The 144,179-nt window shown below is 46.5% G+C and overlaps 2 protein-coding genes across 3 annotated transcripts in view; both read right to left on the bottom strand.

Moving 5' to 3' along the window:
• The window catches only part of EDN3 (endothelin 3), a 22,678-nt gene extending 8,674 nt beyond the window's left edge, over positions 1–14,004 (bottom strand). For both annotated transcript variants that reach the window (XM_045528156.1, XM_045528155.1), the window contains exons 1-2: positions 13,572–14,004; positions 12,693–13,005 (exon numbers count right to left, since the gene is read on the bottom strand). In XM_045528156.1, coding sequence (XP_045384112.1) covers positions 12,693–13,005; positions 13,572–13,623 — 365 coding nt within the window. In that variant the 5' untranslated portion in view covers positions 13,624–14,004. The remainder of the gene's footprint in view (positions 1–12,692; positions 13,006–13,571) is intronic.
• Positions 14,005–52,527: 38,523 nt separating this feature from the next.
• On the bottom strand, positions 52,528–113,876 carry ZNF831 (zinc finger protein 831). Its single transcript, XM_045528859.1, has 6 exons — positions 113,227–113,876; positions 110,299–113,175; positions 109,041–109,180; positions 96,412–96,539; positions 54,114–54,274; positions 52,528–53,373 (listed from the first exon to the last, which is right to left on the bottom strand). The coding sequence occupies exons 1-6, from the start codon at positions 113,842–113,844 to the stop codon at positions 52,528–52,530; spliced, it is 4,770 nt and encodes a 1,589-aa protein (XP_045384815.1). The 5' UTR covers positions 113,845–113,876.
• Between the last annotated feature and the right edge of the window lie 30,303 nt (positions 113,877–144,179).

Raw genomic sequence — 144,179 nt, 5'->3', positions numbered from 1 at the left:
GCCCAGTCTTTTTAGCCTACTATTCTACAATAGGGTTTAGAGAATGCAATTCCTGATAAAAGTAGGCAGCTCTTCCATCTGTGAATGTTTCAGGTACAACACAGAGCTCCACACAAAAGAGAAGGGGACGGGATTAATCCAGACACTCTTAGAAAAAACGAAATGCCCTCCAGCACACCTACATATGCAACCTCTGGTGCTGTGGGTGTCTGCGTTCAGACGTTGTCCCCCAACTTATGTATTCAGAACATTCATTATTTGATTGATGTGGTGATAGCAGAATCTTATTTACTACAGTGTTTCTTATTTTTCACATTCCCCAAATGTCATATATAAATATTGTTAAATATTAAACTCCCAAATCTCCCATAATCATTCTTCACCTGCAGCATCACATTGAAAGCACTTTATTTCTCTGTACAAGAAGTTTTTAGATAAGGAAATCTGGCTTTTAAAAAATATCTGTTTTTAATTTCTGTTTTGCCTTTTCATAAATGAATTAACAATCTCCATTTTTCTGATCAGGAAACTGGCTTCTTACCTGAAGTTTAAAGAAGAGATACAGATATTCCCAAAGACCAGCTGGGAAACAGCAAAAGGAACTTCACTTACCAGATTCAAAAGTTCTCAGGAAAGTTTATCAAGCTGTTATCTCCTATCAAAAACCCAGTTTTCAATTTTGCTCCCTTTGAATAGCATCAACAAATATTTGCTCAATGCTCTTCAACATACAAGCAATGGGCCAGACTGTGGGTGAACGTCAAGAACAAGGCAGACAGGGGACCACACACACACAGTCTTAATCTAGTACAGAGGTTAGCAAATTGGCATTTTTGTCAGGTTTGTCCAATCAATAAAATTTTTTACTAAACCTGGAAATTTCACATAAACATCCCAATTTCCAGCTTATCTTGAATAACTGCAAGTTGTGCTAACAGCAGCCCCACATTCCAACAAGCAGCCAAACAATGATATCAGAGACCAGGCATAAGCACTCCACTTTGCCCCAGTCCCCACCACTCCCAATAGTCTTGCACCTCCCCTTCCCTAGCATGTTTGTTACGTGTCTGGCCCTCATGAATATCTGAGCTTTTAATTCCTGATCTAGTTAGTGGCTTGTGCCATAAAGCAAAACCAGACAGGTCATATGACCCATTAACAAAATTAGTACCTGATACTATTTTTCTCCTTACAAATTTAATTGTTATTTTAATTTAAAAAGCCCAAGTTCTGGCTGAGCATCTTCCCAACGAATAGAACATGTTGACTTCACACTTAGAATACATGTCAAGTTGATGCTCTATTTACTTCCTCGGCTGACAGTTTTCCTTCTGAAATGGGAAAGAATAGGCAATATTGCCTTGGGGCCCAAGGGACGTATTGCACAGAAGGCATGGCTGTGTTGACGCGTCCTGTGATCGCAGGGAGGAGAAACAACTGTTTCCCGCTGGCAGACAGTCAGGAGGCAGCCCCGAGCCGCCAGGCACCAGCGATCATTGGATACCACCTCCTACCATTCCCTGGAGGAACAACCTTACACGCTTCCTAACTACAGCTCAACTTCAGATTTTATTAAATGCCTTCTTTCGAAGGCACCCCTCACCAGCTTTCTTAAGCTTAGAAAAGTCTTCCTGGGCAAGGAGGAAAATGTCAACCACTTTCATTTGCTATCTTTGCAACCTTCACTAGCCAGAACTTTGCTCTAATGAGTAAGACAGAAGGAAATAACTACAGGAAGTGGTTGAATATTCAAAGGCCTATGAAAGTGGCCCTTCGCTCTGACAAACCCCTACTGGCACCCCCATGTGTGGCAGCACGGAGGCAAGGGAAACGCAGATCAGGAATGCAGCGCCTGCTCTCAAAGGACTTGAGAAGGAATTATCTAGAGCCAGAGGCCAGCAGTGGTTGTTTCTGTCTCCAAGAATCCAGTCTTCCATCTTTCCTTTGGGGAATTATCCCTCTCCCATTGTGAGGTCCCTGTGGGCTGTCAGTCAAAGTGCCTCACCTTCTCCTCCCTGAGGTGACCTAAGCCGGGCCAGTGGGACCCCCTCTCCCGACATGTGCTTTCTCGTTCTAAAGAACATGATACAAACCTTATGCTTCATACATGTCAGAGCAGTGAACGGGCAATTTGCATCTTCACTTCTGCTGCAGAAAATCCTGAGAGCTCAAAGCTGGACGAAGCCAAGGCAGACTGCTCACCCCACCCTGCCAGGGTGGGAAGTCCATCTCCTGCAGCCTCATTAAGAGCTGGTGACTCCAGAGTAGTTGGAAATATCAAAGCAGTGAGCAATGTGCTGTAGGTTGATTGTTAATGTTTTAAAAAGACACTCTATCCCCCTCCCAAAACCTTTGGGATTATCCAGGATTTGGCTGTTTGAGAATTTTAACAGTATCACATACATTTTCAAAAGAGAATATTGAGCACTAACCCCTCCCAATCGGACCTAATAATGAGGGTCATGACTTCCGTACTGCAGGTGCAGCTTCCCCGTGTCTCATTCAAGGGACGGGATCTGGCCCTCACACGATGCCCCGAACTCAGCAAGGGCAGGACTTTGTCTAGCTGGAGTCACGGGTTGGGTCTACCTTGCTCACCTCTCTGCCGGGCAGCTCGCACAGTGTCTGCTCAGATGCGTGCTCAGTAATGACCCAGTATCTCAGTAAGAAATTCTGTTACACGAACGGAGGAAGGAAGGAATGAGGTCTAAATTTGCCATCACATCTAAGCCATACCCAATGTCCCAAATGTATGAAATTCTGGGCTGATTCGATGGATTTCTACTTATTTTATCCTCAGTCAGTCCATCCATGAGGGCTTTTCCCAGACAGAGCATGGTCTCTAGATTACTTCCAGTGGAAGAACCACGTCTTGATAGTAACTCCTGCAGGCCACGGCAGCACCGTGGTGGTCAGAGAGGACTGCAGAGGTGTCCCTGGGCCCACAGACCCAGGTTTATGGTCACTCACTCACAGGGAGCCCCCGGGTGGGCGCCGCCCCTCTGGGCCTGAGAAGCAGAAGGGCCGGCTGGGTTTCTCCAAGGTCCACCCAGCTCCAAGTTCCACCCAGAGATGCTGAAGTCCCACGCCATCCCCTGAGCACCCCCAGACAGCTCAGACACTGGAGAAGGCCCCAGACCTTCGCTCCAGCAATAAAACCATAACTCAACGTGGGGCCCCTGCCCCACCCAAGCTCAGAGGCTCCCAGGATCTCACCAACTGTATTTAAAAAGCTGTAGCCCAAACTGTTTACACTCTTCCATGGCCTGTTACCGTACGGCCGAGCTTAAAAATAACCTCAAAGCCACAGAACTTGTCATCTCACCAGCTCAGCGGAACACAGAGCTACTCCTGCACCAGCACAGGCACACATGCTCCAAAGGGCATTTCAGGGAAGCACCAGGGCTCAGAGGAAAGGAGAACCATGCAAAAGTCCCTCTGTTTTTGTTTGGTGGTGTGGCATTTTAAAGAATTACAGCTAAAAAAAAAAAAAACGGTTAAACTCCCCCAATATGCAGGGAACGAAGCCATCTACAGAATCCCACAGATTAGCTGGTTTCCCCTCCACCTGGTTCAACCCAAATGCATCCAATGAGTTGGGCTAGAGTTTCCCTCCCCACCCCCCAGTGACCCTGGCGAGTTCCAGGTCGAATGTAGGCAGGAGGGGCCCCGTCTGTCTGGCACGGCCTCATTATAACTTTATGCAGAGCTGCGGACAGATGGGGCTCAAAATAGTTCCCAGCAGTGGATACGGGGGCGGGAGAGGAACAGGGAGCAGGTATGTGTGTAAGGACGGGGGTATTTCCAGAGGGATGTAAAAAATGCTGACACTGTCACACACAAAAAAATCCACACAAAGCAAGAGGAGACACCCTTGCTAATTTTCAGGAGATGCCACATTAACGATGGAAAAGATCTTTGTGAACGAGACGTACACTCCCCACCACAGTGGTAGTAGGGAGACTGTCACTTCCCGCCTAACCTGATTGCCGTGCCCTTGTGTAATGCCCTTTTGGTAGCTCCCATAGATTAGTCACGTGCCTCAAATGAAGGTGACTTGAGTCCCTGTTAGAAATACAGGCTTTCCCCTCAAACAGGACGCCAGGGCTGGGGTTAGGGTGAGGCTCACTAAACAAACTCAGGGTTAGATCATGCATTTAGTAAAAATAATGATATTTTGTTGATTATGAATTTTTTGTACTCATTTTGATTTTCTGAAACTATTGCATTATATTTTACTTATTTTTCCTACTGAGTTTTTGGTGCCTCCTGAAACTTTGTACTCACCCTACTCTAAGCCCTGCAAGAAACCCGTGGAAATCAGATTCCTAAGAATCCACAAAAGATTCACACACCTCTGTTTCCTCATTTACTTGCTTCTGACTTTCGGCAAAGCTGTTTCACCCTCCCCAGGCTGTGGGGCGGACCGTCCACCAGTGGGCCGTTCGCAACGTCTCTGTCTGTCTCTGCACCCTTCTCATGGCCTCGTGCGGGATGAATCTGTTTCTGGTTTGTGAATTACTGGGCCAGGGCACAGCACTCCCTGGCAGCTCCACCCAGAGTTCCTGTTTCTGACGACCTCCCGCCAAGCCTGCCTCGGGAAGGCCATAAAAGAGAGGCGGCCTTGGCCTCCAGGCCTTTGAAAGTCCCCACGTTCCCCAAAAGCTCTTGGCTGTCCTAAGCCCCTGAGCTGCGGCAGATGAGGACAGCCAGAGGCTTTGTCCTGCCTGTCTATACTCAGGAGACTTGGTGGGTGCACTGGGATTTAGGGGCACCCAAAACTGTCTGGACAAGTGATTCACGCGTATCGCGGCCGTCTTCCAGGGCACTCAGCTGTGCTCTGGACTTATTTGCCTTCTGAGTACAACTGATTCCTATTCCAAAGGGGGCGAAAGTGTGCAAGTGCATGTGTATGTGTGTTTCCCATTTTAAGGAACTCTCCGGTTTCAGCTGAAACATGACATGGGTGAGAGCGGGTCACTTTCTCACGTGAAACAGGGCCACGCCAATTCCCATACACCCAAACGCTGAGTGGTGCTTAGCCAGTGTCACCTCGAGGTATGAAATGGGCCCCTTCTTCGCGCCTCTGGGTTGGGCGTGTTGAGATGCTGTGGTTCCAGCACCGGATGGAGAGCTGAGAAGTCATTGTTTGCCTCCCAGCTTCCTTTGTTTTAAATTCTCGCAGGAATAAACCACACCAGACATGCCAGAGCCTTTCATCTGCCCTCAGATTTAAAGCCAAGTTCCTAGCGGTAGGCCCTTTCATCCAGCAGAAATCCAGATTCTCCCTTGGGGTCACTCAGGATCACAACCTTGTTGTACCACGTTTTCTTGCTACAAATCAAGCTGCCTCCCAGCCTCGCGTCCCTCCTCTCAGGCAGGGATGGGGGCAGCGCGGCTGAGCCGACTCCGGGGCAGAGAAGGGGCTTTCAGCCCGTGCGAACCCAGCAGAAAGGTCCCCGTGGGGCCAAACTTTCCAACAAACTCAGAAATTTAGCCCCAGGGCCCTCCAATTTTAAAGAAGTATCTTGCTAGCAAATGTTCTATGAAATATGCTCCTCCAGCTCAACACTGAGATCCAAAAGTGTGCTAGATTTCCAAGGAGGGGACAGAAATGTTACACGGGGGCGGGGAGGAGGGATCCATATAGCCACGAGCTGTCAGAAGCCTGAGCTCAGGGTCACGTTTACTCTGTCTGATGTCAACTTCTTTCATGTGCCCTCAAAAGCACATCATGAATTATTTTTTGAAAACTAGTGTCCGTAGTATTTCCTGGTGACTCCCAGTCTCTGGCACCTACTTCGGGTCCAGGGCAATGCCGGGTGAGATGGGAAATGAGGGTCCTGGGACCCCATGGCGTCCTCAGCTGCAAATTACAGGGCATTATATCTCTTCTGTGTAGGAACAAAAGACAGCAGGCCCCTGGCAAAGATTTCACCATAGGTGTCTAACAAAGAGGTTTCTAAACAGATCATCCAAATTGTCCTGAACCAATACCCTTGAATTACCTACCCTGAGTCACCGCCCGCACCCCCCGCTCCACAGAGGGAGCCCCGGCCAGCGCCCTCAGACAGAGCCTCGCCCCGCTCCTCCAGCATCCCAGCTGCTGGCGAGGCGAGAGGGAAGCCACAGGAAAACAGAAAGGAAGGGCAGAAAGGGCTACATCTCAGCCCAGCCCAGAACCACCTTTGGCCACAAGTGTCTGTATCAAGCTGCCTAGCAGCAGCAGAGGCAGCCGGCCACGCCTTTTCCCAGGGTCCCTAAACCCTATGCTAATCGGATGCTAATGGCCATCCTGGTGGCATCAGGTACTGTGGTGTGCAGAGGGCGCAGGCTTGCTCCAGGGCACTCCAGGGGCAGAGGCAGACCAGGGTGGCGGGATATGACAGGAGGACAGGCTCTCGCCGGGGAAAGGTTTCTGCAGGGCTGGAGGCTGCATTTTTATCATTACGGCCACCGGCCACCGGCCTGTCTTCAGGACGTAGAGCGCCGACTAGATTCTAGGCATCGTGCTAACCACTCCCTGTGTGCTTTCTCAGTTCATCCTACTGACACCTTTCCTCACAGACTACTGGCCCTTCCCCCACTCTACAGATGGGGAGACTGAGGCTCAGAGGTGACGTCTCCTAAGTGGGAGGTCCAGGATTCCAGCCTGGGCATTTGAGGCCAGAGGCTGAGCTCTTAACCAACACAGGTCAATCTGTTCCTCCTCTAGGTGGGGATCTGGATGAAGGGGCCCTCGGTAAGAGGGAGCCGTTTGCGGTTCTCCATAAACAGCATGACACCCTGAACCAAAGGATAAGATCAGTGTGAAGCCAGGTCCGCAAGAAGGGATGGATTCCGGCAGACCTGTCTCCCATCTCTGCCCAGCAAGAAGACAGATCAGGGCTCGTGGTGCAGCAGCCAGGAACAGTAAAATCCGGCACCAGGAACAGAGCACGTGGCCTGTGAGTCTCTCTCCCTCTCCCTCAGATGTTCACCCCTCCATTCCAGCATCTCTGACATCAGGACCAACCTGGTCTGCTAGCAGCACACACTCGACAAGCTCCTCTTTCCTACTGAGAGACCACCAAGGGCTCGGGAAGGCTAAAGAAGTGTTCTCAGCAAGCCAGTACTGTATCTCCATTTAGGATGTGTGATGGACCAAAGATCTGGGCTTTGCTCATGTGTTAGCATATTTCTACAAAAATGGTCTTGCAAAGGGGCAAACATATTATTACAATGAACTATATATGTGAGAATCATCACTATCGAAAAGAGCAAAACCACCATGGATCTGTCAGGAATAGGGACCCTGTCTTTCATCCATCACTGGGTCCCAGATCCCCACCAAGAGCTGACCCAGATGGAGCACTCAAAAAATGCATGCCGAAGTGACTTAGGACAGCGGTGAAGCCCATATTGAGAAAATGTCCACAGGAAGAGGCTTAGAGGGTGGGTCCCAGAACCAAACTGCCAGGCTGGCCGCCCCATTCCCTACTTACAAGCTCTGTAACCTCAGGCAAGTGACTCAGCCTCCCTGGGCTCAGTTTCCTCCTGTAAACTAGAGAAGACAATAGCGTCTGGCTCTCGGGGTTGTCGTGCAGATCACATGAGATGGCATGTGGTCACTGTGGACACTGGCCATCATCACCATCATCCCCATGGGCACTTTGGTCAGTTTCAGATTATTCATGACACTTTTCCAGAACTGCTGTCCAGAAAGATCCCATCCCTCTGCCTCAAACAGCTGCATCTCCAGCAACCAGGTGCGGTTCACGGGTCAGGCCGACTTTTATCAAGATCCCGAAAGCCACATGGTGGGCTCCCAGCCGGCGCTGCATATGCAGGAAGTTAGGGCTCCAGGTCCAACCGTTTTATTGGGATGTTCTAAAATTTGGAATTTCTCTTATTGAAAACGTGCTAAAATGCCTTTCCTGAAGAACACAGAAAGCAAAACCAGAATCTGTGGGGATATTGCCTTTTTGCAGTAGAATACATTACAATAAATACAAGTTTAAATGTTTTATTAACCTTTTTTCTCTTTTTTTCCTTTTTTTTTTTTTTTTCTCTTTACTTCTTTGGAGAAGAAAAGGACTCAAAACAAATGTCATTCCTGCAGGACTGAGCAAGCGTGGCGTGCCTCGGAGCAGCCTGGGCGGCATGCTGGGCAGCTCAATAGTAGCTGGTCAGACCACTGGACTCAGGAGCCCCTGGAGGGCAATGTCCTGGAGTTGGACTGACATCTGCACCTCTCAGAGAGGCAACAGAGAGGCGCCAGCACCTCCTTCCCCAAGGCCACTCAGAGGGTCATAGCCAGGACACAAGCTCCTGGGTTCTGGAGTCTTCCCCATGGATGGGGATTGTAGATCCCATATTTCCACCACAGTCATGATTTCAAACATCCTGCCCTGCCCTTTACATAAATACGTTCCTACTTGTCAGCACATATGGCTCCGACTTTTGTTTGGAAAACACGGTTACCGTCACAGCACCATCACGTATCTCTCATATGTGCTTGGAAAGATTAGCAGATGGCAGGTCCCCTCCATTCTTGGGGTGGGGAGGAGCACAGTGGGGCTCGTTGCTGGTGTCCTGCAGCTCGGTCAGCCACGCGATGGCCTGGCTCACCCTCCAGCCAGCTGCAAGGGGCCAGCCTGCCGTAGGATAAGGTTAGAACCGATAACCCTGTGACAGTTCATTTCAAGTGTCAACTTGTCTAGGCTATGGTGCCCAGTTGTTTGGTGAAACAGCAGTCTAGATGTTGCCGTGAAAATATTTTTTAGATGTGATTAATGTTTAAATCAATAGACTGCGAGCAAAGCACATGACCCTATTTAAAGGGGTGGGGGGGCCTCACGCAGTCAGTTAAAGGCCTTAACACAAAAGACTGAGGTCCCTGACTAGAAAATAATGCTGCCACCAGGCCCTTAGACTCATGCTGACGGCCTCAGCTCCTGCTGGGATTTCCAGCCTATCGACCTGCAATTTTGGACTGCCAGCCCCACAGTGGTGTCAGCTAATTCCTCAACATCTCTCTTTCTCTCTCCATCTATACATTTCTGAGGGACATTGCCCATAACCTCTGTGACATCCTCCAAAAGCCCACAGCCCCAAAGAGGAACCCAGTGTGTCCCTTGGCAACTGCACTTCCTGTACGTACACACCTGCACACACACACGTCCTACTGGCCAGTCTCTCTGCAGAACTCTAACACAGTCTCCGACTACCTGGCAGGACACTCCAGTTTTTAAGTATACTCCTAGAGAACAGCCCCAAAGAGTACAAGCATATGGACCTCTTGTTCACCACCTCTCCCCTTGTTATCTTACTCTTGGCAGATTTTCCATGACTATATGATGGGACGTGTTTTTCTCTGATTTGGGTTTTGGTGGGGATTTTTGGCAGTGGTGGGGTTTTTCGGGGGCTGTAGGGGCTTGGGGTTCCTAACATGGCCAAGGAAGGTCTTATGAAAATCACACCATCCCATCAATTAGCTGTGATCTCAGCCGCCTGGACAGGGACAAGAAGTACAGTTGCCAAGGGACAAATTTTGTTCCTGTTTGGGAACAAAGATTTTTTGGAGGATATGACAGAAATTATGGGCAATGTTCCCCAGAGAAATACACATGTCCAGACCCATGTGCAGGCCTTCCCAAGAGCACCCCCACACCTGGAAAAGAGATCTCACATGTGGGAGAAGCTCTACAGACTGGAACCCCAGTAACCACAAAGGTGAGGAGGAAAAACCAGGCGGCAGGACTGACCAAAAGCCAACGTACGCCCACCGAGCCCCTGCTGCACGCCGGGTGCCGACCAGCTAAGCACGTGGGAGAAAGTAGGAGAGCCCACGGCAGAACTAGAGACTCCCAGAGCCTCCAACTGAAAGGGACGGAAGAAAGTAACAGTTGACTCCGCATGAGGAGAAGCAGAGTGTAACTCCCGACCTTACCCCTGAGCATCCTGTCCCTAAATGTAGCATCCACGACCGTACTCAGAGACGCATCCTTCAGAGACAAAGCAGGAGCACTGGTTCTCCCTCCACGCAACCCGATGGGCAGCAGAAGCACCCAGAGCTCAAGACTCTTGATCGAGGCATGAGAATCAAGGCTCCTTCAGGCTCCCAGAGCAGCCAGCCATGGGGACAGCCAGGGGACAAGTCGCACGCTGGAGGAGAAGTCTGGAGAGGGAGGTCAGTGCGCTAAGGAAGAGGGGGTGACAGCGATGAGAGAGGGACACTCAATAGGTAGGGGATGTGGCAGAATGGAAGGGACAGAACTGCTGGAGAAGACCTTGTCACCCACTGCCACTGTCCTTTAGCTCAATTCATAATTTTTCATATTCTCCCATTTCACCCCAGGCTCATGTTCCTGTCACCAGAGCCCGTTTTCTCAGACTGCAGTCCTGTCCAAGGTATTTTAAAGACAGCAAATACCTACACGTCGACAGTTTCAGGAAGGAAGGAAAGAAGGGAGGGAGGGAGGGAGCCATCCAGGAAATCTTCCTCATAAAAATTATTTTGCTTGTCTAATTTCAAAACACTCAAGCCTGGCTATTGTCATTTTTGTTTCCCAGGGAGCTCACAGAACGCCCGGACACCAGATTTAATCCTTCTTTCCGAGTGTTTAAAACGATGCAGGGTGAGGGAAGAGGGGAAGAGGTAAATCAGACTTTAGGGGGGAAGTTATCAAGTTGCCTGTCCTGGAAAAAGTCAAAAGATCCATTTCGGGCCGTACAAGACAACTTGAAATTAGGAGACAGGATTTCAAACAGAAGGCAGGGCGTTTGCTGCGCCTCTCGGACCCGGCTCCAGCAAAGCTTCCTCCGCAGCCAGCGGGCAGGGCCTGGTGAGCAGGCCAAGAACTGAAACGGTCTCCAAACCCTCCCGCCACCACCGCCACCCCCGTCTGGGCCCCTCACTCGGTTGCTGTCTTCCTCCTCCAAGACGAGACGCACAGCCTGGGAGTCCAGCCAAGACATGGACTCAGTCCCTGCGGACTGCCACTGCCTCAGTGCCATGAGGCTAATTTGCTCAGATCTCGGGGCCGGAAGGATAAGAATCAGAAAGGACAAGTGTCAGGGTGACAGGGGCTGTAAGAAAAGGCAACACTGATCATTGTCTGAGAAGAGAAAGCGATCACTGATAGCCCAGCACGCGTCACTTTTGTCTTCCCCACAAAGGGGAAGGAAACAAGGCGAGCCGCATCCCACTGTGGGCTGACGACAGGTGGGCACGGCCCAGGCAGGCACACCAAGCTGTCAGGGGCAGCTACGAATCTGTGGGACTCAGGATAAAATGGAAACGTGGAGCCCGTGGTTCAAAAAGTATCAAAAATTTCAAGACAGCGACAGCAGAGCATGACACCCAGCCAGGGTCCTTCTGAGTTCGGGGCCCTGTGCAGGCTTCCGGGAGGGTCCCAGTGAAGCCACCCTGTCCGTCACCCTGACATAAAGGGGTAACTTTCCAGAGCTACCCCGGATGTGATTAGAGCCCTTGTCATCTGGTTTGAAAGACACCTGACCCCTCAGGTCTACCCTCCTTCACAATTCATTCTTGAGGTAGCCATGGAACAAAGTGGGTACGTGAGCCCCACCAAAGCTGCCACCCAGAGGGCTCAGAGGCTAATGGGCTTGGGGACAAAAGAAACCCTGAGGGACGTGAATGGAGACAGCTCCAGACACAGTGGCAAAGTTGCCTTTCCAGGCCAAGGGTCTGTATTCACAACCCCATGCCCGAGTTCCCAGCTAAGACTCACTAGCAGGGAGAAAGCAGGAGTCCCAAGAGATCCCAAGAACCCCCAGGGAACAGCTCCCAGGCCTCTGGTCCGAGTCTAGACTTCAGAGATCCACAAAGCAAAGCCCAGAAGGTAGAGCCCAGAGCAAGGTCAAGCCCTCCACCCCGTTTGCAGGATGAAGGCTCTGCAGCAGGTTCCATAAAACTCTGAGCAAGTGAATGGGGGCCATCGCGCCCTCCCCACAGCGGACCCACACGCTGTCCGCACGGCCCCAGGAGAGGGCTGACTTCACGGCAGGGCAGGCCCCCAAGGCAAATTCAGGACGGTACTGTGTATGTCCTATGGTGACAAAGTTCTTAAGGACTTGGGGAGGGGCCTTCCATGGCCGTGGCAAGGAAACAGCCTGTGGAGGACCCATGGGCGGCTGCTGAGCACCCACCCTGCCTTGGCATCCACAAAGGCCCGGGGGAGGAAGGGCGCCCGCCCCGGAGGAATTTCCCGGACTGGGCAGGTTCAGTCAGGCTCTGCTAAGCCCACGCTCGCTCTCCCTGGAGAGCAGGCTGCTTTCAAGGAATTTGAAACTGCTTGGAGCCCGGTGGGGTCAGCAGGCGGTATGAGCCCACTTAGCCCCTGCAGCATGAGATGAACTTTAGGGGCTTCCTCTATGTCAGGAAAGAGGCCTCTCAGGTATCTAATCCCCAGGCCAGCTCATTTCGCTCAGGGGGAGGGCTCCCCTTTCTACCAGATCAAACCTGGGATTGAGTTTCTCCTGGGCCAGGTCCTCAGAGGGGGTGGGGTCACATCCCTGACCTGCAGAAGGGACCTGAGCTGGCAGGAGACCCCAGCCAGAGCTGAGGGCTGTGCCAGGGCAGGCTCTGGGCTGACCCGGCTGGGCTGGGGTGGGACAAGGTCGTCCCCGGAATGTGAAGGGTGGGCCTGGCCCAGGAACCGTGTTCCCCACCCCCAAGGCTGACTCACTCAGGAGTGTTGATCCAGATGATGTCCAGGTGGCAATAGTAGACACACTCCTTGTCCTTGTAGGTGAAGCACGTGCAGCGCCTGGATCGGTGGTGCTCAGGGCCCTCCTCAGCCTCCTGCTCCCTGGCCTGACTTGGTCCCTGCTCCTGCCCAGGGCTTCCAGGGCTTGGACCCTGCACTGCTGTGACAGGAGCCACCATCCTGTCTCTAGGGCCAGCCCCAGTCTCTTCAAGGTCCCCCTCAGATGTGGCTACAGGAGGAACCTGGAGCACGCCGCTCCTGCCAGCGTCCCCAGGCTGGGGGCGCACGAATCCTGCAGGAGGCAGATTGAGAGCTCCTGAGCTGAGTGTGCAGATCCCTCAACACCTGCCACCCCCAAACACCTGAGGAGGGGTTGAGCAGCAAAATTTCTGCAAAGTTTGCAAAGCTATGTGCACAGTTTCAGGAAAGTTTGCAAGCTTTGTGCATACTTTGTGAAAAGCTTGCAAGCTATTTTCACTCTGGGAAGTCTGCAATTGATTTGCACCCTCGGAAAACTTGCACGCATTTTGCACACTTTCTGAAAACTGCAAGCATTTTGCACAGTCTCTGAATAGTTGGAAAACTTTTTGAAAAGTTCCCAACTTCATGAGAAGTTGATCAAGTCGGTCTGGGCATCAGGTCTCCAGCCCCTGTGTGGGCTCCAAGCCCCAGAGCCGGCAGGGTAGTCCTTGCACAGCGCTTCTGCCCCCCAGCCCGCCCCCAGGCGTCTTCAGGGGTGGAGAGTCCAGGCAAGAGTCTGCTCCCGGCCACCCACACCTTCTCCGCGCCCCCAATCCCCCCACCCCTGGGTCCTTTTGTGTGCGCTCCCGCCAGGAGAGGCGCGCCCCGCCCGCTTACCTGCGGCGGAGGTCACCGAGAGCCCAAAAAGGAGCCACAGCCCCGGCTCCATGAACCCCGATCAGGCGCGGGAGCTCCGGGCCCGGAGGACGGCCGCTCCTGGCCGCCAAAGGGCACTGGGACCGGGCACAGTTGGCCTCGCCCTCCAGTTGTGGGGGTTCGAGGCCGGCCGCTCTCTCGCTGCGTCCCCAGCTCCAGTTACAAGTTGGCTGCGGCGGTCACAAACTTTCAGAGCGCGCTGCCCATACCAGCACAGGGCTGGCCGGCTGTGGGCTCGGGCTTTTCTGGCTCCTGCACCACCCCCCTCGCCTCCCCGCCCCCTGGAGGGGCTGGAGCTGCGGGGCCTTTGAACCCGGGGCGCACGGGGGGTCGCCTCCCAGGCGCGGGGTAGGGGGAGCTGGCCCGGAGCACAGCAGCCGGAGGCGCACCCAGGACAGCGAGGGGCGGGGGCGGCGCCGCTGGGTGGGGTGCGGTAGGGTGGGGGCCGAGACAGCTGCCAGCTGTTGAAGGCCACACGCGCGCGCACGCACACGCACACGCGCACTCGCGCGCCCCGCCAGCTCGGACCTGCAGCCCAAAGTAGCAGCCCCCCATGCAAGAGCAATACGAGATGATAAAAGGCTGCGCCTAAGGGTTGTTATCCATTATCTCAGGGTCTAAGGGAAAGAAACATTTCTCAATGTTCACCTAATGACACCTTAGCCTTGCACAAGAGCCTGCTTGCCAAGGCGCTAGGTGTACTTTACACCCGTGACTCACGGGCGCAGGCTTCTCCCTACCTCTCCCAGGTGTTCGCAGCAGCTGGGTGGGGCTGTGGCCCAGAGCAAAGTCAATAAATATCCTGGGTTAGCGGTCCTGAGGTGCCCAGGACTTCCTCATGGCCCCTGCGCAGGTGGAGTGGCTTCAATGAGAGTCAGATTCGTCTCCCTAAAGGCCAAGTGCATTCACTCAACAACTGCACTCAGTGGGAAATGGCTTCCCAGCAGCCCCTGTTTCCTTCATAGCCTTGGCCGTGGGATGTGTGGGAGGCTCTTCCATCTTCAACCCGGATAGAAATGTCTGAGGCCCTGGAGTCATTCCTCATTCTCAGGGCACTTGTGGTCAATTTAAACCATGTCTGCAAATGACCCTCCCTCTCATTAAAGGTGGGGTTGAATACTGCCCCTGCCCTGCTCTAGCCTTAACGACTAGCTAAACCAAGAATGCAGCAGACTTCTGAGTCGAGTCATAAAAGATGCTGCAACTTTTACGTGGCTCAGTGGCTGGGACGCTTATCCTCTGAACACAGCTGCCATGTCATGGGGCCGCACAAACGAGCCAGCGTGGGGAGATCACATAGAGAAACCCACATGGAGAGAAACTGAGGCCTCCCAGACAACAGCCAGCGTCAGCCACTGGTGTGTGAATAAATGAGCCATCAGATGACTCGAGCTTCCAGCCTTGAAGACTTCCAACTGAGGACCAGCTGTCCCTGCTGTGCCCTGTCCGAATTTCCCACCCACAGAATCCATGAGCATAGCCAATGGCTGTTTTATACCACTGAATGTGGGGTAATTTGGTAGAGTCATAGTACCTAGAATAGCACTCAAGCTTCCAGAATTGAAGACGATACTTAAGTTTCTCCATCTCCTCACCCCCATTAAGCCCAGTCCCTCCCAGTCAAGATGCAGAACGTAGTGAAGCAGGAAGGGCACCATCATTTATAGGGTCCACCAAGCAGGGCAAATGCTGGCAGGGGCGGGGAGGGTTGCTTGTGTGTGTGTGTGTGTGTTTGGTGCTTTGAAAATTAGAAATCTCAAGACTAGCAATATCTTCTGTTCCCCTGGACTAGAATTTGGATCATTTCATTATTATCTTCATCTGTTCGAGCTGCTATCAACTGCCATCAACTGGGTGGCTTATAAACAACAGAAATTTATGTCTCACATTTCTGGAGTCTTGGAAGTCCAAGATCATGGTGCCAGCAGATTCGGTGTCTAGTGCAGGCTCACTTTCGGATTGATACATGGCATCTTCTCACTGAGTCCTCACATGGTGAAAGGCACAAGGCAGCTTTCTGGGGCCTCTTTCATAGGGCACTAATCCCACTCAGGAGGGCTCCACCCTCATGACCTAATCACCTCCCAGAGGCCCCAGCTCCTATTACCATCACCTTAAGGGTTAGAATGTCAACAGATGAATGTGAGGGGGGGACAAACATTCAGATCATAACAATTATTATGTCTTTCTTTGGAATTAAAATATCCATCTTCTACAAAAATTTAACAAAGCTTGGATTGGGGGATGGTTAGAGAAATAGAAAATATACTATTCAGCTAAAAAGAAAAAATAAAGGAGGTGGTTTCCTGGTACTACATGTTCAGAGACAGGAGATGTCATTGCTGCTTAGACCACTCCCTGAAACTGTTGCCTTCAGCAACTTGGAGCTGACTGCCACTTGTCCTCACTAGGACTAAAAATCAACACGCCCTGGAAGAACCTCTCAGGCACCCATAAGTGCTGGCTGATTCCCAGGATGGAGCTGGCCCTGACCTCAGGATCGTCTACTCTAGTTGAGATGAGGAAGTTCAGGGATGGAGAAGGTAGGATACCAGGTGTTAAGTCCAGAAGACACTGCATGGAGTTGAGAGAAGAAGAAAGTCTGATTGGCTGTGGTCAGAGGAGGCAGAATTTTCATTCATCCTTAAAGCCACCTGGGCACCATGATTCGAGGTAGTACCCGCTGTGACAGTCAACACCACCGACTCACACGTGAGAACGTTCTTCCTTTTCTACTCCATTGCAGTCCACTGAGGACGCCCAGGAGAACAGCTCAGTTGAGTGTGTCTTTAGCAAACTCCCCTTTCTGTAGAAAGGGAGAGCAGTTAGAGCCTTTGTCAGGCCATAGAGTCGAGCTTTCCACATGTGGAAAATTACATTCCTATTAATTTAAGAAAATCAATTTTTTGACTTAAGTAAATTAATATGAAGTAATTCATTGTAAAGCTGGTTTGGAGACTTAGAAACATCACAGATGGTCCTGGGCTCCAATCTAAGCAGTGTTCAAAGGAAGCATACACTTCGCATGCCGTGGTGGCACACTGGTGGTGAGGGTTTTAATCATCGTTTTGCCCTGTGACAACTCAGCAAAATGTATGCTAACATTATCCCCATGTTACAGATAAAAATACTGAGGTTCCAAAAGGTTAAAGTAATGGGCATGGTCATGCAACTGTTAAGTGGCAGAGTTGGGATTCAGAATCAACTGTGTCTGATTCCAGGGACAGAGTTCATGACCATTTGGCAGCGCTGCCGAGGTCATACCCTGGGTTTATCATTGTTGGTCCCTTCTGTGTGCCATTGACGAGACATTGCCTTTCCATCTGTCTAGTTTCCTTATTCCCATGATCTCTGATAAAAGGTCATGCAGAGGAATAATGACCACGTGTTTCCTCTGCAGAGGATGCTAATGAATGGTGGGTCTCCCCCACTGAAGTTCACCAACCTTCTTTGATCCTCCTCCTCTGCCTCAAATGTGCCCATAAGAGAAGTCAGATAGTAGGACCCTGCTGGGCCTCAGCCAAGTTTGTGGCTTGGTCATTGTGTTCATTTTTCCTCAACTTTCTCCGAGTCAGCAGATGGGCATCTCTTACTTCGAGCTCTTACACTCACTTACACTTCAATTCAAAACCCAGCCATGGAGAATATTGCAATTTATCTCAGACAAGTATCGCCTCAAGTTGCCTCTTCACGTGCTTTATGATTCTTTTCAAGATTGTTTTCCTTAAATTTAGGGGATTTGAGGAAGAGTAACATAATACATTATGTGGTTTTCCACTGCCCTGGAATTTCTTCCCCTCTCCCATCCTGATCAGCAGAAACTCCGGTCTTGCTTGGAAATCTGATAATTAAGTGCTCAAGTCTTAGCTGTGCCTCCCCTCATCACCATGTGGTTCATGCTAAGACGCCCTTGAGGAAGTACCAGGCTTCAAATTCTTTGCTTTGGAAACAACATACCTTGTATACAAAGTTCCCAGTGAAATGAAATGATCACAATGCGTTCTGAAAGATGGTGCTGCCAACAAAAGGCTCAAGGGCTAAAAGAAATTGGTGGATCCCAAAAGGAAATCTGACAGGGAGCCTAATGAAAATTGTTCAAGAAAGTCCCAAAGCTTCACCCCGTTTTCTATTGTGGACATTTGCTGTGGTTGCCCCTCAGCATCCATCCCTTCGGGTCTGGTAATGGACCAGGTCATCCTTGGGGAACCAGCCCTCCCCACCCTCCATCCATGTGGTTTGGATGGGGCTCCGGGACCAGGCTCTTGACTCTGGACTAACCAATCAGAGCCTGACATCACCTTTGAAATAGGCAGAATAATGCCTACCATCCCCACCCCCGCCGAAAATGGACCTAATCCTCAGAACCTGTGCCTATGTCATCCAACTTGGCAAGAGGGACTTTGCAGATGTGATTACAGACCTGGAGATGGGATGTTACCCTCAGTTATCCAGGGGGATCCCGGTATAGTCACAAATGTCCTTATAAGCAGGAGACAGGAGAGTGGGAGTCAGGGAAGATGTGACAACGGAAGCAGAAGCCAGAGTGGTGCAGGGCCACGCACCAAGGAACGCAGGCCGCCTCTGGAAAATGGAAAAGGCGGGAAACAGATCATCTCCTTCCACCTCCAGAAGGAGCATGGCCCTAAACCATTTTTAGACTTCTGACTTCCAGAATTGTAAGATAATAAATTCTCATTGCTTTAAACCACTAAGTTTGTTGGCACATCATTGCATCAGCAATAAGAAATTGATGCAACCTTAGATACAGTGATTGTCCAGGGATAGGCCCATGAGCCACTCACAGCTAGTCAGAACCAATGAGATTCCGTTCTGGGACCTTGCAGAGAGGCTCTTCTGTTTTTCGACGGAGTTGTTGAGAGGATCAGACAGATGCTTGGCCGTGCCAGCAGCCATTGTCATCATGACGTGAAAAGTCTGTGCAGGAGTGGAGCCAACACAGAGAAGGAAGTGGAAAACGGGAGTAAAGAGGAGAGACCACGTCCTGAGCCCTTGGGTGCAGCATAGCCCCTTGGCACAGCCACCCACATCGGCCAAGACCAGTCCCATCTGTGCATCCGCCAGTTCAAGCTAGGTTTCTTCCCCTTGCAGTCAAAAGCATCTTGATATGTTCTGTCTGACCTCGTTGTGACCTTGGAGTAGGTTGTCAAGGACACGGGTGCCGCCGATGGTGGTCGTCTCAGGAGGCAGCTGAATGGCTGTGTTGGTTAATTGGTCAGGGAATGACAGAAGCTACCAAAATAAATACTTAACATTTTTCTAGAAAGTCTGAGGTTCCACACTTTGAGCAGGCCAGACACCAGTGCTCGTTCAGAACCATTTCTGGTGGGGGCGTAGAAACTGTGCAGGAGGAGAAGCGTGGCTTTTCTGCCCCTGCGCAGTGTATTGCAACCATCAGATGTGATGCTAACCCAGAGCCGCGTGGCTGCATGGCACAAGTAATGGACCCACAGGCGGACCACTTGCTGACAGAAGGACACAGACAGTTCATCTGTCAACAGCATCAGCCCCTGGGGCAAAGTCTGTAGGAAGTAGATTTGGTTTTGGAATCTCTGTCTTGCATTTTGGTGCTCATTTTATTTTAGTAACACCTCCAACTCATACCTTTCTCATCTCTCCTAGGAGCCCCCACCCAGACCACATGCACGCATGCACACACACACACACACATACACACACCCTCTCCACTTATCTTAAACATGTGTGCATTTTTAACTGGTGCCTTCAATGCCTTAGATAAAGTTGGGAATTTCAGGCATCCCAGCAGATTAATGGGAGAGATGCTTTTGAGTAAGTTAAGTCAACATGCCACAAACACACCTGCATGTTTTATCTACCTTGAAGTAGCCTTGACTTTCATCAGAGGAATTTTTCACAAACTACGTCCTTCTAAAGCCCATATAGTGGTGAGTTCCTGTGTCCACCAAATGCAACCAATCACTGGCTTTGGGAAACCTGGTTCCAGCAGCTGTCGAATGCCTTGACCTGTTTGCAGAATAAAATTATTCATATAAGCACTCCTCCATGGCCAGCTCCTTGCATGAAATCCTACCTACAGACACTTCAAATGCAAGCTCAAATGCTGTCCCTTCTAGCAAGTTCTACCTGATTTGCCTGTTTAAAAGGAATACATTGTGATCCTCTTATAGCTGCTAAAACATTTAGACATGCAGTAAAGCATAACAGTAGCTTTACCATTCAATCCAGTCAAACAGATCTGGATCAAAATACTCACTTCCCAGTTGGCTAGCTGTGTGACCTTGGGCAAGTCACTTCCCAAGTGAGTCTCGGTTTCCTTGTCTGTGAAGTGGGGATAAGGGTAGTAGGCACCTAGTAGGATTGTACAGATTAAATGGGGTAATGTAGGTGAAGAATTGAATATAGGACTTGGAGCAAAATAAATAAGCATTTAATAAATGTTACCCAGCAGTAGTAGTAATTGCAGTAATTATAGCTGGTTGTAAACTTTTGTCTTCCACCAGATTAGAAGTCCTTTCAGGATAGTGCATTTGTTATCTATTGCCACAATAGTGCGCATTACAAACATTCATCGAACCATAATGATGGTCAGTAAAGCACCTGCTAGCCAGGCAGCTCTGTGATCTTGCTGGACTGAGACCAGCTGCTGGAGGATCCAGGTTGGCCTTGACTGAGACAGCAAGATTGACCCAGCTCTGCTCCCCAGTGTCTCTGGTCCTCCAGCAGGCCAGCCAGGTATGTCCTTCCCATGGGAGTAGAAGGGGCTCCAGAGACAGAAAGCCTTTGTGCTACCGTCGGGAGACACAGCCGCCAACGCGAAGGCGTCCTCACTGCGCTGTCAGATCTGGGCACACGCTGCCAGGAAAACGGCAGGAATGAACAGAAGGGTAGAGAGAGACAAGGGGGGTGTGAATGGGGTGAAGAGGAAAGCCATTCAGCAGAAACCCAAGGAGGTGAGGGAGAAGGCCACGCAGACATTCCAGACAGGCGGGGATGGACCTGGTGCGTGTAGGGAAGAGCGACACGGTCAGGCTGTTAGCGACTCTCCCTGCAGATCACGGATCAAGGGCAGTTTCTTCGGGAAAACTCTTCTCACGGCTCAACTGGATTGAGTGCCCCGTTTTAGATGCTCCTGGGAAGACCTAGGACGTCTCCTTACAGCGCTCCTCAGAATGTCTGAAGGTGCCTCCTGCCCCGCAGCATCACTGGGAGCCGTAGGGCACCTGTCCCCGCTCGCCGGTGCCTGGAGCAGGGCCCGACACTGAGCAGCTGTCCCGCAGATGCACGCAGTGCCCTCCCTATGTCCTCTCATTCGGCCCTCACCACAGGTCTCCCACGTGGGCACTGCCATCGTCCCCATTTCACGAGACTCGGAAGGAGAAGTGACTTGCCCAAGCCGCATAGCTGGGAAGGGGGCAGGGAAGGTGACGGAACGAGGCTTTTAGTCCAGGCCTTTTTACTCCGAAGCCCAACCAGCAGCCTCTTCTCTGGACAGAGACGTGGCTCAGGGATGGTCACATCGCCTGGTCAGAGCCAGAGACACGCCAGCAACGCTGGCTGGAGTTCCAGGAGACAGAAGCCATCTCTGCCCGCGGGAGCCCGGGTGAAGGAGCAGCTGTGAGGACGGCGCGGGGCCGGAGGCCCAGGCCCGCAGTGGCCCGGTCTGAGGCTCCAGATCGCGCCTCGCCTGAGCCAGACACCCGGACAACCAAACCTTCACCTCAGCCAGGTGCAGTCTGTCTTTCACTTGCAACTCTGATATTTTCTAATTGATATGACACGTTGGGGCCAGGCACCCTCGCCACTGGGAGGGCTGCTGTGTTTACAGAAGAAATTAAGACACCGAGCAGGTTAAACCACACCTGCACTGGACATATTTTACCAGAGCTGGTTATACATCAAGCTTGCTAAAAACCTGCCCCTGGTCCCATCCCCTCCCCTGGGTCCCCACTGCCTACGACAGCCCCCAGGGCCCAAGCCAGCCCAGAAGGAATGAGCTGCCTGTGATGCTCATAACAAGAAAATCCTAAACCCATGTCTACCTTTCCTTCAGTACCATGAATAAATGATTAATTCACGCCAAATGCGAAAGTCAGGCATATGGCAGCAGCTCAGCCCACAGGAGATGAACCCATCAATCACCAGCAACTGAGAACCCCCACGCTTGGTGCCCAGGGGCATGCAGAATTGTGACACACTCTTCACACTTTAAAAGCCTGTGATTTGTCAGGAGATAAAAGAAGGCAGGGAATTGTCAGAAACAACGCAAGACAGATGCAGTCGGAGCTGAGGTGGTGTCTGCTGGCTGCCAGGGCAGGGGACACTCACCGGGCAGTGCCAGTGACGGCCGCCTTCCTCACACCCTGGGTCCTTCCCCTTCCATCCTGCGTTCACTCTACCGCCACGATTTTTTGCCACAGCTGGGTCTTCCCTCCCCCATTATCCATTTAATATTTTTCTTTTACTCAATAACATTTTTTTTCCCTCAAATTTTTCTTTTAGTAAGACGATGTCAGTTACCTAAATGGAAACCAGCACACGTGCTGTAATTAGAAAGTAATTATATGGTTTTAACTGATCAACACCTAAATGCACATATACGAATAACATTCATCGGGTGCCAGGCAGAGGGAGGGCGCAGGAGGGGATGCGTATATACACACATAATGAGTGGGATGCGCACCATCTGGGGGATGGACACGCTTGAAGCTGTGACTCGGGGGTGGGGGGAGCAAGGGCAATATACGTAACCTAAACATTTGTACCCCCATAATATGCCGAAATAAAAAAAATTAACAAAAAAGAAAGTAATTATAAAGATAAATATAATAAAAGCACAAAATGCCATCATCAGCCGTCTAACCAGATACCACTGTGTGCCAAAGACCCTCAGCTCTCAGCTGGCCCTCTCTTTACGTGTTTGGGATGTGTTAAAGACACACTGTCATCACAGAGAGCCTGTCCCGGAGGCAATCAGGATTGGAACAGGAGCAAACAGCCTTATCACTGCGTGGTTTAGTGTCAATGTCATGTCTGTGCACCATATAAAGTTATCTCATGCACCACACTTGAGCATGCCTGCAGGGTAGCTGTGGGCAAGGGCCTCAGCGTCACAGCTTGGGTTCAGATGCATTCAAAGTGTTGGCTGTGAGCACACGGCTTAGCTCTCCAAGTCCTAGTTTCCTCCTTGGAAAAACGGTCACAATGTAACACCTACCTAGCTGGCAGAGTTGTTGGGAGGATCGCAAGTGAGATGCACAGGTGCAATGATATGCACAGCATAATAACTCCACAAATACCAGCCACCGTCATTTTTACTACAATGACAATGATGGTGATGATAACATTTGGAGACCCAGAACCCCCACCTGGCCAGTAGTGTGGCCAGCCCTGGCTTCATTCAGTGTTTATTTACCCAACAAACAATTAAGAGTTCCTGCCTCTGCACTCTAGGAGTTTTTACTTTAGTGGGGAATGAAATGACCAATGTGACCGGGATACTAATCGAAGGTGTCAGAACAGGGCAACTCAGCCTTGTCTGGCGAACCCCCAGAAAGATTCCTAGTGCCGAGAGCAGAGGGATGGAGAAAACAGGGAAGAGGGAGCCTCCTGGCATGCAAATGAGCAGGTCTGGGCAGCCAATGGGAAGGCGTCTCTAAGCACCTGGCTACCAGGGGGTGGGGCTGCTTCCCAGGCAGGGCTCAAGCTGGGTCCTGGGGCTTCCAGCCAGCACCCTCCTCTCTGGGCCAAGGCCACCACTGCCAGGCCCTGGTTGATCATAGGTGAGGGTGTGACCACATTCCAAAGGGCTGCCTGGGTGTTGCCTGGCCCTTGCCCGGGTGAAGCGCTGCCACTATCCCTCTGTGCCTGTCACCCAGCAAAGCAGAGCAACAGAAGCCAGGCATTATCAGAGGTCGACACTAAAGCAACCCTAGTTTGCAAAAAAACCCCTCCTATTGCAAAGTATAGGAATTATGTATAAAGTTAAAAACTTTCGTGGATCATGTCTGCTGCAAGGAGACCAAGAGACAGCCAACAGGCAGCTCTGTAAGACAGTCCATTTCACAACCAACAATTCTCCTTTGGCTCCCAAAGCACACCTTGGGAGCAGTTTTCCACCACAGGGATCCCGAGTGTGATGCAAACATGGGAAAGATGCCATTTAATTTCCACATGGCCAGACATGAAACACAGGGGTCAGGTTTCTACAAAGTTATATGTGAAGTATTATGATTAAAAGCTGCCACTTACTGGGTCTCAGCTGTGTGCAGGGTACACCCTAAGCTCATCCATTCCCCATCTCATCTCATCTTCATGTCAAACATGGGGTAGGTGCTCTTGTGATCCTGTTTCACCGTTAGGGGAACTGAGGCACAGAGAGATTAAGAACTAGACTTAGGTCATAAACCTAAAGAAATGGGGGTGCTAGTGCCAGAATTTAGGTCCATCTGTTGCCAAATCCAGGCATTTCATCACTTTCTCACATCCCCTCCTCTGTGGTGGCACTTGCCCTTGCCAAGGAGCTCCCCTGATGCAAGGTACATGCTGTCACCACTCTTGGGACCCCAGCATCTTGCAATATCTGGCAGGTGTTGGCATCCAACTGAAGCTCCTCAGATAAGTTTGCTGAGCCGAGCTGACATCTGCAAACTTGTGAACCAGGAGTGGCAGGTGCCAAGAGGTGCTCTAACATCAAGTTTATCTTAAACGGAAGTGAACACAGCCTCTCCTCTAGAGGAGAAAGCAGAAGTCCCCTGGCATTGGGGACCTGTGTATCTGCTCCATGTGGAGTTCACTCAACATGGGCACCGTCTTGGGAATAGAGGCCAGGGATATGAAGGTGGGGTCATTAGGCCCTATGGCAATGCCACCTGACGTTATGAGTGTTTCTGCAGCTGCCCCTCCCCACCATTGCTCCCAGACCCATTTGTTCAGAAGCAAGGCAGACCACTTGTAGGGCAGCTATAAGCCCCGGAAGCTAATGGGGACAGCTGAGATGCTGCTGGTGTCTATGGAGGGCTCCTCAACCTCCCAGCTAGACTGAGGTTTCTACAGGACACAGAAGGTGGGTGAGTCACAACTTTGTACAATTTAAAAGCACGCACACATCCTTGGTAAATAGCTGTGGTATTTGCTGGTCTGGTTCTGGTGGGCCTGTTGGCTCATTCATTCACTCATGCGAGTGTTCAACAAAATGACACATCCGTCATGGAGCTACACAGACTTGGAAAGAATGGCCCTTGGTTGCCAGGAACTTGTTAAGCTTATCAAGGTGATCTGGACCCTGAGGGACCCTGAGAAGCGAGGGAAGAAGAACAAAAAGACTGAGGCCAGGAGGGGATGAGGAGCAAATGACACATGCATGACCTCACTGGCCCCTACAGTCAGAGTGCAGGGCAGTGGTGGGTGACTGCAGAATGGGACCTTGGGCCTCTGGAAAAGAGTCCATGGCCAGAAGAGGAAAGAACAGAGCTCAGTGCGGGCACCGAGGCCCTTCCAGCCCCCAAGGGCCCTTGGGGCGCACTGTGGGTTCTGTCCTGGTGTTCCTGATGGCCTTGAGCCCAAATCTTCCTCTGCACAGTCAAGAGAACATGAGCTCTGCAGGGACAGAGGCTTCCCCTGCCCGTCATGCATTCGATTGGCAAATTTACTAAAGACCCTCTGTGAGCCGCTACTGGTTTTGGCACCAGGGAACAAGGTCCCAGCCCTTGAGATGCTTACAGTTCTGGCAGAGGAAGACAGGCAATAAACAGGCAAGCAACATGGTAGAGCAAATCTACAGACGGTGAAAGGTTCAGTGAGGGAGTTGAACAGGGCAGGTGACACAAAGTAACTAGGGAGGCCATGTCCAAAGGGTGGTCAGCACAGGGCCTCTCTAGGGAGCTGATGCTTGAGGGGATTCCAAAGACCGGAGACATTTCCAACCTTGGGGGAAAGGTGTTCCAGGCAAAGGAACAGCAAGTACAAAGCCCCTGGTGGGGGAAGGGGGAGGAATCATGTGACAAACGGAAGGGCAGACAAGCTGAAGGGTAGCGTATTAGTTTTCTGTGGCTGCCATAAAATATTCCTACAAATTGGTGCTTTAAAATAAAAATTTACTCTCTCACAGTTAGAAAGCTGCGAGCAAGGTCTCAGAAGGACTGCGCTCGCTCCACCATTCCAGGGCAGAAGCCCTCCTGGCCTCTCTTCCAGCTGCTCATGGCTCCAGGTGATTTAGGCCTCACTCTAATCGAGAATTATCTCATCACTTAATTTAATCCCATCCACAATGATCCATTTTCCAAATAAGGCCACATTCACCAGGTGGATGTATCTTTTGGACCCCCATTCAATCCACTATAGTCTGCCTTCCTGCTCCCCAAAATTCATGTTCATCCCATGTGCAAAACACATTCACCCCACCTCAAATCCCCCAAAGTCTCATTATAGCGTCATCTCTATGTCCAAACTCTCATCTACATGTCATCACCTCGAAAGTCCCAAATGGTATCATCTAGACCAAGTATGGGTGAGATATTGGATACGACCCATCCTGGGGCAAAATTCCTTCCATCTGTGGACCTAGAAAACCTGTTATCGGCTTTCAAAATACAGTAGTAGGATAGGATAGACGCTTCCAATCCAAAAGGGAGAAATTATAATAATAAACGGGTCACTGGCCCCAAGCAAATCAGAAAGCCAGCAGGACAAAGTTCAAGAGGTTACATGGCCTGAGAGCAAACCTCTGTGGTGTTCATCCACTGTCTGGGCCCAGGCCCCACCCCTTGAGGCTCTTGGCTCCTTCCTCTGGGCCCAGGCCCCACCCACTGTATCTCTCGGCTCCTTCCTCTGGGCCCAGGCCCCACCCACTGTGTCTCTCAGCTCCTCCCTCTGGGCCCAGGCCCCACCCACTGTGTCTCTCAGCTCCTTCCTCTGGGCCCAGGCCCCACCCCCTGTGACTCTTGGCTCCTCCCTCTAGGCCTAGGCCCCTCCCCTGTGGCTCTGGGCTCTGCTCTCTGGGCCCTCTCCCTGCCTGTAGAAAATGGACTGTGTTTATCAAGGACAAAGGCAGGAAACCAGCTGGGATGCTTGTATAGACCAAAGAGGAGACAGTGGTGGCTTCATCTCAGGTTGCGGTGGTAAAAGTAAAGAATCGTGGTCAGGTCAGATTCAGAAAATATTTTGAGGGCAGAGCCAGCTAGATTTTGTGATGGATGGAAATTGGGAGGCAGGAGGAGAGTGATAGAAAGGAATCAAAATGCCTTCTAGGGTCTGGTAAGAGGAAATGGATGTGGAAGTGTTTTGAGATGCCCAAAGTTGTATGTGAGTGAAGTGAATCCTCTGCACCCTCTTGGTCCCTGGAACTGGAGACTGGGCAGCCCTTGCCCGCCAGGCGAGGACGGCGCATCCCCAGAGCCTCTCCCTATCGCCCAACCAGCTTCCCTCTTTCATTCTGACCTTTGTCTCTACTTCAAACTCAAAGCACATTTCCCAGGGATGAGTTTTGGGGGGTAACAAGAGAAAAAGAGTTATTCCTGAAGGCCAACCCCACAGCCCAGCCTGCAAGAGGGCCTCCTGCCACTGTCCCTGGCCCCTGCTCCGCTTTCCAGCAAATGCCCTTCTTGGCTGGGCCACTCCAGCCCACCAAATGGGCCCTAGGCATGGTCACATAACCTGTTCATTTTCACCAAGCCATGTGTTGCAGCACCACCATGATTTATAGTTTGAAATCATCTGCTATTTGCCAACATTGCTGCTTTCAATTGGTTGAAGACAAAGGGAAGTGACAAATCAAATCCCTTTGGAAAAAATACATCAATACGAAAAGTACAAATGGTACACACTTCGCACCTCAAGGGGACTAGGGGTGGCTTTGAGCTGCCTGCCTGTGTGCAGGTTCCAAGAATAGCCAGGAGGTGCTGGGACCTACCATGTTTTAACTCTTGCTTTGATTTTTTTCCCAAATGTCCTTTATTAAGGAATGTCTAATAATATTAGTGGTCTTGAGGGGCTTCCTACAGCTCAACCTTAACAAGATAAACTGGAATAATGTTTACCACCTCCTAGGTGCCCGGCATTGACACACAGTACACACCACAGCAAGGAAGGGCATTCTGTTCTTATTTTACAGATGAGGAAACTGAGGCTGAGAAAGGCTCAGTGACTTCACCACAGTCTTACAAGGGAGAGATTAGCTCAGCAGGTGGGTTCATTGAAAGCTTCAGGATAAGCCTTCCCTGGAAATAAATGTGGATCGAGAAGACATCTGAAGTGGAGACCTGAGGTGATCCAAAGTTCAGAGCTGGAAAGAGAAAGAAAATCCAGAAAAGGGGACTGAGAAAGAGAATCTCACTGGGCCACTGTTCCCCATGGGCAAGGGGACATGGACACCAAGGGGCTGCGCCCACATTCCCAACACTTACTAAGAAGTGAGCCGGGGCTGGGCCGCGAGGAGGAGGCTGGTAGTGCAAAATCGCAAGCAAACTCATAATCTGCCCACGACATGCCCAGGACAGACAGGTTTCAAACAGGGATTGAAGTAAACCCCCTCACCAGGTCGCCCGGGGCCAATATGGGCCTCCTGTCTCATTAATCAGATTAATCCCAGTGCATAAATAAAGAAAACCTCAAGGTAACACCAAGATACACAGTAATGAAAAAATCTGGGCACCGTTCTCCAAAATGTCGTCATCTAGTGGAACAGCTAGACAGGCACAGAGAACACAGATACCATGAAAACAGCACAAATTCAAAGAATGCATAATGCAGGAAAAGTTACTGATGGCATGCCCAAAAGTAAACCCTCACATGTGTGTGCAAAAGATTTTTGACAAAGGTGCCAAGACTATTCAACGGGGAAAGGACAATCTTTTCGACAAATGGTTCAGGGAAAACAGGATATCCACATGCAAATGAATGAAGTTGGCCCCTTACTAACACTATATACAAAAATTAACATGAAATGGATCAAAGACCTAAACATAAGAGCTGAAAGTAGGAAACTCTTAGAAGAAAACATGGGGAAAGCTTCATGGCAACTATTTCTTGGATATGACACCAAAGTCACAGGCAACAAAAGCCAAATAGACAAATAAAGTCCAGTAGACAAATTGGACTTCATCAAAATTAAAAACTTGTGCACCAAAGGACACTATTGACAGAGTAAGAAAGGCAACCCACAGAATGGAAGAAAGTATTTGCGAATCAGCTATCTGATAAAGGATTTATATCCAGCACACGTAAAGAGCTCCTAAAACTCAACAACAACAATAAAACAAACCCGATTTAAAAGTGTCAAAGGATTTGAATAGACTTTTCTCCAAAGAAGATATACAAATGGCCAATAAGTACATGGAAAGATGCTCAATATCACTAATTATTAGGGAACTACAAATCAAAACCATAATGAACTACCACTTCACACCCATTAGGATGGCTACTATAAAAACAAATCTGAAAATAACAAGTATTGGTGAGGATGTGGAGAAATTAGAGCCCTTGAGCAGAACTAGTAGAAATATAAAATGGCGGGCCATGGTGGAAGAGTGTGGCAGTTCCTCAGAAATCTGAGAATAGAACCACCTATGATCCAGCAGTTCCATTTCTAGTTATAGACACCAAAAAAACTGAAAGCAGGAATGTGAACAGATATTTGTACACCCATGTTTATAGCAGCGTCATTCACGATAGCCAAAACTTAGCAGCAATGCAAACATCCACTGATGGATGAATGGGTAAACAAAATATGGTGCATACACCCAAAATCTACACACAGCCTTCAAAGGGAAGGAAATTCTGACAGATGCTACAAAATGGATAAAACTTGAAGACATTCCACTAAATAAAATAAGCCAGTCACAAAAGGACAAACACTGTATGAATACATTCATGTGAGGTCCCTAGAAGAGTCACATTTATAGAGACAGAAAGTAGAATGCTGGTTTCCAGGGACTAAGGGGGGAGAGGGATGGGGACTTAGTGTGAAATGGGTACAGAGCTTCAGTTTGGGAAGATGACAAAGTTCTGGAGCTGAGTGGTGGCGATGGTTGTAGTCATGTGCGGCATAATGGCATTTAGGTCAATGACAGACTGCATGTATGAGAGTGGCCTCCTAAGACAATCCTCACCACTGTGTCACAGTTGCCCGCAGTATCCAGTGGAGTAAGGTGCTGTGCAGGTGTGCAGCCCGGGAGCAACAGGCTGTAGCGAGGACCCTAGGCATATACAGCAGGCGACTCCATCTAGGTTTGTGTGCGCTCTGCCATGTCTGCACGACAGCATCCCCTGAGGGTGCATTTCTCAGAATGTATTCCCATCATTAGGTAATGTATGACTGTATAACAATGTGAATTTACTTAATGCCACACAACTGTACAATTAAAAATGATTACATAGTAAATTTTATGTTATGTATATTTTAATCACAATTTTAAAAAACAAACTTTTTAAAAAACGGAAACAGAAGCTTCCTCTTTCTCCACAAAAACATGACTGATGGCAGTAGTGGCCGAGTGAGTTGGTTTTTCAGAATACTTCAGTCCAAAGCCAGGAAGGCATGGGGGAAATTCTCAGTCTTTGAAAAGGTCGTAAGGTGAATCATCTCTTCCCTCTCTGAGCTCCCCTGCAGAGCGGGCTGGTCTGCAGCGACGCCTTTCAAAGTCTTTCTCCCATCAACTCTTGAAAGGGGAGGTGAGGCCAAGCGTGCAACCCTGGGTAGGACCCCCTGAAATACAATCCTTGTTCATTTTGCCATGGACACCCAGCACAGAGCCAGGCGCCTAGAATGTGACCAGCAAATGGCATTTGAGTGATGTGCGGTGGTCAGCTGCAGCTTTTCCAGAGGCAGTTTTAGGACAGGCGGAGGTGGGAGTTTTAAAGACAATACAAGTTTCGAGCAAAAGAGATGTCCCAAATCTCTAAGGAAAAATAGGAGAAAAGAAAGGGAGTAAAGGCCTGCGGTTATGAAATGGGAGGCCGCAGCCCCCAGCGTGGCATTCCTTTTGCGTCTAACTCCCTCCGTGCCGGCTGGCTCCCGCCCAGTCCCCGGGAATGGGAAGCCCTGGCTGTGTGATGGGGCTGCATCCTGACCATCGGATGTTGGCAATTTTATTATAAACTCTCTTTCTCTGGGCGGAACACCGCACACATGGGGCCTGTTGGTTCCACAGATTCGTGGAGGCCGATTCCCTTGGGGGACGGTCTCTGCACTGAGGCGAGAAGACAGTACCATTCCATCTCTCCTCTCCAGAAGAAGAAAAATGTCTATGTCCCTTTGAGGCCGAGATTCCTCCAGCAGGTTTCATCTGCTTCCCTTTGTGGCCACCTGAATCGTGGTTTTCAAACATATCTGGCCTTTGGACAGAACCAAGCTCTCCTCGACCCGTTCCTCTGTCTTGAGGGGAATTTTAATTTTAAATACCAATAGGTACGTACATGAAGGCTTCATTCCAGCTTGAGTTTTGATTGGAAGAAATACATTATTTAATGACCTTTTGGAAAGTATTTCACATTAAGGGATCCTTTTGATGTGCAGATACATTAAATGGTAAATTGTTGCAAAGAGTTGTCAGCGACAGAGAATGAGATTATTTTCTATTTATACTGTTTCTTGTTTAACTTAAATATTTATTCTGTATCAGTCCCTTAGATTTCTTCAGAAAATATCTGTTTTTAAATATATGTTTACAAGGGTTCATCCAGGCGAGACCTCAGACCAACCACCGATTTGATCACCTCGGTTTAAAAACCTGGCATGTTGAGCAGTTGGTCTTGCTGGGGGTTTTGTTGTTGTTCGTTTTCCTGCATTGGCTAATAAAATTAATTTAAAATCAATCTTTTTGTGTGGCACTGAGGACCGTATGATCGTCTCCTCTTGTTGTCTGACATTTTCTCTTGAACACTGCCTTCCCTCACCTTTGCCCGGAGTTTGTGCATGTGGGGTAGGAAGGACGCGGACGAGATGATTAGCAACTTGTCTCTGAGGACTAAAAAGAAAATTCAGGGCGAACAGGGTTAATGAAATTGAAGGCAGAACTGAGAACCATCGCAGTCAGCTATAAAGTTTTAGATTTGTTTTTCGCCATAGGGTACATTCTCAGGACAGAGTCAACAACACTGACACTTTTTCTGGGAAACAGAGAAGCCCTGTGGGAAAGGTTGGGTAAAGGTAAAGTTGCCTTTTACCTCTGGCGAGGTTGTGCAGCCTGGGCGTCTTTGTTCTGTCTCACAATAGAGTTATGAATAAGATTTCATGGTTAGCGGCAGCCTTAGACACTGGCGGAAGCGAGGCGTGGGTCTCATGAGAAAACACTTACATAAACCAAAAAGGAGGCCAGAGGTTGTCTAAATAAGCTTTGAGAAACAATAATTCTGAAATAAGCCCAGACCAATTCTGCAGTATAATGAATGTTCAAAGCTGTCCAGATTCAACAGCGGAGACGGCTGTGTACTTAGGGAACCATGCCCAACATCAAAAGCCAATTAAAAAACTAAGGTGCTAAAGGTTTGGCCTAAAAGGTCTGGTCCCCTCCAGCTGACGTGCCTGGAAGCTTCCACCTCTTGAGGCCATTTCTGAGATTTTCACACCTGCAAAGGGAAGGACAAGGAAGCATGCATTATAGTGACAGAGTCCAATTAATTACAGGGTCCATTATAAACAGTCAGCTTCATAACTTTGGCAGAAAGCAGATTTGTCATCTCAAGAGGAGTTTAATGTTCTAAATAAATAAGTGCGATGAGGATGACAAGCAAACTTCTACGTACTTCAAACTCCTTTATTATTAAGAGAGAGAAAGACAGAGCGATAGGGTGCAAATTTGAGCAAGATGGGAAGTGTTCAGGAGGAAATTAAATGACTCCAAAGAGACCAGCAGGTGGACAGGGCCTGGCGGCCTTGGGTGAATGAAAGCAATTTACCTCTCAGAAGCTCCTGGGATGTAAATGGCTTGGACCAGGTTCAGCATCTCCATTTGAAGATGGCAAATCCTTTCTAAATCATAAGTAACTCAAGGAGAAAAATCTTGACATTCATTTCATTTCATTTCCTCTTACTTTATTTTATTTTTTGGTGTTCCCATCCAATCCCTATAGTACTTTTTATAGAAGAAGTTCAATAAATTATTCAAAATGACATATTGTAGGTTTGTTTACATCAGTGGTTCTCAAATGAGGGTGATTTGCCCCCCAGGGGACACATGGCAATGTCTGGATACATTTTTGATTGCCACAACTGGTGTGGAGAGGGTGCCGCAGGCTGCTGGAATCTAACAGGTAGAGCCCAGGGAGGCTGCTGACCCTCCTGCCACGCACAGGACAGCCCCTCCCAAGAGGAGTCCGGTCCTAATGTCAAAGTGCTGAGGTTGGGAAACCTTGGTCCACCGGGCTGTACATTTTAAAGCATCCAGTCAGTCAGACAACCCTTACTGGGCAGTACTTTGCACAGAGGGTCTGTGTATAATAATTGCAGGAGAATCTTTAGGTAACAAGAGACAAAACTCCACTCAGATAAGCTCAGACAGAACAGTGAATCCATTGGCTCTAGTATTATAACTAGTTCGCATGGCAGGAACCTTGAATGAGTTAAGTATACTGGGGCCCTCAGGTGAACTCTGCTCAGATGGGCCAGTGTGTCTGCAGACAGAAACGCAGGTGTGCCTCGTGTTAGTGTTTCATCCTTCCAGGGCATCCACCTTAACCAGACACAACTTGTGTTTCTCATCAATGGAGGGGGAGGACAAAAGAGCCTGGAGCCCTTTAATTTTCTATTGTCTTGTGGATTTGCTCTAGGACTGGTTAATATTCCTCTGTGGTTTGAACTTTTCTTTGGAAAATAGTGGCTACAATAAATGCAATTTATACATGGCATAAATTTAAAACTCCCAGAGCTTAAGCACATGCCCTGTGCAATATGGTACCACTTGTAGTTCAGCTGGTCGGCACATGCTGAGAGGGTGTCTGCTAAGCTTCAGAGCTTCTAGAAGTCCTAAGAGATCGGGCTGAGTGTAGTGCTAAGTTAGCATCTTCCTCTTGTCCTGAAAAATAAAAAATAATTGGTTTTCCCCAGTATCTGTTTTTCAGTTGTGATCCTAAATATGCCGTGGGCTCTTTACCGGGTAGAAGGTTGTGACTAAAAATGTTCCAATAATTGCAAAGAGCACAAGGCAGATCGGCACACACACATCAGTGCTTCTTCCTCAGCCAAAAAATTAAAAACTCACTTGCGTTCAAGTGGATGTTCCCTGGAACGAAAGAACCCAGGAAAACAAATAGCAGGAACTTTTTAGATGCCCCTTTTAAAACCATAAGGGTTTGCTGAATCGAAACAAGTTGCTGAGCTGTTTCCTAAGAGATTTCAGCAGGGACAAGTGAGGACGGCTTGCTTCCTGGGTGGGAGCCTGTCATTTAAAATTCACCTGTTTCTTATAAAAGATGAAGGAGATTTGTCCTCATTCTGCATAGCCGGCCACTCAGAGGCAGTGAAACTTCCACGGTGGTGTTTTGTGCCTTTTTAGCCTTTCAATATTCAAAGACTGTGAGCTTCCTGAAGGCTAGGTCTTTGTCATTGTGCCCAGGTCCAGACCCTCAAAATAATCCTGTATGATCAAGGCCAACCTCATCATTGACAGCACGATGACCTTCGATATGGCACTGTGATGAGAAGGCCACTTCACCTCTGCCGTCCCCCTCTCCAAAGCTCACGACCCCAGTCTCATATAAGGAAAACATCGGGCAAACCCACATTGAGGGACATTCCTCAAAATACCTGACTATACCCTTCAAAACTGTCAAGGTCATCAAAACCAAGGAAGGTATGAGAAACTGTCACAGACTGGAGAAGCCTGAGGAGATGTGACAACTGAATGCAATGTGGTGTCATGGATGAGATCCTGGGCCAGAAAAGGGATGTCAGGAGAAAACCAGTGAAATTGGAAAAAGCTGTGGAGTTTAGTTCATAGCAATGTGCCAGCGTTAGCTCTGCAGTGGTGACAAACGTACTGCAGAAATGCAAGATGTTAACGACACCGGAAACTGGGTACAAGGTTTATGGGAACTCTCTGCATTATCTTTGCCATTTTTCTGTAGATCTGACATTATTTAAAATTTAAAAAAATTATTTAAGTAAAAACACTTTCTGAAAAACATTACCTTCTAAGGTTGGTACTACTGTTTTCCCAACTTGAAGGGTGAGGGATCTGCCCAGAGGCGTCCCAAATCATTGTTTCCTAACCCAATTATCATTCTAGCAGTTTCTCAGACGCACATACACATCACTGTTCAAAGGCTCCTGTTTACAGTAGGGCTCCTGAGAATTAGATCATGAAAGATCTCAAAGGGATAATTTCTCTGCTGGGAAGCATGAGTGACCCGAGTCGCTCTGAGGGGAAGAGAGAATGAGTCTGCGAGGTCTTCATGCTGGAAGTCTCACACAATAATTGAATCGTTCAAGCACTTCCAGGGAAAAACCATCTCGAGATTGATTTAGAGGGATGATCAGAGACCTCCTCTGAACCCCTGTAAGTCTTGGATGTCCCGGTGGGTTGAAAAATGGTTCCAATTCAGTGGGGCCCTGGTGGCAGGAAACCATCTGGAGTAACCTTTAACACCATAAAGACACCAAATTTTCTGCTCCTCTAAAAAACCAAAGGCCCACAGCTGCTTCCAATCAGGGACAGCAAACTTTCCATGCAGAGCACCACATTCTCACACATTCCCATTGCCGGCTCTTCGAACACAATCCCCTTGCCTGGTGCAAGGAAGAGAACACACACCCTTTCAAGATCCTGACCGGATTGTGCTGGAGCTCGTTCCAGTAACACGTCCTCCCCTTCTCCTCGCCAGCGCTGTTGCTTTTCCGAAGGGGGTGGGGGGGTGCCTCAAGCATTACTCACAGGGATCTCTCAGAAGGTACCCTTTGTCCTGGTATTGCCTCTGCCAACTAGATTTCTCCCACTGCATTCAGCCTTACGAACTCTCGGGGCTGCCCAAGTCCGCAGGGACTGTGTGGCGCCTGTCACGCCTGCCTTCCCCGCACCCAGTCTCTCTGCCTCCCGGGGTAGTGTGGTCAACACTCCATCCCCGAGGCTGGCTCTCATCTCCCCCACCCAGCCCTGGCTGAATCACAGTCCCAGTGAAGGAAGGACTCCGGGAAAGGAGGTTTGACTTGGATCTGTCACAAGTAGAGTCCCAAGTGCAACAAAAGGGTAAGTCCCCCGGGATGTGTCCTAGCTCACTTGGGTGGCTCCTGCTCAACACCTGCTGTACAGGTTTCAAAAAGTATCCTGCCTCTTTCATTCTCAAAAGGGTCCCGCTTAGGCCAATTATATGACTGTGTTTCTCGTGATACCACCTCCCCCTGAAAAATCACTGTCAGCTGTTCGATAAACATTCTTCTCGCTGTTTTCTTCTATACTCAACTTGAACACACTATTGCTTCTTCTTTAGTTCTACAAAAATGCAGACATCTGATAAATACTGTTCTATACTTTTCTTTTAGGACTCAGTCACCCTTCCCTACCATACTTGTGAATCCACTGATTCTTTTGAACACAGCAGAATATCCCACTGAATGGATGTACTATGGGTTATTTACCACTGACCTTGGGTGGACATTTAGGTTGTTTCCACTCTGTCACTGTTATAAACAGTGCCATGTTCTCCTAAAAATGTCTGGGTGCACTCGTTTCTGTAGGAGAAACGTCTAGAAGTAGATGTATTATTGGAAAGGGAAAATGTGCAATAAACTCGCCGTGGATGGACCTCAATGGCTCCAATATCGTCCACCTTGACCCAGGGGCTCCTTGGTCATTGCCCGATGGAATCCTGCAGCTTGCTCTGTGAAAACAGAACAAAGAGCTCACGTGTAGTGGGTACCTTGGTATATTGGGCTCCGCTGTGCCTCTTAGCATCTAGGACTTGGTGAGTGCTTAACTCTGTGAAGCGGGCACAATTATGCCCCCCATTTTACAGATGAGAAAACTGAAGGCCGAGAAAGGGAAGTAATTTTCTCCAAATCATGTAACTGACACATGGAAAAATATAGATCTGGCTCCAGTCCTGCCTAGGCCCGTCACCCCAACTCTCCCTCCTGGCAGCTGTGCGCCTGGGCGCTGGGGACATCGTCACAGTCCACTCTGCCTCCCTGAACTCTGCTAATGCCATTTCCACAATAATTGATTAGACATCAGAGGAATCGGTGGGGGCGGGGGAGTTCAGTATGAAGCTCGCTTCATCTGGTTTGAATTATTATGAAATCAGGGTTATGTTGATATTTTTCATGCTGTACTCAGAGGACAGTGATTATTTTCTTTCATTCATTTATTTTCTTTTTCTATCAACTTCGGCTACTAAATCCTCCTCAGTATAACCTTCCTGATCTTCCTAAAATTGCACAGGATGAGGAGGATTTGCTGTTTCCTAAGCAAGGCGGCTCTGTGAGGGTGGGGTCATTGGGCCTCCCAGACAGAAAGACACTTCCCCAATCTTGGTCTTTGGCCTATTTTGTCCATAAACTTTTGGCTCCTTGGGAAAATCAAATTTTATGACAGCCATGAATCTTTCACAAACTAGACACATCTGAGGTCAAATAACAATCTGAGCCCTCCGGCGCTGTAGCCACCGTGTTCCCAGCGCTGGTTTTGACAATAACACTTAGTGGGAAAAAAATAAGAGATTTTATAACCAAACTTGGCTTTATTCTCCTTTTTGTTTCCTCCCTGTGGCTTCCTTTAAAGACTTTTCTTAGAGTTTCTGGGCAGCTGAGTGGCAAGTGAGATCAGCAGCCCCTCACGGAAATGACAGACGGACACCCCTGACCTTTCCCTGGTGGATGCACTCCCGTCCCTGCTTTCACCAAAGGGCTCAATGCCGTCACCTAGAAAGGATCTAAAAGCAAGCGGGAGGAGGGTCCTCCCTCCAGAAAGCACGGCCCACCACAAATCCTTTGTCCAGGAGGTACTGACAGATTTAGCAAAGCTATCGAGGACATAATACATATAAAAGGCTCACCTGGTAACATCCTCTCCCTGCCCTTCGCAGGTTTAAACCTTGACCTTCTAAACTGTCAGAAAACTGAGAAATCTAGCAGCTGACCGTGCAGGAACACTCTGGAGACGTTCCCAATGCATCACCAGCAGGCAAGGCAGCCTGGGAGTACACAGGTGTGAGCAGGTAAGGAAAGAACCAAGCTCACGGAAGACTCTGATACGATTATTCCCCCAAGCTGGGCCTAGACCTCTTGATTCTCCAAGGCGAGCTCTGAAAAAGTTTGATTGAGTTTGGGAATGCAATAAAAAAAATGTTAAATATTAATAACTTCTTTTCCCAGGCGATTCTGATTGAATCTGGAGTGTTTATCCAGATTCGGGGCATAGCAGTAATGAAGTCAAATCCCCGCACTTTCCTGCTGGTTCCACCCGGGGCCCAAACTCCATTCCACGCAGTTATCAGAGTTCGATCCCCCAGGATATGGCAGGGCTTGTACACTGCCAAGCACTATGCAAATGTAAGTAAGATATTAGCATCATCCTGGTTTGTGAAGGTCTCTTGAGGTATCGATGATTTTTTATATGACAAAGTTCTATTTTTTTTGTGCTGAATTAATAATTCACTTATGCTAATAAAACAGAGAAATCCAGTTGCCAGTGTCTGAAAAACAATCTCATTTCTTCCTATGAATTCTAATTCGGCTCTCTTCCCCCTCCTTTTTCTTTTTAATTGGCAAATGGAGGAGGTACGGTGCAAAGTCTGTGGAGCATTTTGAGCTGCAAAGAGTGACTGGCCTATGGATTTAAAAAAAAAAATAGTGTGAGAGTGACAAATATGCCTCTGCTGGGCCTCAGAGTGCACCCCCCAGGTGCAAGTCATTTGAATCAACCACCCACTTTTTTGGTCACTCGAGAAGCAGGAGAGATCTGACCCAAAGTGACACTCTCCACACATGCGTCGGGATTGGCCCCACCACAGGGTGAGCCAAGGCAGGGCAGCGGCTGAGACAGCCTGGAGATTCCAAATCTTTCTAGCACTGGGACAGGTCCTTCCCCTGCGCTGACGTCTAGCCCTGGAGAACGTCCAGAAGGAGCATTCAGGTGATTGAACAAAGTTCAGCATCTGAATGACGATTTTCCAACTCCCACCCCAAAACCGTGTGGATTCCTAAGGGCATGTCAGTGCCTTGGGTGGGAAATGAGCTGGCCCTGGGAGGACGGGGTGGGACCTCTCCATGACAGAAGGGTGCTCACACTGGCCCAGGGCCTCCTCCCTCGCACACCGTTCTGGGTTCTCCACCGGGCTGGGCGGGACGCACAGACCCTGAGGGCAGACGGCTGGGTTTCAATGCCAGCCCCTCTACTCTTCACCATGTGGCCTCAGGCAAGTTCCTTGAACTGTTGAGCCTCAATCTCCTCATCTGTCAAATGAGAGTGAAAATAGTACTTACCCGGGAGGGATGTCCTGAAGATCAAGGACTTAACACAGTGGTTTTCAAAGTGTGATCTGGGGCCCCCAGGCCCTTTCAGGAAGTCTGACACGCCATTGTCACAACAATGCCAGACGTAATTGGCCTTTTATACTCTGACTCTCTTAGGAGCACACAGTGGAGTTTTCCAGAGACTACATGGTATATGATTTTACAATAGACATTAAATGAGATGTGCAAAAAAAAGAAAACAATGCCCCCTGTTCTCTAAATTCTTGTTTTAAAAATGTTATTTTCTATTTAAAAATGTGAAATGAGTTTGTTATTGTTATTTTAAAATGAATTAATGCCAGGCATGCTGGATCATCACGCCTGTAATCCTAGCACTCTGGGAGGCCAAGGTGAGAGGATCATGGGGGTCAGGAGATCGAGACCAGCCTGAGCAAGAGCAAGAGCCTGTCTCTTCCAAAAACAGAAAAAATTAGCTGGTGAGGTGGTGCACACCTGTAGTCCCAGCTACTCGGGAGGCTGAGGCAGAAAAGATCGCTTGAGCCCAGGAGTTTGAGGTTGCAGGGAGCTATGATGACACCACTGCACTCTACCCAGGACAACAGAGCGAGACTCTGTGTCAAAAAAAAAAAAAAAAAAAAAGAATTAAGAAATAATTTAAATGTTTCCAGTTTTAATTTATAATACAGTATATATGGGTAGTTATTTTATAATAGGGATTTTGTAACAAGAGCTGTTTGGGGTTCTCAATCATTTTTAAGGTACCCAAGGCCAGATCCAAAGCATTCTGGGAAACACTACTAAATGCTGGCTGTCAGTATTTCACTTAAGCAATAAACCTGGGAGGTGGTTCTTATTGTCCCGATTCACAGGAGGAGAAACTGAGGCATGGAGAAGACTCAAAGCCAGACAGAGATTCCGAGCAGAGCCAGACTCCGGTCCCAGGGTCTGTCTGGGTCAAAGCCTGGGCGCTTTGTCAGACACTGAATTTATTCTCACTGTCTCCCTTGTTTTATCTAGCGGCCAGTCGATTCTTAGTCTGCATATATTAGGCACTCTGAAAAGGCTTGCTGAACGACTCAGTGGGACGGACGAGAGTTTCAGCTCATGCAGGATAATTCAGCAGACCTTATTCTGTGCTGCCATGAAGCAGGCCCTACCGTGCTGGGCTGAAATACACTTGCTGAGAGCAGGGGCTCGTGCAGACTGACTTCTGAGTCTCTGGTGGCCACCACAGGCTGGACTCACAGTAGCCATCCAATGTGCAAATAAGCAAGTTCTGGGTTCTTTTTTGGTGGGGGAGTTCTCCATGAAAACAAAAGTATTTCTTGTTAAAGAAGACCCTCAGTTTCTTATAATCAGCCCCATCACAAAGATCTTGTCCTTTTGTCTGAATACTAGAGAAAACTCTGGAAGATTAACACAGGGGGATCTCACAACACTGGATGCTAAAGAATTTTCATTAATTAGGAGAAGCCTTCCTATGCGACCTCTAATCTTATCTTGACATTTAGTAAACCCCTGAAATATCATTTAAAGCCAGACACAATCTACCTTTTGTCCCTCTTGACTTTCAGGGTAGAAAATGGTTGAATGTGTCCAGAGGTATTTCACATATCTGAATTCAGTCCAGGCCAGAGCTATGGCAAGGGCTTTGCAGGAAGGAAAATAACAAGTGCTTCGACAGACAGCGGACAAAGTTGGGGCCCTTCCAGACTGGGGCTTCACACCCCCATGGTGCCCACCCCACATTCTCTAATTGCATCTTTTCCGGGCCGGGGAGGTTCTGCTCAAGCGCGTACACACACGGGCTGCACCTCCTGGCCCGCCACTTTCTGCTTTCTGGTGCACCAGGTAGTCATTTGAAATTCATATGTACGTAATTGAAAGCTACCTTTCCTCTCGCTGCACGTGAAACCACCAAGCAGTGACCACAGTGGTGATTAATAATATAGCTTCCCCCATCCTCCAGCTTCTAGGTTTAGGGTAGAAGTCAATTAAATTTCCACCTTTAAGTTCCCTGCTGCTCCAAAGTATGTTATTTTATTCAATCTGTCAGTAATTACCAACAATCTGATTATAAAATCAGAGTCCAATCTATGGTGTTTTTTTTTTTTCCTGCTCCATCCTCCTATAGGCTCTTTCTCCCCCTGATGAAATAGTGTTGAAATCCGCACAATGAGGTTCTGATCCTCAAGTGTTCCCTGCATGTCCCATGTCTAAGGGTCTCTCCTGGCAGAGGACGGCTTCTTCTCCAGCTCTGTTAATGTACTGTGGCAGATGTGTCCCACGGGAGGGGACTGCAGCTTGACTTTCTTTGCTGCTTGTGAAAATTGAGTTGTCACAGCACAGGGAGTCGAATATCATTTATAATCCCCCCGTTGGGGAGCATTTAGCTGTGGGTCAGCCCCACAGGCCAAGGCAGGTACCAGGACAGCTGTGACAACAGGCCCATCTTTGTTACCCGCGGGCTCACGCTGCCTTCAAGCTGCTGGTGATTTAAGATGTTAGATGTTCCTCTTTTGCAACAGTTTCCTTAATTAAAGACCAACATGCATCTTCTGTTCCCAGGCTCCGAGCCCTGAAGACACTTTGAAGACAGCAGACGCTGAAGCACCAAATAAAAGATGACTCGGGACACTGACACTGACCCGGGAATTGGGCTTTTAATTGGATGATCTCGGTGGGGGAGAGCTCTGCTACTAATTGAAAAGGTTAAGCTTTCAAACTTTAAATCTATGTTAAATAGGGACCGAGACTGCGGAACAAAATGAAGACGCCCCAGCAGGAGAGGAGATCTGAGTCGGGGCAAGACCCCAAATCCAGACACCATCACCGCCTGTTCTTCCTCAAGGCAAAACTCCGTGTTTTCCCAATGCTCCTCTACCATTCTCTCTGAACGCCGTGGTATTGGGTGGGGGTGACGGCAAATAGGAAGAGAAGCTTCTGGAATTTTCTCAGATCCCAAGTCATTTAAATTCTGTTCTTACAAAGGCAGAAGAGCAACTTCTCCTACCACGAGTCCCCTAAGACACAGCAGTGGACGCAGACACTTGGAATCTTCTAGGTGTTACGGCAACTTTTCCCCTTCATCGCTTCATCCAGATGAAGGCAGAAATTACAAGGTGAGTCCATTACCGAGGGTTTACGGACTGCCGCCCTCCAATCTTGTGGTTGACTGACCCGCGAGCGTTTCATTTCACAGCTCGGATTAGTCCGAGGAGAGGGGCTGCCGTGAGGAGCGCAGTGGCCGCTTCGGGGGGACGAGGAGAAGCACAACGGGGTCCGTGGGCTTGTGCGCAGCTCTGAGCAGCCCCCCTTGGGCCACACTGAATGAAGCTGCTTTAGTGTTAGTGATCCCCGATTTTCTGAAAGAATACAAACCTTGTAGGCAAGCGCACACATTTACATTTTCAGCCAATTTCTACCTTTCTAGTCTCAAAAGAACTTGTTCCTAGATCCCCAGACATGATGTAGACTTCTTGGCGGTCGCATTCAGGGTGACTCCTTAGCTCCGCCCACAAAGGCCCCAGACCTGGCCCTGGCCCTGCAGCCTCCCCACACTTACCCCGCCAGTTGCTCCAACTCTCAGCTCCCTCCCTGCAAAACCCACTCTGGGCAGCCTGATTCATTCTCCAGAGTTCAGCCTAAGGTCCCCACTCTTTGGGTGGCCCCAATTATTTTCTCTCATCTCCCCTGATGAAGTCCCTTAATAGCATTTATCAGGTTGTAAATAAGTAACAGGTAATGTTTTGTTTACCGCTATCTTCTCTCTCAGGATGTGCCTGGCGGATGGCAGATGCACAATAAATATTTGTTGGATGGATGGAAGGAAGGAAGGAAAGAAGAATGAAAAGAAGCAAGGAGGGAAGGAAACAAGAAAAGAAAGAAGAGTAAAAGGAAAGAAGGAGGAAATGAAAGAAGGAAAAGAAAGAAGGAAAGAAAAAAGAGGGAAGGGAAGAAGGAAAGAAGGAAGGAAGGAAGAGAAAGAATGAAAGGAAAAAGAAGGAAGGAAGGAGGGAGGGAGAAAGGGACCCAGTGGAGCTGTGCTGTAGCGGATGCTGGGATGTGCACCCAGACCCCTCAGTGAAGGACAGCAGCTGGGGGTGCTGCCTGCAAGCAGCCTTCAGCCCTCTGTCTCTTCGGGGATGGCTTTGACTCTAGAGAGGGGCCGCCCCCAAGGTCACACCCTTCTTAGGTGGCCCTGGGCAGCCCACATTAAATGCTGGTGGATGCAGGCGTCTGAAGTCCTGGGCTAGAGCCATCCTAGCTCCAGAGCAGCCGTGTGTCGGTCGAGGCTGCTGTAGCCTGTATCAGCTCCCTCCCTGCCCACCCCGCTTTCCTCCTTTGCTCAGGTGAGGGTGCCAGTGGTGACTCCCTGATAAACCTCTGGCACGCTGAGCTCCACCTCACAGTCTGCTTCCTGGAGAACTCAACCTGAAGTAGTTATAAACCCTCCTGATCCAAGGCCCTCTGCTTGCAAATGGCTGCCCACCAAAGCCAGCGGTAAACCCATTCCCCCAAACCCAGGCTCCCAGGAGGGAAAACACCAAGTGATATTCGCAGCTGCACCCCTAAGGGAACCGTAACAGTTTTGGCAAAAACCTTACAGGAAATGGCCTTTCTGGAACCACTTTTGAAATCAGTGATGAGACATCTAGAATTTTCTTTCATGTGATTGAAAATAATTTTAAAAGTAGAAAAAGTCACAGGAAGTATAGCCTGGTGCCTGGCAACATACTCAATATCCAATAAATGTTTGTTGAAACAATGAAAGCTTCTTTTTTCTTGTTCTCTGTTTCTCCCCTAAGAATTTAAAACCAGAAAAAGATAATAAGACTAACACATTCAGCCCCATGCAGTTATTTTCTCCAAATCACTTGTTTTTAGCACAAAAGAGATAACTACTTGCGATGTACTTTTCCATTATTTTCTTTGTGCAGGAGGTTTTTAAATTAATTTATTCTCTTTCTGCATCAGGTTGTCTTATAATTGAGGATGTGAAGCGTTTGTCTTCCAAAGGCTTTCTGGTGATTTCTTTTTTGCTGTTAACATCTTCTTTGTCTATGCCTGTAATCCCTGCCAAATTGCCCACGGAACAGCAACTCAAGTGCATAAATTATGAGACCACATAGGCATTGGGCACATCTATTTGAGACTAAATGTCTTAGGAGAGAAGTTTTCTCTTTGCAAATCAAACACAATCAAACCTTGATTAACTAGAACATTTGGGGGATGGGCAGCTCAGATAATTCGATTTTCTGGGTAATTTCTAAGTTAACCAGAAATCCATTGATATTTTCAAACCCTGATGCAGGAAAACCTTTATGAAATGTGTTTTTCTTCTTGATACTCCCAGTAGAGAAAGTAGAACATAATGGAAAATTTTAGAGGCAGAATGTGGTCATGGCATGGCAAAAATGTTGGGCTTTAGGGCTGACGCCCTGGTGGTAGTCACTGCGCTGCCTCTGACTCGAGCCAAGGCAAAACCCTGCAGTCCTTGGCTTTGCCTAAGAGGAAGGAGATGGGAACCGATGCACTGGATTGTCCCGACCGGGTGCCCCGCACCAGCATCCGTTCTTTCGCATTCCATTTGGCTGAAGAGGGTGGTAGAGAGTTTGGGTTGCATTTGCCCTCACAGCAATATCCTTTCCTTCAATCCACAAATATTGCCCTAAGGCCCCCTCTGTGTCCACGTGTGGATGGTGAGGGTAAAGCAATGAGCCACAGCTGTTGCAGGGACTCACCTTCATTTCTCCTGGTTCTTTCTCCTCAAGGTGGAATGGAGAGCATGGAAAAAAATGAGATTTGGGGTTAATCGAACTATCACCAGCAGATGTCCTGCTGTGAGTCAGCTCTAGAAGCAAGTCCTGATGCAACTGTGAAAGCTCCCTGAGGGTGTGACGGGAAAATACTGGGCTGGACTAAGCACCCTGGACTTGGCTTCTGGTCCTGCCAAGGGCAGCCCATCTCCCCACTCTGGTCTCATTGTCAGTATGACGACTGAGCTGTTCTGGGGTCTCCAATACACGCCAAACATACCTTCTGAGACGAGGGTTCCCAATTCCAGGGCTAGTGGCGTTGTAGACTGGATACTTCTTTGTCACAGGAGCTGTGCTGTGCATCCTCGATGTCGGGCCACCTCCCTGACCTCTGCCTACAGATGCCAGGAGCACCCCACCCAAGTGGTGAAATTAAAACTGTCTCCAGACATTGCCCAACGTCCCCTGGATAGTAAAATTGCCTTCTCTGAAAACTACTGCCTTAAAGGGTGATCTCTGAACCTTTCCTGAGTAAAAGAATCTGGGAATGAGCACATCAGGCATCAAATATTTGATGGATTCTTTCAAGGAAGATAGGTCTGAAATAACACCCACCTTGGTTTCTTTACTAAGAGGCATTCGTTCCCTACGCACCTGGAAATTAACACTGTAACACAGGTGGCCCCAAGTTACCATGCTCAGGTGGAGGAAATGCTTACAGACACTAATCGAAGCTACAAGGAGGGTAAGAAAAATTATAACCACAAGACCAGTGAGACATGCTCCTGCGACCATCTCTTCTTGATGTAAGAAGAAATGAGATTGTTGACATGAAACAGAGGAGATGAATCTTAATGCACAGGATGATTTCTTCTTCTCTGCTGTGGAAAAGAAAATTAAAAATGCTTATTTGCATTAAATGTTTTGAATGAGGATAAAGGTACACTTTCTAACATCCCCTTCACTTTCTTCACCTGTAGCGCCATCTGGTATGATGTCATTTACGTACTTGTTTGCCTGTTCATGAACCGACACTCCCTCCCGCCACGTAAGAGCTCCAGGATCTCGTACGTAATTTTCTCCTTTATATCTTCATAAGCCTGCTACAGACTCAAGCACTCAACAAACACTGGCTGAACGAATAAATGAAGTAATGGAAAATAGTTGCTAAATTCTGAAATTGGCAAATAGAGACTTCTCTAGATGGCTTTGTTGATCTCTGATAATGTAATGAATCTTCACAAAGAAAGGAACTGGGCCATATTATTTACCTTAGAATCTTTTTTTCTCCCCCTAACCCCCAGTGAGCCATCTCCATTTGTTTATCTAGCAAACATGCATGAATGCCTGCTAGGAGCCAGGCCCTGTCCCAGCAACTGAGAACACTGAGACAAAGACTCCAAGGGCCCTGCTCGAAGGTGATTTCTTTGGGGCCCGTATGTGTAGCTGTCTCATGTCCTAGCTCATTGGCCCTACTCCACCCAGTTCTTTATTTTAACAGGAGGAGGACTTTTTGAGTAGATCTTCAGTGTATCCTCTGTATGTGTGTGTGTGTGTGTGTGTGTGTGTGCGCGCGCGCGCACGAGCACCCAAGGAGGCTTCCTTAGAGCAAGTAAGTCGAACTACAGTACTAGCATTTGTGGTTTGCCCATCATACAGACAAAACAAGCCTAACTATCTGGCCTTCCATTTATGATGGAGCCTGGAGGCCTCGATCCTACCGAGTTATACCTTGTTGCACACAATGTACACCCACAAGGCACCAGATGTCTGTGGCTAAAGACAGGCTGGGCCACTCTGTCCCAGATGCTGTAGGTACAAAACCACTGGTTTCCTACAGGGATCCATTCACTCACACACTTCCACAGAAAAATAGTTCACCTACTTCTGGGCTGAAATAGCCATGGACTAATCCCAGGCTGCTCAATCATAAAGGCCATTGAATTTGCCTCTGGCAGAAACTAAGGAGAACTGGAAACAGATGTCTGTCACAGCTGGAGACCAAGGCCCCAGACACCAGCAAGCCAGTCTTTCTGCATTCACAGCCCAAAGTTCAACATGCTGTCACCAAGCAGGAGACTTGAAAGGTGCTCTCCACGGTTGTTAGTGCAGCCAAATCCATTTGCTTCACATTTACAAGTGTGGAAGCAGATCTTTCTGCAGAACCGATGGCAATGCTAGGGCTTTGGCTTGAATCCCTTACTGTGGTGTCCTGTACATCATTTCACACTCACCAGCCAACCAACAAAAAACAACAAAACAAAAACACATATTTATGCAAGACATTATATGATTATTCCTTTGAGACTAGAAGATGCAAAAATCCTTTGATCTGAAATGCTAATTATTCAACTATAAAGTTGGACTGAAGAAATTTATCTGATGAACCTACAGCTCAGCTTGTGGTCATAAGTTCCAGTGTCTTGGAGAAAAAATGGGGACAGAGCTGTGCTTAACAGGAACTAGAATAACTAGGGAATCTAACAACACATGTACCTTTTAGATAAGTTCAATGTTTCCCCAAGTGCAGTGGGTTTACCACCGGTGGTATGAAGATGATATTTAAGTGGTACATGGATGAATAATTTTTAATAATCGTATTGTATTTTAATGCATATTAGAATATATATTTAACTAGAAAATTCAACTTGACATTTCACAGATATTGCATAGGGCAATAATCACTTCTTTAACATAGCGATGATTTAAAAGTATTAAGTAAATAATATACTCACATGTGGCATGTTAATACATATAGCAAAAAGCATTAAAATCATTCTCAAATGACTGAAGTTTGAAACTGATGGATTAATTTATTACTATCAGAGTTTGATAAGTTAGGGAAAAAGCTACTAAGAGCCATCAGTTAGTGTATCTATTCCTTCCGTGTCCCATTCCCACTTTTTCTCCCAATGCATTGGGCCCCCACTGACTCCAAGTGCCTTCAAGAGGTATATTCATACAAGAATGATACTGTGTTGGGCTGCAAAATAAGTCTACTTATTCTTGCAAGCTTCGTAAGGAGGTGTAATTTTGATTCAAGGATGTTTTCTCTGTTAATGAATAATATTAAATATCCAAGAAATGTCAATTCCCAGGGGGAAAAGTTCTGGAGTATTGCCCTGTGGATGGTGCTCTCTTGTGGCTTCAAAGTTCAGCTACATTTAACAATCTAAAAACACATTCTTAAGTAATGAACTATAAAACATGGCAGATTATGACACACAAGACATGTGGGAAAAGGAGACAGCACAAGAAAATGTGACAATATGTTGTTACCTAATCCTTTTGTTGAGTAGAAGGGGACACCAATATGCTGGACAGAGCATCTAGTCAACTGGTTGGAAATTATCTGACGTCCGATTCATACAGGATATTGTTTGTGGTGGTTTGGGTTAAAATGTTGACAAGTTAAGTCACACAAGACATTTTCATTTTGTTTTATTTTTATCAAAACAAAATAATTTAACCAAATAAATTTCAACAAACAACCAAGAAGCCAATCGTTTCCCTGATTATGAACAATCATTAAGTCCTGAACAGTTGACTGCATATATAAGATTTTTGAGTCAGCCTCTAGGGCTCCAAGTGGCAGTGGCTGATGACTGTCCCTGGCTCCTGTTCTTCTAGTGGTAAAGTAATGTGCTCAAATGTCCCTGTACTTCTTCAGACCAAATTATGTATATTACCATGTAAGTACCAAACATGGGTGAGAAGAATCATATAGGGTAGAAATCTAGCACACAAGATTTTCTAGGTCCTACACCTGTATTTAACAAGTCCTGAAAGACAAGGACAAGAAATTGTGCTTAAGTATAGAGAAATGTAGTGTTTCAAAAGCCAAAGAGTCTTCCACACATGAACTATGAGAATAACAACTGAAGTGAAGAAAAATACACAAGCCCTGCTTGCTGCAGTCATAGAAATATGATCGCCCATAGAGCCAGTCGGGCCATTTTCTCCTCACCATATTAAATTATGTCTGGGGAGTTGAGCAGCAGCACATTCCGATAATGATGACAGTTTCCATAACTATAAAAATCTGCTGCACCAGGCAAATTTTGTGCAAAATGCAAATTTCTATGCTGGGGAAAAAAATGAATAATGTGATCATTCTAAGTAATGAATGTAAATGCAAGGAAATACTTCTTGGCATGAGACTGCAAATCCTTTATCTTTCATGCCAGGGACTGTGGTCACAATGCACGTCTGCCAGGCTACTCTCCCAATCTCAGCTTCAGAAGAGATTTTTCAGAAGGGAAAGTCTCACTTGACCTAGGTCACTCCTCATGCTATTGGCAGTGTTGTAATTAGAATTCAGAGATACCCCCCCCATCTTTTTTTTATCTCTTGGCAAATGAACTACAGGTTCTCCTGGTTACTGTGAGGTGTGCAGCACAGGGGGATCAGCTTTGTCTAGAATCTCAAAGGTCACAGCTAATAGAGGGATGAGCTGTTCATCACTGAGCCTGACCGCGAGGCGGAGTCAGGCTATCCGCCAAACACCACAGACTTTAAGCGTCATTTAACAGTACAGGTTGCCAAGAGGGAGGTAAAACCTCTTCCCCGCCATAGATTTTTCACAGCGAGATCTGGCCGGGAGTAGGTACCGTTGGAGAGAGGAACCTGGAGGTGAACCTTGAGCCTCACGGGCCGTGGCACTTCTCTGCCTTGCCCTGCAAGAATGGCAGAGAATTCAAGGTGGCCTTCACCTCAGGACATGCCAGCATCACTGGAGCTCTCCTCCGTGGAAGAAGCTGAGGTACCAGCTGCTTAAGACACTTGCCTAAAGATACGATAAAATTAACAGCACTGGGGAAAGAGGGACGTCTCTGATCTTTAAACTCTGGTTTATCTTGTTCTAAAATAAATTTGTTTTCCCTTAACCATTATGCAGTATATACTTGTAAAGTGAAAAACTGTAGCAAGCACCGACTGATAATACTGAAATTTTATTTTCAATAACCAAAACTGAGTTCTAGTTGCCGATGTTATCCTTAAAATGTATTCCTGTAACTGCATTTCACTTTAAGAAAGCCCATAGGAAAATTAAGATTTATAAGATCAGGATTGTTCCTTGCTTTATAAAAGGATTCTTCATTTAAAAAAAAAAAAAGCTTTACTTTAGGTTGCATTTCAATAGGCAGCTCTCTGTCATGCAAATTACATTTTCAATTAAAAAAAAATCCACGGCAGTACAGTTTTTCACAAATTCACGTTACTATAAAGGTACACTTGTAAACACTGTCACCTACTAGCTAAATGACCAGCTGAGGGAGGTCAGGTTGGCAACCTGCTCACCTTCGTAAGAGACACAAGGAGTTAAAGAGATGGAAGCAACATCTCACCATAGTTACCCTATCTTGGGATGTGGCAACCAGCAATGGTGGCTCATAGAATAACATAGCCTCCACCACTATACTGAGGTTGGTGCTCCTTGGAGCTATGATGTACTGATTTAGGACCAGTGGTCCAGGTGACACCTGAGCAGCCACCCAGAAAGCAAGGATCTAGAAGATGGTTTTTCCCTTTGGCTAGTACCTCCCAAGACAAAGGAGACAATTAAGCCTATAGATGTTATTTTCCACTCACACAGTAGTGTTGTTTTTGCTTTTAATCTTTGAATTATGAGCCAACATTTATAAACTGAATGATTTGTACCCCAAAATCTCAAACTCTAGGAAAAAAATTAGATGGAGCTTCCCTGAACTCATATTCTTCATAGCAATGATTGGCTGCTGTGTTTCAGCTCCTCGTAATCCCACCCAAACTTCTTGCATGGGGGACCCCCAGGACAACATCTCCCGAGAGGCGTATCTCCAAGCCACCAACTCCACGTCTGTAAAGGAGGGGGCAGCTTCTCCAGCGTTCGCTCTCACCAGAATTGGAACTCATCTTGTCCAACTCTCATTCTCATCTGGGGAAACTGGGGTGCAGAGAGGGTCTTAAGCAAGACTTCCCAGCTAGTTAAAGATCAAGTCAGGACTTCACTCTCTCACTCCTGCCGTTGGCCACTTTCCCGCACTGCCTCTCTTGTTACAGTGGCGTGGCTAACTCGAAAGGCCAGATAATCTCCACATCCCTTTTGTTTGGTTTCGAAAGTACACAGAGTGAATGTCTAACATCCGTTTTACTTCCCTTCCTATGTTTTGCTTGGTGGGGCTTGAAATCACTCGGATAGTGATGAGTGAGTATGAAACGACCACAGACATGCGCTAAGTAACCAGGAGGAGATGGTCTCACACTGAAGTTTACTATGAATAACACCAAAATTGGAAAATTCACATGAACATACTTGATATTTGACCATACTCAGTCACAGGCAAGGACTTTCTGAAGTGCGTTCATGTGTGTGAGACGTTTTGCTTTGCTGCCTTGCCTTTGAAGTACGGGATGTCATATGAACATCGTTACATCAAAGTTAAGCCAAAAGAGCTCGCCTATAAATTTCAAATTGTACAAAATCATACCAAAAGCAAGTATAAAATTTTATTGAAATGCAGCAGTGTAAACCTCTTTAAGTTTGTCCTCTCCCATTTAAGGAGAGGGAGAGGAAGGCAGTGAATCTGAGGCTTTGCTCGCTGGGTTGGCTGACGTACATCTGCTATTTTCTTCTGCACAGGGGCGCACTGGCTTGGAATACTGGAGAACTTTATCTGTGCTGTTCTGACTTGCACAATACAGAGGCTGATTTAATTTGACAGGAAAGTAACACCAAGCCCCCAAAATAAAATTACTGAGATGTAAAACAGCGTCAAAACTCCAATTAGTTTTGTATCCTTGAAGCTTCTGGAGGAAATCTAAAAGGTTCCCGTCACGATGAGCAGGCATCAATTTAAGCTGTACAGATTACTAAAATGTAACCCTCTAATTGAAATTGCTCAGAGCACAATATGACAAAAAGAATCAGAGGAAAATAAGTGAATTTTTCCCCCTCAAAAAATGACTCATTACTGAGAGACTGTTCTATTAACTTTTAACACAACGTTCCTTTGCAAGAGCCAGAAAAACCAACGGTCTCAGAGGTCTCAACAGAAAAGACCCCAAGCACAAGAACAGTAGGTGCTCATGTCACTTGTCTATAAATGAGCATTGACCATTTATGCAACATTTATAAATAATCAGCATTTCACCAGATCATAGGCATAGGAGAGAGTATATTTACAATCTCCACGGAGGAGAATTACTCCGACCAAACTTCAGTTTTTGAATGTATCTGAATTTTGTTTCCCAAATGAACAGAAGTATCTTGATGCTCAATTCATAACTGCATCTCTTTTCAAGCTACCCCGATTATCCCAAGCAATGTCAGCACTCTCAAAGCAAACCCTCCACTTATTAACGGGGAAAGTCAGTTCCCTTGACTTTGTGGGGTCCACGTGTAAACATGCCGATGGTGGCTCTCTTGGTTCTTGCCATTTTATTGGAGGGAGGCAGTGAGGGATTGACACAGAGGATAAGACTGGGCGTCAAGGCCTCGTCACTGCCCATGTCGAGCATTCTTAGACTTTGCTTCAGTGCCACTTCTGCCGGCTGGAGGCACGTGAACATGAGTGGTGTGTGCCCAAGGGGTGCTGGGGAGGAGTGTGGCTGGTGGGGCTTTGGAGTTGGTTGGAGTTGGCTTGGAAGCAACTCAGAATGGCTTTCCTAATCTGTAGGCATTTCATGAACAGAGCTTAGTTCTTCTGCCAGCCTGATGACATCTACTTGTGAAGCATCAACAGTCTTTGACCACAGACACCATCTTTCTCGGGAAGCTTCATATTTCTATAACCAATCGGTCTTCATCATCGCTGCTGGTGTCACTGAACTCCACACGAGTTTGCTTTCTCATTCCTTCCAAACTCCTCTTCCTGATGGATTTAGAAGGGGCTTCAGGGATTTCTGGGGGCTTCCCTGGGTGAGAAGGATCCACAGAACTCTTCAGAGTGATTAATCCAGATACTTGACACTTCCCACCATCATTTCCTAAAGTGGGGCCGGGAATGGCCATTTCCCCACATCCAGATTGGCCCCTGGAAGGAAAAAATGTCTTGTGTCTCCCTTCCTCTTGCTGTGAACTCATTGAACTTGGTCCTGAAGCTGGTATTTCAAGACGAGGCTTTCCAGTTGGCCCCAGTGGAACCAAACCTGAAATTCTTTGTCCAGATGAAGGATTCTCTGGTGGGAGTGTCTGTGATGTGCCCTCTGCCATAGCTTTGTTGTCTGGGAAGCTTTGTACCCGAGTATCCCCTACAGCCCAGCTGTGGTCTCGTGGCTCTGAGCTGTGAATTCCTAGGGCTGCGTGACCTGCTGTTGCCCCCAGAGATGTACTAATGGCAACCACAGAGGCAGCAATGTCATGGTGGGGAAAACTTCCTTGGGACCCAAAGGAAGAAGGCTCTCGAGCATCGGAGAAAGTGCATGGCTTAGGATCTGTTGAGACTTGATCCTGGGGGGGTAGTGGTGGAGTCTCCAGCAATCCAACATCAAGGCCTTTGCCACGGGATGGGGTGTTGTCACTAGCCACTGCCAAGCCTGCAGTAGCTGGCAGAAGCAACCCTGACACGGTGGCAGTGTCGTGGGGAGAACAGTCACTGTGCTCACCCACAGATGGAGAAATACCCTGCAACAAAGTGCAAAGGAAAAGAAATGGGGGGGGGGAAGGTTAATTGGTACAAAGAAAAATGGGGTCAGAAACGTGGTCCCCGATGAAAACAAGGTCTGAGGCCTTAATGATTCTTTACCAAGCGTGACCTTCAATACGATGCCCTCAATAAGTTTCCATTAATAACTAAGTGGTGCATTTACTTGAATAAAGCTCCTTATTGATACAAAATAGGTTACTGAGATTCTATGTGTTTTTATCTGGCTTTGTTAAAAACAAACAGCTCAATTATCTAACTAGTTCTGAGCTTCCTATTTTAAGTAACTGCTGCTCAGGAAGTGTATGTCCTATTTTATAGTAACGTATATTCAAGTTTTTTCCAGATTGGCATTTTTCAAAGTGTGGTCTGGATTAGTATTTCAATGGTTCTCAACATGGGGTCCCACAACCCGCCTGGGGGTGATTTCACGTCACAGCAATGTCTGGCAGCATCTCTGCTCCATTCAGGTGTGAACTAATAACGTACATAGGATTTTTAGTAAATCATCAGAAATCACCCCAATGGTATCACAACCACAGTTGCCTATTCTTTCAGTGCAGATTGTGTGGAGGTATTTGTTTGCTTCATGGGCTTTTTGTGTGGAAAGCTTCATGGGTGATCCAAGCAAGTTTTGCCCCACTAAACAACAACAAGAAAAAAGGTGAGCTATAATCTAGGCAACGAATAGGTAGAGACAGGTCAAAATCGCAATTCCCACCTTCACAGTTAATTTGTCTACGTCCCTGGGAGTCCTTGAACTTGCAGTGGGAGAGAAGGATCCTAAAATTCGTCTGCAGTCATCTTCCTTCTCCTCTTCGTTCCCACCACAAAGAGACAGTTCCGAGGTGGCACAAGATGGCTCCTCCTGCAGATTTAGACCTGAAAGGGGGAGGCACATCTGTACACATCTGGAATTGTAAGATTAGCAGAGTTACCTCCCAGGAGGTTGTTCGTGTCTTCATGACCACCTCTGAGCTCATTAACCCGCATCCCACACGGTGTGTGTGAGAACTCAATGTATCTCCCACTGATTTACACTTGGTCAAATAAGATATCTCCACTTCTGCAAAGGAAGAAACAGCAAAACCAATTCCTAAAGTAGAAAAATCTCTAGGTTAGTTCACGTGGCTTTTTTTTTCCATCAGAATCATCTTCTTGGTCATGTTTGTTTAGGTTAATTTTAGATCAACATCAGTTCTCTGGCCATACTACCAGGTGGCCAGAGCAGAAGTTTCACTCCACGTATCATGGGAACCCAAGAGATACTCAGTCCCCATTAGAGCACCGGGCAGCAGGGGAAGAGGCTGGCTTGTGTGGTGCTGTTGTTGTGTTGTGGTTGTTATTGTTGTGTCTGTGGGGAAAGGAGGGCCCTGGCAATATGTCCACAAAACAGCCTCTCTGGCAACTGCCTTCCCCTTGCCCCTCACTCTGACTCTCTCCTCTGTTTCCACATGGTGACCTGGCACACATGTCAAAAGGACCACAGAATTTCAGAGAGGGGAGATTACATCATGATATGAGATCAGAAACACATTCTAGAAGGACTGTGTCAATAGAGAAAACACATTAGACCCACTTTTAAATGTGCTTTTATTTGGATTGAAGTTAAACATGCACAGAGTTTGCAAAAGTCAAACCTTTCTACTTATTAAGAAAAACAGCAGCTCCTGCCAACCCACCCATTTTTTCCCATCTTGGATTCTTTTGAGATTTATCTTCTTCACTTCTAATAACATGCCTATGGTACTACTTCTTGATTTTTTTTTTGTTTTAGTTTGGAGTATAACCTATGCCTTCTCATGGGGGGAGAGGAGGATTTAGCTTCTCTTCCAGCTTTTCCTCTTATACCCTTCACCACCCTACACATAAACACACTTCGCAGTCCTCTATCCTCTCAACAGCTACAGAACTCTAATCTCCTACTTTTGTTTAGGGGAAAATTCCATGTTTACATTATTACAGGAGCATGCCTTTCACACTGAGCCACATAGTGTACTATGATCATGTTACCTTTCTTGTCAAAATTGTTTTCCCTAGAGCTAATAATTATTTTGTTTTTTTAAACATGTTTGCTTAGTTTTCTATGGAATGATTACTAAAATCATTTAAAATCATTTCCCAACCTCCTCTCCAATTGTCTAAGGTTTCATTTCACTTCCCTAGAAATATCTCTCTTGAAACTTTCTGATTTGCTCCAAATGCTCGGCAGGCTGTGCTCCTGGGTCTCCCTTCCCCACCACTGTGGGAGGCAATAAAAAGCATAAATAGAAGAGTTCATGATCTGGAATATAAAGTTGAGGGAATTCCTCCAAAAGTAAAAAAGTAAGACACAGAAACAGAAAATAGGAGATAAAAAATAAGAAAAAGAGAGGATTATACCAGGAGGTCCAGTAACCTAATAGGAGCACCTCTTTCTTCACTCCTGGGCCTCCACAACTTCTTTTTCCTTGGATTCTTCTCTTGCTTTCCCAACACAAAACTTCTGTTAGCCTCATGAGAAAAGGTGCATGAAGCAAAATTGTTTAAATGCATTTGTGAGCCTATCTGGGTACAACATTCTGAATTGGAAATCATTTCCCTTCAGAATTAAAGATGTTGCTCTTCTGAGTTCTAGCTGTTGAGAAGTCTGTGGACAATATGATTTATGATTCATCATTCTTTGTGTGAATTCTTTTTGTTTTTTCCCCCCAGGAAGCTCCAAGGCTCTTCTTTATTTTCAGTGTTATCACAGTCCTGGGTCTATTTTCATTCAATGTCTGGGCATTTAATGAATCCTTTAGCTCTGAATCATGGCCTTCAGTTTCAGAAAAACATGGTTCTGTTTTTCTTTTTTATTTTTTCCCTCATGTACAACACATTGTTTTGAAATATCCATACATTGTGGAATGGCTAAATTGAACTAATTAATGTACGCATTACCTTACATACTTATCTTTTGTGTGTGTGTAGTGAGAACACTTAAAATCTACTCTCAGCAATTTTCATGAATATATTTAATAATACGTTGTTATTAACATTAATTATACCCATCATGTTGTACAATAGATCCCTTGAAATTATATGATATTTTTCAATTTTCTTCCCTTCTGTTTTGTCTTTTTTCTTTCTAGAACTGCTCTTATTAGATTGTTGGCCCTCCTGGTATAATCTTCTCTTTTTCTTATCTTTTATCTCCTATTTTCTATTTCTTTGTCTTCTTTTTTTTAATTTTGGAGGAATTCCCTCAACTTTATACTCCAGATTATGAATTTCTATTTATGTAATCATGTTTTTAATTCCTAAGAGCCCTTTCCTATGCTCCTTTTTGATACCATCCTGATCTTATTTCATGGCTCCAACATTTTCTCTTTTATCTCTGGCAATATTAATGATGGTTTGTCATTGTTGTTGTTGTTGTTGAAGTTTGCCTCTCTCTCCATAGTCCTCCTTCCAAGTTTGTTTGTTTTTATCTCTCTCTGTATGTTAGAGGCTTTCCTAAGATATGCAGCAATCTTGAATATCTGCTTAGGACCTAGGCACTAAAAAGCTGATTCAGTGCTGTTTGCAAGTACAGTCTATCAACTATGGGCCTCAATGCAGGGTCATCTGGTTGCCATGTTTAAATGGGAACTCTGCAGTGATGATCTCTAGGACTTCCACATGCACTGCTCAGCTGCTACAAGAGCAGTCCTCTGACCTCCTGCCTGGAAAGTACAGCAGGCTGACAGCATTCTAGAGCCGAACTTCGGGAAGAGATTTGGGGGCTCAATATGCAGCATTAATCATTTGGTTAAACCCTGTTTTCAACACAGTCCCCTCACTTGCTGCCCTGCTGAGTGACTTATCTGGGTGTCCCCAGCATGCTGTATGCTCTCCAGAGACCAAGTACGTCGTCTTCTGTAGAGGGAAGGAAGTTCCACACTCTGGGAAGTGGGGTGGCCTGGGGGTCTCAGGTCTGATTACTTCTTAGAAGTGTGACGGGGGGGGGCGGTGAGGAGGATATTACAGAGAGTCATGGTAGATGAGGGTATTATACAGAGTGAGGATAAATGACGGGCTTATTTTGGAGGGTAATTGGGGGGCAACTTTTATACAGTTGAAGGTCTCTCTGGAAAGGCAACGTCAGATATGAGACCTTCAGGATGGGAAAGAACCAGTCCACAAGGGATGTTCCAGACAAAGGAAGAACAAATATGGAGATGCTGAGGAGGACAGGAGCTTGGGGGATTGAGGGATCCGTGGGAGGCGAGCATGGGAGGAGGCGGGAGCAAAGCGGTACAACGAAGGTAGAAAAGTCAGCAAGGACTCAGACTCTGGTGGGTAAAAGTGGCTGCGGTAAGAAGTTTACATTTTATTCCACATTCATTGTGAAGAGGCCAATGTTTGCTGCAGGGGGGTTACATCTTTCAAAGATGCATGTTGCTACTATCTGGAGACTAAGTTGGAGGAAGAGAGGAGCAGAGGTGGGAAAACCAGCTGCAAGGAAACTAGGGTGGTCTAGGGGCCAGGTGGCATGGGTTGACCAGGGCAGTGGAGAAAATGGATGGCTTCAAGACGTGTTTTCTTTCTTATCCATGAAAAATTACCAGAAATTAATAATAAGGGTATACATTTCTTTAGCCCCATAGTTTACCAAGCGCAAGCGCTCACTCTAAGTGGATTAAGCTCTGTCCTCACAGTGACAAAACAACCAGGCAATTCATTCAATTCAATGAAGAAGTAAAATCAATTAGTATAGAGAAAATAATCAGATTGGCCAAATGTCTTCCCAACAGGTTGTTCGGGTTTTCAAGCTTAAGCAGAAAGGTCATGTGCGCATTTGACCAATAACTTCTGACTCATATGCGAAAGCGAAGGAAGAAAATCCATTGATTTAATTTGCTTTTGACCCTACAGTCTAGAGAGAAAAGTGAGTTATCTATAATAATTGTGAAAAATGCCCAAATAATGTCACTGAAGTGTGTTAAACTAATTTGGATTATTGCAGAAGGAGGCTAACTTGCTTTTAAATGAATGGCCCTTTTCAAAAAGTAAGTAGTGTCCTGGTCAAATTTTAAAGCATAGAATATGATCCTGTTTAGGTTTCAGCATCACACTCACTCTATGAATCACTTCCTACATCTTCAGAAATTACAAATTCCACCATCTTAATGCAATCTTCAGAAACTCGATTGCTCTTACACAATTATGTGAATCTTATTAGAGAAACCATCTCTCAGCACAGCTCTCTGTGGCATTCTGTTCTCCCCCTGATTAAAGGCTGCATTTTTAATAATTTCCCTCAGAAATAATTGCCAAACCACGTTTAGAGGAAGAGACTGCTTAAAGTGTTACAGCAATTTTAAATTTAGCCATCTTGAAAAGGCTATAGGAAACTGTAAAATAATTAGAAAGAAAATGAAGTGAAAAAACAACATGATGAAACTCACAACATGACTGGAGACATCTCTAATGCCAAACCTTCTTCTGGCTGTCTAATTTCTAGGCCTTATTAAAATGCTAATGAGCATATTACTTAAATATCATTACATAAAAATGTTAGTAATTTGACATATTTTTTGTTTGCCCCAATACACTAAAAACTCCATTAATTTGGGTTCCAGGACTCTGAATTATAAGGAAGGGACAAAAACAAGAGTCCACAACACTGGCTTTTGAAGCGAGCTGCAAGTATAAATGAGAGCGTAGGCGTAATCTCCTAGACTTAATTGATCTGAGATTAAATTGTTTCGAAGCATCCCTGCCATGAAAGGATGGACAATTTGCCAGCAATTAAAATTTGCAATTACTTAAAGAAGGCTAGGCAGATCTCTAAAAGTAATCACTTTGTATACCATTATTTGTTCATTTATTCAAATATTTTAACCTCATTTTTAGAGCCTGTATTTTTGAGTCCATTTTTGAGCCCACATTATTGAGCCTGAAATCTGTTGAGCATTGAACACGACGAGCATTCTGTGCCGCGAACTGTGCTAAACACAGGGAATTTGTTCACTGGAAAACGAGGCAGACATGCCTTTCTGGAAATTACAGTCTAATGGGGGAGAAAGCCAATAAGCAAATGTTTACACAAAAAAATTCACCAAGCAAATATAGTAAATACTATGAAAGAAAAAGCAAAAAGGTGCTACGAGATGGTGATGGGGGCTTGACCCAACCTGTATCTATAGAAAAGAGTAAAGTCACATATACGATAAAATCGTCTGACGTTGCCCCTGTCCTGGGCACTTTTCTAAGTCTGAATCATCCATTCATGTAATTATTCAACCAAAGTTCTTTAAGTCTCTATTGCATGCCTGACATTATACTAAAGGTTTTTTGACAGTAAATTTATTTGTTTTTGCAATCCTATTACAATTTTTGTTTATAAAGCCTATTTAGAAAAAATATAGAGAGAGCTGAAAATGAAGGAAGAAAAAGGCTTTATTCCTCTTAGGCAAGGAGAATGGGAGACATCACACGTCGATGCCAATCAGATAATAATCAGAAGTCAGTGGGTGGTTAGCAGTGAGTAGCAGCCTCGGACTTTACTTCCGCAGGCAGAAACGACCAGAAAAATATATTTATCAAGTACAGCCTCAGGTATTTCTGTGCTATCCTAATGCAATCTTTTGAAAGTTTGCCTCTGAGTAATCATAAATGAATCTTTTATTTCAGCAGCCACTTTTTGTAGTGATTCTCATCTCTTTTCTATTTCTTTGATGGAAAGCAATCAGGAGAACACCCGCCCTCACAGAAATCATTCCCTAAACGATATTCAGTGCAAAGTGATGTCTAAAATCTTGCTTTAAGTTAGAAATTTTATCATGTCCAGACAACGAGAGCATGCCCTTAATATACAGAGTCAAAATAGGATTATGAAATCGTGGAAGGAAAAAAGAAGATGATAAAAGAAATGCCATTTGAAAGATTGAATGCCAAGACAGAACCTGGCTGATCTACTTTATGTATCATTATTTTAAAAGTTTCTGGTTGCTAAATGAAAATTGTCTATGTGTGTCTCTTCCCTGGGACATAATCGATGCACCTGAAACAGCTCATTGTTCCTCAAGATTTACGCCCTAGAATGAAGAGAAATTATTCTGTTTCAGCAATTTCAGAGCACTATGACTTAACTGATAGCTTTGGGGGAAGAATTAATACTTCTCCATTAATCCTAATGAGAAAAGATGTAGGATGGTCATTAGAAAAGATGGAAGAAGTCCTGTCAGAGAAGGAAAGGGAAGGCAACGAGGGAAAGGTGGCCGTGGAGAGACTGCAGACACCTCAGAAATCCCTTCTGAGGAGAATGCCGCGCGAGCCCAGGGAGGGCGGCCCGGAGGCAGAGGCGAGAGCAAAGAAACCACTGAAGAAAACCGGAGTGAACAAGAGCAATGTCTACCTGTCTGCCAGGGATTTGTCCAACCCTCCTCGCACAGCATTTAGAAACGGCATCTGTTACGTGTGTGTAAGTAGGCAGAGCTTTTACCTCAGAAACCACCTGTCATCACCGCTGTCCCTGCACTTCCGTTTCCGAGATGGAAGGAAAGTGTTTTGATCACTTTCTCCTCTCAGATATTTTCTCCAAACTTGGTGAATGGGGCTGGTCTGGAACATTCCAGGGACTTTAAAGCTTGCTTGTGTACAGCATTCAACAATGTTCCTTCAAGAAGTGAAATAATAAAACTGCCTAGGAACGGTCTTTGAAAAGTTTACCTCAGAATTTACTGAGGAACATGTTTGGTGGTTTTGTTTAAATGAGTGGTTGTCAACCAGGGCTGATGTCTGGGGACGTTCTTTCGGCGGTCCCGACTTGGAGTGGGCGCGGGAGATGCTCCCAGCACCTCACCAACAGAGACCAAGGATGCCGCTGAACGTCCCACAATGCAAGAAAGATTATTCAGCTCCAAATGTCGGCAGTACCATGGTTGAGAAACCCTGGTTTAAACGAAGGATCGCAAACTCAAATGCTAGAGAGCCAGACAAGTCACAAAACCGAGGGAGGCTGCCAGGAATGACGGGGACTCTGGTGAACAAGCGCACGCCCGGCCTCAAGGAGCAGCTGCCCTCAGCTCCAGCCAAGCGAGACAGTGAAGGACCGCGTCCAACTCACCAGATCTGTCCAATTTTCAAGAGACAATAGAAATCTGCATTTCATGTGTTTTTAAACATTGATGACTAATTAATTTTCAAAACAACAACATTGTGTTGATGAGAGGTCAGTTGGGTGACCCCTTGTTTAAGAAACTCCCATGCACCGACTATAACACCAAAGCTTCATCCTGGCTTTGTTCTTTGGCTGAAGCAAAGTTTGTTTTTAAAACTATTGTTAAAGAATATATCTGGGACAGTAAACCTGTTTTTTTTTTTTTTTGAGACAGAGTCTCAATCTATTGCCCAGGCTAGAGTGCCGTGGCGTCAGCCTAGCTCACAGCAACCTCAAACTCCTGGGCTCAAGCGATCCTCCTGCCTCAGCCTCCCGAGTAGCTGGGACTACAGGCATGCGCCACCATGCCCGGCCAATTTTTTCTATATATATTTTCAACTGTCCAGCTAATTTCTTTCTATTTTTAGTAGAGACGGGGTCTTGCTCTTTCTCAGGCTGGTCTCGAACTCCTGACCTTGAGCGATCCTCCCGCCTTGGCCTCCCAGAGTGCTAGGATTACGGGCGTGAGCCACCACACCCGGCCAGTAAACCTGTTTTTGAAAGGTAATTTGGTAGTATCTTATACAATGAAATAAATAATTATAAAACCATTGATTCAGCAATTGCTCTTTGGGAAATTAAGCAAGAATGTTTACTGCAGCAATAGTTGTTGAAGGAAAAACCATGAACATCTATCAACAGAGGAAGGGTTGAATAAATAAATGACTGTACATTCATACTAAGGGATTTTATGCCTCTATTAAAAAGATATATGTATATATATATATATATAATAATAGTCCTAGACTTATGTACAGGATATATTAAGAAGAAAAGAATTGCTGATTACTATATGTGGTATTATCCTTTTGTATAAAAAAAGTGTCTGTCATATTTGTATGTACACGGAGAAAGGTGTAGAAGGACATGCACCAACATAACTCTGGTGGCCTCAGGGGGCAATGAGACTGGAAATTGTCAGGCTTTCCTTAGATATGTCAATGTTGCTTTCTTTATTGTAACAAGGATAGTATTGATGATATTGCTTTATTAGCTGGAAAGAAAAATAAAGAGACAAATAATGATAGCGGCTCTAAAATTCAGACTGAAAATAATGAGAAAAATCCACAGAATGTTCCTGAATGTGCTCAGGCAAAGCTAAAAGTCAAAGTCCTCTTAACCAGATTCAGAACAGACTGCTGATAGAGGGAGATAAATTCTCACACGCTAATAACTAAAGTTTAGTTTCTCAGGCAGAGAAAAGCTGAGAGACTAATGGAAGGAAGAGAAAAATGTATTTTTCCATCTCTAACCAAACCTAGAGTATTTCTGTACTATCTTATTTTTTTGAAACTTTGCCTCTTCTGAGTAATCATTTTGAATCTATTTTTTTTTTTCAGAAACCACTTTTCTCTATGGTTCTCATTTGTCTTCTCTTTCTTTGATGAAAGGCAATCAGTTTAAGAACATTTCACTTACCATTTTCTCCAAAAAAACATTTTTCATGGAAAAGTATGCTTAAAATCCTTTGGTAAGTCAAAACTTTAATCATGCCCACACAAAAAGAGAATGCTGTAAAATAAAGAGAAGACAAATTGCAAGAAAGAAGAAAAACTAAATGAAGGGAAAAAATTACTAATATTATTTTAATTCTTTAGTGTCAAATTAAATCAAGAGAATCTACTTTATGGATCATTAATTTCAAACTTTCTTAACTCTAAATGAAAATTGTAGAGAGAAAAGTTCAGGCTTTGGAATATAATTGATGTGTTTAAGCAATTGCTTCATCCTTTCTTAAGATTTACACCCTGGAGAAGGAGGTGTTATCCTGTTTCAGCAAGTCTGTAAGCAATATTACTTAACTAATGGCTTTAGGAAAAGAATATCTCCCTATTAATTCTGACAGGAAAAATAATGGTACGGAGCCATTAGCTCTAGACAGAGAAACGGGGAGGGGTAGTCAGTGAATGAGGGAGCCCTAGAGTTCAGGCCGCCATTTTGTTTCTTCTTGGCAAAACATTTTGAGGTGATTTGTGACAGAGAGATCAGGGCACAAGAAACACCAAGGGAGCCTCTCCTGACCACCTCCCCTAGTCTACTCAGGGAAGATTAATACAAGCACAAAGGCTTAAAAAGAAGAAATAATTCTTATCTACTTGATTTCAGAGAATTACATTACCATCCTCACGTAATACTTAGCTATTCCACCTCTTAAACATGATTAGGTAAACATTTTACCTCAAAAAGTACCTATCAGGGCAGTTCTCTTTGCTTTTCTATTTTTTGAATGAAAGACAGCTGTTTTGACACCTTTTAGCCTCAGAGGAATTTTCCCTGAACTATGTTAGTGAAAAAAAAAATCCAGTTAAAATATTTTAGTCACTTAAAAGCTTAGTTATGTGCAGAATTCAAAAGAAGAGATTCCAGTGAGAAGGAAAGTAAATGAGACAAGGAGAAAGAATAGAAGTCTCCCCCACCCCCCACCCTGCCCTTCCTTGCACTAGAATGAAATATAGGTTTATTGCTAATAATTTAAAGATCTTAATTCTATGTAGTTGATGTAGTGTACATGTAGCTGAAGAGAAGAAAATTAGGACATAATTATACAATGATTGGTATTGTGGTAAATGCCACAGAGGAGATGGGTTATGAATCATATACCTCAAGGACACCCAATCTGGTTTGACAGTCAGAAGTGGCCAGCCCGGGGAATCGCTGAAATGCTACCTCACAAAGCCGTCTGAGAAGGGCCAGTGTGGCAATTAAGCCTCAGCCCAGGTTTCTCGGAGAGATGAGGCTGAAGGACCCCAGCCTTGGAGCAGAACAATGCATTTATCAAAATCTAGCTACATGCCAGAGTATTTCTCTGTCCTAATGCAATTTTCTGAAAGTTTGCCTCTTCTTAGTAATCATACATTTTATTTCAGAAACTACTTTTCTTAGTGGTACTCATTTCTTTTCTATTTCTTTGATGAAGGCAATCAATTTAAGATTTCCCTCTCGGAGACTTGTTTTTTCATTTCCTGAAAGATGTTTAGTGGAAAGTCATATCTAAAATCAATTCTTAAGTTAGAGTTTGTGCCCAGACCACAAGCAAGTACCTAAAATTTAGAGAGCAAAAGAAGACATGAGTTAAAGAGAAAAAAATATATAATTATCCAAAATATCATTTGAAATGTATAATGCCACGATTGAAATCAAGAGTACCTATTCTTTGAATGATTATTTTTAATGTTTCTCAATACTAAATGAGTTCGTAAACAACAGTCCATTTCTCCAAATATAATTGAGGTATTTGAGAGAGCTCATTTTTCCTCAAAATTTGCATCCTTAAAAAGGAGAAATTGATCCATTTCAACGATAATAGCTGGGAAGAAAGATCTTCCCTTCTCTCCCTCATTAATCCTGAGAGGGGGGAAAAGAAGGGGCTCATGTCAAATGAGGAACAGAGACAAAAAAAACACTGGAGTTGGCCTCATCAATTTTGGTTTTCCAATCACCTTAGGAAAGAAAACATTCCAAGTCCAGTCTCTGTTTGAAAAGATGAATGTTGAGGGAGAATTTAGGTTTTTGTTCAAAGCAAAATTTCAGACTAGTAAAACTTAATTTGATTAAAAAAAAAAAAAAAAAAAAGCCAGGAAAAGAAGATGAGGGAATAGTATTCTCTTTTCATAAGATGTTTAGATATTCTGTCTCTGGTAGTACTTGGGTGATTTTTTTTTTCTTTCTTCAGAACTCCTGCCATCGCAATAATTTTTAGTTTTTTGTGTCCTAGAGGAAAAGCAAGTGTTTGGAAAGCAGAAAACTTTCTTTGACCCAAATATTTCTTCTAAACAACATGAGTGGAAGAGCCAGTTTGAAATATTTCAGTAATGTGAACTCTCCATAAGCATTTCTTAAATACTATTGAAGAGCAAGGGGACTGAGATAAAGGGAAAAGAAGAAAAGTTGCCCAAAATCCTCTTTAAAAACTTTCATACAAAAACAATTTGCTCAAGAATGTGCACTTTCTGACTTATTTTTATAAGTGTGGTTTTCTTAATAATAAGCGAAACTTAACTGGACGGACTATAGAGTAATTGAAATGCTCTCAACTTGGTTTCATCTTTTCTCAAGATTTTCACCTCAAAAGAAAGAGTACTACAGTCGTGTAGCAATGCAACTCAAGTAGTGTTTTTCCAGCAAAAGCGCCTACATGGTTTCTACGGATTCCAATAAAAAATAAAGGGGGACTGTCACGAGTTCTTTCAAATCAAAGCAGGGAACAAAATATCAAGAGTGAGCTCTGCTCTGCTATGAAAAGATCACGGAGACTTGAACTCCAAGGTCGCAGGTAAGTTGGGAGCTGAGATGTAACAAAGGGGAGAGAAGGAACGACAGGAAACAAGTTCTCACAAAATTCTATGAAGCCGCTCTTTTGTCCTCACCCCAGCTTTGGAAATTCTACCTTTTATGATAAGAAACTTGAATTATGGGACTTTTTTTTTTTTTTAACTTCAGAAAATATCTCCTACACTCTTTATCTTCCTCCAAATTTCATGAGTCTGGTTAAAATGCACTAGAGATGTAACAGCTCAGTTATACACAAACCCAAAAGCTTGCCTGAAAATCCAGGGAGGACTACAGAAGCAACATTAAGGAAAAAGAAAGAATACTACCTTAGAAATAATTTTTAACCCTACCAAACTAATCAGGAAATCTGATTTCTAATTTTTTTTTTTAAAGAACAGCAATTAACATATTAGAACCACCCAGAAAGCCCAGCCCTTGGGACATGTAAAAAAATCTTTATGCCTTTCCTAAAGATTTCTACTTGACCATTCACAAAAGGAGTCTGTTTTGCGATTCTAAAGCAATATAGGGGAGTCCACTTGCTCAAGGCTTCTTGGGCGTGGCTCCAGGTAAAAATAAATTAAAAAAAACAAATAAAGCAATATAGGAAAGGAAATCCATGATCTGACAAAGAATGGCAGGTAGCCTTTAACTCTTATCTGGAGAAGAGTATAAACAATGGCAGGCACCCAAAAACTTCCAAAAATTCCACCTGGAGCAGGGATGGAGGACGGTGAGGGAGATGAACCTTGTGGAGGACACACAATTCCTCACAGATGACATACGGAAGCTCAGGAGGGTGTGGAAAGAACAGAATAAAAAAATATGTAGACTTTCCTTGAGAGCAGAGAAGATCATCTTTAGAAACTCGTCCACCTTTACGCAAGGTCTCGAATCCCCTCCTGGTGGTGGTCTGGGGCAACGGCTCACCTGAAACACCTGACTAGATAAGGTTACCTTCCCAGTGTCTCCTCGCAGTAGAAGTCACAGGGTCCGCTTAAAATGCTTACAGAGAGAAATGAAACTAAATCAATCACGTAAAACTTAGGTTCAACAGGAAGCGATAGAAGGGGAAATCTGAAGCCTAAGCAGTTGTCATCAAAAATTTATTCAAGAAATCTTCTTGACTTAACTTTAAAAATATGTTATTACTAAATTCAAATCAGAAAAAGAATACACAGCTTAAATGATCATGGAGTAAACTAACATAATGGTTTTGAAATAAAGTGGTTTACGCTGTTGCTATGAATGCTGACAGAAAAATAATGAGAAAATTACATGAGCATCCATCAAAGGAGGGCTGAGAGCTCCCAGAGTGGGTTCTGTGTGGTTTTCTCACTTGGGTCTCTCATGAAAATCTAAAAAAAAAGTCATTGTGTAGAAAGGGGGAGCAAAATGGAGAGTGGGCTCAAACCCCAAAGGGCGCTGGTTTATTGTGAGAGAAAACCGATGGCCTGCCATGGAGCAAAATAATCATAATATCCACATGCTTTCCATCACTTCAAGGAGATTTCAACCTCTCTATGCAAAAGCAACCATCAAAACTTCTGTTTTGAGGAATTATTAGCCTATTTTACCTCAAATATTTCTCTCATACAGAGGAAAACAAGGCTATCCATTTTCCTTGCAGAACGTCCCCCACCCTGCGTTCACCGCTATCGACTATACCTCGCTCTTAGGAACGTTCTCTCAGGGGAGGAAACCCGTGCCCAGGCTCTAATAAATACAACGGGAGAGGATGAGAGAAGATGAAATAGCACGAAGTAGATAATAAAATTTAAAATAGGTGTTAGTGTAGCAATGTGCCCTCTATATAAAAGATCAGGTTTGTTGTTGGTTACAGCTTCTGAGTGTATATTCTAAGGCAGAAGCGTATAGCTTTGATGCATTCTCCTTCACGAATTTCAAAGAGAAAAGAAAATTAACCCTTTTTCTTCTGCCATTTAGCGTTGAAAACAAAAAGAGTGAACTTGGCCTTTTCATTATTGGTGGAGTTGAGGTTGAAGACCCTGGACGACCCGCCCCTCCCACCCCTCTGGCCAGAGTGCCTGGCCGAGATGCCTCAGGTCCTGAAAAGGCAACGCCTTCTCCAGACCCAGCAGCCCACGAGGACAGACTGGCAGAGACACCAAGACAAGTCGAGAGAAAGAGAGACAGAAGTCAAAATGGACTGATTCCAGGCAAAATTGGGGGGTCTGGATGCTTGGTGGATGGGAACCAGCTTCCCCCATCTTAAGAGGTAATCACTTAAGCGTTTGAAACCCAGCTGTACGAAGGGCCCCAGGCAGACTGGGCAGGGATGGGCAGAAACCCCCAAACTGGTCAGTATTAAGAAGTAAAATCAGATTTGAAATTTTCAGGCTTATGAAGTCCTCCAAAGAGGACCGTGCCAGAAAGGAGGGCCATCACAGGCCTCCACTGTTTTGCCTTGGGGAAGAGTTGCCAGATAAAATATGGATGCCTGGTTAAATCTGAGTTCCAGGTAAACAACAAAGCATTTTTAGCATAAGTATGTCTTATGTAATATTGGGGGTATACTTATGCTTAAAAGAAAATGTGTTCTGGGTATCATGTATTTTTATTTGCAAAATCCTGCTGCCCTCCCTCAGGGTAGAGGGAACGGGAAGCTGGTTTGGGACTGGCTGTGCTTGGAAAAGTTTGTCTAAAGATGTCAAGCTGACCAGCCACCCCCACTGCCCCCCATCTCCAGGCACTATGTCACCATAGGCTGTTGATCTGGGCCGTGAGATGCTGGGTTGATTTGGGCTGAGTAATTATTATCAATAAAGACATCTTCATGGGGGGTGACACCTCACAAATATCCCAAGCACGGCGATGGCCCTGACAGCCCTAGGAGAACAAGTTATGGGGTTCCAAAAGACCCAGGGGACAGAGCTCCCAGGCAGAGGGCAAGGCAGGGACAGGTATGGGGACAGAACCCGCAACCTACAACCCTTCTATCCTTTTAACAATTTTTTAGGACAAACATGAAAAACAACCTTTGCAAAGTCTATTTTGAAAAATTATTAGTCTTAATCTGATCTTAAAAATACTTCTCCCATTCTAGCCATTTTCGAGAACCCAAGGCTATCCATTTTCTACTCCAAATGGTTCCCTAACCACTAGAAAAGACTATTATGTATGGTTCATTATTATGAAGGTTCTTTCTGGGTGAGAAACCTCAGCTAGCCTCTCACAAATGGGAGCGGGAAAAGCTGAGAGGAGCAGAGATGGCATGATGTCGATAATAACCTTTAAAAGGGGCATTACGTGGAAATGCGTCCTAGAGCTTCGAGTGAGGTGGCCACACTCCAGTAATTGCAAGTTCGGGGACATTTTCTAGATGAGAGTTTTGTTATGCTCATAACTTCTCCCTGAAGAATTTTAAAATGTCAGAGGGAAAAAAACCTTTTCTTCTCTTTTCAAGCTGGGAGGGAGAAGAAAGAACACAAACTTTGGCCTTTATTATTCAACTGGTTAACAGCATGTACTGTAGAGAAGGACAAGAATTACTTTTTCTTTTTTTCCACCAGGAACATCTCTGCTACTCAGTTGAGGGCAAAGGGCTCCTACAAAAATTGTCCCCCACGCAGGGAAGAGAAAGCTCCTTGAAGGGATAAATCAAGCAACCCAGGAAGACCTTCCATGTTCGTTTCTCTGACCTGGTGGGGCAGAGGGAAGAGTGGAGCGTTCGGCCCAAGTGGCTCGTGGGCTGGGCTGGGGACAGACTGACCGACACACTTGACTTTTTGTCCCTCACGTGGCTGAATGTGGGCAGAAAGAGGTGCAGCCACGTGCTGAAGCCACTTGACTTTGCAGGGGTCCTGGACAGGCCCAGGAGGAGGAATGAATTCACAAGGACGTCAGACGGACTCGGAAGGCCACACCACACAGACGAGGGCAAGGGACTGACAGATGGCCCGGGTGAAAAATTGGTATCTTTCATCCTTCCTGTCAGTTCGAGACATTTTTAACCTCACTATGCAAAAACAACCTTCAAAAATACTATCTTAAAAAATTATTCGTCTATTTACCTCAGAAATATGTCTCCCCTACGTACGAGGACCCAGGGCTATTCATCTTCCTGCGTGGGCATCTGCCGGCCTTGTGACTGCGGGACAACGTGTCCCACTGTTAGGACGGCTCTCGAGGGGGAAGCAGTGCCCACCCGCTAACAAACACCAGGGGAGGAGGTGGGGTTGCTGGAATAGCGCAGAGTAAACGGTAACATTTAAAATAGGTTTCAGTGCAGAAATGTACGCGATGGTTCTTTTTTTTTTATTTTTTATAGGTAACATCTCTGATTATAGGTTCAGGGTATATTTTCTCAGCGAGGATTCTAATGCAGTTCATGTCAAATATTTTCAAGGAAAATAAAAGTAATTTACTTTTCCAATAATGTTTGGTTCCAGTAAAGACGGTGGTGAACTTGGTCTCGAGTAGCGGCTCTGATAAGGGCCTGGGTTACGTCCTTCTGGAAACACTAATTGCACCATGCATCACAGGAAATGTGAGTGGGCCAGAGGGCACAGCTTATGGCGGAGGGGACCTGTGGAACAGCAGAGGAATGAGGCGGCCCCGGGCACTTCCGGGAGAGAAATGCAGGATCCCTGAGGGCCCGAGTCAGGTAGTAAGAGCAGGACACGACCTTGGCCAGGTGCTCAAGGTCAACAGCGTGGACCCTGGATCCGACAGGGTGAAAACGGCTCTTCACCTCTGTGGTCTTCCTCCTCTGCACACACAACCCCCATCTAGTGACAAGAAAAGCATCAGACCAACCCCACAGAGGGGTCCTGGCAGTGCTCCACCCAGCTGTCGTCAGGAAGGACTGTCTCAGAAACAGGGTCAAGAGGAGCCGAAGGAGGCGTGACAACTAAATGTCACATGGGATCCCGAATGGCATCCTGGGACAAGAAAAGGATGTTAGGAAAAACTGGGAAAATCTAGATAAACTGACGTTTAGTTAACAACAATGCGTCAATAGTTAATGGATCATTAATTGTAAAAAAGCACCGTGGTAACGTAAGCTGTCACTAACAGGGGAGACTGGGTGCAGAGTCCCTGGGTACTCTCCGTTCTATCTTTGCAACTTTTCTGTAAATCTGAAACTGTTAAGTCATAAAAAGTTTATTTAAAAAAAAAAAAACAACTAAAGTCCTGGGTGCTCTCTGAAAGACTGTGAGACTCCTTTCTCCTGGGGGAGAGGCTTCTGCACTTGTGGTGGTGGGGGGGCCTTCCACATCTGTTGCTTCGCGTGTCTCAAAACTTCAACTGCCTCTAGAAACCTTCCAGAAGTCCACACTCTCTCCCCTAGTCCCTAGGACACAACAACACAGCTCTTCCTCTAGGATGTGAACATGCGGGTATTGTTTCTTTCCTTGAAATAAACATTGTTTTTTTTTTTCAATTCTCACATTTCAAACCACTTTCTTTAACAGCATTTGGGACATTGTACTCTCAGGGCCAACTGTCTAATTGGCAGGGTCCAGTGCACATGAAAACGTGAGGCCGTTACTCAAAATGATTAAGAATTTCACGTCAGCAACAGCCGAGCATCAAAGCGAGTGAGGGGCCTCCGCCACCCACCCAGGAGGATGGCCCCAGGTGCTCTTCTGAATTCCAGCTTAGGAGGCATTTATTGCTTACTATAAAATAGTTCTTCATACCAACAACAATCAACCAAATAATTCCGAAGGGACAGAAAGAGCAGAGGAATGAAACTCCTGAGAAAGCACGTGGAATGCAGTGAGTCCTTAGGGATGGGCATGGCTCCCGACAGGCGCTGTGCCCCTCTGCATCCTGTGGCTCCCCAGGGCCACCCACCGAGCCTCGCCCCCGGGTCTGACCTCTTTTCTCAGAAAGGAACCCAAAAGCTCGGGGTAGAAAAAGCTGCTTGCAACCAGAGGCAGAGTAAGCGGTCAGGAAGGGGAGGCAGCTGGGGTTGTTTTCTCTCATATTCCTTTTCAGAACGTGTGGTGAGGGACACACGCACACACACACACCCTGGGATTAACTCGTCAGCGATGGACACGCAATGAGCACAGTTGTCAGTTCTGATCCTCAAGAAAATTGGAAAGGGCTTGAGAGGATGCTTTAAGGTTCTCTCTCTGATCCCTGTCGTGTGTTGGCGTCAGGTAGAGGAGACACTCAGGTCTGAGAAACAAAACTCCCCTCTGACTGCAGCCCCCTAAGGGGCACACGATGCTCTGATGCTTTGGTACTTATTGAATTTAAGGTACTTTGGACGGGGAGGAAGTTGGAGGGCTTGTCTCCTCTTTTGCCACTGAAATCAGCATTTAGTTAAAGCTTTGGCTTTGGTAGAATTTAAATTCTTGGCTATTTCCTGAACTGCTTGAGGTTTTTGCATTTGTGCGTTTGTTAGTTAGTTTGTTTGTTTGTTTGCTGTTTGCTTTGTGCTTGGGCTCTCCTATTGTGGGGGGAGGGGGGAAGTGACCAGCTGAGTGCTCTGTAATTCTCGTGAGGCCACCTGTATCCTTGTCACTCAAGAGTCCCCCACCCCCCACCAGGCTGGGCTCAAAGGCAAATGTTGGGAGAGGAACTTGGCCAGAATAGTGGCTTTGTGAGGCTCGAAGCCAATGCTTTGGGTGAGCTTGTCTGAAATGGGAAGGCAAGAACAAGTCCTGTACCTCAGGGCTGTAAAGACAATGGTTGAATCTCACTGCAGAGGCAGAATGATGGGACAGCTCCAAAGTTGGACTTTAGAGCCAACTCACTGGGTTTAAATCCTGCCACCAGCAAGCCCTGTGACCTGTGGCAGGTCACTCCCTCTCTAGGCCTCAACGTCCTTTTCTATAAAATGGGAGGAATCTCAGCATTTCCTGCAAGAGAGGTTGAGAAAATTAAATGAATTGATACCTCAAGCACCTAGCTTGGGATCTGGGACCTAGTCCTCCAAAACTGTGGGACTGTTCTTCCTGTTAGCACTACCTATGTCCTTGTCACTGTATGTTGTTACTCGTGCATTTGTGGCTGGTGGCCCTTCTCCCTTCAGTGGGATCCATGAGTGGTCTATCTCCATCACCTAAAACACTATGTGTGGTACATAGTAGGTGCTCGTTAAACATCTGTTAAATGAATGTAATGAAAACTACTCTGACCCCAACACTGATACCATAGGATACTTTTCCACTTCATGCCTCAAAATACCAACTACAGTCCCTGCACAGAGAGTCACCCTCCTTCCACACAATCGCAGATCTTGGGGAGGGGGTCACCAAAGGGAGAACTAAGTGCCCAGCATCTCAGGGGTCCCAGGGCTGAAATCACAGAGGAACAGTCTTCCCAGAAAATCTCCTTTTTTGATTATTTCACAGCAGTTCTTCCCTCCCACCCCAGGAGTGAGATCAGTAATGATTCCACTCTGCTCCACTCTTCTCACTGATTATAATCATATTTAAAAACCCTGATCGTTTTTTTAAACTCCATTTAATGTCAATTTGCATTCATCAAGGGTTTTTTTTTTTTCTTTAAAGGGGTAGTTCTCTTTAAAGGCTAAATATGAATTTTGAAGCTATTTCCATGAAGAAAAGAATTAAAGGTGTTTGTAGCTGTCGGCAGGGAGCCTATCCACACTCGGCAGTGAGCGCCCACCGGTGGGGTGTGTGTGCCCCTTGGGCTGGGGTTTGTCTTCTCTCGGTCAAACACAGAATTAATTTTCTCGAGAGTGTAGTACAGGTATTTCCACACACTCTCCCTGAGCAATTAGTGGGGTACACTGGGAAGGAACAGCAAAATGCATACACATAATGGGAAACTCTCATGACACTGTGACCCAGTCTCAGCCTTGTTCTGTGTACACAATAGCAAGGTGTTCTTACTACTGTTGTCACTGTAGCTCACCAAAAAACTTGAGAATTCTTTGGTGGGCAACAGTGGAAAAGCAGCAGTGACTGAATGGAAGTGATAAGGATGAAAACCAGCTGCCACAGGTGCAGTGCCTGGGACCAGGAGGACAAAGGGGACTCTTATCCCTTGTTTTACAATGGGGAGGGGCCACAGGCAGAGAGGTTTAAAATAAAAAGCCTTGGAAAGTGGAAGAACTTAGGAGAGAAATGTACATCTTCAGTCTTATAAACATGAACATAATGAACATAGCGGCTGAGCAATAAGATTCTTGAAGTGGTATCATTTGCTTTTTTCAGATAAACAATAACAACAAAAAAAAAACCATGTTTTTCACTAACTAGAATGTCAAAGTTCTGTCATGTTTTTAACTTGGCTTTTTACATTATGCACAAGGATAAATATGATCTCATTGCTGCCTGGAGAGACTCATGGTCAGGGCACAAAGGGAAATCTTAGCATGTAAACAGTACCTGGAAAATAGCATCACTGGCATGAATGTAACTGAAATTATTCTTTACGAGGAAAACAATTTTAGGACTTTCAGCTTGTCTATATTTCTAGCTCATGTGGCAGAGCATGTTGAGCTGCCTATATTTGATCTTTTTTCTTAGTAATAAGAACCTACTTTCTAGCTGGGGTACATTGCTGCTCTGCTAAAAATACATTTCCCAGTTTTCCTTGCAGCCAAATAGGACCAGGTAACGAGAGGAAGTGATACAGGCAATATCCAAGGCATGGCCTTAAAGAAAAAGTGGGTACCCTCTACTTCCTCTTTTCCTCTTTCTTTTGGCTAGAATGCAGATCTAATGGCAGGAGCTAGGGCAGCCACCCTTAACCATAAAAAAAGGAGAAACCTGTGGTGAAGAGAGCAGAGCAATAAGACGGAAGGAACCTGGGTCCCCAGTAATTTGCTTGGTGAATTTGCTATGTCTGCTGACAACCAAGTATTAAGCCTTCACCATTTTGTCAAATCTGAAAACTCTCTGGACCAGGGATCAGCAAACTATAGCCTACAAGCCAAATCTCCCCCTCCTTCTATTTTTGTAAATAGGGTTTTATTGAAAAACACTCATGCTCTGTTTACACATTTTATGTGGCTGTTTTCTCCCCACAATGGTGGAGTAAAGTAGTTGCAACAGAAACTGTATGGCTACCAAAGACAAAAAAATTTAACTATCTGACCTTTTACAGAAAGAAATTTACTGACCACTCCTGATTTAGACTTTTAATTACATTAAAGTGTTTAATTAATTTGCTTTTTCACTTAAATAAGACGATTTTTAAAAACAAATTTTATATTACTGCCTCAAATGGAAAACTGGTATTACTTGCTGGGGCAGGCACTGTGAGATGCCTATACACTCTCACTCTCCCCATTCTTTCTTACAAATAGAGCCCAGTGCTGTTTAGCACCCCTCTAGGATACTTTCTCCAGGGTCCCCTGCAGCAGGGTAGCCTTGTGACCCAGTTCCAGACAAGATAGGAAGAGGGACAGCTGGAAGGCCTCCAGAAAGCTTTGTAAAGGCAGGTCCCTCGGGGCCTTGGGCTCTTCTCCTTTTCCCTGCCTGAAACCCCAGCATAATTTCTTGTGTTTATAATTATAGTTATAGATGCCTCGTGGTGCCGCAGTGATCCTGCTGTCCACAGAATTAATGGCACAGAATAGGGGCAGGGGCAGGAAAGTAGAAGGATGGTGGGTCACTGAGATCCTTGGCCAATTGTACTATCCCAGACTACCTACCCCAAGACTCCTTGTTGTATGGAAAAATGAACCACTTGTTTATTAAAAGCTCCTAGCAAATGTGTTCTAAATTGCAACACGTGGCCGAAATAGAAGGCGTGGTTGACTGATTGAAAAAAAAAAAAGCCTCCATTGTTTACCACTCTCTGTATCTGTGCCCACTGTTATGTGATTTTCAGGCTCTCCATCAGGAGTGAAGTCACTTTCCCCACTCCCCAAATCGGGACTGGCCTTCTGACTCTCCTTGGCCGGTGGAATGCAGCAGAAGTGATGTCATTCCCATTTCAAACCTAGGTCTCAAAAGGCCTGCATTGCTGGGTATACATCCAAAAGAAAGGGATCAGTATATCAAAGAGATGTCTGCACTCCCATGTTCATTGCAGCAGTATCACAGTAGCCAAGCTGTGGAATCAACCACTAGATGAATGGATAAAGAAAATGTGGCATATATTCACAATGGAATATTATTCAGCCATGGAAAAGAATGCAATCCTGTCATCTGCAGGAACACGGATGGAACTGGAGGCCATTATGTTAAGTAAATAAGCCAAGCATGGAAAGACAAATATGGCATGTTCTCATTCGAGCGGGAGCTGAAAAAGTGGATCCCACATAGGAAGAGAATAGAATGGAGGGAAAGGGGTGGGAAGGCTGAAGAGAAATTGGTTAAGGGGTACAGAAATACAGTTAAGAAGAAGGAATAAGATCTAGTATTCGATAGCACAGTAGGGAAATTGTAGTTAACAATAATTTATTGTCCATTTCCTGCATTTCCCCCAGCTGGCCCCACAGATACATGAGCACCCATCTGACTGGAAGATTCGTGAGCAATAAGGAACACTCACTGTGATGCAACACCGAGTGTGGGGGTGTTTTGTTACACAGCAGTAGCTAACTTCTATGACAGGTAAACATAAAAGTTACACAGAAAGTAGTCACTGCAGTGTAACAAATATATATATATATATGTATATATATATATATATAGTACCTCTGATATACATACATATATATGTGTGTATTTAATGAAAATTCTTTCAAAATAGTTACTTACAAATTATTAGTGGTGAGCATACCACACTTTGCGGCTTCCAACTCTAGCCTATGTGGTTTGAAATGGAAAGCACGGCACTTACTCACAAGGGTCTGGGTTCAGACTGCCTGCACTCACAGCTTTTACCTGTTCTGTCACCCCCAGTAAGTCACGTAACTTCCTTATGCATATTTCCTCATTTTCAAAATGACTATCATTATGGCACAGGAATTTTTATCAAAAAGTTTAAATGAGATGACAAAAGGGCTCAGAATAGTGATTGATCCACAGTAAACACCCCATTGAAGTTAGCTAAAATTATTCTTACTATTATTTTTATAAGACAATATAAGACAATAGAAACCAATTATAATATAGTCAAGCAATTAATATAACTGAAGTTGGGGAATACAGATGTTCATAATAAAGTTAAAATGAATGACTATTTAAAATAGTGCATGGGAAAATATAGCTGCTCCCAAATACCCCTGTATGATGGGATCATTGTTTAGATATCAGGGCTTTTTCTACTTCTGTTTGCATTAAAATACAGAAAGCATTCCTTCTCCACATCCAGCCAAATTTAATTTCACTTTCAGAATGTTGCATCTGCGTCAAGCAAGAGCAGTTGCTCCCATTTCAGCCCCTCTGCTGAGTGCTCAGAGCATACATCATACTGAGAAGTAGATATGTCTGAGGGTAAGAGAAGTTTTTTTCCCCAAAAACTTATCTCTCTGAAGAAGAGAGTTACTTTATAATCAAAGCCTCCCATTTTGTAGGCACCTTTCTCAATTACTTCACTTTGAATTACAATATGCCATTTAGGAAGACACATTAGCCAGAAATGATGCCAATCGGCCTCCTTTGTGTCTGTCCCTCATAGACATCAACTAACAAACTTGGTTTAGAAAAAGGTGATGGGAGGGCGAATGTTCTACCACAAATTTCATCATTATTCCTGAACACTGAGGATACAATTATAAGCACCGGATATTGCTGTAAACAAATCTCTTAAAGACTGCTTTGAAAAGCAAAATAAAAAGCAAAATAGAAAATGCTTTAGTGGAATTTGCAGATAGGCACCTACTGAAGAGAAGAAAGGGCTGGCCTAATGCTATGTGGATGGGTGCTTATGGCTTCGGATGCGTCTGTATGACGGTATTGTGCTCAGATTCTGAAAATACTTAATCTCAAAGAGCTGGGATGAAAGCGAAATGCTATGCTCTGAAAACCCCATTAGATGACTCAAACAAGTGGCTCTAGGGATGACAAAGACATTATCAAAGATGCACGCTACAAGTACAGCTAGAATTGCTTCATGAAATGTGAGCAGAAAACATAATATTGCCAAACTCATATTTTATATAATATATGATTTAAAGGGACATAGGCAATTAGATTAAAAAATTAAATATTACAGATAGAAATTTGTCTATTTCATCTACATCTTTATATTTCTGGTTGGCCCCGAAACTCCTTTCTCTTTGTGTTGAGAAAAGAGAGGGTAACCTTAAATTGGGGTACAAGTGTAAACAGTGGGCAGGAGGTAAAAACAGTGGGGGCACAACATGCCTAGGGATGAAGGCAACCCACAGGAAAGCTGGTACCCAGACCCTGGTGACACTGTTGACGTCCCTGCATCCAGCCAGGGCTACCCTGGGCTTCCTCATCACATGGACCAACAAATTCCCTTTTGTGCTTAAACCTTTCTGAGTTGGATTTTCATCCCTTGCTACCAAGAATTATGGTTCTCCTAACTCTTACAGACATTGCACAGTTGCCTTTTGTCCCAGAGAATGAGACAGGTGGGCCCCAGGGATGCCTGCCGAGCCCCACCACCTTCCTAAACGTATTAAATGCAGGATTAAAGATTTACCTAATGTCGTCTAATGACAGACTTAAAATTCAAAGCTTGATTGTGTGCTCCTCTCCCTGGAAAACCACATAATGCGTCTGCACAGGAGACACAAATCATGACTTTGATGAAAAAAGCCAGTCCTTTCTATAAAAAGGCATCTCCAACAGACATTGATGAATCTAGTTCCCCATTCTTCTAAGCAAAATAATAGAGAAATTATCATTTTCTTCCTTATCTAACTACACAGATGACTGCTCTGTGACTCCTCAAATTTATTGAGTGGCAAAACTGGAAGCAGAGAGGAAAAATGCCCTGTGTCCTCAGAAGCATTGGAAGACTCCAGCTGCTGGGCCCAAGCAAGTCTTGCTAAACGGGCTGTGGAAAATCCAAGGAGATAACTGGGAAAGGTCGACACAAAACCAAACAAAGTAAAAAAGAACTTTTTCATCTTCAAGGAAACTTTCAGAGCAAACCAGGTTAAATGAATTTTCTTAGCTTTAATCCAGAGTTACTTAAAATTGACTAAAAATGTTGCCCATTTCTTAATTTTAAAAAACCAATATTTAAGCATTGAGTCTATAATGAAATATTACTTAAGTAAATCAAAATTAATTGAAATTAAACACAAAAGATAGAGACAAATAAGTGAAATAAAGAGATTCTCTCCCTCCACTTAGCATTGCTCAGTATTCTCCCCTACAGAGTGAAAAAGGAAACAAAACAAAAAACTAAACAAAACAACAAAACAAACAAAAATAAAAAGCCCTGTAAATCCAGAAAGGAATTTTAAGAGAAAAAAAATTGTTTTCATATTAAAGCATACAAAACCAATTTCTTTTGAACCATTAATGTGTGGATTCAAAAAAAATCAATAACATTCTATTTAATCCATTTGAACAATGATAAATGGGAATATATGTCTTGGTTCTCAGTAGTCTTCAATGTAATGGTTTTTGGAATCATTGTAGCAAATAATTTCTGTTGTTTTCTCTATTAAACTTGGAGATGCTTTAAAGTTTCAATGTTTTAGGAGACAACGGGAATTCAGAGAAATGTCCTTGATTTGCCCTTCAAGAAACAATGTTTAATGCCCAGTAGATGCCCATTTGAATGCATGGATGCCTGAATGAGGGAAGCCACTTGGCCAGCCTGGGCCAGTTGCAAAGAGCAGTCAGGTTTGTCAAAGCAATGAAGAAACAAGAGTAGATAAGAAGTCACATTATCATGGCATCAGGACAAGCCACCAGGCGGGGTCAAAGGAAGCCCAGGATGGGAGTAGGCAGGAGAGGCAGCCCCCCAGTGCTCCCCTGCTTCTGGGTGCAGTAGAGTGTTGGCCTCTAGGAAGAGGATGCTACCAAACCACAGATGAGAAGCCCTTGGGCAACTGGAGACACAGAGCTGGCAAGGTACCTGGGCTGGTAAGTTCAGCAGTCAGAGCACAGGCTTGTAAGGCTGCAAGAGGAAGTTCCGCAACCCCCCCCCCCACATGGGCCATCACATTTCCAATGTGACTTCTGAAGACCTCCTGGTTGAGAGGACAAAAGTGAGTACCCTCCTATATTCTCCCAGGAGGAGAGAAAAATAAGGACTTGTTTTCCCAAAATCTATCCACCCCCCAAAAAGCTATGGCCAAACTGGTTTCAGCATTTGGCTCAAGTGGCCTGGACATGGAGGTGGCAGATGACAGAGACAGATGATGGTCACTCCCTCTTTCCTTCTCCCTCCTTCCCCAAGGCCTCCTGGCAGCCTGCAAAGTAAAGGTCTCAAACTAGCTGTGTTTGGGATCAGATGGGGGGGTGGCGCGGAGGGGGGCGCCTGTGTGTCGGGGGTGTGTGTGTGTATGTGTGTGTGTTTGAATTACCATCACGTAAAAATTGAGAGATTTTGCTTAATGTAAAATCCTGGGTTTCTGGCTTCCTTACAGAGGTAGATTAACAACAATGAGTTGGCATTTTCACCATACAAAAGCTAAGACTTATGGGATGCTAAGCATTGTTTCAAATTATGTATTTTGGGGGTACTGTTGTTATCACCCACGTTTTGCAGATGGGGAAACTGAGGCACCGGAGAGCTGACACCATTCCCTGAGGCAACATGACTGCAGGTGCTACATACTCAGACTTGAACCTGGGGATCTTCAGACCCGACCCCGGCTGCCTCTGCCCGGCAGGCTGTCTCCTCTCCTGCAGCTCTGTTCTAGAACATTTGCTTGTTAATATTTCCCCGTGTATTTTTAAAAACATGGCTAGTTCTGAAAGAGAATCAGTGCGTTTCCCAGTTGAGGAGGATGGAAGCATCTCCCATCCTGGGCAACAGAAAGGCTCCGAAGTCCTGTTCTTCGTGCTGGGACTGGGAGCCCCTGCCTGGGAACAGAATCCCGGGTTCGGCGCACGTCCCTCGGTCAGGGGCCCCGCAGAGGTCCCTCAGCGCCCCGGCCTGTCTTTCCCTTTCCCCGGACCTCTCCCCCCGGTGCTCGGAAGGCCAAACAGCCTCCCCGCCCGCGACCCCTCAGCAGCCCCCTTCCTGCCCGCCTGTCCTCGGCGAGGGCTCCTGCCTCCCCTCTGCCGGACTCGCTCGCACTCTCGCCTATGCGGGTGGCGTTTATGTGACAGCAACGAAATGTTACAGACGGGCCGGGGTCGTTGGGGCGGAGGCTGTGACAAGAGCGGCCTGTTGGGCAGGGGTCCGAGACTTGGAGGGCGCCAGGGCTCTCGGGCACGAAGCCGCTGTCACCTTCCCCAGCCGCAGCCCGCGCTGGAGCGCGGCCACCTGGGCCCCAGAACACGAACCACCCGCGCCAGGGTCCCCGAAGGCACCGGTGGGGGTCCCGGAGGACCCCCGGGCGGACCCCGCAGCCGGGCAGGACCCCCGGGCAGACCCCCAGGCAGGACCCCCGGGCGGACCCCCGGGCACGACCCCGCGGCCGGGAAGGACCCCCGGGCACGACCCCGCGGCCGGGAAGGACCCCCGAGCAGGACCCCCCGGCGGGACCCCCGGGCGGACCCCCAGGAAGGACTGCGCAGCGGGGCCGGCAGCCGGCCGGGCGGCGGCGCTAGGGGGCGCTCTTGCCGTTCGGAAGAGCGGCTCGCAGCCCTTCGGAGTCGTGCTTCGCTTTTTTCCGGGTAATAAATTCACAGGACTTGTTTTTTAACCCCCACCAGAGGTTAAAATAAGTTTCATAAAAAGTTTTTGGTAAATTCATGGGCAACTTTTGAGGTTATGTGAGGCTGTTGTCAAAAAAATAAAAAGGAAAGAAGAAGGAAAAAAACAAGCCTTTTTCTCTGCTCATGCAAGACCCAGAGCCCGCGGGGGCGGGGGTGGGGGGGCCGCTTCCAGAACAGTCCACGGGGACGTGGAGGCTCGCGTTTGAGCCCCAGGCCCGCGGCTGCCGAGCCGGGGGGGCCCGGGGGTCGTCCGGGGACCCCCGGAGAGGGGTCTGAGCCCCGGCGGCTCCCGTTCCGCCTGCGTAGACGCTGCGGGCACAGGCTGCCCGGTGCCTTCCCGAATGTTCCATGCCAGCAGCCCGTGGCCGGGGGCGAGTGCGGGCCGGGGGGCTTCGGCACCCACCTCCCCCGGGCACGTAGGCGGCAAGAAAGCAAAGGTTTGAGTTTCCAGACAGAGGCTAAACAGAACGAGAACTTTACCGGGTTGATAAGACACGGAGGGGCGAGTGCGGGCCGGGGGGCTTCTGCACCCACCTCCCCCGGGCGCGTAGGCGGCAAGAAAGCAAAGGGTTGAGTTTCCAGGCAGGGGTTAAACAAAGTGAGGACTTTATCGGGTTGACGAGACACGGAGGGGCGAGTGCGGACCGGGGGGCTTCTGCATTCATCTCCCCCGGGCACGTAGGCGGCAATAAAGCAAAACTTTGAGTTTCCAGGCAGGGGTTAAACAAAATGAGGACTTTATCGGGTTGATAAGACACGGAGGAGGCAGAAAGAAAACAGCGCAGTTAAGGGAGGGGGCGTCGCGCATTAACTATGATTCAGACTCAAATGTACCGAGTTCATTTTTCAATCTGCCATTAGCTAGGGGAAAAAAACAAGGAAATTATGGAAAATTGGGAAACAAACATCTCTGAGAGTGCTTTGCACCGGGGGGTGCTTAATGAACACTTAATAATTTCGAACGCTGGTATTTAGAAAAATGGCTTTTGTCCATTCCCGGCACGCCAGGTGCCTCGTGGCAAAACCGGAAAGCTGAAAATGACTGAAAATGATCAGTAATGTCTGTGCGGAGGGTAGAACAAAAAAAAAAAAAAACGTCACTTTTTCTTGTTTCTGAAAGTTTAAAAGAAATAATGAAGCCCAATTTTCAAAAAGTTCTAGCAAAAGAAAAACCTTGGAACTGGGGTTTTTCTTTTCTTTTCTTCGGCGCAGAACTTTGGAAAAGACTCCTAATGAGAGCGGGGAACGGTCACGACGCCCACTCCCTGACCCCGCGGGCCGAGCTGAAAATTAGATGAGGAAACGGCTCGAAATGCTCGGGCAGGAAGCAGCGCTCGTTTTTGAGCAGATCCTCCCGGCTCCCTGCCGGCATCCGACGTCGGGGTGCGGGCGGGGGCTGCATTTCCTGGCGGGGGTGGGGTCCCCGGGCGGAGCACAGCGTTGCCGGGGGGCCGGGGGCGGCGGCGCCGGGGCGGGGGGCCGAGTCGGGCTGGAACACGCGGGTCGGGGGATCACTCGGGTTCCACCGACTTCTCTGCCTTTGGGGCCAGTCTCACCTATACGGGGACAGCCGCATTCGCATCCGTGGGGCCCAAACTCAAGGGCCCCTAATAGCTTCCCAAACACCAACCAACATCAACTGCCCCTCTGAGCAGTATGAAACTACCTCCTTGCTCTGGTTTGAAGATGTCTCCTCCAGACCTGGGGTGAAATTTAGCGCACCCTGCTCTCCCCGCTCGTGCTCCCTCGCTGTCAGCCCTGATGACCACCCACTGCAAAGTCCTTTATGGTTCCCAAGGCACTTTCACATTCTCATTCTCATGTAACTTGAGCCCCTTAGCAATCCCAGGGGGTGGGCGAATGAGGCAGGTATTGCTAGGCAGGCTTCATGGGGTTTTCAGGGTCCAGATTAAATTAACTATGAACTCAGAAACCTCAGCCCCATTTTACAGATGAGGACCTGAGTCAACGAGAAGGAAAGTCCCTTGCTTGAGGAAGTCAGGACTCAAACGAATTCTTCTCAATCAGAAAAGCAAACGAATTCTACTGAATCCAGAAAGCAAAGTTCCTTGCTCTCTACCACTCTTGGCCTCCAAGGAGGCCGAGAGAGAAAGGGAGTATTTGGCTTTCCAAGCTCAGCTTGGTAAGATAGATGGTTGAGAAGACTTTGAGATGTCTGGCATCAGAATGAGCAGATTCTTCTGCAGAAATAACTACAATAAAAGCAGAATTTTGTCCTCAAATTCTAGCTAGATGTTGAGACCTAACCTCTATCTATTTATAAAGGGAGATTAGGAAAGGGTTAGGCAGGTGATAATGACATGGCATGGAAACAAGACTTTCTCCATGACATAGTCAAGAAGGTTAAAAGGGAATTGAGAATTACCTTCTCATCATGAGTCAGTGTCACTCAAGGTTGGTCTCTGTATCACCTGAAGTTACTTCTCCTCTAGGCTAACCATTGGTGAGACCATTCTGCCTTACCTGGCCACTAACCCTAAGGTCAGAATTAACCCTAAAGGCTCACCTGCCTCCAAAACCAAAAGGGCCTTGAAGACCAGGGACCAGGCAGAGGTGGTGGTGGGGGAGACCCAACAAGGGGAGCCCTGAACCCCATCTGTAGGCTTGTTGGACTCCATACCTGAGATCCTCATTTTTCGTCCTGCCTCAACCTCTGATTCCATTTGGCTACTGGTTTCAGCACTTCAAATAGGAAAATTCTAGAACAAAACTCAGGCTTCTTTTGTGGGGCTCTGCTGAGAAGGGGCTCTCCCAACTCAAAGGTGAGAACAGTTTTCAGAAAGTCTTTCAAAAGTAGAACTGTCCCCTTTTCAGGTTTGGGATTGAAGGTATGGGGGTGTCTCTCTCTCTCTCTCTCTCTCTCTCTCCTCTCTCTCTCAACATAAACACACATTTACCTTTTCCTTTTAAATGACTGTAAGGTCCTGCCCTCCCACTTCCCCAGCTGAAAAACTCATTAGCGCACTACCCATTTTCGCCTTCCCACCTCTGTCGGCGCAGAAATCAGAATTCTGAACGTGTTGCTCTGTTCTACAGGAATCTATTAGCGATTGCCAAGGGGAACACTTAGCATTTTAGATAAATAAGTAAATAGTAGTTAAGTGCTGTGCGCCTCCGTTTCCAGCAGTTTAGTGTATATAACAAAAATTCCAAGGAGGGAAGAAGGGATGATAAAGAATGACAGCCTCAGAGTCTCCTGAACACCCTGAGACACCCCCTTCTGCAGTGGGGGCCCAGATGGAGGGGCCCCGGGGATGAGCAGCGGAAGTGCGGCGGCCCCCCCTGGCTGCCTCCCTGTTTATGCTAGCCCACTCTCCCCTCTCCGCTCCAGCCGGCTTGTCAGGATCCCTTGTTTGGAAGCTTAATCATATCAGTGAGCTTACCGCATTGCATTTGTAATGACTTGTTTACCAGTCTGAGCCGGCTCTCCGTGCCAGACTGGGCTCTCCCTAAGGACAGGGGCCATGTCATGTTCTTATTTGCCTCTCTTCCTGCTCCCACACACTGCCTGGCACAGAGCAGGCCCCAGTAATTACTTTCAAACCTCAGGCTGTGAGACTTTAATCTATTTCACAAAGGTGTCTCGGTCCACCAGCCAGTCCCTAAGCTCCTTGAGAAGAGGGATTGTGCTATCTTCTCTCTCCTCCCAGGAGGCTTAAGAGGGCTCAACTGCTCATAAAGGCACACTTAATTGCATCAAACCATGAGTAAGAGATGATGTGTCATGTTTGTATAGAGGGGGAGTGGACAGCTGTTATGTCTACCTGCCTGGCCCCTTCTTCTTTTGGGGAAAACATCTCTCCTTTACTCTTTATGGCTGTAGCCTCAGTGCCCTTAAGGACAGGTGCCTGACCCAGGCCTGGCCACTCAACATCCCCAGTAACTGGTTCAAGGAGAGCCACCTGAGCAGACCAGCCCAGTGAGGTTCAGTTTGGGGACTTGGGGTTATGAAAGTGGTCAAGCTGAGATAAACACAGGAAGGCTGGCGGGACCAGAGTTGCCAGGAGATGGAGAGAAACTGAGTGCGGGTGATCTCCATGGAGCCTCGGCATCCAGCTGAGCTGGAAGCAGCTCTCTCTGCCACATGAGATAATGAATTGGGGGTTTTTTTGCTTGTTTGTTTTTTGGTTTGTTTGTTTGTGTTTTGTCTAGGCCAATTTGAATTGAGTTTCTTTTCCTCACAACCCAGAGAATGCTTCCTCATACAGGCAAACAGAGTTTAAATTTCTGCCTCCAGTGGCAACATTTCAAAGTAAGATAACCGGCGTATCTGTTTGGGAATAATAAAAGCCTGAGAACAGAACACTGCTATCATATTGGCAGTCACAGCCCTGTGAGCTGTCTCATTTCATCCTGGGAGTCTGGACTGTGGCCCCAAATCCCACCCTACACCAGAGAAGGCTGAGAAACTCATCTCCCTGGCTCCTGTCTGTAATGAGGAATGAAGGCTCTGCTCAGCCTCTGACTAAAGCCTCACATATTACTGTTTGCTCTCTCCAGTTCCCGGTAGGCCTGAGCTTCTCTGAGCTTTCTGGGAGGTGGCTGAGTAACACTGAGGTCCCAGCAGCCTGAAAATCAATTAATCTCTTTTTGTAAATTGCTAACCGGGTCTAATGAATTGGCTAGGCACAGAGGAAGTCCTGCGTGGCTTCGTGTCCTTTGCAGTGACAGAACTCTCCCAGAGCAGGCTGAGACATCGTGCCTCTGCTGAGGAACAAATCTATTAATATTTGGTGAGAACATCAAATTGTACCCAGTGGACATAAAGTTTGGTCAAGAGAAACTCACTTCTCTGTGATTAAAAAAAAAAAAAAGTCTTATCATTGCTCCATGTTCTTTTCTCTACTGGCTGGTGGCAGCCTTCCACAGACAGAATGGATTACAGACCCCAGAGGAGCAAGTTGGGCTGGAAAGGCCCTCCTGTCCTTGGGCATTAAAGGTAGCATTGTTTACCCATCTAAGGGGTAAAAAAAAAAAAAAAAGTTTGATAAGATCAAGAAAAGGAAAGGTGTTCCAATATGCTACTGGTGGGAGTATAAATTAGGAAGCAATTTGGAAATATCTATTTTAAATGTGCAACACAAGGCTCAAAGACCCAGCAATTCCTCCTTTGGGGCCCTCCCTAGAGAAACCCTCTACTTGGGCCAAGGAGATATGAACAATGTTTCCAAGGGGCGTCATGGAGATATGAACAATGTTTCCAAGGAGCGCCATGCAGAATACTGGAGATGACCAAACTCTCCATTCCCTGAAGAGCATTCCCACCAAGAGGGGCTCAGTCCCTGCTCAGAATGTTGAGACAGATCTCCATGCATTAACGATGTGGAAGGACAAAATATGGTTGAGTAGAGAGATCAAGTTGTACAATGAGAAATACGGTGTGATACCACAGGTGTTGCACACGCACAAGCCCATGCACACGCATGCACGCACACACGTCCAGAGATAAAGATCTGTCAGATCCCCTCCAGACTGTAGCTTTCTCTGAGGATGGCACCAGAACGGGAGTGGTGGTCACACTGAACGTTAGCCTTAGCTGCTGTATTTTAATATGTTAAAAGAAGTATTATCCATGATTACACATGTAATTAAAAACTAATAATTAACTTTTTTGTTCCTCTAGGTGGAACATCACTTTTTCTAAGTTTTCTTTAAGTGCATATGTGCCTGGCCTGTATCAGTGGTCTTCACTCGGTCCCTTATACTCACTCTGTCCACCCACATCCTTGCTTCAGCATGTGTCCGCAGGGATCTCTTTAAAACCTAAATGGGATTCTCTGAACCCTGCCCTCCTCCCCTGCCCTAAATCCTTCAATGGCTCCCTATTGTTCTCAGGAGAAAGATCAACCCCCTCCCACCAATACCACCGAGGCCTGCAAAGCCCTGCAGGTGTGCCCAGTTCCCGAGGCCCCACAGAGCCTGTGCCCTTCCCTTCACACACCCTGGGGACACTGGTTATCCCACTGTCAGGTATGTACCACCTCCTACCTCGGATGTCATGCCTACAGTGGGCTCCCAGTCAATGTCTCAGAATCTGAGAAATGCAGTTTGAAGCTGCTGGAACCAATCTCCCCTCTACTCCCTCCCGCAATGAGGCAGACATGGTAGGGCTATTCAAGAACGGTCTGTGCAGGATGTCCCCCGAGGCCTTTGCAGCCAATTCTGTTGAAAATAGAGTTTAAATCTGTTTAGCTCAAGGCCCTACACAAGTTGAGGCAATACTAGATGAGAGGATACAAGTCTGAGGGGGGGGTCTGCACCACAGGGGAGGGGCGTGATTTTAGGTGCTTCACAAGCACAGTGTTAAATAAAACTGAATTACATAGTGAGAAAGCTATTCTCTTTTCTAGTCCCTTTTAATGCTCTGATTAAAGAATATAGTCCCCGATTAGGTGCTAGTGTATCTTTAAGCCTCCCTAACACTTCCAGGTCTGCTTTTTAGCAGAGCATAGACTCTCAGAGCTCCATGGACTTCAGTTCACAACAGATTCTGGCTAGAATTTGTTTACCAAAAAAAAATTATAGTGTTTTTATTTTTGTAATGTCCCCTTAATGGCACATGATATTGGCTCTTTATTTTCAGTAGCAATAAAGAATTTCTCTTTAAAATAAATGTATTTAAGGTTTTTGTAAGTGAGCCTAAAGGAAAATGTAAATAAATAATCCCGTAGGTGACAACGCAGATACAGAATTTCTGAAGGTGGTTCATGACTTGAATTTAGGAAACACTGTTGACCACCAGACTAATCATCTGGGTGGCTCTGGCAAGTCACTGGACCCCTCTCTAAGCCTCAGTTTCTCCATTTGCAAAAGGAGGATAAGAGCCACTCATCACAAGTTTTTTCAGGGAATTAAATGTGGATGAGCTTCCTAAACTGAAAGTGCCTCCTGAGTTTAGTTATTGGGAGAGTTTTCTAAAATCTCCCTTGGAAATGCAGCTCCGAACCTCTCTGTGTTTACTGTTATAAGCTGTGCCAGCCGCAGGAAATTGCAAAACCATAAACTCAATGTAGTTCTTATCGTTCAATAAAACATCTCCCTCAATCAATATGACTTCAGATGTGTCATCCGGGCACAGGGCCACGCTCCGTTCCTATTCAGTGTTCCAATTTTAGTCTGTGTACCAGGAGAAGCAGCATAACTTCCAATGTACCCAGCAAAAGCCCGAATAATTAACCTCAACCACATCAATGTTCTCTATTCAGTTCCAAAAAATGCGTTTCTAAGGAAATATATAAGAGCACTCTTTCTACCACAGAATGTTTTAATGTATCCCAGCATTGGAGTAAATAGAACAGGTCTCTGCTAATGGATCAGGTCCTTTTAGCACAAGAGATTTCAATAATAATAATGCTAATAAAAAGCGGATATGTCGTCAGCTGCAAAGAGATGTGCATATAAACACAAAAAGAGGGCAAACCTAATTATGAGATTCTTTTTGCAGCCCAGGGTCAATCACTGTGATATTAGTAGAATGATAATAAGGCTGTATGTTGATGGGCTTTAAGCTCACGGAGAATAGACTGTCCCACTTAAAATGCAAACAACATTCTATGATGTTGCCTTCATCCCCGCAGCTCCCCGAGTTCTGAAAAGAAAAGTATTCATTTCAGAGCAGTGACCTCATCAGGAAAAATGTATCGGAAATTGTGTACCCAGAACAAAAGAGAATGTTTAGCAGCTTTTGCTCAGGTGACAGCACCCCTTTGCATGGATGTGTGGGTTCTTCAATTGCTTTTTCTAATGGAAAAACAACACAAGAGTGTTAGAGTCCACGCACTCGTCAGTCTACGCACGCACACATACATGCAAAGCTTCCCTTCTTAAGTGAGACCCTAACTTGACAATAAACAGTAGAAAGAGCATGTTCATGACAAGATTTGCTGGTGAACTTCCCCTCGGGCTGGAAGTGATCATCTTTGGCTGACTGGCCTCAGCTGGCTCAAGCGGGCATGGAGTAACTGTCCAGTATAAAATGTCCCCCGTTTCTGAACTGGTACAAGAAAGACTTAGGTGTTCCAGGTGAGATGAGAACTCAACGAGGTCCAATCACATGGGCATCTAACCTGCACCCTGATGCTTTAAGCTCACCCTCCCGTGACCTAGGAAGACACAGCTCCATTATCTTGTTTAATCCTCACCGAAACAAACCGATCCATTAAGATGTCATAGCAGTTCTAGAGGCTTAATGCTAATACCAAAAGGCGCACTCCACACAGTGAAGCGGGGACACTTGAGGATCCTCACACCCCTCTTCAGTGGGAGGATTTGCTGTTTATCTGCAAAGCAGCCTGCATGGATGGATGGTCTTTTTTCTTTCCTTCTTTCATCTCAGCAGTCTTCAAACATATTGTGCGTGAGAATTTCTGTTCGGAGTTGTATACACAAATCGTACCCTTATGATGGATTTGCAGAATTTTCAAAGATAATTTTGACTACAGGCAATTTTGCCTTAGGTGGTGGCTTTGGAAATGAGCCTCACCTTTAAAAGGCCGTCTGATTGTAGTGTGGGAGAGGACTTCAGGTTAAAAGACATCGAAGTGGCATCCTCAGGTTCACAGTTACTACCCTTCTCTCCCCAGGCTTTCATCTGTAACACTGAGGCGACATTAGATGATCCTTAAGGTTGAAATTGGCAATTCCATAAAACTGAATCATGCTGGTTACAGTCCACTGCTGTCCAAACTGGACACCCACTGGAGTCTCCCACTACTGACACAACTTGAAAGAACAATCAGAAACCAAACCTCCACATTGCATGCTCTTCCTTGTTCATTCTCAAAGAGGATCTGAAGGTGGCTTTTGACTGCCCTTTTAGCTGAGACTGAGCTTCAAGAAAGCTCAAGGTAAAGAAATGTATGCTAGGCACCAGGATGCAAAGACAGAGGAAGACCTATCAGCTTGGGAAACAGGGTCTTAATTAACTGAGACCATTGCTACTGAGGAAAGCCCACCTAAGATGAATTCATTCACAATGGGGACCAAAATTTCACAGTAAATAGTCAAGAATTAAAGACTTTGAAAGATGTGGTATATGTACACAATGGAATATTATTTAGCCATGAAAAAGAAGGAAATTTGTCATTTGCAGAAACATGGATGGAACTGGAGGACATCATTTTAAGTGAAACAAACCAGGCACAGAAAGACAAATATTGCATTTTCACACTCATACATGGGACCTAAAAAAAATGGATCTCAAGGAGGTAGTGAATAGAACGGTGGTCACTAGAGATTGGTCAGGGTGGTGGGAAGGGGTAATGAAGAGATGTTGGTGAAGGGGTAATTCTGTTAAATAGAAGGAAAAAGTTCTAGTGTTCAATAGTGCAATAGGGCAACTATAGTTAACAATAATTTATTATATTTTAAAATGGCTAGAAGTTTTTAAATGTTCCCAACATAAAGCAATGATAAATGTTTCAGGTGAATCATGTCCCAATTACCCTGATTTGACCATTATATGTTATATGCTTGTGTCAAAATATAACATGTATTCCATGAATATGTACAATTATCATGTATCAAAAAAAAAGAATTAAGGACTTTGAGAATTTATCTTGAAAAATGATGAAAACAAAAGTTGTGAAAATAAGCTGATAAGCCTATAGAGATAAAGATGAATCTTCAGTTTGGAGGTTAGAGTGGCAAACCATGAGATAATTGTTAAAATCAATAGAAGTTAATCAAGTATTGATGAAGACAAAACATTTTTACCCAGAATTGAAGAGCAGATCAACAGGCATTCTTCACTTTGCATTTACTTTCATAGCAAGATCACCAAGGGGCATTTTCCCCGTAAGAAAGATTGTAGGGATTTATCCATGTTTCCAAAGGCTTCTCTTAAGCTTCTGATACTCAAGTCACTCAGAGTTATCATCCTTGTCAGTTTCTCTTGTTCGTCCGTCACCTCGTCTGACTCTGCCCAGGGAAGTGAACAAAGCAGGTCTCCAATGGTCATTTTCATCAACTTCAGGAAATGCAACATCTTGAGCATGATTTCACCTGGCAATCAATTTACATTGTGTTGTGAAAATTAACCTGAATGGCGTGGATGAATGCTACGGTAAGCTGAGAGAGAGAGAGAGTTGCAGGGTCTAAATTCATCAGCAGTCAGTTTTTTAGGGAAGGTTCTCATGCTCCCAGCCAACAAGCCAACTTTAGGACTGGAGTGTCCCAGAAAGAACATTTGGATTATAAGGTAGAAGCTTGCTTTCTGTGGGATAGTCCATGACTTGGTATCCAAAAACTCTCTTTTTATCAATCCCTTCAATGAGGCAGCTCAAGTCTAGGAATTTCAATTCACGTAACCACCATTCAGCCCTGACCCTAAAGTGAGTGTAGATGAAGGAGGATGTTCTTGGAAAGAGGGACACTAGCCTAGTCATGTCTAGCCTGGGATGCCTGGTACATCTACCCCATTCATTTAGCATCTAAATAGAAACTTCTAGTTTCTCCCTTGCCCTAGCCAGAAACTTTAGTGGGAGGGACTACTGGACTTAGGTTTCAGAAAAAAAGACTCAGTTGTCAAGAGAGTCTCACAGATTCCAATCAATGTAAAATCTTATAAATTAGGTCTTTATCCTTCATAACTCCTCTGGCCTTCTGTTTGCAGATGACTTCACTGCCAAGCCATCTGTTAATTCGAATGATTAGTACCGAGCTATTGGAATAGTTTAGAAGAGAGGGAAATTAAACATCTTTTTAAAAAATTGTTTTTAAAAAACATCCTTTCTCTCTCATCCCCCTAAGTAATTGATAGGAAGTATCTCCAAAAAATAAAGATGAAAAATCAGTTATAACATCTTATTTCAGCTCCTGGACAAATAAGTACTCGACTACTTATTTTTAAATGTTTTACTAATTCTAGCTGGCCTACAAAGATTAGGACCTAAGGTTTTCCCTACCTTTACATTGAGAAATCCCCACCACCACACACACACACAAAGGTCATTCTCAATTTCCTTGCTGGATTCCAGCAAGTTCCCTCAAATTATGGCCCCTCAGGTGACTCAAAACAGCAGATCGCCTCTTCATTGTCTTGCCAGGAAAACAGCCTCCCCCAAAATATAAACACACAGGCACACTCATACTCATGTGCACACACACAGAGGCACACTCATACTCATGTGCACACACACAGGCACACTCATACTCATGCACACACAGAGGCACACTCATACTCATGCACACACACACACAGAGGCACACATACGCACACACACACAGGCACACTCATACTCATGCACACACACACAGGCACACTCTATCCTCATGCACATACACACAGGCACACTCATACTCATGCACACACACACAGAGGCACACTCATACTCATGCACACACACAGGCACACTCATACTCATGCACACACACACAGAGGCACACTCTATCCTCATGCACACACACACAGGCACACTCTATCCTCATGCACACACACACAGGCACACTCATACTCATGCACACACACACAGAGGCACACTCTATCCTCATGCACACACACAGAGGCACACTCTATCCTCATGCACACACACACAGAGGCACACTCTATCCTCATGCACACACACACAGAGGCACTCATACTCGTGCACACCCACAGGCACACTCATACTCATGCACACACACACAGGCACACTCTATCCTCACGCACATACACACAGGCACACTCATACTCACGCACACCCACAGGCACACTCATACTCATGCACACACACACACAGAGGCACACATACGCACACACCCACAGGCACACTCATACTCATGCACACACACACAGGCACACTCTATCCTCACGCACATACACACAGGCACACTCATACTCACGCACACCCACAGGCACACTCATACTCATGCACACACACACACAGAGGCACACATACGCACACACCCACAGGCACACTCATACTCATGCACACACACACAGGCACACTCATACTCACGCACACACCCACAGGCACACTCATACTCACGCACACACACAGGCACACTCATACTCACGCACACACACACACTCATACTCACGCACACACACAGGCACACTCATACTCACGCACACACACAGAGGCACACTTATACTCACGCACACACACACAGGCACACTCATACTCATGCACACACACAGGCACACTCATACTCATGCACACACACAGAGGCACACTCATACGCACACACACACAGGCACACTCATACTCATGCACACACACAGGCACACTCATACTCACGCACACACACAGGCACACTCATACTCATGTGCACACACTCACAGAGGCACACTCATACTCACGCACACACACAGGCACACTCATACTCATGTGCACACACTCACAGAGGCACACTCATACTCACGCACACACACAGGCACACTCATACTCATGTGCACACACTCACAGAGGCACACTCATACTCATGCACACACACACAGGCACACTCATACTCATGCGCACACACACAGAGGCACACTCATACTCATGCGCACACACACAGGCACACTCATACTCATGCACACACACACAGGCACACTCATACTCATGCGCACACACACAGGCACACTCATACTCATGTGCACACACACACAGGCACACTCATACTCATGCACACACACAGGCACACTCATACTCATGCGCACACACACAGAGGCACACTCATACTCATGCGCACACACAGGCACACTCATACTCATGTGCACACACACAGGCACACTCATACTCATGTGCACACACACACAGGCACACTCATACTCACGCACACACACACAGGCACACTCATACTCATGCGCACACACACAGAGGCACACTCATACTCATGCGCACACACAGGCACACTCATACTCATGTGCACACACACAGGCACACTCATACTCATGTGCACACACTCACAGACAAGGGCAGCTCTCTCACTGAGGACTCAGCCCTGATCTCTTTGCCCAGGACCTTCCAGGTCAAAGGAGACTCAAAAAAGTAGTTTGTAAATGGTGATAGCCAAGCTCTGCTGTAGGTTCCTTTGAAGTCACAGCACTTTGTCTTCAAACACCCAACACCCTCAGAGTGCCTGTCACTGCACGGTGAAATGCTGATATTGACAAGTGTGGTGATAAAATCCCACACCCCTTTGATTTCCAGGTGGTATTTATTTCAATGCACTCTCCTACCCTCCATCTGGGTGGTGTCCATCACGACCTGTCAAGCCCAGCTTGTTCTTCTGCCCCACCACCCTTCCCTGTTCCCTCTCTGACACTTCAGTGAGCAACAGGCAGTGACTGATGTTCCCCGGGCCAATGCTTCTCCCGCATCCTGCAGGCTCACACCTGCCCCACAGTGGACGCCCTCCATGGTCCCCCTAATTGCTGGAGAGGGAGGCCTTTGAAAATGGGCCTTAGGGACCCAGGCCTCTGGCCCAACTTGCTGCTCAAATAATATACATGAAAGCACAGACATCTGTCACCACTGCGGGGTGTTGCTGGGCATCATTACCACGTGGGGGGAGCTATGTTCCCTGCAAGAATTCCAACTATGGATGGCCTCTTGATTCTCAGCTCTATATTCAGGTTTTGTTTCTGGTTTTTGTTTTTTCTTTTTCCTTTTGGGTCTGGTTTTATTGACCCTCCATTGGTGCACACACACAGGGATTTGAAAAAAGCTATGAAATGCTGATGTGGAGATAAGACTCCACATCTAGGAGTGGGATTTCTCCTACATGGAGAAAGCCTTGGGGTCTCCGGGGCTCCTCCACTAGTCCACAGTGTGGGTGCAGGACCCTTCCCTGAGGCTGAGAGAAGCTTTCAAAGGGAAGAAAGGGTACAAAGAACAATGAGAAGGCACAGGCTTTTCCGCCGGTCTCTGCTGGGGCCGGGGCCCAGGGTCAGTATAAGCACCCTGGGAAGAGGCACCTCTGCCTCCTCACCTCTCCCATGGGGAGCTTGGCCCTTGACTTTTGGAGTGGGGGAACAATCTCTTTTCCTCTACACTGGCCACCCAATTGCAAGTGCAGCCACCTACCTTGACTTACGTGCTCTCTGAGGGACTAGGCTACTCCTGCGCTGCCTACCTACCCTAGAGGGCTCTGGGGGTGGGGAGGGGTGCGGGGGAAGCTGCAGGGGGTACTGTGGCCACACACAGCTGGAGGGGGAGGTGCCCAGCACATGTCCCAGGACCAAAGACCTCACGCATCAGACAGAGCCCAAGGTCAGCCCTTGAGCCAAACAGCCAACACTCATCCACAAAAGGATGGTAATTCAGTCCCCGATGGCCAGATGGGGCCCTGCCACCTCTCACGGAGGGCTCCATTTTCCCCAGCCAACACTCTGCAAGCAAGGCTAGGGCCGGGGAGGGGGAGAAGGGCAGGGGAAACGGAGGTCCAGAGAAGGTCAGCAATTTGCCCTGGTTGCCCAGTGATCGCCGCTTAAAATAGCCATTTTCCCAGGAAGGAGCCCCCATGAGTTCATCCTTTAATAATTTTCAAGCATGGCAAAGAGTACGCCTCTTACTGCTTCCCAGGGTGCACCCTGCTGCGTCACATGCCTGCCATGCTTCCATTCCACACTGGCTCTCAAGCCCGTCCCCTGACCCCTTTTAACCTCACAATGACCCTGCGAAGGAACCAGTGAACTTCCTCTTTAGAGGCAGGTAAAGGTGGAGACACCAGGAATTCTGATTCATGTTTTCCCAGGTCCTGGAGGGAATCTGCACCCGGGACAGGGCTGGCACATGTGGCCAGTACGCAAGGATGTCTGTTGACTTCTCATGGTTGAACTCTTGATCTTCTCACCCCATGCTCTCCCTTCTAGTTTAGGGTCACTTTGATTGCTTCATCATTATCCCTCATGCATCTGACCCCTGGTAGACTTTGGGCTGGCGCCTGCCCACCCTAAAGCCTGGTGCCTTCACCTCCAAGGAGAGCATTACCTGCCATTTCTGAAGAGGCCTGGCCCTCAAGGGGGGGAGGGTGGCAGCTTCTTCTCGGCACCCACGTTGGCTTGCGCAGTCTGCCAGCTCTCAGATGAACACGGCTCTGCAAGAAATTCCCTTTGTACCTGTGGGACAGAGAAGCACACATGCAGTAACCACCCTCGAGAGCACATGCCCAGAAAAGTCTGAAAAGTCCTTGTGGGGCGCCCAGTAGAACACAGGGCTGGACCTCTAACTGGGTGGTCAGCTCTGAGCGACTCCTGATCCTTCAACCTCCACCCTCCCCCACCCGCATGACGTGGCAATAATAATGGCACCTCACTCAGGGGTGGCTGGAGGGACTAAATGAGACTATGCTTATAAAATGCCCCTCATGATGCTGAGCATATAGCAGGTGCTTAGTTAGTAAAGGTTCATTGCAATTAAATATTGAATTATATGGTCTTGACTACTTGCTAAACAGATTGTCCAACAGAGCTTTCTGCAATGATGGAAATGTTCTACAATTGGCATTGACCTATACAGTAGCCACTAACCCCATGTGGCTATTGAGCATTTGAAATGCAGTTAGTGTGTTTGAGAAACTGAGTTTTAAATTTTATTTCATTTTAATGAATTTAAATAGCCACATGGGGCTAGTGACCAACACACTGGACAGTGTTCTTTGCCAACTTTCCATTCGAAGAAGCCCTACTGGGGCATCTGCTCTCATTGTTTTCTAAATGAAGTATTCACCTCCTAGAGGGAGGGCATGACAGAGGTTTAAAATAAAAATACTAGAGCTTCTGCTTATATGTATTTTCATCTAGACTTCCTTATTTCTGTTGTTGCATGTCCTTTGCAAAGTGCACAATGCATTAGTAGAATCTAACATATGCATAATTGGTAAATGAACAAACACAGAGGTATAAGAGGGCAGGCTCTACATTTTTACTTATAGGAATATGTAACCCAAACCAGACCAGGGATCTAGTCTAGCACCCCCATTATGCAGGGGAAAGAACTGAAATGAAAAGCCCTGCAACATGCCTTAAGCCCTTTTAAAAGATTGTTGCACCGCTTCTAGCTGCCTGTTTGAGCCACAAGTAATCCCCTCCCTCTACAAAGCTCAGTTTACAATAATTCTCCTGCAAGATGCTCCTCAGAACCAGCAAGGGAGGAAGGTGAGGCGACCTGCTTGGCCATTTTCCTTTCTCATTTGTCTGAGCCGCCGCCAAGATCTAGCCGCAGTCCCCTAATCACCAGGGCTGCTTGCAGAATTTTAAATAAGATCTGCAGAATCCAGTATCCTCTTGGGCGCTGGTTTTTCCTGGCACCAACAATGAGAAAGTGACTTTTTGTTCATCTTTCCTGGCCTCTGTGTTTGGGAGCAGCTCCCCTCAGCCAGGCAATATAGCCTCCCATGCCTGAGGCAGGAGCTGTCACTCCCCAGGGGGCCTGGCTGGCTCTTTGAAGCAATCTTCCCTGCTTGTCAAGACCACAGGTTCCTGAAAGAGCTGTCTGAGCCAGGGTGGGGAGTGACAGGCTGCAGTTTCCTAATCACAAACCCCTGAACTGGTCCGTACTCCCGCAGGGCCCGGGTGGAGAGTGATTTCAAAGTGCAGAGACAAGAGGAGGAAGGGAGGAGGGGGCAGGAGAAGAGACTTATTCTTCCACATGCTGCAGATCACCTTTGCCCCCAAGTGTGCGGGTGACTGCCACACACTTGCAGGTGTTATGATCGGCACACTGTGAACTGCAGGGAGGCTTCACTTTTGGAAGATGGACAAGCAACGGACTCTGCTCAATCTCAATACCTGGGAGACCCCAGCCCCTGAATTCAGAGCCCATTTAGGTGGCATTTGAACACTTTCGCCCTTGGGAAGAGCCCAGGTGGACCTTGGCAATGTCTGCAAAGCAATATTGTGCTTCGTCATGGCAGGGTTGTTTCTTTCCTGGGTCCCGGAGATGTTCTGCATGAAGCCCTCCTAGAGCAGCAGCATCCCGGAAACACGGCAGCTGGGTTAGGCAGACTCTGCAAGCCTGTCCCTGTCACCTGGCACACAGGGCCCCTCGAGGTTGGCAGATACTGTGGGGCCCTGCCCAGAGCCCTTCACCAGCAGCACATCTGTGCACTGGCTGCAAGGGGGGCGCACTTACCACCCCCCCCGCCCCCCACTGCCCTGTTTTTAGCCAGCACGTGGGAGGGCAGACAGCGCCAAAGAGAGGGTCTTGCAGGTGTGTACAGCCTGCTTCACACACACTCGTCTGGGGAGGGACTATGGGGTCCGGCAGACTGTTCCCCAAGGGAAAAACAGAGCAAAAAGCCATGCAGTGGAGCTGTGGGATGCGGGGCCTCCATACCCCTCTAAGCAAGACCCAGGACTGCAGTCCCAGCTGCTGTGCTGGGGCCAATGTGACAAAGGGTCTCAGCCATGTGTAGCAGAGGCCACGTGAACTCAGGGCCACATCTGTAGGTGTCTCTGCCTCATTCAAAGAGTGTGCCCTCATTAACTGAGAGTGCCATCTCATTGAATAAGTAAATTGTGTCGTGACTAAAGTGAACAGACACACAGTTCAGACAGATAAACATCAGTTCCCTAAGGAAAACAGCTATCTACTAATACAATTACCTTCTCAGGGCCCAGGCTCTTTCTTCTCTGCTCCCCCTTCAATGACTAATGTATATTTTAGGGTTTACAGAGTGCCCCTCTCCCCTACATCCTCCAATCTCCATCCACTGGGGGCTTCACAATTCATTGTTCCGTTTGTTGGTGGCTTCCTGGAACAAGTCTCTGAGTGTTTCATGCTTCATACGGCTCTGTACACAGTTACAAATTAATCAATAAAATCCAATTCCATGGTCCAGCGCTTGCTTTGGGCAAGGCAGAGACGTATTTTATGAGCGCTCTGAGTCTCTGTGCCTCTAGTTAACGTCAGGGCAATTAGGCTTCTGAGTACGAATTTTCTCCGTTTTTTCCATTTCCCCTCTGAAAATGGATCCTGCATTTCCTAATCTCCCTCCTTTAACTCGTGTAGTTTTGTTAATGAAAACAGCCATTTTCATTACAGTGTGGTATTTGGAGTTGGCAAAAAAAATAAAGAGATGAATGAAACAGAATGAAAGGCCCTGAAATAAACTTCAGGTATAAATGGCAGGCTAAAATATGGCAAATAAGTGGGGGAAAGTAGATTAATACAAGGGTCTGCCAGCTTTTTACATAAAGACCCAGACAACAAAATTTTAGACTTTGCAGCCCACATATAATCTCTGTCACATCTTCTTCTTCTTCTTCTTCTGTTATATATATATACATATAACCTGTTAAAAAATATAAAAACCAAGCCAGCCATAGTGGCACATGCCGTAGTCTAGCTGCTTGGGAAGCCAAGGAAGGAGGATTGCTTGAGCCTAGGAGTTGGAGGATGCAGGGTGCTATGATCACACCTGTGAATAGCCACTGCACTCCAGCCTGGGCAACATAGCAAGACCCTGTGTCTAAAAAAAAAAAAAAAGCAAATACACACACAAATACACACACACACACACACACACACACACTCCATGCCTAGCTCATGAGGGCATACAAAAACAGGTCAAAATCTGTATATTACCCATGACCCATTGTTGTCTATATACACAAAAATAAAAATGATCCTTCTATATATATGAATATATATTCACATAAGAAGAAAACATAAGAGAATATATGTATATATTTATGACATAGGAAGATTGAGAGTAAGGAAAGATTTCTTAGAAAAGGCCAAAAAGCACTAATTATAAAGGAAAAGATAGCTCCATTTGACTACATCAAAATATACAGATATATAATATGTCTTTTTAATGACAAAAGAATCATACACAGGTTGAAAAACAAGAATTCCATTTCCCATGATACAGTGAACTAAATTCTCTGATTACCTCCATACTCATACTGAAAACAACTACAAATGCAGATTAAAATATAAAAATTTTTAAAACTTACATGTAAATGCATGGATGATCTAATTAAAAGGTCAGAAATAGTTAAAAGCCAAGAACCAAGTGAAAACTGAAACCTGGCAAGGTAAGATTGCTTTTGCTTTGAAGGCATTTGCTAAACCAGAGGAGCTTGACCTTCCATGTTCATGCTCTGGTGGGCTGCAGGGTGCAGGACTCAAAGTCCAGAATGCATCTCGTTGAGAGTCAAATGGAAGATGCGACCTCCATATCTGCGTAAAACTCAGACCTCAGAAGGTCAAACCTCAGGACATGGGAGAATTAGAAATAAATACTCCCCACCCGCACCACCTGCCCAGGGCACATTAAAAAAAAAAAAAAAAAAAAACTAACTCCCAACTCAAATTTTATCTCTGAGTGAGGAGGAAAATGTCTCTCCTATGAATATCATAACACTAAGACAGCCTTCTCCTGGGTTTGCAACCTGAATTCACACCACATGGGTACCCAGAAAAAACCCAAAAGCCAAGAATTTCATTTAATGTGGTGTCCTGCGGGTGCCCCCAGGCACCTAGCAGAACCAAAACCAATATTTACTGAAGAAATCCACCTTCAAGCCAAGTCTCAAAGTTCCAAAAATATCAACTTGCAGTCAAAAATTTCAACACAAACAAGGAAACAAGTTACCATAAGTTAGAGCTGACACATAAAACAGAGTCAAATGTGCCGAAACTTCATGTGTTGGCGTTATCAGATGCAAAATATTAAGTGTGTTTTGTAAAAAAATGATTGAAAATAAGAGTAAAGTGCCAAGAGACTATAAACATTATCAAGCAGATTTGAAAAATAATTCAACGGAGCTTTTTGGAAATAAAACATGATACACATTACCAATTCTATTTAAAACTTACTAGACCAATGAAAGTGGGGCGTGGGTGTCAATTGAGAAGCCATTGCAATAGGGCAGGGAATTCTTCTGCACAAGATGGCATAATAGTAACCAGATTTACCATCCCAAATTGAACACTGGACAGATGTACAAAACAGTGGTTTTCAGGACACTGGGCATCAAGCGCTGACGGCAACGATCACTAAGAGAAGAGGCGCAGCTAACGTGAGTCTGATGATGCCTTGTCGATGGAGAAGTTTTCTACCTCTGGCACCTTTTGCTGGAAAGACTATACTTTCTCTGATGGACTTCCTTTGAACCTTCACCAAAAGTCAATTGACCACATATGTGTGGTCATTTCTGTACCCTCTATTCTGTTCCATTGACCTATTTGTCGATTTCAGTTTAAATACCATACTGTCTGGAATACTTTAGCTTCATAGCAAGTCTTGGAGTCAGGTGGTCTCATCCAGTTAGTGTGATATTTGCACTGAAATAGTCAAACAGACCAACAATCGGTGCTGGAACAACCAGATATCCGCGTGCGTGCATTTGGATATTTATAGTCATTTATCCATACATCATGCCAAGCATCACACCATACATAAAAATTAAGTGAAAATAGATTATGGAACTAAATATAAAACCTAAAAGTAGAAAATTTTAGAGAAAAACTTAGGAGAAAATCTTTGCAGCTGTGGTGAGGCACAGATTTTTTTTAGTTATGACACTAAAAACATAATCAACAAAAGAAAAAAATGATAAATTGAATTTCATCAAAATTAAAGACATCTGCTCTTTAAAAGATGCTGTTAGGAGAATAAAAAGACAAGCCACAGACTGAAAGAAAATATTTGCAAATCACATACCCAAGAAAGGACTTATAACCAGAATATATGAAAAATTCTCAAAATTCAGTAATAAGAAAACAAACAACCAATTTTTTTTTAACGGGCAAAAGATCTGAACAGACACTTCACTAAAGGTGACATAGAAATGGTGAATAAGCAAATAAAAAGATGCTCAATATCATCAGTTATTAGGGAAAAGCAAATTCAAATTATGATGAGATACCACTACACACCTATTAAAATGACTAAAACTAAAAAGAATGACCATACCAAGTGTCAACAAGGATGTAGAGAAACTGGAACTCTCATACAATGCTAGTGGAGATGTAAAATGATATAACCACTTAGGAAAATAGTTCAGCATCTTCTTAAAAAGTTAATCCATCTACCATACGATCCAGCTGTTCCACTCCTAAGTATTTAAAGCATATGTCCATACGAAGACTTGCATATAGATATTTAGAGTCATTTTATTTGTAATAGCCCAAATAGGAGACAAACCAAATGTCTACCAACAAATGAACACAAACAAATTGCGACATATCCACCCAATGACATACTATTTAGCAATAAAAAAGAATGAATTCTTGATACACACAAAAACCATGAATGAACCTCAAAACAGTAATGCTGCCAGGAAAAAAAAAAGCCAAATTCAAGGTGAACAAAAGCATATATACTTCTATAGTGAAAGTACATCAATGGTTACCTGAAGATGGAAAGGAGTCAGGGTGGGCAAGACGGAGGAAATGAGGAAACTAGGGGGGTGATGGATATGTTCATGATCTTGATTATATTGTTGCTTTCACAGGTATATATATGGGTCAAAACTTAGTAAATTGTATACTTTAAATATGTGCAATTTATTAAAATTCAATTATACTTCAATCAAGCTTTACAAAAACCTGAGTGGATTACAAAAAAAAAAAAACTAGTAAAATTTTAAAGATAGACCTGAACAAGGTATCCAGATTATAGCATGGATAAACAAAGTTATTAAAAGTAGGAGTTAGAAACGAAAGATAGAGACGGTCTAACATACATTATTTCACTGTTTCGGAAAGAGAAGAGAGAGAACAGGATAGAGGCAATGTTTGAAGAATGATGGCTGTCAATTTTCTAGAGAGACATCAATCCACAAATCATAAAAGCTGGATGGATTCCTAGTGGAATAAATAAAAAGTAACATACACCTATATACATCAAAGTAAAACTATGGAACACCAAAGACCAAAAGAAGATCTTAAAGGTAGCGGGAGAGAAAAGACTTTCAAAAGATAGATGAGCAGGTGAATAGCTGACCTCACCCCAATACGAGGCCACAGGATGGTGCAACAATAGCTCTGGAGTGCTGAGAGAAAATCACTGTCAACCCAGAATTGTGTACCCAGCAAAAATAATTTTCAACAACCATGATGAAATAAATACATTTTCAGAGTAATAAAAACTGAGAGAGTTCTCTCCTATAAAGGGAATTCTAATGACCATGCTTTAGGCAGAAGAAAATAATCCCAGAAGGAAGATGTAACAACATGCAGAAAAGAATGAAAAGACAAGATATGCGCAATTATGTGGGTATATATAAATAATGGGCTTAAAAAGACATAATATACTTTGAAATATATTTTAATTGTATGTAACAAGCAAAGAATATATACAGATCTAGGATATATACAGAATCCTACAAATTGTATTCATCATTAAAGAATCTGATAACAACAATATGTAAACATATGGAGGAAGGTTAAACTCTCACTCATAGGATGAAACATTCTACAGCAATTAAGATGAATGAACCGGACCTATATGTACTGACATGATGAGATCTTCAAAAACATAATGTTGACCTTAAAAATCAAACTGCAGAATGATACATTCAGTATGATATTTATAGTCATAGCTTTAAAGACACAGCACAATATTATATATTATCGATGAAAACATTGATTCGCAGTCAAGGTATGAGCATGAATTGAAACGATTTGTGCCAAAAGCATAAAACCACATAATTATCATTTTAATTTAATTTTTAGTTTCTATATATTATAAATATAATATATAAGGTAATATTACATTAAGACAACTGAAGTGAAAATGGGAAAATGAATCAAGAAGAAGGAAAGAACACAAGAGTTAGATGATAGATACACAGGTGGGTGGGTGGACGAACAGATAAGTATCTACATACATAACATATGTGGATGGGTGGATAGATAGTGTGGCAGGCAGAATAAAGACCCACCCAAAAGATGTCTATGTCTGAATGCCCAGAACCTTTGAATATATTACCCTATATGGCAAAAGGAGGTTTGAAGATGCGATTAAGGCTGTTGACCCCAGGATGGTGTAGTCCCCTGGACTAACCAGCTGAGCCCAATCCAATCACATCAGTCCTTAAAAAGGAAAGAAGAGGCAGAAGCTTGGGTCAGAGAGATGAGAAGGAAGAAGGAGGAGAGAGTTAAAGTGTGAGAAGGTCTTGGACAAGGCAGCATGAAGAACATAAAATAAATAAATAAGTGCAGTGTGAGAAGGCTCAACTCAACCTCGCTGGTTTGGGATACTGAGGGAGGGAGCCATGAGCTAAGGAACTGAATTCTGCCCATGGGCCGAATGTGCAGGAACCTGATTCTCCCCTGCAGCCTCCAGAAAGGCAAGCAGCCCTTGGCACTTTGATTTTAGTCCAGTGAGACCCATGCTGGACTTCTAACCTACAGAACTGTAAAGTAATAAATTTGTGCCATTTAAAATAGCACACAAAGTTTGGTGATTTGCTACAGCGGCAATAGAAAACTAATACAGACAGGCAGGCAGGCAGGCAAACAGATCTCTTACTTCAACATATAGAATTTTTTCTGTCTGGTTATCTGCAAAGTAAATATTTGTAAAACAAATCCTATGTTATGATTGACTTCTGTTATAAAGTGAGTATAAATTGGCACGTAAAAAATAGATGGATTTCAATATGTGCAGTCCTTTTGGAGAGAAAAAACAAGTTCTGTGTATGTCTCCTGAACAGTGAATTTGAAGTGCTTTTAGAATGAGGAGTCACCTCCCAGCATTTTCCCAACACCAGCACTCAATTGGGCACCGGCTCCATGTCTCTGAAGATTAGCCAGACAGGAAGGAGCATGGGAGAAGACATTCCTTCAAGAAGCTCTATCATCTAACCATGCGACTTCCTCACCAGAAAATTAATTAAATTTGAGACTTCATGTGGATCAAACAAACTGGTAGTCTCCTTTATTAAATCTTTGCAGGCCAAATGCTATCCAATCAGTGGCTTAATAAGAAATTTGTCTTTAAAGAGAATCCTTTCCCTATACATCCAGTATCATATCCCCTTATAAAACACCTCCATAGTCAAAGATGTGCCCCAGACATTAAAAGTGCAAGTCTTAGCAACTGCTAAAAACTTTCTTGTACGATGATGAGAGCTGATGATGGAAAACACTGAGTCCGAAACTCAGAATCCGAATTCCACTAGCTGGGTTAGCCTAGGAAAGCCCTTTGTTGCAGACACACCCTGGGGTGACCCCCATGGGTCACACCTTTCCTTAAGTGTGGGCAGAACCTGTAACTTCCTTCTAACTAATAAAATATGGCAAAGGTAAGGGTACTTGGCTGATGCAATTAAAGTCTGTAATCAAAAGGTAGGTTATCCTAGGTGGGCTTTACCTAATCAGGTGAACCCTTTTGAGGTCAGAGACCTGAGGCACCAGAGACACTGTCTCCACTGTTAGCTATTAAGAAGCAAGCTGCCATGAATATCACGCCTCGGAAATGGATCCTGCCAACAGTCTGAGGGGCCTGGAGGGCAGATCCTTCACCGGTTGGGCCTGCAGATAACAGTGCAGCCCAGCTGACACCTTGGAATCAGCCTTGTGAGGCCTTAGCAGAGAATGCACCTGAACTATGCCCAGACTGCTGACCTGCAGAAGCTCCGAGATAAGAAATGGGTGTTGTTTTATCCCACGATATGGTAATTTGTTATATATCATAGAAAACGAGTACACATTTAAGTTCTTTGAACCACTGTTCCCTTATCTATAATATGGATAATAAAAATCTGCACCTCGGAGAACCATTTTCAGGATCTGATGAGATCATAGACAAGAAATCACTCTTAAAATCTTATCCAGATGGTAAAAGGTCTTGAAAGAAAGACACTGGAATTCGTCCCACTTCAAGGTAAGTGAACTGGGGCCTCCGTTCCCTAGAGGAGGCCCCGCTCCCATCCTGAGGGCGCGGCCTGGACAGACCAGCCGTTCCTCTCAATTCAGGCCTTTGCTGGCAGGCCTGAGTGATTTTGAGGGCTTTGACCCTCCCTGGGAGCCAGCTGGCAGCCTATGTGTCAATGACAATCACTCTTGCCCAGCTGAACTCAGAGGACATTCCTGCGGCCCCCAAGGCCTCGCTTCCCTGCTGGTGTCCGGGCTGCAAAGGCAGCCTGCTTCCGAAACAGCAGTTTGTGGAGTGAGGCCCAGTGCCCCAGGTTTCGCTTCACTGTATGACCTTAGGCAGGGCCATCCTTAGATGGTCTCACTTCCCCATCTGGACAACTAGTGCATTTGCCTGGATCTGTGATTTCATCTTCTAAGCACAAGAATAATAAGCAGCATTTATGGGGAGTCCTTACCATGTGCCAGGCATGTGCGAACGGCTTCTCCCACCTGACCTCATGGAAGCCTCAGCATAACTCTCTGAGAGCCAACTCAGCTCTGCCCTAAATAGCTATGTGGCCTTAGCTGATTTACTTCCATGTTCTGGGTCTTCATTTCCCAATCTGTAAAATGGGCATACTGGTGGTATTCATCTGTATTAGTTCCCGTGCTGTACAGCACAGCACCACTAATTCAGCAGCTTAAGGTAACAGCCATTTACCAACTCATGTCAGAGGTCAGACACCCAGGCGTGGCCTGACTGGCTGATCTGCCCAGCACCTCACAGGCTAAAATCAATAGCTGGCCAGGCCGGCTGTTGGAGGAACTCCTTTCCCTGAAGGTGTAGGAGTGGAGTCCCTAATGCTGGCCTCATGAGCAAGGTTCCTGCAGGTACTATGTTTGGCCCAAGAACTGCCAGTGGGTTTGCAAGGCATACCAGAGAGACATCGCAAGGCCTGCTGGGGCTCCAGTCCGGGACCCTCGGCCTTGCTCGAGAAATTTTCCCCAACAGCCTCCACGTGTGGGCGCCTGGCACATAGCAGGCGCACAGGAATGTTCGTCAAAGTCTTGGGAAGGCGAGAGCTGTTCATGAGGCAGCCCGCCCTTCCTCTCCCCTTGTCCTCAGGCTCCACAGTTGTCACTCGGATGTAATTTGTTGCTTCCTCCTTGTTAGCCAGATGCTCAGGGGAGTAACAATCAAGTGCCAATGTCCCCATGTTCAAAGAGCCCCAGGCAGCTCCTCTTTGGTCTACATTCCCCTTCCTCTGAACGTTTCTTTAGGGGACCATCCCTCCCCACTCCCCCTAGTCGGGGTTAGGGCGATGGCTTAGGCCTGGAAGCCCGTTACACAGGCAGTGGTCCTTCTTTTGTTCAGGCTACCAGAATGACCCACAAAATAAAGCATGTGCCAAAAAAATGATAGACATTGGGAAAGACAAGAAGTGGTTTGGGCAGCATGAAGCTCCACCCCTGCAAGCATGCTTATGGGCTGGTGCCAGCAGATCACCTGCGTGTGCAGGAAATGCAGAGTCTCAGGCCCCACCCCAGACCTGTCGAATCTGACTGCAGGAAACTCTGGGCCACTAGAATGCCCAGTCCCAGCTGGGGAGTGACACTTGTTGGTTCAAATCTGGGTCCTTGGGGAGGTGGTCTGATCTCTCTATGTCAGTATCCTTATGGGAACAATGGGGCTAATAACGCCATCGACGTCAGGGAGTCCTTGCAGGATCTGCGGGACAATGCACGCAACAACACAATGAGTACCGCGCCTGGCACATAGCAGGCGCTCGGCGATGTCACTTCTGGATGTGTAGTCCTGGCAGACAGGGGGAGGCAAGAGGAGAGGTCATCTCCAGCCACTAGGCTCTGAGCAGCTGAGGGGGAGGGCTAGGAAGGATATCCTCTTGAAGGATATCTGGGTTTTGGATAAAATATTGACAGCAGAGAGGGAGGCCTACAACCATCCCAGGAAGAGGAGAAGTTGACAGCCTGAATGTGACGGACGGATGAGCCAGCGATCTGGGTTCCGAGTGTGGCGTGGGGACTGGAGTGGGGACGAAGGCAGCACCAAATCACCCTGAGTGGGAGGGAGGAGATTATGGGCAAATGAGAGCAAAAACTTTCTAGGGGGCAGGGAGGAGGTGGGGGCTGGTTAAAGAATCTGCTTTTTAACTTATACATAATAGGCAGCCTGAAGGGTTTTGAGCAAAGGAGCAAGACAATCAAAGAATGACGTCATGAAAGAGTGGTATTAAAATCCACGTGTCCCCCCATTTGCTGTTGGTGGATACATGCATGTGCGCGTTGCAAAGACAATTCTGCAAAGGTGTACTCTTAAATGTTAACGGTGATTCTCTCTGAGTGGTGAGGTGACTAGGATGTTTTATTATCTTCTCTTTGCTCATCTGTATTGTCTAATTTTTCTGCGAAGGACATACATTGCTTGCATAATTAAAAAAGCAATAAAAGCTGTAAATAATTAACACGTTCTCTCTTCAGGACTTAAACTGGACGGATGTGTTCTCGACCCAGTTATTTCAAATATTTGCTGGATTCCTGGCCTCAGAAAGGCACCATTGAGAAACACAGGGCGGCGGGCCGTGCGGGGCGGACTGACGGGAAACAGATTCAGTGCTTTCATCTGAAACTCCAGCCCCTGCGGAACAGGAACTCTTTCTCTGGAGCACAGAGGTGCCTTTCGAATCCCATGCTAAGTCCGTCTGGGAGGGGTTTAGCCAAATTGCGACTTGCAGTTCCTGACACTGGGCCCGCGTGGAAATGACAGAGGTGGCCTCACATCCTACCTTTTAGGGTTGATCCTTAGTTTCCTCTGCTTGCCGCTCCCACGAGGCATCTTGGCCCTCCGACGAGGCGGACCTTTCTTCCATTCTGGCTCAGATGCCGGGTCCTGGGACGTCACCCCTGGGACTGTGGGGTGGGAGAGCTGAAAATACCAGGCACGTTGGCATCATGTTGCTCAAGGCCCTCACGATGGGGACAGCCCAGAAGGGCTATCTGTCCACAGACAGGAAGTGTCTACAGAAATCAAGGAACGGCCATGCTGTGTGGACAGACAGCCCGAGCCCCTGAGAGGTGCCCAGCAGGCACCTGCAGAGCATCCCAGACAAAACCTTCTGGAACTCCTCCTGGGCGGGGTCTGCAGAAGGAGGCCTGGGAAACAGCGGCCAGCTGACTTTCCCTCCCACCAGGCCACCTCCCACAAGGAGGACTACACTGGACCTGGGACCCCCATCTCAGACTCAACATACTCTGGATGAACCTGCCACGCTGGGGATGCAGAAAGCACTGCCCCCACCTTCAGGCTCCACCCAGAGAAAGCGGAGCAGCCCGCAGGGCTCTGGACCCCATGCCCGGATCGTTGTCCGATAAGGTTAAATTAGAGCTGGGGCCCCAGGACCCCTCTCGGCAACCCTGGCCCAGGCCACCCCAGAGCAGGACTAAGTCCTGTTACTAAATCCAGTGTGCAGACTCACTCTGGGATGGAACTACACACTTACCACCTAATGGCCCAGCGAGAAGACCCTTGGGCATCCCACACATCCCTTTCCCTCCCTGTTCCCAGGAACCTCCGAGGTCGGTTTGGGTCTACTCATAGGGATTATGTCTCCAGAGCCCCTGGTATAATGACTCTCTCCTTCTAAGAGTTTTTTGGTTTGTTTTTGCCTAGAGTCTACCTCTCAATAAGAGTTTCTGTTTTATACTCTTGGATTACTCAGAGAGCTCTCCTCCATGGTGTAGTGCTTCATTTTACTTTTTTGCCTCTGTTACCAGGAAGCTCAGTTAAATGTTATGTCTAGTTATGAACAATATCTCACCCAGAGTCTCGGGTACAATAATTCTTTCCTTGGAAATTTATTTTTTTCCAAGACTTCCTTTTGCTTTGGTTTGCATTTTTGCCCTTTATTCTTTCCTGCCCTAAAGGTAGTAGCCCCAAGCTTCCTCGGGAACCAGCACATGCTGCAGGGGACAGCTTCACACTTCCTCTCCTGCCCGCCAAGCATCTCTGTCAGTCCCTGGGTCCTGGGCAAAGCTGGGCATTACCTTGGATATCTGAGCCAGTCTTCCTTCTCCAGGCCTCGTCCAGGTCCCTCCTCCATGGCTCACAGGCAGGGTGGCCGGACCCTCATCCCGGAGGCCGCCACCAGGGAAGTGCAGGGCTGAGTACACGGATACCGCCTTCCCCTTCTGCTCCGTGGGCAGAGGGAGGCTGCGTCTCAAGCAACACCACGTGAGCCGGGGCTCAGCCTTCAGCGAGGGGAATGGGCTCTGGTCCCTGCAGGTCCGGGGGGTCCCTGAGTGCGAAGACAAGGCCAGCTCGGGCCAGCTGGGGGGCACAACCTGGGGCTGAGGGAGGTCAGTGAGGAAGGAGCTGGGCTGGAGGGAAGAGCAGGGATTGAGCCCTGCCAGAGGCCCTGATGGAGGGTCTTCCAGGTCATTCCCAGGAGGCACCCCCGGCTCCCAGCTGGGTGCCCAGGGACTCAGGGTAGCCCCAGAGGGCCTGGCCCTTGGGAAAGTGCTGCCCACAGAGAGGTGATGGATGGCGTGGGTCTCACCCTCCCTGTCCTGAGCCGTGTGGGCCTCACACATAGGGGTGGATGGGGAGGAGGTGGTCTCCCTGGGGGCCCCTAGGGCTGGGCTGCAAGACAGGGAGCTCCCCAGGCCTGATCCAACAAAGGATACCTCTTCCTTGGGCCACCCAGTGCTGCAGAGAGAGCCCTGGCCTTGCCCAGAGCCCTGGGAAATGGGCAGTGGAGAGGTGGCCTCTGCCCGAGGTAACCTGAGCAGGTACTTGGGGAAGAAGGCATTGTCTGCTGCAGCAGCGAGGATGCTGGGAGCCTGAGGCTGGACAGCGGGCGGGGCGTGATGCCTGGGGGCCAGGGCTGCAGGATGCCATGGGAGCACCTGGTCCCTCAGCCCTGCTTCCTTCAGAGCAACCGAAGCAGCAGCAGAGGAGGCTCTAGAGGACTCCAGGGGCTCGCCTGCCTGCCAGGCACTCCCGTGCTCCCTGCCTGGAGCCTCCCTGGGGTCACTGTCCTGCTCCTGGGAGGCAGCCTGTGTAGGTCCCCCCAGAGTCTCTGCCCCCACAGGCTCTAGTTGCTCCTGGCTGCCCAGTGCCTCCACCTTCAGCTTCTTCCTCTCCAAGTGGAGCTGGTCCTCCCCAGGGCCACCGCTGGGCCGTATCAGGATGGTTTGGGCCCAGGGGCAGGTCGCTGTCATGTTCCCAGCACCTTGGGTGTCTCCTTCCAGCTTGGAGTCTGGCAAAACCAGTCTGGGAGCCTCTAGGTCACCCCCTTTCAGGGGGACAGTTGCTGGGGGCAGCTGCTGCCCCAGTTCCTGCCTCCCATTTGGAGGAAACAGAGGGCTCTTACAGCCCAAACAGGGGGTATCTCTGTCACCGAATGTAGGGGATGTAGGGACAGCCCTGTCCACTCTGGGCTGGTCACTGTCTCCTGCTCTGGTCGCAGTCTCCCAGTGCTTAGGGGGCTCAGTCACCAGGGAGGCATCTGAGGCTGGAGAGCTTCCCCAAGGCTCTGGCCTGGCCCCTCCAGAGATGTCCCCAGGGACATTGGCTCCTGCTGCCTGTTCCCAGGGAGGAGGGTCCGGCTCCGTCCTACTGCCCGCTCTCGCCTCCCTGGCTTTCTTGCTTCTGTGGGGGCTGGCTTTCATTTTCTGGTAGAGTCTCTTGAACGTCTCATTCCCGTACACTTGCCACTTCTCCTGGGAGAACAGCTTCAGCCTCCTCTGGCCGCATTTCTTGCTGTCCGCTCTGCCCTTGCTGGCTGCCCCCTCCCCTGCGGCAGTTCTGTTTCCCTCCGAGTCCTCTGCATGGCCCGGGGCATCTCCAGGGGACGTCCATGGCAGGTCTTCCACTGCCGCCTGTCTGACCAGGGCCCGGGGGTGCCCGCTGGGGACGGCAGCCCAGGTCAGCCCTGAGCGGCAGCCCGGCCGGGCTGGGGTGAGCCTGGGGCTCAGGGGCTTCTGTGTTGTCCTGGGGCAGGCGTCCTGAGGGCCCGGTGGCTCCCGCCACATCCTGGAGCCCTCGACGACGGGCAGCGAGTTGCTCCTGGTGACGGGGACGCACTCCACGGTGGATTGCTGGGTGGGGACGGAGTGGAAGAAGAGGGGCCGCGACGCGTCCGGGGGCGTCAAGGTGGAGCGCGCGGGGCCGAGCGCGGCCCTCCTGCGGCCCGGCTCGGGCGCGCGGATGTCGAAGTGGAAGGAGTCCTTGTAGGTGTAGGGCATGGGCAGGTCGATGCTGCCCTGCTTGGACAGGCCGGTCTTGCGGGGCCGCACGGTGTCCAGCTGGGCGTCGTCCATCACCGCCTGGTTGTGCGAAATGAGCCGGGCGATGCGCTCCTCCAGCCGCCTCTTCTCCAGCTCCAGGCCGGCCGCCCGCGCGCCCCCCGGGCCCGCCTCGCCCTCGGCCTCGGCGCTGTGCTCCGACAGGCTGCGCAGGGGGCTGGGGGGCGCCAGCGGCTGCTCCGCGCTGTCCGAGCGGGACAGGTAGCCGGAGTCGGTGCTCTCGCACTTCCGCAGCCGGCCCTCGGATGCCTTGGCGTCCCAGGGCTTCTCCGACGTGGCCTGCTGCCGCTGCAGCGAGCTCGGCTTGCCGGCCGGCGGGGACCTCTGTTCCAGCAGCTTCCGCCAGGGCTGCGAGCCGGCCGGTGGGGGCCCAGGGGACGCCGTGCGGGCAGGGTCCCCAGCACCCTCTCTGTCGGCAGGTGCGGACCCTTGGCAGGGAACAGCGCCCGTCTTCGTACCTGCGTTCTTGGCAACAAGGGGCTCGTGGGCGCCTGGAGAAAGTGGCCCCGCACACGTGCCCGCACCCAGCCTGTGGCTCCGGCTTTCCCCGCTGCCGTCTGCTCCGGAGGGCTCTCCGGCCTTGTCCCCCTCCTCCAAAAGGCTGCCCCCACCCGCCTCGGACTCTCCGGCCTTGTCCCCCTCCTCCAAAAGGCTGCTCCCACCCACCTCGGACTCTGAGGACAGCCGGGAGTTGTTGAGGTGGGTCTGGGTTCGCCTGTGCTTGTACAGGTTACTCTGGGTCTTAAAGGCGATGCCGCAGGTGGCACACGGGAACGGCCGCTCGCCCGTGTGCGACCGGATGTGCTTCTCCAAGACGCTGGGCTTTAGGCAGTCGCGGCCACAGTGCGGACATAGGTGCTTGCCGGCATTCCGCACCTTGCCTGGGCTGCCCAGCGTGGGCCCCAGGCCCGGCGACAGGACAGGCAGAGTGCCCACGATGTTCACGGTCAGCGTTGGGGCCGCTGGCTTCCCCACCTGGGTAGGGCCGGGCCCTTCAGGCTGCAGCAGGGGGCTAAGGATGAAGGGCATGCTGCCTCCATCCAGGCTGCCGGTCACGAGGGGAGCCCGCGGCTGGAGGCCCCCAGGAGGCACGGTGTGGTACAGTGGGATGGGCAGGGCCTTCAGGAACACGGTGGGAGCCAGGCCCTGCTCTGGAGGCAGGATGACAGGGCCCAGGGCCAGGCGAGGCGATGCCTGGCCCCCTAGGGCCCCTAGGGGGCCAGGAGTGGGAGCTGGCTGGTCCCTGGCAGGAGGGGCAGGGCAGGTGGGTTCTGGAACCTCCATTCCACACCATCTGGGCAGTCCAGGATGCTGGGTAACCTGTGGGCAACAACCAAATTTTACTGTGGGTACCGCTCTTCTCTCATCATACATAAAGTCTTCCCTACCCACCGCGGGCATGTCACCAACCCATGAAGCCTGACCACAATCCCCCAGGAAAAGTATTCTTATCCCAAGTTAAAGAAGGGGAAACTGAGGCTCAGAGAGCAGAAGTGACTTGTCACACAGCTGATAAGTGGCAAAGTGGGATTCGGACCCAGGTCCGTCTGAATCCTGTCTGTCATTTAACATGACCAAGGGGACACCTGATTCCTGTCCTCTATACAGATCCACAGCAGGTTTGTCACCCTTATGCCCTCACACTGGCACAGTGCCCCGTGCAAAGAAGTCACTCAGAAAATGTGCTGACTTCATGAAAAAGAAAAGTCATGCAGCTTGTCTAGTTCCTCAAAGTCCACAGCGATTCCGTGCAAGTCCCTTTCCTTATCTGAGACCCAGTTTCCAGATCTGTGAAACGGATAGGAGTCAGGCCCAACCCACTTTGGGGCTCTGAGTCTGTGCTACAGGAGGAGGGCGATGAGGAAGAAACTGACCCAAAGGGGGGCTTGCCAGATTTAGCAAACAAAATTCCAGGACTCCCAATTCAATTTGAATTTCAGATAAACAATGCAAAATTCTTTAGTATGAGTATGTCCCAAATATTTCGTGAAAATTACTTTTAGTGTAAGTGTGTCCCAAATCACGTATGAGTCATGCTTATACTAAAATATTGTGCATTGTTTATATAAAATTCAAATGTAATTGGTCACCCTGTATTTGGTCTGATGATACCACCAGCGAAAGGAACAATTCCTCGGTCTCCGGTCAAGGATTAGGTCTCCACTCAAAGGTGGGGCCTCCAGAGCTTCTCTAGATCCAATTGAAACCAAATTGGTTCCCTCTAAACCAGGAAGAGTAGCAGGGCAAATACTAGGGAAGGGAGCAGGAGAGGCCTGGCCAAATCACAAAGGAAAAGCCAGGTGCAATGGGGAAATTTGGGGCAGGCTCATGGCTAGAGGATCAGGGGTCCCCAGGAGCTTCATAAGCACACTTCACCCATCCCCAGCTCAGCTCCCAGAGGAAAAAAAGTCTACATTCCTGCCTGTAGCAGCAAGGTTGTCTAAGTAGGGTGTGGGAAAAGTCACAGCCTGCTGGAGCCAGCTCAGACCACTCCCACTGGCTCAAGAGTGCTAGTTATTAAATTTTCAGGAATTTTGCAAGCCAGCTGTTAAACACAGTCATAATTAAAAGTTAAACTATATAAACTTACAATTAAATAAATTATATTAAAAACAAAGATACTACACCTGGATATGTACAGGCAGAAGAATGAAGTCAGACCCCTATGTCACACCATATATAAAAATGAATTCAAAATTGACCACAAATGTAAATGTAAAAGCTAAAACTATAAAACTCTTAGAAGAGGACATGGATTAAATCTTCATAACTTTGGATTTAGTAAAAGATTTTAAAGATATGATGCCAAAAGCACAAACAGCAAAAGAAAAAATGGAGAAATTTGACTTCAAAATTAAAAACTTTGGTGCATCAAAGGGCACAATCCACAGAATGGGAGGCAATATTTGCAAATCATATATTTGATATATCCAGAATATATAAAGAACTCTTACAATGCAACAAGAAAAATACAAATAACCCAATTTAAAAATGAGCAAAGGACTTGAATGGACATTTCTCCACAGAAGATATACAAATGCAGGTAAAAAGATGCTCCATACTGTTAGTCTTTGCGAAAATGTAAAGCAAAACCACAGTGAGACATGACCAAGTAGCATGGCTGTAGCAATCATAAAAATAAACTGCAAATAACAAGTGTTGGTGAGGATGTGGAGAATTTAGAACCCTTAAGCACTGCACATGGAATATAAAATGATGTAGCCACTTTGGAAAACAGTTCGGCAGAACCTCAAAAAGTTAAACATAGAATTACCATATGACCCAGTAATTCTACTGCTAGGTATATTCCCAAAATAATTCAAAACAGGTATTAAAACAAAAACATGTACAAGAATGTTCATACTAGCTCTATTCCAAATAGCCAACTGGTAGAAATGACACAAATGTTCATCAACTGATGAGTGGATAAACAAAAGGCGATATAACCATACAATCAAATATCATTCAGCCATAAAAAGGAACGAAGTATTGACACATGCTACAGCAGAGATGAGCCTTGAAAAGGTTATGCTGAGTGAAGGAAGCAGACACAAAAGGTCACGGCTTATATGATTCCGTTTGTATGAAAACCCTGAAATAAGAAAATCCCTAGAAACAGAAAACAAATTATAGTGGTGGCCAGAGGGTGGGGGAGAATGAGCAGTGACTCTTTGGGCACAGGGGTTCCTCTTGGGGTGATGGAAATATTTTGGAACCAGATATAGGTGGTAGTTGCACAAAACCACGAATGCACTAAATGCCACTGAATTGTACACTTTAGTTAAAATGGTGAATTTAATGTTATGTGAAATTCTACCTCAATTTAAAATGGGCACTATCTCAATTTTAAAAAAAAAGTACTGTCTTTATTGAGCAAAGTTACTCAATTTCTTTTAAAAAGTACTTTGGGCTGCTATGATAAAAATATCCTAGACTGGGTGGCTAAACAACAAACATTTATTTCTCACAGTTCTGGAGACTGGAGATCCGAGATCAAGGCAGCGGCAGAGTCAGGGCCTGGTGAGGACCGGCTTCCTAGCTCAGAGGTGGCGTCTTCTCTGGTCAAGGTGCTAGTCCCATTCATGAGGCTCCACCTCATAACCTAATCACCTCCCACCTCTAATCCCATCGCACTGGGAGTGAGGATTTCAACATACGAATGTTGGGGGGGACACAAACACCCAGTTCATGACAGCTACTAGATAAAGCCCACCACTGAAGGATTATTCTATGACACTGTCCCGACCTCAACGCTCTTGAGACTGTTTGTGTTGCTTCCATCAGTGGGGTGGGAACGCTACACAGTGCAGAACGTCACATCTCCACCTTGTCCCAACTTCAGGGTCAGGAACCTCCTGTTCACGGCTTGAACTGGCCACAGTGGGAGCATTGACACCACAGGAACTGGCAAAGGCTACAGGTCGGTCTTTTGTTTTTTTTTTTTTTTAATTCTGAAATCTGGTTTCAACATCTGCTGGCACACCACTGGGCAGAAGGGAGGGCAGAGACCACCTCACCCACTCTCTGTCCCTCTGATATCAGTATGGACCTCCCAGCACTGTGCCACCAGCAAGAGCCCCTCACTTCAAAAACATCCGAGACCTTATAATTTTTTAAGGAAAGATTTAAAGACAGAAGTCTTTAGAGACTCGTAGGTGGCTACTATCATTCATAAGAGCTGGTAGGAACGGAAGGTAAAGGATTACCCCAAGACACCGCATCCTTTCCACTAGCTGAGGAATTTCCAGAACCTTCCCAAGGGGACAGAAAGCCCTGAGTTCCTGTCTCTGCTTCTCCATCTCCCCAGTGAGTAGACCTTAAACTCGATTTCCTGGGCTCGAAGAACAGTGTCATTAAGGCAGAGCTACCAAGAAGTTCAGACGAAATAATTTATGCGAAAACGCCAAGTGCTGTGCCAGGCACAGAAGGAGTGCTCGATTTATGTGAGTTTTCAGTGCTACGCCATAATATTTTGAACTTTTAACTAATGGTTCCTCCCCCACCCTATTTCCTCCTACCCCTTGTCTCCTCCCCGCTCAGTCAGCTTGGCGTCTGGTTCATCACCTCTACTGAGAGGATGCTGCCTCGGGCTGGCTTCCCGATGCAGAAGAGGGATTTTCTTTGGGAGGCGACCCAGGAAACGCCCGCGGGGCAGTGGGAGAGCCAGCGTGGTGGAAGTCACAGTGTGTTCTGTCCAGTGAGTCCCCACCGTGGCGACTGGAGCTTAATGCCACTGGGGGACGCCAAGAGATGGCGTGGGACACCCACCCCAAGGCCATCCCACCTGAGGGCCACGGGGGCTGCCTCTGGGGAGCCCTGATATCCCAGCACTTCCGGGTGTGGGACTGGACGGAGCAGGCTCTGGTGGCCGCAGGAAGCCCTCAGGCACAGAAACGCTGCCCACAGTTGGCCCTGAAACGCTGAGTGAAGGGGCTGGGAGGGCGCGGCGCCCGTCGGAGCTCCCGCGGCAGAAACAGAGTGAAGACTTTTGAATTCCAAAAGCCTAAACCCTAAGGAAATCAGATGAGTATGAGCCAGTGTTCCTAATCCTCGGGTCATAACAGTCTCCAGTGGGGCGGGAGGGGAAGGGAAGAGCATCAGGAGGAAGGGAAGACTGAGTCCCTCCAGCTCGGCCCCAGTGGGGAGCTGCGTGCAGAGGAGTCCTGGGACTCCATTCCCCGCGGTGCCGGGACACACAGCATCACAGCCCAAAGCCTGTGTCTGACAGGAGGGATGGAGGCAGCTTGCAGAGATCTCGCGCCCTGAGATGAATTTCAGAGATGCCAAATGAGGGGTGTCTCGGCAGGACCTGCTCAGAGAGCTGAGGGCCCAGCGCCGCATGCCCTCAACACACGAGCCCAACCTCACGGGAAAAGAATAGAAGCCCAGAACTACCACCATCCGGTAGGGGCACGGGGCTTCACAATAGAAATTACAGAAAAAGAGCACTACGTTTCAGGCACACCTGCCACAATTATGATTTTGCTCTCTCAGCAGCCTGTTCTGTGATCACAGCAAAACTGATGCCTTTTAGTAACAGCCGATCCCTGCTGGCAAGATAACTAGCTAACACCTTCCTCCAGGGAGACGGCACTTTTCTCAGGAAAACCTCAAAGGGCCGCAGCTAATTCTGCTTACTCTGAATCAAGGAGGTGGCAAGTCTAGTGTCCCCACTGGACGGATGGGGAAAGTGGGGGTTGGAAGGCAGCTTGCTGGAAGGCCCTCCTCTCCAAATGTGTCCGGGAAGGGTCTGGGATGACCACCTCATCACCCAGACTCACGCCAAGTGTTTGCCCTGTTGCTGGCCGAGACACTCCATGTTGAGAACTTGGTGGGTTCCTTGTTTCCTTCGTTCTGCTGTGGGTGCAGCTCCCTTGCCCCACAACTTCCTCCAAACCAGCAACATTCTTTGGCAAAAATATGCAGCTTTTTGGAAAACTAGTGAGCAGAGAAGTGGGAGAAACTTGAAGGAAATAAGCGACTACATCCCAAGCCAGCCTTCTCAAAAACAACCTAGAAAGAGCCTGGGTGCAAGTAGGTTTTAAAAATTCACATTCAGGACCCTGAAAGAGAAGGCTGTAGACAAACATACTAAGTCCTTTAAACAGATTAAAATTTTCAAAACAAACTTGGGTGCTGAGACAGCTTTTGAGTTACAAGTTTCCAAACTTCAGTCCACCTGTCACCCCCTCCACTGCACGTGGGGACCACATCGGCCACCCCTCCCTCCCACCCCTGCACACCCGGGGCTTGTTGCTGGAATACTGTTCTTTAAAAGGATGCACAACAATGTGAATGTACTTAATGCCACTGAACCGTACACTTGAGATGGCTAAAATGGTAAATTTTATGTGTATTTTACCACAATTTTTAAAAAGTAAAAAAAGGGGGGTAGAGGTAATTCTATCATTACCCAATGAGTTGAAAACTTATAATCACACAACACCCCACATGTGGATGTTTATAGCAGCTTTGTTCATAATTGTGAAAACTTGGACACAATCAAGATGTCCTTCAGTAAACAAACTCTGGCACATACAGGCGATGGAGTATTATTCAGCAATAAAAAGAAACGAGCTATCAAGCCACAAAAAGACACAGAGGAGCTTTAAATGCATGTTGCTAAGTGAAAGAAGCCAGTCTGAAAAGACTACATGTTGTGTGATCGTAACTGTGTGACCTTCCGGAAAAGGCAAAACTATGGCGTGGCTGCCAGGGGTCGGAGAGGGAAGGATGGGCAGGCCGAGCACGGGGGATTTTCATGATCCTGTCACACTTGGTACTTGTCCCTATGGACTTGTGAAGTCCCGCAGAATGTACAACACGAAGAGTGAACTGTCATGTAAAGTATGACTTTAGTTGTTAATGATGTCTCGGCAGGGCCCATTAAGTGTCACACATGCACCACACTAATAATGCAAGATGTCAATAATTAGGGAGACAGCAGGGTTAGCGGGATTAAATTAAGGGGGAACCCTCTATACTTTCTCTTCATTTTCCCACAAACCTTGAACTGCTCTAAAAATCTTGTTCACTTCAAAAATTTTTTCAATCCAAACAATTTATAACAAGAAAGAGACATGCGAAAAGGTGTTTATCCTCACCGGCAAAGAAATGCAAGGTATGTACCACAATGTCATGTTTTACCTGTGGGGGGGGCGGGGAAGCCAAAAGAAATAAATGCTTGCAATAACTGGGAAAAAAGGGGGAGGTACTAAATTATCACTGAAAAGGGGAGATCATTTTCCCCTAAGAACCATTAACATAAAGATATAACTGTTAAATTTTTAAAATGTCTATCTGTGGGCCACTGTACACCATCCTGCACACCTGAGTGGTTTGGTCCCATTCTTTGGAGAACATCCCTCTAATTTAAGATCTTGACCTGACAGACCCTCGGGCTAGAGCCTGCACCCACAAGGCTGGTCCTGGGGTCCAGCTGGGTTTGTCCAAGGGGAGCTACTGGCCAGCGAGAGGCAGGAGGAGAAGGGTGGCTCGAGGTAGCCTCTGTCCCTCTACTGAAGGCAACGCTTTTGCCAGGTGGCCCTCTTGAATCCTAATCATGGTTCCTGCCCCAGCCCCTCAGGCCAGCCCTGGGGTGCCTTGACACCCTATAACCAGGCCATCCTTTGTAAATAGCACCTCCTTAAACTCCCCTTCATGCCCCCTTGAGTGTGTGTACAAGCCTGCCAGAACTCAAAGTGAAATGATAACTCACATTATGCACATGAGTGAATTGCTCCTTAACTTTTACCAGATCCTAGAAGGGTCTAGAAGAACCTACCAGAGTGGGAATGCCTGGTTAGGAGTACCACCTCCCTGAAATCTGGGGCCCATCCCCAAGGCTGCCCCATAACCTGTCAGGCCCAATGACATATCAGTTCCCACTACAACTTCACCCAAATTAATTCCACTTGGTGACAAAATATATTTTGCTGAAGCAAATTAAGATAACTGAGCATGCCAGAAGAGAGTTTACAAAGACACGACGTGCAAAAAGCTTGGGCAAGTTGAAGCAGAAGTGTGTCTCCTGCAATTGCCTAATTTTCATACACAAATTACGTGGTTTCCCTGTGGTTGGTCAACACTTTGCAGATGTTTGGAGGGAAAAGCCTGGTGCCAGGTTGGCTGTGGCCAGACAGATGAGCTGCCGGCTCTGGTCGGCCATCAGGGGCCTCCACTGAAGAAGGAAAAGCCCAGGTTCGAGTTCCCGTTTTGCCACTTACCCACTGTGTGGCTCAGCAAGACTTTTTAACTTCAGGATTTTCGCTTATAGAATGGAGACAAACGAGGATTAAACAGATACTGTCTACAAGCCCTTATCACAGCAAAAGTGCAAGATGGGAGCAATCTGCTGAGAATTATTAATATAATTTTCTCTTTTTCCCCAGCCAATCAGCATCACCCTGAGGAGCCTGCCGCATTCATCTGCGTAAGCCTTACGCCTTGCAGGTTGGCGGCACAGGTAGCTGACCTCCCTGACACTCAGTTTTCTTGTTAGTAAAACAGAAAAATAGTAACACCTCCCCATTGGGTCATGTGAGACTAAAATGAATTGTGAACATGCCTGGCCCAAAGGAAAAGCCTAGTAGAATCAATAAATCCATGTTTGCTTCTTGTCTCCCCCTCCCACTAACCAGGATCTTGGAGAAGATCCGACCGGCTGCAGGCAAAGTACAGGAATGTTTTCTTTCAGTACATCCAAGTCGTAGAGTGAATTAAGCTTTTTCAAGCCATGAGACTCTTTCTGAATCATTCCACTGAATGATTGTATAACACCAATCACTGACCCAGGGTGGCCCAATGTCTGGCACACGGCCTGGCACACCATAGGTGCTAAACAAATGTTGAATAAATGAAGTGCAGCCTTGGATGAGACTATGAAGAAATGGCCTGTTTTAGCTCCACGGGAGGGACAGAGAGGTCTCATGAGTCTAGAGCTCAGTCCAGGACCTGTCCAGTGAGCCCCCGCCCTTCCCCCTACCAAAGAAAATAAGAGAAGAAATCAGCCACAAGCAGCGCCCAGGTAAAAGCAGCGGAGGATGTTCACAGCTCCCGCTTCCCAAGTTGTCGTATCTGAGAGGCAGGGAAGACTTATTCAGACTACAGTCTGAAGAAGTTCCTCACTTAACTTGAGCCAAGCCATGCTGTTCTAGTGTGTGATTTCTCAGAAACTCCCAAAGGTTTATATGGTGGAGTCCCTTGACATGCAAATTTAATTCACTCAAATTCAAGCTCACAAGTTGGACAAAAAAGAAATAACAATTTCTGTCACTTGGAAATGCCTCCAGTGTCAACCCAATAAGGAATCACCCACGTAGGAGGAGAAGACGTGGAACCCCATCTCCCTACAGGAGGCTCAGCCTCACGTGGCCCTCAGGCCTCCTCACTGTTGAGCACGATTCCAGTGTTTGCAATATTTTTGATACAATGTGCGCCAAGAGTACAAGCTCCTGACTGCCTCTGTTGATTAAACAAGGAAATAAGACAAATTTCAACACCAAAGGAAAAACTGGCTGAATCAGAGGTGCTGAGAAGTACCATGAGCAGATTGCCAACAGCCTGAGTCCCGCAAACCTCCTGTTTCCACGGCCTTTGCAAGGGGGACTTTGCTGCTCCCCCCATCAGGGTCTGGAGTCTTTCTCCCCACTCCTCAACTCTGGGCAACGCAGTGTGGCATTAGTGTCAGTGTGCCTAGGTCTCAAGACACGTGCATGCTTCTGCTCTGCCTCAGCCATGAAAATGGGCCAGGCTAGCCCACCAGAGGACAGGAAACCCATAGGGCTGAGCCAAGCATCCCTGGGGAGGCCCTCCTGGCAGGCAGTGCTCAGCACACCTAGCAGCCGACCACAGATGCGTGAGGAAGCCCAGCCAAGACCAGAAGAACCAGCCAACTGAGCCCAGCCTAAAATGCTGACCCGTGGATTCGTGAGCTACATAAGCAGTTGTCATTCTAAGCCACTATCTTTCAGGGGTGTTTGCTGGACAGCAAGAACCAGCCTAACAGGATGACTTCAGCATGTTGCCCTCCTCAAGAATCTGAAGGGCAATTTGAGCAGTTGTGATATTTGCCTGACCCATGCCCCTTAGGCCTATGACTTCGCTGACACCCTGTTTTCCCGGGGTGCACAGTTGGAACGGAGGATTACATCAGCGTGGAAAAGAGTAATGACCAATTCATCCCTCTGGACATGGCATTGTACCATCTGTGGTCTTCAGATATCCCCCAGGCCTTGGCACACTGCAGACCACTGTCTTCTGCTTCTCTTCTTGACCATTGCTCACCCTTCCAGCCTCCTGGTTGTCAGCAATGGCCTCTGTGTCCGCTGGTCTTTACTCTCTGTTTTGTCACCCCTTTCTTTAAAAAGCCTGGACAATCCACAGATTTGCACTTTAACATACAGCAAAATTATCTTCCTTTGTTTCTTGGGTCAATCCAGCTCAAGCACTTGCAAACTTTTTGACACTTATTTTAGGTCAAAACTGTTTGCTGGACTGAAAATAAAGAGAAAGAGAGGCCAGGTGATGCCAGGTGGCACAGCAGAGCTCTTGCTGGCCGAGTTCTCTAAGTTCCTGGCTTAGAGCACACCGCATAGTCTGCCACGCTCGGTCTCATTAACTGAGAGTTGTGAAATAGTGCTCAGGGCATTCACATTAACAAAGTAGTAGGTTTGATTTAATGAAATGTTTTAAACAAAAGTGGTTCAGGATGACAGTACATGGAGTACAGGACTATCACAAAACCAAAACTACTATTCTAGTTTCCACCTACTCCAATATTTGTTGAGCACCTACTATGTGCCAGGTTTCTGTTTTATGTGTTGAAGGTAATAGGGTCCCATTTTGTCTGGGACTGAGTGGGTTCCCAGAATGTAGGACTTTCAGTTTTAAATCCAGGCAAGTCCAGGGCAAACTAGCCACTGCAGTGTGACAGAGTAGTCACCCCTCCTCCCATAGATTTGGAAGCATAAAATCTAGAGTGGGGAATATGGAACAGGGAATGGCCTGAAAAAAAAAAAAAAAAGGAAAACTTCCCCCACTTTTTTTGGGAACTGCAGCCTGGCCTGCGTCCCTGAGGCAGGTTAAGTCTTTTGTTAAAACTCCCAGATGGTGCCAGCCCCCAAGGTGGGTGGCTGGCTGGCGGAGTTCACAGGCTTTGTCTTTGGCAGAGATGGGACTGCTTAGAATACTCAACCACAGTAATTGCCTGAAGCTGAGAACTCTTCTTTTCAAAGCTCTGTTCTTCTGCCTATGTTCAGGAAATTTGGATTTTGAGAAGAGAAGGTCTACCGTTTTTCCTCCTTTGCAAAGGAAACTCTTTCTGCATCCCCCAAACACTTGTCCTCGTTCTTCTGATTCAGCCTCCTAGACAAGTGCCAAGTTTAACAACAGCACACCAGTAAATAAAAGAGCTGATGTTACGGAACTTACATTCTAGTTAGGGAGACAGATAAGAAATAGTTTTTAAAAATAAATTGTAAAATGTATTGAAAAATAAGTATCATGGAAACATACAGCAGAGTAAGGGAGCAGAGGGAGTATGGCAGAGGTATGTGGGGAGGGGCCAGGAAGGGAGGGAGGGTTGCGAGTTTAGGTAGCACGGGCCAGGTGAGCCCAGCCAAGAAGGTGATATGTGAACAAACACAGGTAACAGACAGAGCTATTCCGTATCTAGGGGAATGAGCATTCCAGGTAATGCAAAGGCCAATAAAAATGCAGTAGCCGGTGCAAAGGCCCTGAGGTGGAAATGTGCCTGGCATGCTTGAGGCAGGATACACTAAATATAGATGCACAGTGATTACGGGTATTAACCTGCTCAACAATATTTTGTGATTGTTTCCAGGCAAGTATTTTGTTTCCCTGAGCCTTTGTTTCCTCATCTGCAAAATGGAAAGAATCAGGTCTAGATACAAAATGACCTGCAATTATAGATCCCGGAGGCACCATGCTTAGCGAATCGACAAGTAAGAGGCCTGTCTTTATTGCTGTTGTGACTGTTACCATCCTCTATGGCAAATGGAGAAAGCAAAGCTTAATGCTCTTTTGCTGCGCGGAAGACAGAACCAACACAAAGGTGAGATCAGTCACCCAGGACGACCCTCCTTCCTTCACCCAGAAGGTGACCTTTGTCAGCTACCATGTATCCCAAGGCCTGGCCACGTGGGAGGTTTATCATGATTCTTTGCAGCTTAGAACATAAAATGCTACATAGCAGCACAATTCATAATTGCCTGGCAGGCTATAAACAGATTTGTTTATGATGTGAAATAATGTAATTCAGAATATTGTACTGGTGATGGTTATTGTTTTATATAATTACAATAATTAGCCAAGAAAATAGCAAACAGATGCAATGCTAAATTCAAAGAAAGGGTAGGAAAAAGAATCCCGGATACTGACGTGAGTCAGAGTCTCAGGAGTTAACCCCTACACATTAAACTGCCCACTTTGAAACTGCGACGTATGGACAGGCACTCTGGAAACAGACGCAGTGTGCATACTAAATGCAATGTACAAACACACGCTACAGGTGGCCTGCAGGCTTTACTCATAAAAGGTGTGCCAATTGGTACCCAAGGTGGTACTATGGCAGCAGACTGAGGGGAGATCATGCTTCTCAAATTTCTTCATCTCTCAGCAGTGCCATCCTGCTGAGAGATTTTTTTTTTAAATTAAGGTACAAGTGGCATGCAGTAACATTCGCCCTTTTTATTATACAGTTCTATGAATTTTGACAAGCAGACACAGCTGTGTAAACACCAACACAATCAAGACAGGGAAGAAGACCATCACCCCAAAGTCATCCCATCCCCTCTGTGGTCAGCGCCTGCCTCTACCTCCAGCTCTTGGCAAACACAGATCTGTCTTTGGTCCCTATAGGTCTGCCTTTTCTGGAATGTCATATGAATGGAATTGTATACTGTGTAGTTTTTCCATCTAGCTTCTTTTGCTTGGACAATGCCTTGGAGAGCAGTCCCAGCTGCCGTGCACCGGGTCGCACTCCACAGTGTGGGTGTGCTGCAGTTTGTTCATCCGTCCCCCACCCCTGCACCCCACTCTTCTGGGTTGGTGTCAGAGGGGCCACGTGGAAAACAACAACAAGGTGTCCTCATCTCTCCCAGACAGGGGAATGCCTACTGAGGAGCCCAAACTACCGTCTTCCCCAGGGCAGTAACAAGGACCGGTCCCCTCTGTGTCCACAGAGGCCGAGTGAGGCACCTGGACCTCTACCCACCCCTGCCCCACCAGAGCAGTAGCGAAGGAAGCCGGCCCAAACAGAAGGTTTGGTAAATCCAAACTCTCATAGCATCATACCCAAAATGTCCCAGTTTCAATTAAAAAAACCTTGTCATACCAAGAACCAACAAGACCTCACACTGAATAAAAAAAGACAGTCCATAGGGATGTTGGAACGACCTGGTGAATGTAAAGCTGCCATCATAAAGATGTTTCCAGAAACACTTATAAATATGCTTACAACAAATGAAAAACAGAGAGTCTCAGCAAAGAGATAAAAGAGAAAAAAAGAACCAAATGGAAATTTTAGAAACGAAAAATACTATTATATAACCAGCATTTAAAAAACTCAGTGGATGTGCTTAACAGAAAAACAGAGGGGATGGGAGAAAGAATCGGTGCCCTTGAAGACAGGACAAGAGAAAGTACCCACTCTGAACAACGAGAGAAACAGGCTGGAACAAAACAAACAGAGCCTCAGGTAACTGTGGGCCTAACCAAATCTCTAGCGTTCATGTCTTCGAGTCCTAGAAGGAGGGAGGAAGAGGGTGGGCTTGAGACGTGCTCAAAGAAATCATGGTTGGAAGCTTCACTTTGGCAAAAGACGTAAACCTGCAGATTCAGGAAGCTGGGCAATCCCTAACCAGGATAAACCCAAAGAAATCCACACCAAAACACATCTTAGTCAAACCTCTGAGCTCTAAAGATTAAAAAGAATATTGAAAGCAGCGAGAGAGAAACACACAACACCTTAAGTACAGGGGAGAAACAACTGTTGTGACGCCAAGTTTCTTATCAGAAACTTGGAGGCCAGCAGAAAAGGGCACAACATCTCCCAAGCGCTGAAATAAAAGAAATGACAACCCCAAATTCGATATCCAGCAAAACTTTCCTTCTGGAATGAAGCGGAAACCAAGACATTCTCAAATCCATGAAACCAAAGGGAATTTGTCACCAGTAGGCTCACCCTCAAGGAATGGCTAAGGAAGCTCTCAAAACAGAAAGGAAATTTAAAAAAAAGTGAAACTTGGAACATCGGGAAGGAAAAAGAACAATGAAAAGAGTAAAAATATGAGTAAAAACAATTTTTCCTTTTCAGTTTTCTTAATTATGTTTGGTGGTTGAAACAAAAATTATAACACTGATGAGGTTCAAAATGTATATAGAGGAAATATTTAAGACAATTACAAATGTAGGGGTCTAAAGGGAGGTACTCCATAGGATAAAATAACAATGGCAGTAGACTGCGATAGGTTACATTTATATAATGTGATACCTAGATAGATCATGTGAGTGGCCTGAGCACATGATGGAGCCTGCCTGAACCACAGCCCGCAAATGCGATCTCTCTGCAGCCTACAGCCTCCGACTGGTGATGATCTACCCGCATCCTTGCACACAGCGAGACGGAGGCCATGCACAGGAGCACACAGCCTCCCATGGCCGTGAGTCCACACGGAGCGGCGCTCCCTCTACAAGCCCCGCTTCCTCCATGCACCCCGTGAGCTCTGGAGCCCTCTGCTCCCACTGGTGCCCAGACCCCCCAGTGCACACCCACATCACTACTTGTTGATGCTCTGCCTTCCAGCTGCACTCAGAGGGTTGCCAATTATTTGCCTGGCAACTCCAGACGAGCTCAAGTCTAGCTAAATCAGCCAAGTTCTCTGCCATCCGGTGGTCAAAAATCACAGCTTCTCCAATGAGATCTGAATGCCTTCCAGGTTCTTCCTTCCTTGGGCACTCTCCCGCAATCCTATGGTGCCATATAGCGTTCCTTATACCTTATAGTTACTCTTTTTTTTAACAGTTAATCATACTTACGCTAAACTTCCCCAGTATAGCCCACTGGGTGGTTTCCATCTCCTGATCGGACACAGACAACTACAGAATTGGTCCTGGGAGTACCAAGAGATAGATCCCTAATGATGGGGTGTGGTGATTGTTTTGGTCATGCCCTTGGACTTGAGTACAACACTGAGCCCCTTGTCCATGAGAAATGTGACTCTTGTAACCCAAGACATGCGGCAGCATCACAATTAATTAAGCTATCACCTGTGGCGGATGGTGATGAAGTACCCATTAGAGCCCACACCTGGGGAGCTCAAGTGACTTCTGCTCCTGCCGTATGGCAGTAATGATGGCTGTAAGGGATGTGGAGCAACGTGCATCCTTTTGTTAGTGTCCTTGAGCAGTTACTTGAGAGTATCACTTGAGAGAAAGTGACAAGCTCAGGTCCGTTAACTCCCACCTCGAATCACAGTCTGAGAATCAGACAGCTTCCATGACAGCCCGAAAAGAATCTCTCATTTTTGTAGCCACAGGGCTGACATTGCTGAAAATCAAACATCGAATTTAACGGTGCAAGTTGCTGGATTAAAATGGCAGTTGAATTCACAGTCTTGCCAATTTTCTCATGTGAAAATTTGGGCATTAATCAGGAAAGAATGGGATCCTGCAGCTTGGGATGAGGACATCTAATGGGGCCTAGAGAAACTGACAATGCTGACCTCCAAGTCACTCTGAACCTCCCTGACAAGTAGCAGCAGCTGGCCCTCCACTGTCCAGGAAGACTAGTCTTCCTCCACTGGAAAATCCTACGATCCCCTCACTGCGGGTAGCTGCCTTCAAAGAGAACACTGGTCCTTTTCAGAACCATGACCAAACCCCTGTTGCCACTAGACTTAACTAGACTTAAATCTCAGCCAGATGCAAGGGGACAGGAACTAACTGAGACCCAGGAGGAAACAGCGTACACACCAGAGGAACCGGAGGCCCTTGCTCACCTATATCAGCAAACACCTGGGGAGCACACGTGTGGAAAGGGATTCTAAGGGTTTATACCAAGGAGGCAGAAAATAACACCAGCAATTGAGCCGGATTCATTCATGAGTGCTCTTACCAGAGATTCTCAACTTAAGGCATTAGTTGTGCAGCTGCAAGTGGCTTTAACAGCTTCCCAGGTTGCTTGACTAAAATCCAGACGTAATGGCGACCTACACTTAAGGAGGCTGGAATGCTGGCACTTCCCTGGCAGAGACAGAGGAGGGAACCTAATGGCTTAGGTAACAGGAAGGCTGGGCTGGATGGATCACATGCAAACTTCAACCCCTCTGTCCCAACATTCCTCAAGAAGACCCAGAAGGCCCCCTCTTCACTAGGGCACTGGGACATTCTTTGAGGAGGGGAATACCCTCATCCCCGAAAAATGTTCCTCTTTTTTCAAGCCAAGAAGGACTGCAGGGGATGCCACCATTGAGATGGACTCCTTCATGTCACTGTGGATCTTGAGATCCCAGAATGCCAGAGGCCCTAGTGGCTTTAATTGTCAAAGACAAGATAAGCGTGTCCACCACAGGGCCATAGGGCCACGCTGGTCGTCAGAGCTCTGGCACGCAGAGAACTTGGCAGTAGCCGACAGATCACATTGTGCTGCGGAGAGAAGCAGACAGTCAGCCTACTAGGACGTGGCTTGGTCTGTGTAACAGGGAGAACACTGAGGGTGGTAGCAAGTAACCTGCCTTGTCACCAAATGGAGAATTGCAGGCTGTCGCCCAGTTTTCAGAAGTCAGTCAGTTTGCGGACCTACAGGCCCTTGACTGAAAGGAAACCCAGGGCTCCTTGAAGAGGTCACTGCACTACTGCCACAAAGACACACTGTAAATCTTTCTCTAAGTCTTCCCCAAAGGGACCTGTGGCCACACACTATAACGACTGTGATTTGGGAGAAAAGTAGATGCTCAAACTTGTCAGACATTCCAAAAAGCAGAGGACCCTGAGCAGCAGAGGGCAAGGAAAGTATGGAATGGGAAGTTGAAGAAAGTCAGACATGTAAACCACAACCTCATGATCGATTACACAAACAGGACCACAGTGGCGCTGTGTATGTTCTCCATGCATGCTACACGGGTGAGTTTATTCATCTATACTCACCATTCGCTACTTCTTTCTCCTACTCTGTATTTTTTTAGTTTTATACATGAGTTATTGGAGGTTAACCTTACAATTTAGTTTTTAGGGACCAGAATATTCAGCCGGGCCTTGACTGAATTTGAGGAATAATCAGTGTAGCCTGTGCTGGGCACAGTGACTGTGTCTGCTCATTTTGGAGACAGCTGAGAACTTCTCCATTTGTGAGAGGGATGGATGCGTGCGCCTTGTTGGGTGGGAACATGGAGCTGTTTTGTTGTTGTGAGGAACTGCAGATGTGTGCAAAAGGAGTACATGGGGCTGAGTAGGCAGCAGGATAGACTGAGTCGGGTACGAATTTATTGCCCCTACGCTCCAAAAAACCCTTCAATACGAGCTCTATGATAAACAATGCAATTCTTGTAAGCTTTCTCCTCTAAAGTGGGCACAATGCTAACTTTTCCCAGAGGAGGATTTCAGAGGGACAGTGCATGAGGAAGAGGCTTCCTGCAATTTCCAGCAGGGCCCAAGGAGAGGGCCAGCAGTACTGGCACGAGGACGTGCCATGAAGCTCACCCCAGCCACAGGCACTGCCATGCACCCCTCTGCAGCCTTGCAGCCTCGGCCTGGCAACCACCTGTCTGCAGCCCCCACAACACGGAAACCAAAGCCGCTGCTCAGCCTGCCATGGCCCAGAGCATCCACATGGACCTGCCACTCCTGCTGTCCCACGTACCTGTGCCCAGTCTGCCTGTGAGCGCTGAAGACCTCTGTCACACTGGTGCCAGACCCCCAGTGCACACCCACATCTCCGGTTGTAGATTGCCTGCCCCTGCCACCTGCACTCCAGAGTGTTGCCCACTGAGTACCCAGTGACTTCCTGAAAGCTAAGCCAGCAAATCCTCTGCTGCCCAGTGGCCAAATCACATCTTCTCCACTGAGGTCTGGACTCCCACGTGAATGCCTTCCTGGGCAATCTCTCTCAACCCTGGGTGGCACATGGGAGTTTCCTTGTTCTCACAGTCATTCTGTATTATAGTTACTAATTCTTACATTAAACCTCCCTCGTTTAGCCTGTTGTGTGGTTTCCACTTGCTGATTGGACCCAGACTGCTACACCAACATAGACCATATTCTGGACCATAAAATAAACCTCAACAAATTTAAAGAATTGAAATCACACAGTGTGTGTTCTCTGACCACAATGGAATCAAACCAGAAAATCAATACAGAAAGATAACAGGAAAACTCCAAATCCTCGAAAAGTAAACAACTCGCTTCTAAATAATCCGTGGGTCAAAGAGGAAGTCTTGAGGGCAATCAAAAAATACACCAATGCATGAAAACAAAAATAAAATATCTCAAAATCTGTGCTACCCTGCTAACAATGCAACGCTGCCAGGGAAATGTATGGCACTAGATGCTTACGTTAGATAAGAGAGAATTTCAAATCAAGACTCTAAATTCCTACCTCAATCCAGTAAAAGAAAAGCATAATACACCCAAAGCAAGCAGAAGGGAGGAAAGAATAAAGATAAGGGAAGAAATCAATAAAATTGAAACGAAAATATTAGAGAAAATCAACAAAAGAAAAAGCTTGTTGTTAGATAAGATTAATGAATTGGTCTTCAGGATTTCTGCAAAGACTGGAACGCAAACGGGGGCTATCGCTGTAGACCCTGCAAGTATCCAAAGACTTACAAGGGGACACTGTGAATACCTCTCCTCTCATGAACTAGATAACTTAGATGAAGTGGACCAATTCCTTAAAAAGCACAAACTACCGCACTCCACCTAATGTGAAATACATAATTTGACTTGCACTATAACTATTTATCAGATTGAATTTGTAATTTTGAAACTTCCAAATAAGTCTCCGGGGCCTGATGTGAAGAATCCTATCGAACTTTTAAATAAAAGTTAACACCAGTTCTACATAGTCTCTTCCAGAAAACAGAAGAGGAGGGAAGGCCGGCATGGTCATGCATGCCTGTCATCCCAGCCCTTTGGGAGGTCGAAGTGGGAGGGTTGCTTGAGGCAGGAATTCAAAACCAGCCTGTGCAACACAGTGAGACCCTGTCTCTTCAAAAATTTTTTTTAAAAATTAGCTGGGCATGGTGGCACCTATGACACCTATAGTCCCAGCTACTTGGGAGGTTGAGGCAGGAGGACCACTTGAGCCCAGGAGTTTGAGGCTGCAGTGAGCTGTGATTGTGCCACTGTACCCCAGCCTGGGCAACAGAGAGAGACAGACTCTATCTCAAAAAAAAAAAAAAAAGAAGAAGAAGAAGAAGAAGAGGAGCTGGGGGGGAGGGGGCAGGGAGGGAACACTTTCTAATTAATTTTAAGAACCTAGGTATCACCCTGACACCACACCAGACAAAGACAGTGTGAAAAAAGACAACTACAGACCAATATCCCTCATGAATACAGACACAAACTCTTTCACAAAATATCAGCAAATAGACTTCTCTGATAAGAAAAGGATTATACACCATGACCAATGGATCTGAGGGTGCATTTAATGTAACTCATTATATTAAAAGGCTAAAGCAGAAAAATCATGTGCCAATTAATGTAGAAAAAACTTTTGGTAAAATTCAACACCCATTCCTGATAAAATCTCTTAGAGAAACAGAAATAGAGAAAAATCTTCTGAATGTGAAGAAAAACAGCTATAAAATACCAAAGTTTACATTTGACTTCATGGTGAAAAACACAATGCTTTTTCCCTCAAATCAGGAACGAGACAAAGATGTCCACTCTCATCGCTCTTATTCAACAGATCACTGCAAGTTCTAGCCAATGTAATAAAGTAAGAAAGAAAGACAATATACATGCCAAGAAAGGAAAACCATACAAACAGGAAAAGAAAAAATAAAACTGTCCCTATTTGCAGATGACATGATTGTTTACATAGAAAATCCTAAGGAATCTAACTTTTAAAACCTCCTAGAACCAATAAGTGAGTTCAGCAAGAACATGGGGTACAAGATCAACACACAAAAACAGATTATATTTCTATATACTAGCTTTGAATAATTGGAAAACAAAATTAAATGAAAAATGAAATAACTCTATACTTCTTCAAAAAAATGAAATAGGTATAAATCTAACAAAACATATAAGATTTATATACTGAAAACTACAAAACACTGATGAAAAAACTCATCAGAAAGAAAAGCTAAATAAAAAAGAGACATATTGCATTCATGGATTGGAAGATTCAATGTAGTAAAAATGTCAGTTCTCCCCAAATTGATATACAGACTTAATGTAATTCCTATCAAAATCCAAGTAAGATTTTTTGTGGGCATAGACAAGACTATCCTAAAATTGATATAGAAAGGCAAAAGAACTAGAGTAACTCAAACAACTTTGAAGAAGGATAATAAAGTGGAAAGAATCTGTCTACCTAATTTGAAAACTTATTATATAGCTGCAGTAATCAAGATTGTATTATCGGAGGAATAAACACATAGATCAGTAGAACAGAATAATTTTGTAAAAATAAAATAGACCTGCACAAATATGCTCAACTGATTTTTGACAAAGATTCAAAGCAATTTAGTAGAGAGAGTGTAGCTTTTTCAACAAATGGTGCTGGACTAATTGGGTTTCATAAGCCAAAAAAAAAAAAAGAAAGAAAGAAAGAAAAAGAAAGAAAAGAAAAAAAAAGAAAACGTAACCTAAACCTCACATCGTACTTATACAAAAATTAACTCAAAATGTTTCAAACAGGCCTGTGAAATGTAAAACTACAAAGCTTTTGGGAAAAAAAACAAGAGAAAATTTTCAGGACCTAAGGGCATGGGAAAGCATTTCCAGATTTGACACAAAAAGTGTGAGCCTTCAAAGGAAAAAAATGATAAATTGGACCTCATCAAAATTTAAAAGTATGCTCTATGAAAACCCCTGCATATAAGAGGATAAAAGCACTATCAGCTACAGACCTGGAGCAAATAGTCTGACAAAGTACTCACATCTAGAATATACAAAGAACTATGAAAACTTAACAGTAAAAAAAAAAAAATCCAACAACAATCCAGTTAGAAAATGAGCAAAATACATGAAACATATCACCAAAGAAGAGATGCAGGAGGCAAATAAGCACATGGAAAGATGTTCACCATCTTTAGCCACCAAGGAAATACAAATTAAAACCCCTGCACACCTATCAGAATGGCTAGAGTAAAAAATAGTGAAACACCAAATGCTGGGGAGGACAAGGCAATACTGGGTGCATTGCTGGGGTGACCACACAGTGGTCCAGCCATTCTGGAAAAGAGTTCAGCAGTTTCATTAAAAAGTAAACATACAACTACTGTTGAACCCAGCAATTGCACTCCTGGGCATTTATCCAAGAGAAATGAAAACTTATGTTCACACAAATGCCTGTACACAAATGTCCACAGAAGCTTTATTTGTAATAACCGAAAACTGGAATCAGCCTAGATGTCCTTCAACAGATGAATGTTAAAAACCAACTGTGGTATATCCATATCACAGAATAATACTCAGCAATAAATAAGAATGTACTGTTGACACATAAAACAATTTGGGTGAATCTTTAGAGAATTACCCTGAATGAAAACCGTGAATGCCTAGGCCAGGCGCAGTGGCTGAGAAAAGGCTTCCTACCTATGCCCCAAAGTAGCTCTGCAGAAATTCCCCAGTGTGACCTTCCAGCACAGCTCAGCCTTCTCTGCCACGCCACACCCACAAGGGAAGCAGGGTGGGTGGATTCCCAGACCTTGGAGACAAGACCTGTCTTTGAACCTTTGCTCTGCCACCTACAAAACTCCCTGACCTTGAATAAGCCACTTAACCTCTCCATGCTGTGTTTTCCTTATCTGAACAGTGGGGCTCGCGTTTGCTCAAAGGATAGGATAAGAACAGAAGATGTGATTTGTCTGGACGTGGCAGGTTCTCCCTGCGCCTGTTTCAAACACAATCAAACAGAGATCGCCCCACCTCGCCTTTACAATTGTGGCTCCCGTGGGGTCTCTCACCAGGAGAAAGGTCTTTCTGGCTGGTAACCTCTTGGCCCATCCCGGTGAGCTCATTTCCCCTCAATAGCTATGCTGTGATGATCCTGTAGGTCTTTTGGGGTAACCCTCTCGCCTGGAGCCCCTCCTTCACGGCTGTCACCCTCCCCCACTTCCCAGCGGAAGTGTCACTAAGGAAGCAAACCTTCCTGCCTCAGTGCCTAAGAATCTGTCACAGACCCCAAGATCACCACAGAACCTAAGCATGTGCTCTGATGAATATCAGCCCGTAGTCCTAAATAGTTACTCTTAGCTGGGGCAATAAAGTCAGGGTGCTTAAAAGGCACATTATTTTAAACCGGCCCTGACATTTATTCTGTTTTTCCCAGTAAGCTAATGCTATCATTTCTCTAAGTTGCATCCTGTCCCTCGTTACATTTTGGTAGATAACATCTCTGGTTTCATTCTTACAGAAAGATTTGCTGCGGGAAAGGAGACGCACGTTACCTCTCAGAGCATGGCTTCCACGGCTGATCTGAGATACCCTCCAGCTCTGGGCTATTTCAGATACCAGGAAGCCAAATATGTGTATAAATACATGGTCTGTTGGCCCTTGTAAATCTCATTGAAAAATGCTACCCTTGGGTGGCTGATCAGTAGAACTGCTATAAATAACATCTCTACCAAATACTCTGATGTTTAGATTATAGCGTGTGTGTGTGTGTGTGTGTGTGTGTGAGTGTGTGTAGTTTTAAACTTGGGCTAATATAACATGTTTCTAACCAACTCACACCTTCAGTTTAATTAGGTTCATCATTGGGGTAAAAAATAGTTTATAAAGCAATAAATGTTTTTATAAATGTTTTTATTTTTAGTATACCAGGGATTGTGAACCTGGTATCTGAGAGCCATCGTACATTGCAGTAATATTTTGACAAAAGCAACAGTAGTGTTGAGCACACAAGATAATTACTGAACTGGGTCAGACTGAGTTTTACATGGCATTTTCTTTTTAAGTGCATTCTTGAAAACAAACATATCATTAAGAACACTGGGTAAAAGAATTTCTTGTTTTTAAAAAAAAAAAAACAAACCCAACATTTTATATATACTTATGTCATGGAGCATGTTACATACCTTTATGAAGAGTGGAGTATTTTCAGCCAATGATGCTCCAGTTCAAGCACAATGACCTGGCTGCCACGAGCAGACACCCAGGAATCCAGAAGGGACCCCTGGGCCGGCCACCCAGAAGGCGGACGGGCTCAGCGGCCCTCCCCACACTCTCTGGAGGGAGCCTGCCACTCTCAGCTAAGAAGATGTTTTACTGTCCTCCACCAGTGTCTACTCGGCAGGCAGCATCTCAGAGGACAGAGAGATGCTCCATGAGCCTTAGAAAAAAGAATAAAAGAGGAAAGCCTCCCACAGCTTGGCCTTTGAGTCAACTCCATGTTTAACTGAGAAAAGCACCATTTCGAGCAACCTGGAGGAGCCTCCAGCAGAGATGACACTTGGTCTGTTCAGAAATAGGATGTAAGTTATTTCCTATACATTACTTAATGTCACAGTAGCAACCCTTAGAAAACAGGAAGAGAGAGAAGCAGAAAGAAAAAAAAAAATAGAGCCACAGCAGTCTTCAGTAACTGTGACTGTTGGTCTAACAACCCATAAACAGAGGCTGCTGCCCAGAAACGTAGGTGTGCAAGAACACGGTGTTAGAGCGAGGTCGTTCTGTGCAGGCGAGTGAGAGTGAGAGCCAGGTGGTCGCTCCCCTGGAGACGTGGTCGGGACGGTGTTGGCGGAGCCTGCAGCAGTGGCCCAGAGTTCCTGAGGGCCCAGCATGAACATGTATGTACCCACGGCCCGTGGCGACAGCAGGAGGCCCCAGCCAAGCATCTCTGTGATACTGTCTTTATTTGAAAATTTGATATTTTGTTCAGTATGGATTTGTTTGCATTAATTTTTATTTTTAAGATATTGCACTAAGATATTATCTTGACAACTGAGTTTTTGATTCCCCTGAAATGTTACCCTCAAGGCAAGAGCCTCATTCTTCCCCCCACCCGCCCTGTCCCAGCCCTGCTCTTTCCGCCTCTGGAAGGAGCAAATTTGAGAATGATGGAGGGTGATTACTGTCAAACTCTCTTTGAAAAATACAATTATTCTAAATTGTGGCGGCTGAGAGGCCAAATGGATCTCTAAACTAGAATATGAGCGAGTAGGAATAAACGCCCCTGGGAGGGAGACAGGGCAGACCAGATGCAAAACTGACTGCACAGGGAGTGGTAGCACGTTAACTACTTCACACTGATTTTCTATCGCTTTGAAACGTGTCATTTTTTCCACTGGAGGGGGGATGCTTCTTTGCTCCATTTTGACATCAGTCATATCCAGCTGGTCCTGAATCAAAGCCCTGTGTTTAGCTAGATTGGATTTGGGGGGCAATTTCATCTGGCAGGATGAGCTGGGCTTCAGAAGACCCAAATTCTGCAGGTTCATGTGGCTTCCACTCCCCATGCACCCCAGCAGCACGGAGCTGGCACACAGGGCTGTGCAAGCCACCATGGGTGCAGGGGGCCACAGGGCATGTGCAGTGGAGAATAGAAAAGAGACAGACAGAGCCAGCTGCCCTGCAATTCATCGGTGCAAGGGGCTCATCTCAGTCAGCATGTGCAACGCAGCTGTGCCCCCAAGTAAGTGTCTTCCCTGCAAGCCAGCAACGGAGGAACAAATGCCTGGCCCAGAAGCCTGCCCCGGCACCGACGCTACTGTCTGTTCTGATCTGTTGGTACTTGCACCTCTCCCACTGTCAAATACTTTAAGCACCACCCTTGGCCACAACAGATACATAAACAAAGCACCATGGGAACCCAGAAAAAGAGGGTTTGAGGAAGCCTTCCTGGAGGAAGTGACAGCTGAGCTGGGCATTGCAGGATACATAAAAGTGTGATGAACAGAAGCAGCAGCAAGAGGCATGCTAGGGAGGCCTGAAAATGCACAAGAAGATTCAAGACTTACGTGTGCTCTGCTGCTGCCCAAGGGGAGAGGGCGGCAGGGCAGCAGTGGATGTGGAGGGGGGAAGGAAGACATTGGAAGTCTGCTCTGGCACCAGCCAACAGAGCACCCAGAATCTCATGCAGAAGAAATGGGACTTTCTCCTGGGGTGGAGGAGAACCCCTGAAAGCTCAGGAGCAGAGAGTTATGAAAGAGGAGAGACGAGAGCAGAAAGGGATGAACCAGGGTCCCCTAAGCCATCATCCTGCCCGCTCCTCCCAGGGCGCCTGGGCCAGATGCTCCCCAGACGCGACTAAAGAAGTCCTCGGGAAGGAATGTGTCTCCAGATCCTAAAGATATTTCGATTTGCCTCTTTTCTCCAAAGTTACAGTCTTAAGGCACTTTATTAACATAAATTAATGAAAATAATTCCTGCACAAAAACTACATTAAAAAAAAAACAAAAACAAACAAAACCTTTGGAGTTGATTTCATTAAAAATACAAATATCAACTAATGAATAGATAAACAAAATGTGGTATGTCCATACTACGGTACATCATTAGGCTACAAAAGGGAATGAAATCTGAGCTGTGCTACAATGTAGATGAACCCTGAAAATGTTCACGACTGGAGAAGCCAGACACAAAGGACACAAATCATACGGTTCCATTTACGTGAAATGTCCAGAATAGGTAAAACTATAGATATAAAAAGTAGACTGTGGGCTTCCAGGGGCTGGAGGAAGAAGGGGAATGGGGAGGGACTGCTATGAGTACAGGGTTCCCTTTGGGGGTACTGAAAAAGCTCTGGGATTAGATCCTAGTTATGGTTGCACAACTTTGTGAATACACTAAAAACCACTGAATCATACCCTTTAAAAGGGTGAATTGCATGGTATGTGAGTTATATCTCAATACAACAATAAATACATCATTCCCCTTCTAATTTATCTAAGCACTGTGATATAGCTTGACGCTCCAAAGCATGTTAACAGATAACCAATAAGCTAAGCATGTGGCAATAGTCGCCAAAGAAAAAGAAAAAGAAGTTCCAAAGAATTATTAACTTGCTTTCTCAGGCCTTTTTTTTCTCTACCAAGGAAACAAACAAAAAAGATATACCACTCACTTGCCAAGAGCAAGACTCATTTGGCAAATCGCAGTCCGCGTTGACTGTTCTTTAAAACGAAACTATCTCGTGCAGCTAAAAGCAAAAGCAGCAAAACCAGGAAAGGCCATCAGATACCTGTGTGTCCGAGGGAGACCCACAGGTGGGGAGAATAACACGCCTGGGGCAGTGCCACTCTGGCCTCTTGCCAGCGACACACATCCCTGGCAAGAAGCTTCAGTCAAGAGGAGCAGAATGACCCTTTGTCTTCGGGGTTTGGCTCCCAGCCCTTCCCTGTCCCCTAATGTGCAGTCCCATGGCAGGAAGCCCCAGGGTGAGGCTGGCAGCTTGCCCAGGGCTGAGTGTGTGGTTAGGTCTGAGCAGGAGCCTGGGGCCCTGGGGCACCGGCACAGCCTCACCAGCACACAGGGCACTGAGGGTCGCCTCTTGGCGCCTTGGAGGAGTCAAAGGAAGAGCGACTGCAAGACAAGTCTCCCCAGGGTCTTGCCAGGAGCTCAGCAATCACCCCCACCACACCCTGCTGCCCACCTGTCTCTCCCCACCCTCCCCATCCTCCCCCGAGCACTGCACTCACGGCCCCAGAAGTATGGGTTGAATAAATGAATGGGAACGGGTGAGTATTTTTGTTTGTTTGTGTCAACACTCTTGTGTATACCAAGGAATGCAATTTGTGAAGAACCAAGACCTCCCAAGCCCAGTTAGGACAGATGCCATCTCTTCTCTTCTGGAGATGCCTCCAAGCCTTAGCAGCATATCTCTTGTTCCCGTGCAACTGCCCTTCTCCGCCCCATTGACTGACCCCTTGTGTCATGAGCGATTGTCGGAATGTCCGTCTCTGCCCTGCCTCACCATGGAACCCTAGTTTCCCGCACGGGGCCTGGCACAAAGCTAGTCCTTGGGCAATATCTGCTGAGTGACAACGAATGGTGAACCCCTCACTTCACTGAACTTGCCTTGAGAGATTTAACAAACTTACACACCAGGTGGGGCCTGCCTGCTGTTGAAGCCTCCAAACCATGTCTATATTCCAGCGCACAAGGCTGTCACACCGGCTTCCTGCGGCGGAGGCAGTGGGACCCAGCGCTCCTCTCTCGAGCTCAACAATGCCCTGCCCTGGGAACCCATGCTCACTAGTTTCAATTTAAGCTGGTTCCCTTAACATCCTCTGCACGGCCCTCTCCATTGTCAAAAGAGCTTTATAATCACCACCTTTGTGTGATGAAAACTGAGGTGGTACCTGTTGCGTCTCTGCAGAAAGGAGCCCAGATATGTGACACTGTGCTAAAGGCTGCTGTTCTCATCTCTGTGCATAGAGGAAAGGGCCCCCCACCCCGAGGTGGAATTGGATGAGCGCCCCATGCAATTATCTGTCTGCACATCCTCAGGGCCACTTAAATGATGTTTTTATTTAAAGCATGATACATCCAGCCAGTTTTTGATTATCTATGGTAATGGAGGTCAAGGATCCGCTGAATAATTGAAATGGAAACTTCATTCCCACTGAGAGTTTTCCTCCTCTGCAGCTCCTTCCTCCCGTCCTTCCACAGTGTCCAAACAAGGAGAGGGGCGCTGTTGGATGGCAGAGGGGGTGTCCATCCAGCTGTGGTCGGGACTCTATTGCTAACTTGCTGATGTGAAGCAAGCCCCAACCTCCCGTGGGTCTGTGCGGGACAGGGCTGAGCCACGGCCCAACCGCCTTCTCACTGCCAAGCTGCGTGCCGTCTCCATTTATACTTAGAACACGTCTCACGTTGACTTGCTTTTATCATCTAATTTGTCCCAAGCTGTAATAATCGTTGATGTGATAACATTTGGGAGTAATATCCATAAAAATAATTCTGTAAGTATTGCATTGTTTTAAAAGGTATATCAAATGGTACCACCAACCCTGGCTTGGATCCCGGCACAGAATAGGGGAATGTCAGTGCACAGACCGGGAAAACACAAATGAAGTCCGGAGTTTAGTTAAGAGGACCGACCCACATGCGCTTCTCCCTGGGCTCAGAAGATGCTGCAGGGCAGAATCACTGTATAAAGGGACGGGGAATTCCTCTGCTAACTTTGCAATGTTTCTGTAAATTTAAAATGATTCCAAAGTAAAAAAAATTATTACAAAGAAAAAAACCAGTCCCTCCTAAAGCTAAAGAAAGAAGGTAAAAAGTTAAAAAGAAACAAAAGTATCCCCAGTGGTTTGCAGACCAGTCTTTGGGAAAGGTCGACCGGATTTCATGTCTGAATTTGCTGATACACTGAGCAACAGGGTCGGGCTGGGTTTGGGCTGCTTCCTCGGCCTAACCCGCGCTGGGAAGGCTGCGTGGGGAGCAGAAAGATGGATGAGCCACGCTGCCGCCACCAGTGGCTCAGTGGGCACAGGGTGGGCAGAACTTTGCCAAGATAATGTCCTTCTGACCCACAAGATAGTTTCCTCCAAACTGTCCTCCCCTCACCTCCTCCGACCTGTTGCCTCATCCCCTGTCCCTGGACCCTTTCTGGAACAGCCCCCGTCACGCTGACGGCAATGGCTCCATCGAGCGCCAGGCTGTGACTGTGGCGCTCTGGGAGAAAGGTGCCCATCACAGCCAACGTTCTCCCTGCGGTAATTGCCTTCTGCAGTTCCTGTCCCCAGGCGCTCGGTGTCATACATAATGAAAGCACCTGAGGAGCAGAAGAAAAGCCAGGGAAAGCAGGGCATGTTGTTTCTCTAAAATTGTATCCTATTCAGGAAGACGCGCTGTGGCTCCTAGCGCTTGGCTATCAGGCGTTTAATCACAGAGTGTAAAAATGAAATCATTTTCAGCACCTGAAGTGATTTTGTTGGTGTCACCCACTGGTTTTGTAGATTAAGTTTTTTAGACCAGAAGGAAAAAGACTTATATTTCAGCTGTAACAAGAAGAGCTGGTTCTCCCTTCTCTCACCACCAAAAGTTTCTTATGTAAGGAGTTGGTTTTCTTATTTATTATTTTTTTAAAGGGAAGAGTTCACTCGTCCAGATGGGGAACAAAATGGCAGAGCTAAGACCCTGCCACACCCATCACTTGGGGGGCTGGCTAATCAGCGTCGGTTGGATATATTTACAAAAACAATATGTTTAAACATTTCAATAAACAGATTAAAACACAGATTTGTATATTAGCCTCTGCCAGCTGCTTTTCCAAGCCAAGAATACTTTTGTCCTTATGAAACCGAACGATGACTATTCCTCGAATCCGAGTCCTGGCCTGAGAGACCCTGGCCCTTCCCGAGGTCTCTTCCTCTTGGTGGCCTCTGCTCTCTCATTCTGGCTTCACTTCCCACTCTCTATCCTCTGGGTATGTCTTACTGTAAGTCCCCTCAAATCCTTTTTGGAAGGAGGCAGAGCTCAAATTGTAAGCCATTTAATTTGCCTCCAAAGCCAGAGTTTAGAATCTCATCCACACCCGGAAGAAAGAGCTAGCATGACCTCAATTCACTCTTCCCTCAATACAGTGATCACCATCCTCAGCTTTCCGTAGGACTTGTTTTTATCATGTTTTTTAAATTTTTTCTTTAAAAAAAAAAAACAAACACTTTATCAAGGTATGTGTTTTGCCTTAAAAAAAAAAAAAATCCTGCCTTTGCAACGACATGGATGGACCTTGAGGACGTCACAGTAAGTGAAATAAGCTGGGCACAGAAAAGACAGATACTGTACGATCTCATTTACATATGGAATGTGAAATAGTCAAACTCACGGAAAGAGAGCAAAACAGCGATCACCAGGGGCTTCGGGAGGAGTCCGTGGGGAGCTGACGGTCAAAGCGGACACAGTTTCAGTTCTGCAGGATGAGCAAGCTCTGAAGGTACAGACTAGTATCTGTGGCTAACAATACTGTGCTACACACTTAAAATCTCCTGAGAGAGTAGATCAGATGTTAAGTTTTCTTACCACAAACAATAATAATAATAACATGAACGGGGGCAGGAAGAAACATTGGGAGGTGACGAAGATGTCTATGGTGGTGATGGTTTCACAGGGGTAAACTTATTCCCAAAATCGTAGGGTTGTATACACCGAGTATGTGCAACTTTTTACAGAACTTGCTTTTAAGTGCTGGGAATTCCAGTCTTTGGTTGAGCACCAGAAAAAGCACATAACTCACCCCGATATCCTTCAGGTTGAGCTTCACCTCACACCTGTGGGTTTTCTAGCACATCGCTCAAGGCCAGACTCTGAAGATGACGAAGTCTTTCCAGCAGAGGAGAATTCCCCCTTTCACTCAGGGTCCCCAACCTGTCTCTCACCATTCCCAAAGGATGGGGGACTCCTGGAATTCAGAGCCAATGGTGCTTTGGGGGTTACCTGGTCCAGCAATATCAAACCCAGTTCCATGCCCTCCCTCCAGCTGCACCCAGGGCAGACGCGCCAGCTTGGCCATGGCGTTCTTCCCCACTGGGCTGGGCAGCAGCCATGGGCCTCTACCTGGGCCTCTAAGGCAATCGTTCCCAGTAAGATTTAGCACTGGAGCTAAAAGCAATTTGCCACGTCCTCATTTTAAAGATCACTGAGCAAGGAAAGGTAACCAGCTAATGAACGAGATGGGAACCAGAGCCCATGCCATCACCCGAAACACCAAATTCCAGCTGCGCCTGCTCCCGTCAGCATGTTCTACGTGCGTATATGTAAATGCAACGCATAGGCCGGTGCACACAGCAAGAATACTAACGCATCTGTGTGCCCCTCCTTGCCTGCTTCCCGATCTGCTAAAAAGGGTTCTGCCTTTGTCCAATCTCTTCCTTCCCTTCCTCCTTCCTCTGAAAGGGTTTTGTCTTTACCAGACTGTTCTATGGTCTTTTGTGCGCTGTATAATCAAGATAATTGGGGAGAAAACAATGACAAAAGCCAAA

The sequence above is a fragment of the Lemur catta genome, chromosome 17 (genome assembly GCF_020740605.2).
Source record: "Lemur catta isolate mLemCat1 chromosome 17, mLemCat1.pri, whole genome shotgun sequence".
Taxonomy (NCBI): domain Eukaryota; kingdom Metazoa; phylum Chordata; class Mammalia; order Primates; family Lemuridae; genus Lemur; species Lemur catta.
Note: the sequence above shows the minus strand (reverse complement) of the source record. Positions and strands in the feature narration are given on the sequence as shown.

What these genes read in the sequence shown, in the direction of transcription:
- ZNF831 (XM_045528859.1), bottom strand. Translation starts at nt 113,844, where the DNA reads ATGGAGGTTCCAGAACCCACCTGCCCTGCCCCTCCTGCCAGGGACCAG. An exon ending in CTAAGGATCAACCCTAAAAG is followed by an intron (nt 96,540 to 109,040) that starts GTAGGATGTGAG and finishes TCTGTCCCACAG; the next exon opens with GTACAAAGGGAATTTCTTGC. An exon ending in TAGACAAATTAACTGTGAAG is followed by an intron (nt 53,374 to 54,113) that starts GTGGGAATTGCG and finishes ACTTTGTTGCAG; the next exon opens with GGTATTTCTCCATCTGTGGG.